General features: G+C 41.1%; 2 protein-coding genes across 3 annotated transcripts; one reads left to right on the top strand and one right to left on the bottom strand.

Annotated features, from left to right (window-relative positions):
• Positions 1 to 52,318: 52,318 nt before the first annotated feature.
• ESM1 (endothelial cell specific molecule 1) lies at positions 52,319 to 99,471 on the bottom strand. 2 transcript variants are annotated; one of them, XM_030329913.2, is made up of 4 exons: positions 99,236 to 99,471; positions 59,912 to 60,714; positions 56,506 to 56,655; positions 52,319 to 52,914 (listed from the first exon to the last, which is right to left on the bottom strand). In XM_030329913.2, exons 2-4 carry the CDS (start codon positions 60,210 to 60,212, stop codon positions 52,817 to 52,819), a joined length of 549 nt encoding a protein of 182 aa, XP_030185773.1. In that variant the 5' UTR covers positions 60,213 to 60,714; positions 99,236 to 99,471; the 3' UTR covers positions 52,319 to 52,816. The 2 variants fall into 2 exon arrangements, with proteins under 2 accessions (XP_030185773.1, XP_030185796.1); XM_030329936.1 differs by lacking the exon at positions 99,236 to 99,471 and adding an exon at positions 62,320 to 62,719.
• GZMK (granzyme K) lies at positions 84,990 to 95,294 on the top strand. Its single transcript, XM_030329902.1, has 5 exons — positions 84,990 to 85,126; positions 85,735 to 85,882; positions 92,256 to 92,406; positions 93,185 to 93,454; positions 94,901 to 95,294. Exons 1-5 carry the CDS (start codon positions 85,066 to 85,068, stop codon positions 95,072 to 95,074), a joined length of 804 nt encoding a protein of 267 aa, XP_030185762.1. The 5' UTR covers positions 84,990 to 85,065; the 3' UTR covers positions 95,075 to 95,294.
• Positions 99,472 to 144,179: the final 44,708 nt, after the last annotated feature.

Below are 144,179 nucleotides of genomic sequence, written 5' to 3'. Positions count from 1 at the left end.
AAAAGCTCACGATTTTAGGGATCTCTCAGGGAAAAAGCCAACATCCTTACAAAGGCCTACAAGGCCCATATGACCTGTGCTCACCTCCAAACTCCCACCACCTTTCTTTTATTTACTCCTCTGTGGAAAGGTAGCTGGCCTCAGAATTTACATGAGGACTGCACGGTGGGAAGGAGGAAAGGAAATGCCAAGAAGTTCGGCAAACACCACAGCCCAGATCCTTAATACATCAAAGTTATAGACTTGGTTTTACAACCTAAGACAGACCCCAACCACCACCACCTGGGAGTGTCTTTGTGCAAAAGGAGGGGTGTAGGATGTCTGTGAAACACAAAGTTGGAGGGAACTTGTGATAGGCAGGGGAGGGGACCTCTAGGGATCGCTGGAAAATGGGAAATACTGTACCCCTAAATCAGCAAACATCAAAGGGCCAGATGGAAGGAATAGCAATTGTGTGCTTTTCAAAGAGATTACAACGCTTCCTAGTTGAACAGCAGCAACCTATCATTTTACTAAACTTTATTTCCTTTCTCTGAGTAGCAGTTTGTGAAACCTGGAGCTCTGAGGAACAACAAGATGCCAGATATGTCTGGAGTGACAGGGAAAAGTCGACCCCACAGTAGACAGCCACCCTAAGTATATTCCCTCCTCAGGGTCCTGACACACCTGATTCCCTCTGCCTGCAACGCTCCTGTACCCTCATGGCTCGTCCCTCCCTGCCTACAGGTCTCTGCTGAAATGTCCTTTCATTGGTCACCTTTGGAAAATAACTCCTCCATCCCACTTAAGCTGCTTTATTTTTCTCCATATCATTTATGATCGCGTAAATATATACGTCCTTATTTATTGTCTGCCTTCCCGTGCTGTAATGTGAACTCCATGCGGGCAGGGGTTTGGTTTGATCATTGCAGTAACTCCAGTGTCTGTAACCATGCTTGGGCCATAATGGGTTTTTAATTAGTACGTGTTGAATGAATGAATAAATAAAGAAATGAATAAGTAGGCTACTCGGCGTATTAACACGGTGTCTGTTTTCATGGAATTTTGAGAAGCCATCATGATCAAATTGGGGAGATAGATTCTAAGACAGGAACGAAGTCTGGATTCTTAAAATGTGAGTAGGCCAGTTGCTTCTTTCCCCCTCAGGAAAATCTCCTGGGCAGGAAAGCAATGCTCAGTTTCCGAGATCAAGGGTATAAAACATTATTAATATTTAAAACTAGAAACAAAAGCCCCATGGATCAGGCCTTATTGTCAAACCCACGTTGCAGATTGACACGGAGACGTGGAACAGTGTTTGCTCAAAACCATCCAGCGGGTGGGTCTTTATCCTACGATCCGTCTTCTGACTCCATATTTCATGCTGTTTCCGTAGCACAGCACGCCTCCCTTCCTCTCCCTTCCTCCACCAGAAACTCTTCTTGGCCAGCTCTCACTTGGCTTCCTCATCCCTGCTCTCTGGCATCTGTCCGCATCACGGTCCCCAGTCACCACATCCAATGGCGCGTCTCTGTTCTCAGAATATCCTACCTTCGGTTAGCATTCAAGTTAATTATTCCCTCCTTGAAACATTTACCGGTTTTGGCTTCCATAAAGCACAGGCTCCTGGTTGGGCTGCCGCTTCAACGACTGCACCTGCACGGCCTCCTTGGCTTAGCTCCAAGCATCTCTGCCCGATGCAACGCCTCAGCGCTCAGCCCTGGCTCCTCTTTTCTTCCCCATCAGCAAACTCTTTCCCACTCCCTGCTTTTAAGTATTACATGGAAATGATTCCCAAATTCATATCTCTAGTTCCGACGTCCCCCCTGGGTTTCAGCCTTACTTGTGTTGCCAAAAGCCTTGTTATGGACTGAATGTTCGTGGCCCCTTCCCCTGCAATTATGTATCAAAATTCTACTCCCCAGTGTGATGGTATGAGGAGGGGGGCCTTTGGGAGGTGACCAGGTCACGAGGGTGGAGCCCTCCTGGTGGGATTCATGCCCTTATGAAAGAGACATGAGCGCTTGTCCTTCCGTCTCTGCTCTCTGCCATGCGAGGACGGAGAAGAGGGCGGTCTGTACACCAGAAAGCGAGCTCCAGATCTGCTGGTGCCTTGATCTTGGACTTCCCACCTTCCAGAACCATGAAAAATACATGCATATCATTGAAGCCGCCCAGTGTATGGTATCTTGTGAGAGCAGCCTGGGCGGCATAAGGAAAGCTTACTTGCCTCCTCTCTCAGAGGTCAAATAGACATCTCAAAGTTAATGTGACGAAAATAGAGCCCCTCATTGCTGCCCCCAAGCCTGGTCCTCCCTCATCTCTGTAAATGAAACCACATGTATCCAGTGGCTCAAGCCCATTCTTAGGAATCAACCTCCATCAGTCTCTTTTCCTCACATCCCAAGTTCTGCATCTCTCCTGCTCTACATGGCCCGCCTCAGCCTGCTTCGCTCCATCTCGACGGCTACCCTAACGCAAGTCACCGTCATCTCTGTGAGATATCCCAGGGTCTGGAACAGTGGCTGGCACGTAGCACGTACGCAACAAATATTTGATGAAGGAATGAGTTGCAATGATTTTTTCAACGCGGAGTTGTCAGTTTATTGATGTCGTGGGAGAATACGTGAGAGCCAAGAATTCCTTCCCAGCAGAACTCAGAGACCCCAGGAAAAATTTAGACATCAGTGAAGTGTACCTCCTTTTGCCCCAAAATGCCAGCCCTGTCCTTGCTCCCAAGGGACCTTTCCGTTCTTCTGCTGTCTTTGTGACTTGTCATAATGAAAACCTACGCTGAAGATAGGAGCTGAGGGTTCCTGTACGGAAATATAAATCAGTGATGGCCGCTTCCAGGATGGTTCTCCCACAGCATTTGGGAGCAAGACCCTGAAATTGTGGAAGAAAGTTAAAGCAGATAGGGACCGGGAGGGTTTTCTTCTCTTTCCTCCAAGAGTCGGCTCTGGAGACTCAGGGCAGTGTGAGGCACTTCCTTTAGCCACATTCAGATTTGCGGCGAGTCTGTCAGCGCAAGCCCCACAGAAGTCCTTCGTAGACCCCACGGTTGCAGGAACAGTTGCTGAAACTGAGAGGTGGCATTCCACCCGACACCATCACAATATACCCTTGCATTCTAGCCTGGAATCCCACTGTCTCTCCTGCCTATTCAGGAATCAGGTGACAGCTTCTGTCTTTGCATCATGAGAGAGAAAGACAGGCATCTAGAGGGAAATGTGACTCAGGAGCCTCTTGGATGAGTGGTGGATCTCCTCCCTGTTTCTCTTCCTCATCTACTAATAGGAGAGTTGGGACCAAAAGCCAAGTCTCTGTAGAACCAAGGCCCTTAAGGCGCTATGCCATACTGCTTCCCATAGCCACAGCAGAGTGCCAGGCACTTCGCTAGAGCATTTGCAGGCATCGGCAGATGCTTGGAAAATGTCACCTGATGAAACAGTTTCCAAAAAGCTGCTGTGACCTACCCACAGAGTGTGTCCTTGGGGGACAGCTGCTCTGTGCCTTTTCCTTGAGGCTTTTAGGATTGGAGAGATTCCCCCTGCTCGTGACTCATTCCATGACTCACTTCGCAGAATGTGGGGGAGCCCTGTGTCCCCCGTCCTCATGAAGTTTGTTCTCCTAAAAGAGGCTTGAACGAGAAGTCTTGAGCAGGTCCCTGTCCCCAGAACCGCCATCAAAGGGCTGCTTACACTGGTGCAAACTGGTCTAAGTTGATTTGACCGTTCAGCAAATGTCCAATTCTTTCTTGGTAAATATCAGAAACTGATCTTTTTTGGTTGTTCTAAGTGGGGGGCTGGGTGGGTAGACATTGCCTCCTCCACAACCCACTACCAGGTGGGGGGACAATAGAGGGACAAATTGCACCCAAAGTCACAATGCAGTCCCACACAGCCTATGCATGGGAGAAGAGGCCTCTTATCTGCCCTGGCCACACAATCGCCCTTACATGAAAGGCCTGTTCCAAAGTGAGTGGGTGCATTTTTGTAGTTAATTCCAGTGACAAAGTTCTCCTGATAGCCAGCAGAAGCAGGTCCAAAGGGATTTTAGGTCTGAAAATCAATTATTAAAGTTCCGCACTTTGTAGAATTTTAAACACCATTCATTCAAGGACAGTGAGTCTCCTACAGTATCCAAATTAAACTCTATCTCACACCATGAAACTTACCACTTACAATTATCTGACATCCTTTATGCTAATTAACACACTGTTTTAGGTTTTATTGCAATAAGAATACTTTAAGTGCCCCGAAATCTCCTCCTGGGGTTTGGATTTCTGTTTAATGTTCTGCATAACTAATAACACTGTGAGTTTCAAAAATTATTAATCACCTCTAGGGTGCAGATTGGAGTTAACTTGTACACAAAAATTACAGTTGATACAAATTATTTTAAAGTCAATTAATCTAAAGACAATGTAACATTGACTCTGCTGCTACTTGCCAGGAATAAATGCTAATACCGCCTACTCACGGGTAGCCCTCATCTTCCTTCCCACGTAAAGCAACTAGTAATCAATTTCTCTGTCTCTATTTCTCTCTCACTCATTTACTCCCTTCCACCCTCTCCCCTCTCTGTCTCTGTCTCTCTCTTACACACACACACACACACACACACACACACACATTCAACACACTTCTCTGCTTGAATGGGAAGGAACAGAGAAAATTAGGCAGCAGTGTGCACTTTCACAAGGCTCCTATTTCTCTAGTTCAGCAAAACTGATGATTTAGTTCATTTACTCTCCATGGAGCATTTCTCAGAAACCGTAGGGAACATGCATTCTGGGAGCATGACTGGAAGGTTCCGAAAAGGCTTATTTGGTCTTTGTGTGAGTCTGGGGTTTCAAATCTTACAAGTACTGCTGTGAAAACTGCAGAACTCCCACTGCACCAAGTATGGGACTCTGCGACTGAGGGGCAGTGGCTTCCTGGTAACACGGTCACACCCCAGGACTCCCACAGAAAGTCTCCTCCCCCACCCAGTCACATGCCCTCCCCACCAAACCGCTGTGTGGGGGTCACCTCTTCCTCCTCCTCATGCCACACCCTACACCTTCTAGTCTCCTCCACTGACACTGGCTTGTTGTGCCCTGGTGATTTGAGTACTCACATCTTTCTTATAAGCCACACAGTTAGATTCAATCTAATATTTTCAATAGCCTCATGGCACCTTGCACAAGATAGGTGCTTCACAAATATGTGTTTCCATTTTCTCTGTAGTGTATTGACTTATTCAATGATTTTTGGACTCAGGGTGGAATATTCAAAAAAGACTCCGAGGGGGCAATTTCAAGATGATTTAATTTTTAGCATTGAGCTCTGCTCCCTGGGTGGGTCTATTCCAGGTATCTAGAAAAGACGTGCAGGTCAGATTTTGGAGACAAGAAGGGTTTAATGAGAAGTTGGTTCAGGCTGTAAGCTAGCCTACCTCTTCCCACATACCTCTTGGATCGATGAAAAAAATTAGTAATAATAACAACAAAAATTAGTATTTTGAGAGTGTTTACTTTCTGCCAGACATGTTATGAGTGCTTTACTCATTTAGTCCGTATTATAACTTTATAAGATAAATGCTGTTAATATCTCTGTTTTATAGATTCCATGGTGCCTGCTGTTAGAGATTCATTTAAACCACATCCTCTTTCAGGCAATTCTCCCCATTTAAATGCACATATTCCTCAGTATGACAATGTGATGAAGTATTCCAGAGGAAAAACAAAGCTTAGTGTGAATTAATTTACAAGATGCCTCACCTCCTAGAGGTCTGCACTTTTTGGCAGAGCTGGAGGAGGAGGCTCCGAAGAGAGGGCATAGGCAGGTGCAGAGACAGAAAGTGGGGAGACACCGACATCATATCAGTCTGGGAGCCCTGTGTCTGGGGTTTCACTGTGCAATGACGGCAGATGTTGGCCACGACAACTCTTGTGTCTTTTTAATACAGGGATGTCCCTTGACCCCAGGCCAAGCAAGAGTTTGGAGAAAGTGAATTTGAGCCTGAGAACAATGGACGAATGACGCCCAGACCCAACATTCAATCCACAGCTGGTCGGCAGGTGAGGGTGATTTTGGCCCCAGACACATTTGCTGGGTAGGGGTGAGTGCTGGTCAAGGTCTACTGGCACTTAGTGGTTAGAGGCCAGATATGCTGCCACACATTATCTGGTCCAAAACAGAAGTGGTGCGGATGTTGAGAAACCGCGTTAATACATCTAGAGCTGTACCTGTACGGCTCGGAGTCCTGTCTGGGCTTCTGGGCAGGGATCAATCTGAGCCTAAGTCCCAGGGGTGCCCTCCAGTGGCCATTGCGAATCTCAGGAGCCGAAATCGTGAGTGGCTGCAGGTCTCAATCCTTTCCCCACTGTCGGCTCAACTTCCGGTGGAAGAACTGGAAAGGGTGTCCTATCCTTGGCAGGCACTGTCTCCTCCCCCACGCACATGAATTTATGTGAAAGCATAGAGCATGAGGCTTCTCTCCTCATGATGAAACTCCTCCAATTCGCCAGTCTGTTAACTTTATGAATACAGCTTTGAGTGGCAAGAGAAAGGTACAGAGTGCCCTTTTCTGAAGAGGAAGCATGCAAACCAGGGAACTCGTTCTCTTTTGTGCCAACGAAACGCACCAAGTCAGTGTGGGGACTTGTACTCCCAAAACCAGCACAGTAGTGTCTTCATTGCTCTCCTGGGCATATTAATGAGCTTAGCAACTACAACCACTTCCTTCTGATGTCTGTGAAACCAACAAGCCTCCTTACTTGTGCCTAGATCTCTGACACCCTATTAAATTGATCTTTCATTTGCACAACAATGAAAACACATTATTGGAGCTTTTCTTTCTTCTGTAGTGTTTAAGCTCTTAGATAATCATTTTGATGCTTATGTGAAGTCTGTATAAAATACCCAAATTATTGGTAAAGTGGAAGCCTGAGACTCATTCTATGTTCTTTTCTTTCTTTTTTTTTTATTTTATATATTTTTTTCTTAATGTTTTTTATTTATTTTTGAGACAGAGAAAGACAGAGCATGAGCAGGGAAGGGGCAGAGAGACAGGGAGACACAGAATCGGAAGCAGGCTCCAGGCTCCGAGCCATCAGCACAGACCCCGACGCGAGGCTCGAACCCACAGACCATGAGATCATGACCTGAGCCAAAGTTGGACGCTCAACCAACTGAGCCACCCAGGCACCCCCTACCTTCTTTTCTGACTCATGTTGGGTGAAGCTATTCGCTGTCTCCGGCCCCAGACCATGTCCACATGTGCCAAGCTAGGCTTCTGTTGACTTTTGATCAAATTACTCAGCCTGGTAGAATGAGGGGAGGTGCAGTGCTTCTCAGCCTCTAGAGGGCTGATTCTTTGGTTCAAGTGACTAATAGGACACCCACACAACAGAGATTGAATTGTCCAGCCACAGCCCTTGGCTTCCTGTCTCTCATATCAGCCGCCTCATTTCTACTGTGTCAGGGGCTGTGAAGAGGTCTGGTGAATGGTTGGCCAACCTGTGGGAAACTCTGAATCCATCTACTGAGAATGTTTCAAAGATTTTATGTTCAAAGTCAGTCTTGAAGAATAATGCCCCAAGTGGTTCTTTCATCCCACCAGTAACTTGACCACTGACACTTCAGAGGAAACCAGAGAATGAAGCAATATTTACTACCTTGTAAAGTATAAATCACTGTGGTTCTTGAGACTGTATATGTAGGAGGGAGAGGTCCACACTACGCTTCGTTTGAAAGTACTTACTTATTCTTTTCAAGGTAAAAGATGTTACTCAAACACCAACTCACCATGAATCTCTGGTTATAAAAGCAAACTCACCCTTCGCATGAGAATGTTCGGAGAAACCATCAACCATGCGCTGTAACATCAGTGTATGCATCTAAGTTTTGTTCTCATGGCAGCAGGTAGCAAGAAATATCTCCCGTGCTCCAGGGATCAATGGCTAAGAAGGGAGAATTTGGATAGTCATCTTAAAAGATAATAAACCTACCTGATAGCTTTGATCATTAGATCAACCTTAGAAAGCTCCAATTTCTAAGAAAGAAAGCTTCTGAAAGGACGATGATGAGATTTAGGATCCTGAAATGGGATGTGCCACTTGAGGGCGCCATCAGGTTTTAAGAAAAGAACTTTATGTTACTTTCAAGTGCTCTCTTTGGGAGCAATATATATATCCAACAAGTTCTATGAAATAAGACTTAATTTGGGTCTCACTTCTAGGAAACGAAAGGGAAACAGTAATCTAGTCTCTTTAAGCTCAAGTGGGATGAACCAAGATTCAGTTGACAAGTTCTAAATTCCCTTTTACAAAGCAGCCTTTACCCAGCCAAATGAAATAAAAAGGGATATTGTGTTAAAAGATGCTCTGTGTATTTTTGTAGAAGAGACAGTTGCTTAAGATCAACATTCCAATGTGAAGTGAGAAAAATAGTGGGAACAAATTGCATAATAGGAGCCTTCTTGACTTTAAACTGGAAACTGAAACTGTTTGGGTTCCACGGGGAAAACTTTGCTTTACTTGGGGATTTGAAAACTCCCACAGAAAAGAAAAGCTGATATGTGACCTCAGCTTCCTTATCAGCCTTTGTCTTCCTGACACAGGTCCTATTTCAGAGGGGAATAGTAGAAAATGATGGTGGGGGAGGGGTGGTGGGGTTAGATTCCCAAACTAGGTGCTATAGAGGGCTCCTGTGGGAGAGTGGGTGAAGCTTGAGAGTGAATTTTCAAATTCAGTGAAACATATCAGTGTTTATGAAGAATTTTCAGAATGAGGTATCCAAAAGGAAAATAGATTGTAACAGAGTTACAGAGAACAGAACAGAGTGGTATTGATCCAAATTGGTATTTCTTCTCCCCGCCTTCCACCTAACCCAATCTATTCAATATTTGGTACTGAGTGCAAGGTCCATGATTTTCATAGAGCTTTCTTTTATTTTTCCAAATGATCATTTCACTTCTTAATTTTTTAATGTATGCATTATATTTAATTTATGCATATATGTACATATATGTATGTATGTGTGTGTGTATATATATATACATATATATGTGTGTGTGTGTATATATATATATATATATATATATATATACAGCTCTAATTGTTTCACATGTGAATCTAGGCTTCCCCACTAGACTATAAGATCCCTGAAAATAAGGAACAAATATTGTATCTTTGTCATTCCTATTGCCCAGCCCAAGAACATGTCGGGCACATAATTAATGTTTCCAAATTTACTGAGTTATCTATCCAAAGAGAAATAAGAAGATGCAAATAGTTTCCTTCCATTTGCTTCTCTCTAAAGGAAAAGAAGGTGATTTCTATTAGTGAAAAAGCTTGAGGATGTCAAGGACTTGAAAAGAAATACGGATCCAAGTTTAAAAACACATACATACTAGATGTTTGTCCTTCTTAATATCTTTCTCCTAGTTTGCCCAGTCCCCCAGACTCTGTGTTTATGAGTTTGTTTTTGTTTTTTGTTTTGTTTCTTAGATTCCACATATAAGTGAAATCCTATGGTATTTGTCTTTCTCTGTCTGACTTATTTCACTTAGCATTATACCCTCTAGATCCTTCTATATTGTTGCAAATGGCAAAATTGCATCCTTTTTTTATGGCTGAGTAAAATTCCACTGTGTGTGTGTGTGTGTGTGTGTGTGTGTGTGTATAAACAAGTCACAAAGATAAAAAATACAGCACAGGAAATATAGTCCATAATATTGCAGAAATGTTATACTGTGACAAATGCGGGAGCACTGGGTACTGTATGGAACTGGAAAATCTCTATGTTGTACACCTGAGACTAATATAACATTGCATGTCAACTAGACTTCAATAATAAATATTACAACACAAACGCATGCACGTTCTCTACCCGCCACTGAGGCTTTTTTTTTTTTTAAGGTCAATTAAAAAACAATCCAAGAGCTGTGTTTTGGGGAAAAAGAATCTAGTAGGATTGCAAAGGTCTATCAGAAGGAGGAAAAACCGGTGTCCAAATTCATTATTGTTTATCAGAGGCTGACTCTGTGCAAGCCACTTTCTAGTTATTCTCTTTAAGCTCCAGGAATCTTGCTTGGAGAGAACTAAGCAACGCATCAAAGGCCTGGGGTGACTGGCTGGTAGAGCTGAGACTCAAACTCTGAGCATGTGATGCAAAGATTAGGACCCTTTCACTACACGGAGGCCTTTCTGGGATAATGGCTGTGGGGTTTTAAGCCGCAGGCCGAGCAAGCACTCAGCCAGAGCTGGGGTAGGATAGCGAGGAGGTGTGGCTGCAGCCCTCCTCTGCCAGCTCAGCCTTTGTGGGTGCTGTGAGTACCAGCCCCTCCCTGGTTCTAAGGGGACTGGGCTCTGAGCCCTGCGGGCGTTGCCACGTGACCAGTTGGAGCCGTCCCATCTCACTGTGGTCTCCTCTCATTATTAGGTGGCCACCTGGAGAGCTGGGATTGCCTCCAATGCCCTCTGGCATTTCCAGCAGGGCCTCTCCCATCACTGGCACTCACTATCTGTGGCATTGAATCTTCCAGAGGGAGATAGGCAAGTCTAACTACGGTTACGGTAGTAGGGCTGGAAAGGAAACATGGGGCCGAAAAAAAAAAATCTAGAATTAACAACCTGTTAGCACATGTGAGAGTGAGGAAGACTTTCATATGCTTCTAAGAGTCTATGTCCAGGAAAAAAAAAAAACAAAACAAAACTCAGAGAGGAGGTGGTTAGAGTGAGAGGGGTTAGGGGCACGATACACTTGTAGCATTAAAAAGACATCCAGATGGACTTGCCCAGACACAGCTTAAAACTGTAGGGCTGGCGGCTGGGAGAGAAACCCATCCTGTTGGCCATAACTTAAAAATCATCCAAAGTTTCACTGTTTTTCATTCCCTCTGATGCCACACTACCTGGTCGGAGCCACCATCGCTTTTTGTCCCAATTATTGTGGATGCCTCTTAACCGGCTTGGCTTTTTCTACGTTGGCACTGTACCCCCCCCACCCCCCGCCCCCCACCTCCCACCTGTTCTCAATAGGGCGGGCCATGTTATCCTTCTAGAGTGTCATTCAATTCCCTCCTCAGCTCAGACCCTGCCATGGCCTTCCTCCACACTCGGAGTAAATACCCAAGTCCTCACAGAGGCCTGCCTGCTTGGCCCCACCTGAAGGACAGTGGCCCCGTCATCATCCTCAGCCGTCATGCTCCGCTGCCTCTTCCCCGCTGACCCAGCTCCGGCAACACCAGCCTCCTGCCTGAAGTGCGTGTCGGCCAGGCCCACCCGCACCCCGGCCTCCGCCCTGGGCTCTTCCTCTGCTTACAGCCTCTCCTTCCACTCAGCCCTATGCTTCACTCCCTTCCCCGCTGTAGGACTTAGCTTAGCCGCCATTTTCCCAGCGAGGCCTCCTGCAACCCCTCACTTTCAAGTGACAGTAACCCCACCCCAAGTGACTCTCCTTTCCCTGTTCTTTTTCTCTCCAGTGCTTACCACCCTCTGACATTCTGTGTATTTTCTTTGCTTGGTAAATTATCGTGAACTGTTTATTGTCCATCTTCTGACACTAGAAGCCACGTGTGTGCGCGGGTGTGTGCCTCTGTGTGTGTTTCAGCAAGCGTTAAGAACGGTGCCTGGCACATGGTGAGCAGTCACTAAATATTAGTTGAATGCATGTTGAATTATTGATGCAGACTAATAGCTTTAGCTGTGAGATTGCCAAGGGCAAGAACGTAAAGAGAGGAGAAGGGGACTTTGTTGTTGTTGTTGTTTTATCCTTTTTCAAGTTTTTATTTAAATTCCAGTTAGTTCCCATACAGTGTAAGAGAAGGGGAGCTTTGAACCAAACCTGGGCACAGAGGGGCTGGGTGGGTGGTCACCCAGGGCCCCATCGCTAAGCTGGGACATAAACCTATGCTCTGACTCTGAGACCACCCATTGATCAAGACACCAAGCAGCTTTATCTTCCAGAAACTGGAAAGCCCAACAAGGGCAAAGAGGTAGGAGGGAGCGGTATGTAACCATTAGTAATCATGTTTCAGATCCCAGGCGTCCATAAGAACATCGAGAATTATTTTTCAGTCTGTGGCAATGGACGCCACTAAGGATCTAGTGATTTTGCTGGTTCTGGAAGCAGAACCAGGGGTTATTATTTCATTACCACTGGAGCCCGGTTGTACCGCCTGGAGAAACGAGGGTTACTTTAAAATAAGGCGGGAATCAAACTAATCTCCAGATATGAATTATCACCAGAACATTAGTTAATTTATTGAAACATGGCAGTAGCTTACTAAATTGTGCCCCGGCGGCGTGGAAGGCTCAGTATACTTTCCTCAGGAGCCTGAACTGCCACGGGAGACGCCTCAAAGACCACGGGTTTGTATTACTTGATGATGCAGGGACTATCTTGTTTCGCCTGGCTTTCCCCCTAAAACTCCGCTGGTTATTTGTCTGGAAATTTGACTGTTCAGTCAAGGTGGTCGTGTGTCTTGAATCATGAAATGTGGCCCATTGTCCTCTATCCAAACCCACAAGATGATTTCAGAAGACATCAGCCCATCACGAGTCCCTGGAAGATTGGTTCATTGAAAGAAAGCCGTGTGGTTAATCGCCTGTGGCCGTCCAGACACAGCTGTCAGGCTCGGTGTTCAGCCAAGCAGCAAAACTCCACTGCAAATAGCTGCTGATTAGCTCCGCAGCCAGGCAGTAAATTGGAAAGCCAAAGAGTAAAACCAGATCAGTGGGAAAGAATTGCCCACTCATCAGTGAATCTAGGTATGAGAAGTCCTCAGAGAGCACCATTACAAAAATGGCTAAATCTTTGCAATTGTCAGCGGCACTTGGGCGCCCCAATCTTCATACGCGCAAGGACCTCGGATGTGATAGCCATCAGCACCGCCATCATCCACATCCACGGAAGCGGAATGCACTCATTAAGTTCCCACTGTCTCCATCGTGCTATTCTGACCACCCAGCAAGTGGCCCCAGCACTTAGATGTTCACGAAATAATCTAGAAGAGTTGCCTAAGGCTGAAGCTACCTTTCACAGCGACCAGCTTCTACTTGACTGATGTGTTTTCTTGTAGTTGTTGTTTTAACCTTCCTGATATCATGATTCATGCTGGCGTCAGATACAGGCTACTTTGGATTCCCTGCCCAGGAAGAGTAAAGAGATAACTGTCTGAATAGCATTTTCAAGAGTATAAATCCATTTATTCCACGCAGTAACTCTGAGGGGCAGATATTATTTTTACCAGTTTATAAATGATGAAACTGAATCTCAGGTAAGACAGGTGACTTAGTGTTTCATCATCTTGGATAAGTGGTAGAATCTATGTTTGATGACTCTGGGAGAAAAATTCCGGAGAGCTATATAACCTTTGCAAAGGAGAACCCTAGTGGTTTACGAAGAAAAGGATATTGCTGACACCAGTGTGTGTGTGTGTGTGTGTGTGTGTGTGTGTAAAGGGAATAAAAGAGGCAGGAAGAAAGACAGAGGGAGAATAACAATGAATCCACTTGTGCTGATTCAAGAAAGAAACTGAACCCAGGGAAACAATGGAAGTTTAAGCACCAGGACCAAAGAAAAAGCCGCTCATAGGATGGCTGTGAACAGACCCCATGGGACCCAGCCTGAATGAGCAAACGAAGTGACCTGAGGGGCCGCGAGAAGCAGAATGGAATCTACATCTGGAAGGGAAGAGGCTTGGACTAGAAAGAAAGGAAACAGCCACACAATCATTTCGAGCTTGTGAATGGGCTTTGATTCTAGAAGGAGACTGAAAACAAGGAGTGCCTGGAAATGTTTGCACAGTGCAGCAAACCTGTGCTAGTCTGTGTGACAATAGACTCCTCAGCTCTGGAGAGCTGGGCCCCACTCTTTCTTACCTGAGTGACAGCCTCTGTTGCTCTTACTGCCCCTGTCTGGCCCTCCTCTGTCCCTTTCACCTCCTTTTGCCCTTGCACGTGGCCAGGTCCTAGTCCCCATCCTGTACCAACCTAAAGGGTTTCCTCACCGAACCCTTCCCACTTTTTGTTCCCTGTGCCTTCTATGACAGCATATTTGTCATTTCTTCTCAGGCTCCGCTGCTGGAATGTGTGCTCCATTAGAGCAGAGGCCCCATCTCTCTTGTCCAGTTCTCTGCCTCCAGCTCCTAGGGGAGCATCTGGTACCAGGAAGGGGCTCAGTACGTACTTTTTACGTGGAATTGAATGAAGAATTTGGATTCACTTCGATGAACTCAGCAAAATGCCATTATTCAATGATCAGAAGTTGCTATCTCAGAAGAGGAACATGGACAGAGGCTATAAGCCTTAGGGCTTCATCTTTGAAAGTACTACCGTCCTTCCTGCGTTGCAACTTTTTCTTGTGTTGGTTAACTTCCCACTGTCATCATCATTCTGGAATTCATGTCAAGAATATAAACCAGGCTGAGTTCCCTTCGGGGACTACTGAGGGATACTCCATGCTTCAGGAAGATCTATTGCCTTGTAACAAGCCACCTCAACCCTCACTGGCTAAAACAGCAATTATTTATCTTTTCTCACAATCCTGTGAATCAGATATTGAGTTAGAACTTGGTTGGGTCGCTCCGCTCCGCAAGGCATTGGCTAGCGTCACTAACTCAGCTGCCTCCAGGTGGCAGCCGGGCTGGGCCACAAGGCCCAAGAAGGCTTCCCCCACATGTACAAGACATATGACCACGGACGATGTCATAAGACCTCTGTGCCCCTTCATCGCTCCTCCTATGGTCATCTTACAGCATGGCATCTGGCTTCCTGGGGGAAAGTAAACACTGCCTAGTTTTTTAAAAGGTAGGCCTAGAACCGGCTAAGTGTTATTTAACCCATTCTGTTGGCCAAAGTAAATAACGAGTCTGGCTCATATTCAAATGGAAAGGAAACGGACCCCATCTCTTGGTGGATGAAGCAGCACGTGTAACAGGGAAGGGAGGAAGTCGCAACTTTCCCTTTTCCTCATCCCCAAATTTAAGGCCCCAGATGAGCATATTAACCTTCCTCTGTGTTTTATGTCTATTTGCCTTCATGTATCCCAAAGGAAAATTAATCTGATACTCAAAACAAAAACAAAAAACAAAATCTGGGTCAGGTGCCCAAGTTCTTGACTCTAACCTGCAGTGAATGCCGGCTTGCCTAAAGACTACTGATGCTATGCCTAAATGAAACGACGTTGATAAGCTGCATTCAGATTTGTAAAAAAGAGAATGGTGGCAAAGCCTCATTTGAATTAGGGATTATGTTCTGTGCCCGGATCATTTTGGATTTGCAACCTGCTTGTGCCACTGAGTTAATAAGACTCTTTATATAGACTTAAGAACACTGAATAATATCCCCAAAGATCAAACGCCATGGTCACCCCAAACATCAAACCAATGAGACCCGGAAACAGATGGAAACAAGACATAATGCTTGTGCCTCTAGATGTCAGCTCCCGGAAGTACAGAGGATGCTACTTGCATTGCAGCCTCCAGTAGATCGTTTCCTGAGGATGGCTTCAAATCATAGATTGCAAAGACTTGTATTATCCAGCTCAGGCCAGTCTGTGCCTGTAATCGCCACCCTCTCTGGTGATCTCCATAGCCCTCAGGGTATCTTGGAAAGTTTCGAAGTTCTGGGTTCAAGATTCATCCCTATTGTTTACTAATCGTGTGGTCTAGGGCTAGCCGAGCCTCTGCGTATTCTATGACCTGCTTGCAGGACTGAGACAAGAATCAAATGAGAAAAGAGATATAAAAAGTACTTTGCGAATTGCGAAAACATTCCTACTTCTGGTATTTCTTTCAATTACATCTCCTAGCATGCACATATTGTCAGTCGCTGTAATAGACAGATGACCCAGCTGGACTAATGCTTTGTAAGTACTTGCTTTCCTCGTCACTCTTCTAACTTTACATGTTAACTCATTTGCTCCTCACAGTAAGGCAGAGTGTACTGTTTATTATTCCCATTTTACATATGGATAAACAGAGGCATGGGGAGGTCAAGTAGCCTGTCCAATATATTCCAGATAGAAAATGTTAGAGCCTAGATTTGAATCCAGACAGTGCGGCTTGAGAATTCATACTCACAAATACTAAGTCACACCATTTCATCACCTCAGAAACCATAACTGTTCCAAGAGTAGAGCCGTTGGTCAGTGATAATCAAAGCTGTTTTGGCATTGATGTGTGGATAGAGAGAGAGAAGGGAGCTCTCTTTCCGTTGGAACCAGGTCAGCCTGGAGGTAGTGACAACTATTTTCACTGACACACAGAAAAAGTTATCTACAGAATGGAGATCTCATACAGGGTCTATCGGTCAGGAAGGCTCTTCATTGTAACAAACAATCCGAGTGAGTTATTTTGGTTTCTTCCAACAGTCCAACACCAGTCATCTTGATGGAGCGGCTCACCTCCAAGTAGCAACTTTGTGACCCATTTTCCATCTTTTTGGTATTGAAGAAACTGGGTGGCTTTCTGTTGGAGCATGCCGTCTGGTACTTCTGGACTTAGTTCACGTGTGTGGTTGAATAAAGGACAGAAGAGTATGTGTGGGTAGAGAATCCAAAAGCTGGACTTAGTTCTCCACTATCTTATTATTCCAAAATAGATGTCTAAAGAAATGTCTAAGGTCAGAGAGAGAGAAGTTAACAGCCTTCCCCTTTTTTACATCTCTTCTCCAGGCTCTCCTGGCTCACAAATTCAAGCCAACGTCCCCAAACAGTGGGTTGCTGATGGAAACAGGCATGGGACAGGCATTGCTACGTTAAAGGCTTAGATGCACGATTCTGGCACAAAGGCACACAAATGTCTGGAAACAGAGGCACAAAATGAATTTTACTACTTTTGTTTCATTTTAATAAGCCATGTTGCATATACTTTGTAGCCAAATGCTGAGGCACTCATTACTATGGTGAATAAGACCTAGCCCCTGTAAGTGTATAAGACAGATGCCATATATAAACAACGAAATGTGATCAATCTACAGTCGATGTCAGGGTAAAATGCTTGAGAAACCAGGAGGCAAAGGAGATCAATGAGAGCCTCACAGAAATGTTGCTTCTGGTAAGACTTTATGGATCTATGAAGGATCCATGGACAAGAAAGCTTTGGGATAATCTCCACAACATCTTACCATTCCACTCTGAAGAGCAGAAGGATTGCCCCCTGGGATTCAACAACATCAGAGCTTAGCTCAGGTAATGTAAAGAACCTAATATTCCGCAGCTGCATCATTCATATCAAAGTGTTTCCTGAGGGAAAATACAGATCGGAGTCAATACTCACCAACTCTTGGGCTTCCCTGAAAGTCAAACTCTTCTGGGACATGGGACCATCCCTTCCTTCCTCCCTTCCTCCCTCCCTCCCTTCCTCCCTCCCTCCCTTCCTCCCTTCCTTCCTCCCTCCCTCCCTCCCTCCCTCCCTCTCTCCCTCCCTGCCTTTCTTTCTTTCTTTCTTTCTTTGTTTCTTTGTTTCTTTCTTTCTTTTTGTTTCTTTTTGCTGTCTTCCTTTCTTTCTTCCTTCCTTCCTTCCTTCCTTCCTTCCTTCCTTCCTTTTTCTTTGTCTCATATCTTTGAAATGGACCAGGAGTTTTTTTTGTTTTTTTTTGTTTTTTTTGTTTTTTTTGTTTTTTTTACCTGTGATTCAGGGCTTGTTCATTTCTATGCTATTTTGTGCTATTTCCTTTGTTATTGTCTGTGGCTGAAGCTTATCTACCTTCTAAAACTTCCTCAAGTTTAGACTTCCCCTACCCTGTGACTTATTCAATTCAAAATGGCACAGTTATCTCATAAGCAGCTCATTTTATTAATTAAGTATGGGGTCAAGTTTGAAATACTGGCTGTATAAAATGAAACATCAGGCTCTGTGAACTGTGAACGTGTGACTCATTCTGCTGACGAATTAGTAAGGACCCGCAGGCCCCATCCCCTTCCCTCTGGCTTTCTTCCACCTTTCTCCGTGTAAAGGGCTCCAGTGGTGTTTTAGGTCAGGTGATGGTATAACTGATCATCACACTGGGACAATTTTGCCAGTGAAATTGGGTACTAACAAATCATTAACAAGCATTGATTGAACTACAGCAGGCATAAACTGGGACTGTTCAGGCAAGCTGAGAAGTGAGAGCATGCAATTACTATGTCTCCTAAGGCATTCTTTTGGTGGTCCTCATCATGGCCTGACTGTGAAATGACAGAGAAAATATTTCCCCTTTTCCTGCACAGTGAGGGCTTTTCAGGCAGAGGAAACTAAAACCTGAGCGAGAGGACAAACCTTAGAAATGAACTGCTTTTAGATCTGAAGCGGTAGGCTTCCACTCACAGAGGAGTAAAACCTATCTCCCCAAGAGCCAAACACTTGCTTGCATTCCTGGGAAGGGACTTTCCCCTTTCTCTTCCTGAAATCAATGGTTTACATTCAAAAGGTTGAAAATGACAAGGAGAGAAATGGCCGTTTCTCCCTCTTTCAAAAGCAGAGTTTCAATTGATGGCCTTTTTTTTTTCCCTGTGTATGGGTCAGACTTTCTTGTTTCCCTACATATCTCACAAATTTGGTTGAAATCTGGACATTTAAAATAATGTAATTTGGCAACTCTGGAAATCAGATCTCCCTTCCCCCATTTGTTGCTGCCATTATAGTTCTTTATTCAGTGACTCTTCTGAACTAATACCATAAAATATATATTTTTTGTCACGTGTTATCACTGAAGTCTCTACTCAGCTTCGTAATCAGAATTCTTAAATGCTTGAACCTAATAAATCTTCCAGTCTTTGCTGTGGGGCTCTGTGGCATTGGGCCATGCCTTTGACATTCAGTTTACAACTCTGCCTTAACCTTCACTTCCTATAATCACAGAGCCTCAAAGTCAACCAGAGGTGAAAGACTGGGGCCTCCAAGTGTCATTAATGAGCATGCACACAGCCCTATGTATGCACATGGTCATCTAGGTTTTCAGGAATATGTTGGGGTGTTTCAATGCACCTACAGATACATTATTCTCCAGCACTTCCTTTTAAGCTTTTGTTTATTGTTTGCCCCAATTGTTATCCATCATCTAAGATCAACTGTGAGATAGCTGTAGGGAATCCCAGGGAATTTGACAAATCTTTCACTGTTTCAGGAGAAGCCAGAAATCTATATTCGTGTGTGTGTGTGTGTGTGTGTGTGTGTGTGTGTGTGAAATGCCTCAATGTCTAAATGTGAACAACGAATTAGTAATTTAAGATAAGCAGTGATTTAACAGGTAATTTGAATTAGTAATAGTTAACAACCTTAATCAGCAATTGAAATTAGTAATTTAAGACAAACTGAACAAAGTCTACAGATTGTGAATAAGCAGGCTGCAGGCTCTATGCAACCTCTAATGTGATGTTAACAGTGGGACATAATGGGAAACATTTAATATGGTTGGGCTGGGGTCATATTATAAAAAAAAAACTTGATGTCTAGGTTTGGAAATTGTGCTTAAATTTGTTTGCTCTAAAAAAAGACAGTGAATATTTTTGAGCAGTAAAGTGGAGTAATGTGAGTTCTGGTAGAAAGAAGTTAATCTGTTGATGGAGTAGAAAGTAGGGAAGAAAGTTGGGGGAGGGAAAGTGGAAGGCACGTAGATAATTTATGAGGCTACTGCTATATTTTAGGCAGGAGATTGTGAAGACCTGGGTAGGATTTGGGTAGATGTCTAAAACAGGCATTCATCAGAAAGAAGTTGCAAGGAATAATGAAATGCAGATGAATCAGTACAAATAAAACTCTACAGTCGTGCTAGAAGAATCCATGGGGCCAGATCATCCTAAAAGTTTTAGAGCTGGATTAGAAAGAACAAGTGAGTTGTGAATGCTAACTAGTTTTGCAGCTGTGTCCTGTGCCCAGCCACAGTGAGGAAAGGTGGGTCTCATGCACTTGGCCCCACACCCACAGGGATGTACCCAATAGCCCGAGGAAGAGAGCACTAAGGAACCAAGCAAGCTAATGATGAGAGATGAGGCAAGGGAGCACAGCCCTACTCTGTCATTATGTTGATGGAATCCCCAAAGTACAGAAGGACCAAAAATGTCAGAGCATTTTCTACACCAGCTACGAAGCGTATCTTCTAGTTTCCTTCCATCTCCCAGCGTTCTTAAGCTGGAGCTGTCACTTCAACTGTCTTCAGGGACTGCTATCCCAACTTTGTTCACTTTTCTCTTCCTCATTCTATCTCCTCTCCCCAAAACAACTCAGACCTGATCTCTGTTTTGTTCTTTCACACTTTTGTTCTAGATCTCAGGATAACCCACCTGAGATAGACACCACTGATGCCCACCCCAGACTGTCTTACCCCACCCGAGTTTACCTGCAGTTGCTGTGGGAACTCTTGTGCATTATGCCCACATCAGGTACTCCCATCCTGCTGTCCTCTGCTTGGGGCTTTCTCCTGTGCCTTGGGAACTTGCCTCGCCCATGCACAGGCATCCTGGGTGGTCCAGGAATTAAACACCGCAAGGGAAACCCTCAGCCATAGAGGGATGGATGTCAGGGGACTAGTACCTGATCTCAAGGGAATAGTTCTAATATGCATTTCGTACATCTTCTTTACATTTAAAGGATCTTCAGCAGGAGTGAGGCCTCATTGCCAACAGCAGTCATTCTCTCTTTAGTACAACTTTTAATGATTTTTTTTCTCTTCACTGTCTGACTTCCTCTACTCCTTCCTCCCACCTACCTGGAATCACTTTCCGGGAAAATTGCCTGCACAGGAGTCTTTATGTAAAGTTCTGCCTTTTGTGGGAAACCCTAAAGAGATACTACTTATTCTATCTGTCAACAAGTCATTGTATTATTAAGTTGCCATTTTTAGATTACACTTGAGTGATTACAGATGCCCTCTCTGGAGAAATAAAAATGATTCCCTTGATATAAGGAGGTGACAGTCGAGTTGGTGATTGGGGGGCACTGTTATAGTCCACAGCAGAGACACTTAAAGGCACATGGTTCCTATACATATCCCTAAACACCCGTGTAAACCCGTATGTAGAGGCTTTTGCCCCATGTGAACATGAGAACATGCCCTCCATATTTACACTTAAAACCACAATGTAACAAACAGAGGTCCCATGCCTGAACAAGCTGCTTTGTTCATTAGGGAAAGACATAAACTACTTTTTCTCTATGGGGATCAATTTGAACTGCAAATGATGACTGTGGTAGAAGCCGAGGGAAGTCAAACTTGGCACTACTGCATACAACCATTGATTGATGAACAGCTATGAACCAAAATGGTCAAGCAGCATTCAAAATATGTCTGCAAGCCCTATAATTCAATTTAAGTGGAAAAACCTCTAAAAGCCCACACCGTTTTACGGTTTTCACTGCACTCATACAAAAAATGTTGAGTTTAATGTGGAAATAAGCTACATTTACATTTAAGAGACATTATGCCCAGAGTAGAGAGAACGGTACGGTAATAGTCCCAGTACTGGCAAAACGCATCACTTCTTTGTATAAATTTATATTCCTACATTTTCTGTTGGCTCTTCCCCTTTTGGATTTCTTATAACCCATCAATCCTTCAGTATGTTGATTTGTGTGTATTTATTGAACAGCTACTTCGTAAAGACACACTGTCATGCCCACCGAGATCTGGCCTTCCATGAGCTTCCAGTCCAACAGGAGAGTGAGCTAACACAAAGGGTTGGATTTTCAAATCAAACTCACGTGAATCAGACATCTTACCCAATGTCAAGCTTTATTAACAATGCAAGGATACAAGCATTCAGGAAGCCCAGACAAAAGACAAAGAGGTCTGGAATATCCCATGTGGCCCCCCCACCCAGGTCCTTTCTCCCACATTAGACATGTGCTTTCTGGCCAGTGTAGATAAAGTCTCTAAGTGACAGTCATGGATCACCTTAAATAGCAGGGAGTTTGGACGTTATGACGTATCTCCATTTCAAAACCAAGAAAATTGTATCGCTTATAAGACACTCTCCAGGGACCAACGCTTCATAATCCATAAATACCAGATATGCTCCCTAAGCAAACCAAAGACATCCTGTTAAAAGCAATTCACAGAAGAAGACTCTCCTCCTTAGAAATACCATGAGTCTGGGGAGCCTGGGTGACTCAGTCGGTTGAGTGTCTGACTTCGGCTCAGGTCATGATCTCGCACTCTGTGAGTTTAAGCCTCGTGTCGGGCCCTGTGCTGACAGCTCAGAACCTGGAGCCTGCTTTGGATTCTGTGTCTCCCTCTCTCTCTGCCCCTTCCCCTCTCATGCTCTGTCTCTCTCTCTCTCTCTCTCTGTCAAAAATAAATAAACATTAAAAAAAAAAAAAAAAAAAGAAATACCATGAGTCTATTTCCTGGAAGTCCATTTATCGTGTTGACAAGGACATTCAACCAGGTCACCTGCCTTCTTTTCTTGCCCTAGGAGCACCCCACCCCACCGAGTAATGGGGAGAGAAAATGGATCATGGGCCAGCTGCTTCAACTCCTTCCTCTCCAGGGAGGTAGGACATGCACCCAAACAACTACAAGACCCAATAGAAATCAGTTGTTATAAGGTGTCAGATGGTGACTGGTATAGAATTCAGAGGATGGTAAAGCATAGAAAAAATTGTACTGTCTGGGAGAGCTCACCATGTACGTTTTCTTTTTTTAAAATTTTTTAATGTTTTTATTTATTTTTGAGACAGAGACAGAGCATGAGCAGGGGAGGGGCAGAGAGAGAGGGAGACACAGAATCTGAAGCAGGCTCCAGGCTCTGAGTTGGCAGCACAGAGCCCGACATGGGGCTCGAACTCACGGACTGTGAGATCATGACCTGAGCTGAAGTCAGACGCTTAACCGACTGAGCCACCCAGGCGCCCCTGTACGTTTTCAATTACCTGAAATTGTGGCTCCTTTCTGTAACTGACACATCCAGGAATCCTCAAAGACCACTAGTCTCACCATTCTTTGAAGACTGAACCAACCAAATGAAGATACAAATGTATGATGATTAAATGAGATCGTCATTGTGCGAAACACTCAGCACGTTGCGCATAGCCAATGAGGAGGAGCCGGTATTATCAACCTAAGTGGCAGAGGAAGGATCAGAGTACAGTTGCCTGGCACGCATTCAAGTCCCTTTCAAGTCCTTTTCCACTATGATGTTTATTGGAAACAGAGCCAGTAAGGATATCCAATCCATAGTTCCATCTTTCTCTCATGGAATACACAAGCTCTCAGGGGAGAGTGGGCTCTTTGCTGAGTATCATTTCCTTGATCCCACGACACGATCTTTGCCATATACTCCATGCCACTCAACACCTTTTATACATAACTGTCAGACTACCGCTGTGAGGGGTCCTGGCTGGGGAAGTCATCCTCGACTGCTTCTCAATAGAAACTGAGCCCCAGAGGAAATGGAAGAAATGGAGTTTGCCTCCCAGGCGTCTACTCCTGGGAGGTGACTATGTTCAGCTGGCGACAAAAATCAAATGCAACATTAAAGACCAAAAAGTTAGACGAACTTTTTGTTGCCCTGGTCACTTTACTAAGTGATCCTTTCATTTGTACTGACGAAAGGCATATTCCCTGAGCTTACACAGCCAAGAGATCATACGAAGGAGGTAATCCTTTAACAATGGTGTTCCCGTCCTTGGCTGACCATAAGAATCATCTGCCAGCTCTGTAAAATACCAGTGTATCACTTCCATTCCATATTTACTAAATCTAAATTACTGGGGATGGAACCCTGTGGCTTCTGTGTTTTTTCAGCATCCAAAATAATTCCAATGTGCAGCCTAATGGTCTAACATTAAAACTATAAAATTGGGAAATAATTCCACAGGTCTAATACTGCCATTGAACAAAAAATCACAATTTAGATCTATATTAATTTCCCATTGCTGCTGTAACAAATTATTACAGATTTAGTAGCTTAAAACAACACAAATTTATTATCTTATAGTTCTGGAGATCGAAAGTCCAAAATGGGTCTTACTGAACTAAAATCAAGGTCTTTGCATTTTTTTTGGAGGTCCTAAGGGAGAACCTGTTTGTCTTTTCCAGCATCTAGAAATCACCTGAATTCCTCGACTTGTGGTTCCTTCCTCCATCTTCAAAACTAGCATCTGCAAATCTTTTTCACTGCTTCCGCTGACACATATAAGGACCCTTATAATTGCAGGGGACCCATCCTGATAATCCAGAATCATCTCTCCATCTCAAAATCTTTAATTTAATCTCATCTGCAACATCTATCTTGTCACGTGAAGTAATGTATTTACGTATTCCCAAGGTGAGCATGTGGATATCTTGGGAGGTCAATTATTCTGCTGACCACAGAATCTTTTCAGAACGGAGAAATGGTAGCAGGGGTCCATCAAAGTGCAATTGCCTTTGGCTGCATAGCTGGGTAAATTGTAAAAATTGCTTAGGGCTGCCTGGGTGGCTAGGTCAGTTAAGTGTATGACTTTCCATTTGGGCTTAAGTCATGATCTTATGGTTTGTGGGTCTGATCACTCTGCCAGGCTCTGTGTCAACAGCATGGAGACTGCTTGGGATTCTCTTCTCCCTCTCTCTCTCTCTCTCTCTCTCTTTCTCTCTCTGCCCTCCCCTGCTCACATTCTCCCTCTTTATCTCAAAATACATTTAAAAAAATTGAAAAGAAATTTAAAAATTGCTTAGACCCTGAGAATGAGTTTTATCCCATCACCCGAGCAGAGAGATTTCAGGTATGGCTTCTGGTCTGACTCTCACTACTGCTGGCTCCTTCCCCTCATGCCTCTGACCAAACTCTCCAGTACAACTTTAGGTTTCTCTTCAGGCTACTAGACAAATGCCTCAGTGCTTTTTATAGTAAGTAGATTTTGAGAAAAAGTGGAAAATTATGGGTTTCCCATTTTTGTCAAGAAAGACATCATTTATAACAAAAAGAGAGGAAAGACCCTAAATATGTGAACACGGTTGAGCCGTCGAAGCACAGCCACTCACTTCTTTTCTTAGCTGGGACACACACACACCCACTGGCACACTCTCACAAGCTCACATTGCTCTCCAGCTGGAAATCCTTTTAAAGAAGGAGGGAGAATCTGCGGTCTTTCTCTCTCTTATCATCTACGGGAAGAAAACCTTGCAGACAGACAGGTGTCACGACGCCGAAACCTTTCCAGAACTTTTCCAGGATGGGCATCCCATTTTAGTCCACCATTTCTAATCACCCTGGGGATGATTCTTCCTCTTCAGGGACCACCTCGCACTGCTTGCAATTGAAAGGAGATACTTTGATAGATTACAAATTGTTTTCAGTAGCTGACCTAGACATAACATCACCGCTTCCTGATTATATTGATATGTGTTTCTATTATTTGCTTATTTGCCCCTCCAGAAACAATTCTTTTTTGTTGTTTTATGTAAACAGCATTGCAAGGTCCCTGTATTAAATCATAATTATTTACCCATGCAGTTCATGCACCTTTGTCCCTGGGGAATCTGGTGACGTGAATTTACAGGAACATCAGGGTATTTCTCACCAACAGTTTCCTGTTATTGATATGCTTTTGTTTAGTTGTGATTTTTTTTTTTACTCATTCAGTTTCTCAAGGGAAAAATAAATAAGCACGTGACAATTATCACAGTCGTGGGATATCATCTGGGAACCTCACAAACGTGTTTTCATCAGGGACTGAGCACTCTGGCAAGGCGCAAACGCTGTGGAATTGTATGGACAGACAATTGGTTATCATTCATTTGTTCTCTCTGTTTCCCACGTGCTTCTGATAGCTATGTCAGTGAATGTGTATTATAGCACATACGAGAATTTCCACAGTCTAGAAAGAGCCCATACAAAAATAGAAAACAATTGAAAAGACCTATCAATGAGAAATAATTGATTTTTCTGAGCTCCAAACTACAGGAGTCCGAAGTTTGATTTTTTACTTGCCAAATCACCATGTAGTTAGCCTAGTCAATACAGATTAGAACTCTCCTGAGCCAAAGGCTTTGTGCCAATTAAAGTAGAAACTTCGTATTCCTCCACTACTGAATTGAGACTTTATAAAACTTGGAAAGAAAAGACATGCACACAGATTTTCTTATCGTCTCTTTAATACATATTTATCATGATTTTCAGTGTCTACTGTTTTTGAGAAATAAGAATCCTTGTCATCAAAAACATTCAGGAAAACAGCTGTTTTTATAAATCTTCTTTTCATTATATCAATATGCTTATAAAACATGCACTGAAGACTGGCACCAGCAAATACATTCTGGAACTGTACTGTCCAATGCCATGGCCACTGGCCACATGTGACTATTTAAATTTAAGCAATTAAAATTAAATAACAGTAAAATTCCAGTTTCTTTGTCACACTAGCCTCATTTTAGCTACTCAACAGCCACATGTAGCTAGCGGCTATCTAATTGGAAAGCAGACATTACTGGACGTTTCTATCATTGGACAGCAATATTCTAAGATGGGACTCAACTTGCATTAAAATCCCACAACTAGAAAGTGAATACCTTTTGAGATGAACATTTACCAATGGAAATTGCAGCTAAACTAAACTTCAAACTTAGGTTTGAAGACTCTCCACTTGAATACTTCCTGCAGTCTAAGTGGCCTTTTAAGCCCAGCATCTCTCTACATTTCTCTGTCCTCTTCAGTTCTGGTTCATTTTGGAAGCAAGTTAATAAGGTATATAGATCTGGTAAACCTCAATAATGAACAAGGAATATATATAAAAGAGAGGGGGGGGGGCGCCTGGGTGGCACAGTCGGTTAAGCGTCCGACTTCAGCCAGGTCACGATCTCGCGGTCCGTGAGTTCGAGCCCCGCATCGGGCTCTGGGCTGATGGCTCAGAGCCTGGAGCCTGCGTCCGATTCTGTGTCTCCCTCTCTCTCTGCCCCTCCCCTGTTCATGCTCTGTCTCTCTCTGTCCCAAAAATAAATAAACGTTGAAAAAAAAAAATTAAAAAAAAAAAAAAAAAGAGGGGGGGATTGTGAAGGAATATTGTGTCCTGGGGCAATAGTACTTACTGTGGCCAACAGAACATTTGCCTGATGCTTGTTCATTTTTCTTTTCCCCTCCTTTAAGCATCAGATGTAAGTGCACATTTAGGTGGACATCAAAGCCTGTAAGTCTAGAAATCAGTTGTTGAAATATTACCTTTATGATCTATTTGCCCTTCACGTAGGGCCCTTTCCTTCTAGGGTCTCTCAGATTTTATTACCCCCCTCCCCTCCCCCAGACTCACCTCCAGCCTGTTGATCTCTTAAATATGTTCAAGACAAAAACTAGGGGAAAGCCTCTACTTCGGATTTTGAGTCCTGGATCTGCCACTTACCTGGAGCTTTATGACTTTGGGCAAGTGACTTCTCCTTTCTGAGCCCGGACTTCTCACTCGTACAAAATGAGAGCTGCGCCACAAGGTGGCTGTGAAGGCTCCAGGGGATGATAGATGTGATGACAGCACGTGAGCAGTGGCACATACCGCTAATGCAAGGGGCTGTCATCACTAGTTATTCTGCATTATTGGCCCTACATGCGGTTCTGAAGGCCACAGCACCTGGGAGTCACATGGAAGGAAAACCAAATCATTGATTCTCTCAATGTATAGAAAAGCCCAGAAAAACTACACTTGTCAACTCTAGGATGCGGTATTTTCCATCATTTTCCACCTCGTTTTAGAGATGGGAAAATCAATGCTCAACATTAAAATACTTGTCCAATTGGGGCGCCTGGGTGGCTTAGTCGGTTAAGCGTCCGACGTCGGCTCAGGTCATGATCTCACGGTCCGTGAGTTCGAGCCCCATGTCCGGCTCTGTGCTGACAGCTCAGAGCCTGGAGCCTGCTTCAGATTCTGTGTCTCCCTCTCTCTCTGACCCTCTCCCATTCATGCTTTGTCTCTCTCTGTCTCAAAAATAAAAACATTAAAAAAAATTTTTTTTTTAAATAAAAAAAATAAAATAAAATGCTTGTCCAAGACCCCACAAATCTTGGCCAGTCAGGGCCACTGGACATTGTACACTGAAGTTCCTCGTTAGAAACTAATGTGGCTCATTAGCCTGGGTGGCTCAGTTGGTTGAGCTTCCAACTTTGGCTCAGGTCATGATCTCAGGGTTTGTGAGTTTGAGCCCTACATTGGACTCCCTGCTGTCAGCGCAGAGCCCACTTCAGATCCTCTGTCCCCCTCCCTCTATCCCTCCCCCCACTTGAGCTCTCTCAAAAATAAGTAAACATTTAAAAAGTGTGTAACAAATTAAAAAAAAAAAAGAAACTAATGTAATCTAATTTATACAATCTTATTTAAGTCACTTAATCGGGGTATTGTTTTCAAAACTATGCACTAAGAAGTAATATAAACATAAGCATAACAGAATAAACAAAATCACAGTGTGATGAGAAAGAATGGAGGGGAAGCATCTATCCAAATAGAGCATTTATCATTTATACACAGTTGGTTCTATTTTTCTACTTAAACTTCACTATAAGATTCTTTTCCAAGCAGAAAGAAAAATAACTTTTGTTCTATCCCTTTTGTATCTAGTCATCTCTGATTTGATTTTAAGGAGAAGGATTTCCTTGTTGACGAGAGAATGATTGATTTTTAAGTTCATGAAATCGAATTCTTGCCAGGATGATACCAGCCAAGGCAGTTTTTGCAACAAATCTCTGGCCAGGCTTCCAGCACACCCCTGCTGGTCCTCCCCACTGTCTGGGGATTTACATGGACAGGGTGATGTTAAATGTCATTACACAGCCAAGTTAAGGGACGGTGTGGAGATTGCACACATTACCCCATGTCACATGCCAGCCCAGAGCTTGGCCCATGGAAGATATGTGTCAATATAAGCTGATCTCTTCTTCCCTCTTGAATGCGCATGGTCTATTCCATTTAACACACATTTATTGAACGTGCAAGATCCAGACAGCACTGCGAGGGAAGCAGTGCTGAACAAAATGGTCTCCACTCCTGAGCTGCTCACACGTTAGGAGGGATAATGAAACAAGCACGCTATAACTATATACAAGGCAAACTGTAAATAACTATAATACAAGGCAAAATGTGACAAGTACAGAAGAGGGCAACAAGCAAATTTCTAAGGAGGCACAGAGGAAGGAGAAAACAATTTGACAGAGTGGTAGACATGCCTGAAGATTTTGGGTTTGTTGGGAGGTGATGGAGAACACATTTACAACAAAGCAGCATGCATGATTGCAAATTAAATCAGAGACATCACCGTCCCTCGAAGGTCCCCAGCTAACCCACCAGGAGTTTGAACTTCAGGCACCTTCATCTTACCTGGTCTCAGCCTCTCTCCATCTTGTTGGTTCCTCTCTCTTCTGTTCTTTGGTCTCTCTAGCGCTACCCAATTGGGAAAAAAAAGGAATATTATTTTAATTGCTTAGGTCAACTTACTAGCATCTCCATTTCCAAAATGGAAGGTAGCAGGCTTCAGTGGCCATTGGAGAAGCAGCCCAGTATCACTAAGCTGAAATCAAATGCCACCCTCTCTTTCCCCACCTAGAGAAACAAATCAATTCCTTTCTTTCTTTCTGCAGAGGAATTCACTCTTCCCTAAAGCTACTGCAGCACTTCCAGACTCGAGGGATTCCCCCCTTTTTGCACCAATTGAATCTTGGAAAATTCAAGGGGAAATTCTGGCGTCAAATATTACAATAGTAATATTTTCTATGCTATCAGTCCTATTTACTACTTATCACTCTTTCAATCTAGTCAGACTTCCCTCAGGGCTGGTAGGGGGCAGTCTGCCAGGGCAGACGATCAGTGTGCTTTGGCCATGTCAAGAACCGGAGAGAAAAGCCAAAGTATACTGGAAAGGTCATAATGCTTTTATGTGCCTATCAGTTACCCCATCTCTTCTCGGGGAGGAGGCTCTAAATGGGATTTTTTCTGCCCAAGTAACCATAATTTTTACCACTGTCACTGAGTGAAACCAAGACATCTACTGTAAATGTTTCTGCAGCTGATTTGACCAGAGCTTAGTGACTGAGCTAAATGAAAGGCGAGGATGAATGCACCAGACAGGAGAAAGCTAGTCTCCTGGGGGTGATGTGCACTAAATCTGCATAATGAGGGCCCTGAGTGTTGAATGGTGGCACATTATCCCAATCAAATCTAGAATCAGCCAAGAGAAAGTGAATGTTCCGAAGTAACTTTAATTTTGGCAAAATCTTTATATATATATATATATATATATATATATATATATGTGTGTGTGTGTGTGTGTAAAATTTATTGGCAAATTGGTTTCCATACAACACTCAGTGCTCATCCCAACAGGTGTAATTTTGGCAAAATCTATCCACACTGATTGCTTTCCTTTCCTACCCCTGACCTGAAGCTTCCTCCCTCCTCCTAAGTTGTGTTTTTCTGTTTACTGATAGGGTGTGCGTTACTGTGGGCTCTCATTATTCGAATAGAGGACAACCAAGTCTAGGTGTATAAGTTGGGTAGATAATCTAATGATCTAATCCATCCAAGTGGTCCTCTGTTTTTACTCAGTTAACTTGCATCTGCTGCATAGACAGTTTGAAGATATCTTGTCTGAGAATGCAAAGTTTACTTTACTGCTGGGGTTTTTATAAGCTTCATGAGATGCAGCTTTCTGTGCTTTCCGGCTTCTCCATCACCTTGAAGGTGGATGTAAATGGGGACAAGCACAACCCAGGAAGGTAGGGGAGTTTACCCCTAGGGGTCTCCCTTCACTAATGGGAGATAGGAGCTAAGGAATAAATGCTTCACCCGGTCGCCTTACAGGAGTACTGCTCTAAGATATATTTCATAAGGTTTCTAATGAGGCCCCAGGATGGAGGACCAGTTGCCCCAAACTGATCAACTGGATGACACATTCTAATAAGGCCTTTTCCTGCTTTCCTGTTTTCTTCTCTTGGCTTGGCTCCCCCTCCCTGTGAGTACTTAAAAATACCTGCAAGACTTTATCACAGGCTCTGTTTTGGTGGAAAGACATCTATTATAAGACAAAACACTGCCCGATAACTATTTGTTTTCAGGATAAGAATTTTGTCTTCCTAATATTATTTTTTTTAATGTTTATTTATTTTTGAGAGAGAGAAAGAGACAGAACGTGAGCGGGGAAGAGGCCGAGAGAGAGAGGGAGACACGGAATCCGAAGCAGGCTCCAGGCTCTGAGCTGTCAGCACAGAGCCCAATGTAGGGCTCAAACTCACGGACCGCGAGATCATGACCTGAGCCCAAGTCAGATACTTTCCCAACTGAGCCACCCAGGCGCCCCTTGTCTTCTTAATATTAAGATGCCACACGCATGCTGTTCTTCTCAACGAATGGATGCTGGTGGCACACTGACAGGTTCTCAGAACCCAGCGCTCTGCCAGTGTAACCCCCAAAATCTCTGTCATTCGGCAACAGTCTATGGAAAGCTGAATAATTCAAAGACAATATGAATAAATTACATCTTCATTCTTGCATGGTATGATGTATGGAATGGCATGCAGGGCCTTTTGATGAACTTGAGAACGCGTTCTTTTATACATAAAACCATCATTGGTGGTATGGGGGTGGGATTGCAGAAGTGCTTTCCATTTTCACTTTAAAGTTTTAAAATAATCCTAAAGTATACGTATATGCAAGCATTACTTTCCAGATTTACCTAAGACATATTTTTTTCCACCCCTTTATTTTTCATCTTTTTGTATCAGTTTTTACTCTTTGTATAGAGTATGGCCTTTGAAAGCAAATAGATTTTAGCTTTTTGTTACCCAATCTAATAACTTCTATTTTCTCAATGGTGGGAGAGGGAAGCCACTCTATGTATTTGAATTTATTTCTTCCGTTATCTCTTAAAATGTCTTCAACTTGTATATTCAACAGAATGCAGACGCAATAAAAGAATATTGTAAAGTTTCTTTATTCTTTCCCTTTTTTTCCTCAGTGAGTTTTGAAGTTATTGGCTATATTTTTAGTTTTTGTGATTATTCTTAAGTATGTTTGTTTTTTAAATGACTTGAATTTTTCTTGCTTGTCTGAACTTGTTCTATCCTTCTGAACAAATGATAGATCTGAATATGCTTTAACTACTCTTATAACATCTGCTATTGTAATAATGTCAAAATTTAGTTTTACCTATTTTAAACACGTGCACACACACAATGATCATTTGCATGTCAGTTCTTTAATTTTTAATTTTTTAATGTTTATTTAATTTTGAGAGAGAGAGAGAGAGTGCAAGCAGGAGAGGGGCAGAGAGAGAAAGACACAGAATCCGAAGCAGGTCCAGGCTCTGAGCACAGAGCCGGACGCGGGGCTCAAACTTGAGAACCGTGAGATCACGACCTGGGCTGAAGTCAGATGCTTAACCGACTGAGCCCCTGAGGCTCTCCTTGTTTTGTTTTTAAATTTGCCTTCTGAATGACTTAAATTGTTTTTATGTTTATTTATTTTTTCAGAGAGAGAGTAGAGGGGGCAGAGAGAGGGGGACAGAGGGTCAGAAGAGGGCTCTGTGCTGACAGCAAAGAGCCCGACTTGGGACTCTAACTCACGAACTGTGAGATCCTGAGCTGAGCTGAAGTCAGAAGCTTATCCGACTGAGCCATCCACGTGCCCCTCAATTTTTTTTTAATTTTTAAAATTTATTTATTTATTTTGAAAAAGAGAGCATGAGCAGGGGAAGGGCAGAGAGAAAGGGAGAGAGAGAATCCCAAGCAGGCTCTGCGCTGACAGTGCAGATGGGACTCAATGGACACAATGGGATTCAATCTCATGAAAGGTAAGATCATGACCTGAGCTGAAATCAAGGGTCAGGCACTCAACTGACTGAGCCACCCAGGCTCCCCTGCAAGTCAATTTTTAATCAAATTTACCAACTTAAAAACATTTATTTCTGTGTTCACAGTTGTGTCTTTAATTCCATGCATATTCTTTTCCTTTTGTTGAAGTAGATACAATAGTAATTCTTTCAGTAAAGACCTATGGGTGGTAAAGTCCTTCAGTCTTGTATGTCAGAAAACGCTACTGTTTTGCTCTTATCCTTAAAATTTTTTTAATGTTTATTTATTTTTGAGAGAGAGAGAGAGAAGGAGAGAGAGAGAGAGGGCGAGTGGAGGAAGGGCAGAGAGAGAGGGACAGAGATCTGGAGGGGGTTCTCTGCTGACCAATGCTGGGCTTGAACTTATGAACTGTGAGATCATGACCTGGGCGGAAGTTGGACACTTGACCAACTGAGCCACCCAGGTGGCCCTCTTTTGCCCTTATCCTTGAGTGACAGTATATCTGGATATAAAAAGTCTTGTTGATAGTCATTTTTCCTAAAATACTGAACATATTATTCCAGTTTCTAGCAGCATCTATTGTTGCCAGTAGGAAATTCCTGCCAGACCAATGACTGTTCCAGACTAATTGCTGTTCTTTTTAAAGTGATCTCTCTTTTCACTCTGGAAGCTTCAGCTTTTTTTGGTCTTTATTCCTAATATCCTGCAGTTTCACTCTGATGTACCTCAGTATGGATTTATTTATTTTAATTTTTACCCTTTGGGGTAAAATAAATTTTATATTTCCAAGATTTGTGACTGATTTTTAAACCATCTATTCTTTTTTTTTTTTTAATTTTTTTTTTCAACGTTTATTTATTTTTGGGACAGAGAGAGACAGAGCATGAATGGGAGAGGGGCAGAGAGAGAGGGAGACACAGAATCGGAAACAGGCTCCAGGCTCTGAGCCATCAGCCCAGAGCCTGACGCGGGGCTCGAACTCACGGACCGCGAGATCGTGACCTGGCTGAAGTCAGACGCTCAACCGACTGCGCCACCCAGGCGCCCCTAAACCATCTATTCTTAACACATTTCTTTCTGTTCTATTTGCATGTGTGTCTTCACTTCTGTGTGAACATCTAAGTGTATATTTAGGTCCTCAGGTTTTACAAAATTAATTTCCTTTTTAGAAAATGCATGTTTCAATTGTTGATTTTATTGGCCGTCTTTCTTAGCATGTATTTTGGAATTCTGGTGTGCAGGCATATTTTTGAGTGGAAAGTTTGAGGATTTTGTTTCTGTGGGATTTTTTTTTTTTTTTTTTTTTTTTTTTTTTCTCTCTCCCTTCCACTTCCATGTTCCCATCCCTATTTAGTAGTTTTGTAGTTGACTCCATCAGAAGCCACCGTCCTTGCAAATAACCTAGCGGGCCAGGGAGTTTCCGCAGTGATGGTTTTTGGAGAGACTACAGATTCATTCACCCAAAGGGCATCTTGGTTCATAGAACTACATTGGTAGGTTTTCCCCAGTTCAACAGCTTCCTTAAATCATAGTTTCTGGCAGAGGGAGGAAGCTCCACACCTATGAAAGTCCACTTGGGCTTTCAAGGGATTCTGAGTCCTGGTCCTACCTTTCAAAATGCTTCCTTGTCCCCACGACCCTTGGAGAGACTAACCCTTCAGTTCCAACCCAGAACTGGCTCAGAAGGCTCATGGCTTGAGCCCTGCTCACCACATTCAAGCATCTTCCATTTCAAGAGGATTATTCATGAGGGCATTTATCTTGTTTTCAATCTGGCTAAGTCTTTTTTATTTTCTCAGTATATGTGTCTTATTACTCATACATGAACCTTTTAAGACATTTTGACAGAAATCTTCCAATGCTTTTATATTCAATGACAAAAAGAAAAATGTAGTTACTTTTTTTTTTTTCAAAGTAACACATTCTTTTTAAATCTTAGCTCGACTGGTAAAAAAATATGAAATGGAAACTCATTTTAAATTGTAAAAGATAACTTTGTAATTTAAAAATTTCAATGTGTTTTCTTTTTTCTGTTAAAGTTTTTGTTATTTCTGGAGACATTTTTTGAATGTTGGTGGCAATGTGGTTTTACAGTAATTTTGGTTCTTGACTATTAAGTCATAAATATATTCCATTTTCAAAAAAAAAAAAACAAACATCCAGCATAAAGTAAAAAACTGTCCTGGCAATACACTCTGTATGCGCTTAAATTCCAGACTGAACATAGTAAGTATAAAACTAATGACTGCTTTGGAGAGCCACAAAAATATATGGCAAGATTTTCCATTTAAACTGTAGGATAGAAAATTCAAAATATGTCTATCTATGGATCTTTTGGCCAAACTTTTAAAAATGCAGTCATTCCCTAAGCAAGCACTCCATTTGAAAAATAAAAAGCACTCAAAAGCAATCTGAGTCTTTAGCCTATTATTTGTCCCCAAACATATTTAAAATTTGTATTATTATTATTATTATTCTACTTTTGTAACCTTCACATTTGTACAAAGTGCTAAAACAGGCAAACAAATTCTAAATCTAACAGTAGAATTTGGAACCAATGGTGCCTGCTCTCTTTTTCATGAAGAATTTTATTCTTCCCCTGTATTGCTGTCTCCTTACTATAGTTAGCTCTCTATCTCTATTCTGGAGTCTTGCTGAAAGAACACTGTACTACTTTGTCCAGATCCAATAAATTTTAACATGGTCTACAGATGATTAGAGTATCAGGAACAGGTAAATCTGTGGTCACAAAGCATCCCCAACCCATACCTCCTTCAGTGCTCTGAATGCCAGGTCACCTTACCCAGCTGTATCTCCTGTGTAGGTTTGTCCCTCGGTGGATCTGCTAGTCCAGGGCCACATTTCCATGGGGATGATTAACTAATAGCGTGCAAAGGCCCACCTGCAGATCTCTGTCTTTCCAGTAAATGGATCACTTCTGGCAACCCTAAATTTCTATAGAAAGAAGATATCTGCCATAAATCACTGTGTGCTTTTAGATATGCCATTTCACTCCATGCTGGGGAGTCTGGAATATTGTTGTCTGTGTCCATCTCATAGTCTAGTGTAAGGATCCAAATGGTATTGCATTTAGAAGAGACTTGAGAACTGGAAATTCTCTATCGATGTAAGGGCATTATTTGTGTTTATCCAAGTCTGGATATGAGGTCATCCCACAACATAATAAACAGCCTGACAGGTCAAATATCCTGCTCGTAGCACTTACCATCCTCATTGTTTCATAACTGGGCTACCTCTACCTTGAAAAAGTGAACAGAACACTTGTCCCCCGTCATTCTGCATCTGTTACATCGGTATACACATATAGAATCGAATTCATCATTATACAACTGTGCACAGAATTGTGCTCAGCTTCTATTTGTTTATTACAGGGGAAAATCAGTCACTATATACAGCGCTAAAGACCTTGCGCCATCTGTCTTGAGCCTGTCTTGCAACTTCATCTCAAATTTCTGCATCCCCTAAGCATATTACTCATATAGAAATACTTAAAATTTCCCATAGGTGCCATGATCTCACAAATCTCCACTTTGCAAATGCTGTTCCCTCTGCCTCAAACTTCCTTGACCTACATTGTTCTTCTTTTTATATGCACGTATAATTTATTGTCAGTGTGCTCTTCTTGGTTTTGGGGGTAGATTCCCGGGATTTATCGCTCACCCACAGCACCCAGTGCTCATCCCAGCAAGTGTCCTCCTCAATGCTCATCAACCGTTTTTACACTGTTCTTGATCAAACTCCTACCAATCTCAGTTTACCTTTTCTGAGATGTTTCTCTGAGGCCCCCGTTGACCCGGACACACCTTACTTCATAGCTAGCCCAATGTGTTATCCTCTCTGGAAAATAGTCTGTCCTTCTCTTGAACTGTGCGCTCCCTTTGTAGATCCGGCATCTGGTTTATAGAAAGCAGTTAACAAATTTGTTGAATGAATAAATCAGTGAAAACATATGTTGTGAAAGACCAGGGTTGATCGGTAGGAGCTGGATTCATTCATTCATTCATTCATGACTAAGCATTTACTGCTCTTTTAACCTATGTGAAATGTTGGGCCAGCCTTATCGAGGATACAAATGACCTCCCTGTCTTTAAGGAGCTTACATTCTGTTCAGGGTAATAATACATACAAATAACAATTCAAGGCAAATCTTCCAACCTATCTCATTGTCCCAAGTCCTATTTACAAAGGAATTTTTCTATTTTTACTGTGTGGTCACTTTGGACATTCCATCTAGAGTTTCTTTTACTTGGCCTAAAATTAAATTTAAGTAGTCCTGATGGAATTGTGCCTTTTCTCTGGTTCCTGTCTATTGTTTGCCAAGTGCCCATGGGCATAGTGGGGAGCTATCACAATACCCAGGAGATGCCACACAACACTAAAAAATATTTTTTGATTGGGCCTAAATAGCAAGCAGGAATGGATTTCTCAGCCATTTTCCTGTCACCTCAGGAGCTGCCTTTAAATCTGAAGAGTGATTTCCGTTTTACATTTTTTCTCCCTCAGGTTAATAAAATCACAAGGACCTGAGCCCTGAAGAACTACCTATGGAATTTCCTTTTGGTTTATTTTTTTCCTCAAATTCAAGACACTCTATTTCACTTCCTCCTTAATGTTTTTCCCAGAAATATTTTTATTTTTGTTTCTACTTTATCCAAACTTAAGTAATAGGCCTGCACCCTGGTGATATAGAGCTTGGGTTGGCAAAAGACACTTTCTGGTGGCTTAACGCAAATTGCAAAAGAACTCCAGCTAGGCAGATGTATTATAAAGGTGGCTCCTCCCAGCTGATGAGTGACACAAATGTGTTCCCTCCGGACAGAGGAGCTTCAAAAAAGGTTCCCACTGGGGCAAATGACCACAAAAGGCAGCTACACCTTGGTAACCAAACATGTGTTGCATGGAAACCCCTACTAACCCTCTAGGCTGGGTCCTTGCTCCAGGTTGAACTCCCTGGGAAGCCAACTCGGAGAAGGAGATGAGTGCACAGGTGGTTAGTCAGGGTATCCTCTCGAAGCAACACCTGTGGAAAGGAAAGGAAGGGAAAGGAAGAAAAAAGGAACAGGATTGGACAGAGGGAAAGCTAAGCTGTCATGGAGTCTCCACAGAAACTTCAGGGGACCCTGCTGAAAGTTTTGAAGCTGGGGATTCCGTTAAGACATCCTTTCCAGCTATGGATGGACCTCCATGCTGCCTGTCAATGCTCCCCATTTTAGCACGCTCACTGCTTCCCAGAGCCATGACTATCTCTGCAGCCTTTTCAACCCCATACAATCAAACCTGATGTCTTCTCGGATCCTGAGGAGACTGGAAGGAAATGAGGCACACTCCAGTGTTACATTCCTGTTTTGCTTTTGTGTCTGTTCTTTAGATGGCGCAGCCCAGGCGCTAAGGATCCGTGGAAGTAACAGTCTCTCTTGCAAAGTGGAGAGATGTGTGGAATACAAGACGGTTCTGCTCCACCTCTCTCATTGCCACTGTCAGCAACACTGAGGCTCTATCTGTGATCACTGAATACTAGTTAACAAGAAACATGCTCCGGGTATGTGAATTGAGCCTTCCCCAGAAGAGGCAAGTTGGTTTCGATATCTTGCCAAATGGAAGTTGAACATGGGGTCTCTTAAGAGAGACTTTGAGTCTTACATGATGCTAGGTGCTAAGGGTTTATATTGGGAGGGTAAATGTCAAGGAGGAAAAGCCTGATCACATCTGCTATCTCCTGACTAAATGAAAGGGTGGAAGTTCTGGGACCTTCTTTTCTCACCTTTCACTGCCTTAGCCAATCATAGACCACATTTGTAAAATGTAAGTTGAAGGGAAATGCACGAAGATAAATTTTGCTACTATATACAATTTTCCCTGATGAAGCAAACCACCTTAACACTAAACTTGGAATGAATGGTTATTGGGTCTCTATTATAGGCCAAGCACTATGTACTTCTTAGAGATAAATAGTGAATGAAAACAATTAGATGCAATTTGTATCTTCATGGAGCTTATAGTCTCGTGAAAAGACTTAGTGTGTGCCTAATTGATAGATAATTGCATCCGCCATAGATGCCTGCAGAAAAATTTGATCGGTGCCTGCAGAGCATGTCAGACAGGAATTTAGCCAAGTCTAGAAATTCAGGAAATGTTTCCCTAAAAAATGGATGGTTGCATAGAAATGTGAAGAATGACTAAGAGTTAACTTGGCAAAGGATGGGAGTCAGAGGCACATTATAGGCAAGAGAACAAGATGCATTAAATCCAGTGTGATTAGTGAGAGATGGACAAGCATAGTGGCCAATAACTTGGGTCTTTGACCCCAAACCTAAAAATGTATCATTACTGGAGTTTCAGGCACTGTGCTAGACTGGGGGAAGTTTGAGGGCAAGTGACAATTCTATTGCCTTCAAATTGTGTTACATGGGAAGCCAGCTCTACAGTATGCTCGTGGATCATGAGTACATCCTTCCTAGACTCAGTCTTTTTATTCTTGATCATCTCAAGCAATGAGATGAATCACTACAGCCTACAGGATCAAAGTCTAATTCAAGACTTTAAAGATAGAATAATGCAAAGGGATCTCAGAGGTCAGTAGACAAAGCCACTCATCTTACAGATGAGGAAACAGTGGCCCAGAGAGACTGAGTTACCTGCCAAATGTTATTCCCTTAGTTAGTTGTGCAACATGAACCAGATTCACGTCCCTGGAACCTAAGCGTTTCTTTCTCCTAAGGTCAGGTGCTGTAATATGCTTCCCAGAACTTATCTACTTGGATGTGTCAATGTCACCACATTGCTCTGCCCATGCCCTCTTATCAGAGACTTCCTCCTGGCTCCAGCCCTTCAGATCCTTGGTAGCTTGTGAACTATGCCCCATCTCACCTGTAGGTGTAGCTGATTGTGACTATGGAGGATTCTCCTATAGTCACCCCCAACCATGGCCTCATCACTCAGACTATCCCACCAAGGCACATGCTGGGACTCTTCTGCTATAGCTAATTGAGGAACTTCTGGAGTCACTGCACTAGATGGGCACCCCCAGACTGCCTGGTCCTGAGAGACAAGGAAGGAGATAGAATCCCGATGACATAAGTGTAGACCCTGGATTAAGCCAAGCCTGAAGCTGGCAGGACCCACTTTCTGGGATTCCCAGTTAAAGAGCTGATACCTTCCCTTTTTTTTATTTAAATGATTTTATACTGAGTTTCTGTCCTTTGCCACCAACAAATAATTTGAATTTGTAGTGAAAGAGCTATGATAGATACATTTTTTTAAAAAAAAAGTGAGCTGGTGGGCCTGTGCCGAAGCAAATTTTTTTTTCTCACAAATTTGTGCTAATGTATTCAGAGACTATCCTGTAATCAACTAGTGTGTTGGAACTCTAGAAAAAAATTTTTATGTAGGGCTGGGGAAGGAATTACTGCCAAAACATGGCAATACCTTGAGCAGGCCAAAGTAATGGAGGAGTTAAAACAGAGCCAAATTGCCCGAATTGGAGACTCACCCCTGCCCGTACCAGCTGTGTGATCCTGGGTGAGCTACTCTACCTTGCTATGCCTCAACGTACTCAATTGGAAAAATGGGTATAAAAGTAGTACCTGCCTCATGGGGCTGTTGTGAAGACTAAACTAATTTTAATACACGTAAAGCTCTTAGAACATGGCATGCGCAGAATACACACGCAAAAAGTGTTAGCCACTACTGGTATTACATTATGATTATTAACATTATGGTTAACCAGAAGAAGCCAACTGACAGCAAAGAGGATGGACCAGGCATGAAGAGTCAAACAAGCTTAGGAGCAAAGTCCCAAGAGTACTGACAACAGAGGGAGAGAGAGGAGTTGTGTCTGTTCCAGATGCCTCCTTAATTCCCATAGGGCCAACCTACTTTATAAGATTTCTATATCCTCAAAATAGTGCCCCCCCCATTTTATAACGTGAGCCCTTTTGACTGGATTTCTGTTCCTTGTGATCAAACAAACCTAGACAAAAACATCACATGTGCAGAGCACAGTGCAGGCCGGACCAGATGGCACTTGCCTGTTCAACACCGTCCACTGCCCCTGGGGCATCTTATTGATGTGTATTCTCAGTTGAAATCCATCAGAATTCTTGAAATGCACCTCAGAAGCAAATGCCTCCCAGATGGCAGGCACCAACATCATCTCAGTGGTGCAGACAGCTACAGGATCTAACCAGGAAGCCCTGGTCTGATTATGTGTAGGAGTTCAAGAGGGAATCCTCTTGATTTCCACCTTTGAAGAGCAGGTAAATCGTTTCCTTTGTTGAGATCAGGCATCCAGGATTGCCATGTGAATCCAGAGTGTTTCTAACATGCTCTTTGCTAAGTTCTATTCATAGAAAACCTTGGCCCAGGTCCAGGTCTGTGTCACATTGTTTGTGTGGAATGAGGATGTGCTCTGCTTTTTCAGAATAACAAGCCCATGTTTTCGAGTCATTAAAGGAAAAACTTTTCCCACAGTGTGATGAGTGGAGATCACTTCATCACAGCCAAGGTGTGCCATTCTAAAATTCACATCAATCTCCCCAAAGAAGAAATCCCAAAGCCACCCACATCCCAGCCCCCTTGTCCATCAGTAAACAGGACATCTGAGAAGAGTCCCCCCAGTGCCCTGGGACACTTTCTTCCCCAGGCGACTGGCTCCCTGTCTCTTTTCTCCTTACTTCAGAACACATAAAAAAACTCCATGAGGGCAGCATTCACGGGAAAGAAAACGCTCTGGAAAAGATGAAAACATCCCGTCCAGTTTTTCCCATCTGAAGTGTTCACCCACTGAGCAGTCAAAATTCAAGTTTATCCTGAATTTCACAGTTTCAGAATTACAGCCCTGACATGCCAGGGCAATCTCCAGCACAGCCACCAACCTATAAAGATGGAAGTGTATAAATATACTAATAATCTCCCCATCTATTAAAACCTCATCTCTGAAAATGGAATGTTAATCTTGCTTGAATAAGAACAAGTAAACATAGTTCATTAATTCTTTTTTTTTTTTTGTAGAGGCATAAGTGACATAAAACATTATATTAGTGTCAGGTGCACAGCTTAATGGTTTAATAATTGGCATACATTGTGAAATCATCACCAAGGTAACTCTAGTTAACATCCATCACCCTACCTAGTTCCAAAATTTTTTTCTTGTGATGAGAACTTTTAAAATCTACTTAGCAACGTTCAAAGATGCAGTACAGTGTTAATAACTCTAGTCACCATGTTCTGCATTTATCCCTATGACTGATTTATTTATAACTGAAAGTTTGTACCTTTTGACCACCTTCACTCATTTTGCCCATTTCTGCCACACCTCTGGCGACCACCAATCTGTTCTCCATATCTATTAACTTGTTTTTTGTTTGTTTGTTTTGGTTTTGGTTTTTAAATTCCACATATAAATGAGGTCATTTAGTATTTGTCTCTCTTTGTCTGACTTATTTCACTTAGTATAATGTCTTCAAGATCCATGCATACTATCCATGTTGTTAAAAATGGCAAGATTTTCTTTTTTATGACTGAATAATATTCCAGTGTGTGTGTGTGTGTGTGTGTGTGTGTGTGTGTACCACAATTTCTTTGTCTATTCAACCATCCATGAATACTTAGATTGTTTCCATGTCTTCGCTATCATAAATGATGTTGCAGTGTATATGGGGGGGGGGACATATCTTTTCAAGTTTGTGGTTTCACTCTCTTTGGATAAATGCCCAGACATGGAATTACTGGATCCATGCATTCTTTATTGCCCGGAAAATAATTGCACAAATAAAAAAAGGCATGTTGACCAGATGTGGTACTTTGGAATGAGTGACAATGATCATAGGGTTAAGAGGAGATTTGCACCTGCCCTGGGGAACTCCTCCCCAGCCTCCAATGTATCATCTCACTAGGGTGTGGACACCCCCTCTAATCGCTGCCCTGCTGTGGGTGTTGGTGCCATCTTGGCTTGGCCCTTGCTGGCCTTGCTGCTCTCTGCCTACAAAAAGTAGGTGTTCTAGTCCCTCGATGCTTCTGTCTTGGCTTTTATTGTTGCTTTTGTGTGTCATGGCGCCCATGGAGACTCAGAGATGGAGAGATAATGCTTTCCAGAGCCTCTGAAGCAAGAGGGGGGTCACCACCCTGAGCATATTTCCTAAGAGTGGCAGCTTTTCAAGGTTTGTAACAGGTGTTATGTTGATCTAATTGTTATAAAGACAATGAGAAAAGACAGTAAAGGAAGCAGCCTGGAAATACTCATCAAACCATCAGTGATCCCCTTTTTAACATTTGCTTTGACCTAATTTCAGATTTACAGACAACTTTAAGAAGAGAAAAAATTCTCACATACCCTTCACCCAAATACCCCAAAAGTTAAGGTTCCCTCTCTCAATTTGTGTACATATTGTATGCTTTTTTTTCCCGTTGAAGCATAAGTTGCAGCCATTTAGGTAGGATTGAAGGGAGGAAGGTTTTTAAAAATAATACTTCAAGATGAAGAATATAACTATTCTTCATAAATATATATAAAAATATAAAATATAAAAATAGCTGTTAAATAAGTGGATTTTTCAAAAGACAATTTTGCCTTCAAGCAATTGTGAATAATAATGTTTTTGCCTTTGATATCAAATAAAGTTATTTAAGAAAAAAAAAAAAAAGAAATCAATGGCCAGACTATGAGATAGATAAAGGGAGCAGTCGAACTGTGATTGCTTCCTGCCACTGACACCATGGCCATGAACCTGGCCACGCCTCTGCTTCATCCATGAAGAAGCTTCAACCAACCTGCAAAAAAACACCTGAGCAACACTTTCAGTGTTTCTCCCAAAAGCACCAACAGAAATGACCTACAGTGGGCTCCTACTTCCTAAATCCCCAAGACCATGGAGTGAGTTCGTGGTTCTCTAAAGCACTCCTTCCAGCTCAGATTCTACTATTTCTTTCTTGTTGTCTTCACAACTTGTTTTCCAGCAAAACAGCACTGCCCAAATTGATCAACATCTTATGGGCCATACTGGGTTCTGAAGGGCGTTGGCTACATCCAAAAATGAAACCCAGCTACAAGGGAAGAATGTTTGTCACCATCGAGCTATTTGTTAAAAAGGGCCATAAGGTCAGAGGACAACATCCCAAAAAAGGAGTTTCAGAGAGGCGTGGAACAACTGAGAAGCACTAGAATATGCACAAAATGACTGTGACTCTTTGTCCCAGCAGCAGCACCCCGGTGTAATGTGTGGTCGCTCCTGTCACCTGCACCTCCCCAGCTGCCCTGCCTCCTCCAAACCAATGGATTCAGCAGGTGTTTTGTTTTTCCATTTTAATGTTTATTTATTTTTGAGAGAGAGAGAGAGAAAGAGAGAGTGAGCAGGGGAGGGGCAGAGAGAGAGACACACACACACATACAGAATGCAAAGCAGGTTCCAAGGTCCCAGTTGTCAGCATGGAGCCCAACGCGGTGATTGAACCCACAAACCACGAGATCATGACCTGAGTTGAAGTCGGACGCTCAACCGACTGAACCACCCAGTTGCCCCTGTTTTTCCATTTTGTGAGGCACCCCCATCCTACCAAGACGTTACATTTTTGTTGACGTCGGCCAGAGTCCATTTTTCCACTGTTTTGTTTCATTTTGCTCTCGACCAAACAACCACAAAGTACCCCCATGATTGAATTGGGCACCTGTGTGTTTCAGTTCTCCCTATCCCATCTCCACAAGGCTCTTTAAACACAGGGACCACACCTCATCTCTTCACCCTGCTTCCGTTGACCCTGTGCGAAACGAATTCTCCTCCAAGCAGACCACCTAACTGCTCATGGGTAAAAGGCGAAATAGCCTTCTAGTACATCTACCGCGCTTTCTCCTTATTTTTTAAACTGGATTTAGCTTTTGTGTGAGTCTAAGAGAAATGAGTCCATTTTCAAATTCCTCTGGTTTCCAGAGGCCAAGAAACAATTTTGAGAAAATGGTATTCAAAATCTACTGATCTCTGGTCTCAGATGCCTCCCTAGCTCTGATTCATTAAATAACTAGAGAGTCAACCATGATCCTGGGTTTCCAAGGTTGTTTTCAAACCAAGATCTCGGCTACTGCCAAGACTAGCAGGGATTTCTGAGCTGGCCAACATTCCTTGAGCTTCCTTTGAGAGGTGAAAAAAAAAAAAGGCAGCTTAAAATGCATTATATCAGAAAGAAAGGTATGAACAAGTTAAGGGGAAACTACAAAGGAAGCGGGCCAAGTCCCAAAATAAAAGGCAGGAATAGAAAACTAAAAATAACATGCAGGGAAGTGTGCCACATCTGTAGGGCTCCCTTGCATTCTCCTGGAGCATTGTACCTTTTTTTTTTTTTCTTTCAGGAGCATGCTAATAATTGTTTGGAGATTTAAATAGAACACTATTATTTGTTCTTTAAAAATAGTCACGTCTTTTGTAGAATTGTGAGAGAGTTTCAAATGATATTAATTGAATTTCACTCATGGCCATTTACCTTTTATGGACGTCTTCAAGTGTGTTAAGGAGTCAGTTTTCTTCAATGTCTTTATGCATCTGTCTTTAATGGAACACTTACAATGTTTGAAATGCTTCAGTCTTGTTGCAATTAATGGACATATGAAATACACAAGAAAGTTGGCTTATATGACAATGCTTTAAATGATCTGCCATTTATTAGAAAGCTTAGTACATGGCAGATGCAATGATAGGATAAAATGGCATGCATAGAACATAGGTCAAGGTCCTTACAACGTTGTACATGAGCCATTAGCCACACTTTTCGCAGAGGACACTAAGGGGCAGCGTGGGTAAGTAACAAACCAAAGTCAATAATTAGTGAATATGATAATGAGTTAATCCCGGCTCCCTTTGACTCAAAAAATCTAGGGTCCTTCAATAGTACTTAAGATAATCACAAATATTTTTCACATAGGTTAACTACGTATTGTTAGCCCAGAGCCATCGATAGGGATTTATTGCTCACTTTCTTTGTTTTGCTAACTCTTAAAGACTTATAATTAAATTTATATTTAAGTTCTGAAACTGCATAGTACCCACCCCACGTCTAAGATAAGGTGCCATTCCTCCTGGTTCAAAGGTTTGTCTTCCACCATTCAGTTAGCTGTCGGATTAGTGTGACAATCACATATTTCCCTTAAGAGAAATATGTTATGATAGATTTGAAGAAAATGAAGCCTCATACCAGGGAAGTACATACGTAGAGGTCGTTCACAACGTTTGTTTAATAATCGCTTCCAAGTTGTAAATTCCTGTTTTCTCTAGACACAACAAAAACAGGAAATATTTACCAACTTCACAGGTGTCAGGAAATACTTTAAAACCCTGGTGGCCTAACCACCAGCTTAAGCAGATAGCATTTCTGTGCATAGGTGCAGAAGGTATATTGTACTTTAAAATGTGTACCTATGATCCAGAGACCTTCATCTATACTTACTAAGGATTCACTGGCTTTGCTTCTGTCAGACCAAAAGATTTTCTTCCAGAAGAGAGAAGTATAATGTGCTAATGTGCTTTGTAGCCTTTCTAGGATTTATCAGAAAATTATAATTCTCTACATTGAATTGGTTTGAAATCCTATTTCTGTATCTAACCGAGTGCCAAGATGACAAAGTACATCACAAAACCACTGAAATATAGGATTATTCCCTTTAGTCACCATGTATGCAATAAACCACAAAGTCATCTTCATTTGTTTACATTTGCTACAATTGAAACTTTCAAAAAATGAAGAGAGCTTTATTCTTTTGGCCAATTATAAAATTAGTGGCAAAACTTTCAGAATATAGGTACAGATATAAAGAATAAGATAGGCATCACTCTTACTATCTCTATTTATATATTTTTTTCACAGAATAAGATTATCCCCATGGCATCGTAGCATGCTTTTTTCCACTTACTATAGAGAAGTGTTCTTAAGCGACCTCCCCATAGTGACTTCACCGAGATCACCATGTGTCTCTGTTCTCTCTGGATAACATACAGCTGTGATATCCAGGGTGTACGCTAAAGGGTGCAGGCACACAGACCTCCCTCTGTGGTGCACCTGAAGACTTGCATTTCTGCCAGTTGAAATAGAGGCATACCAAGAGTCTGTTGTATTTGTTACCGAACCTGTTTGCACCAGTTATCACTATTGCAAACCTGAATAAAAATTCAGTGTAGGTCAATAAACCAGCAACACAAAAAGAGGATTGTTGTTTCTATAAAAAACTAAAGTGTTTAAAAAGTAGCTGCTTTTGCACTATTAACAACGCCCGAATTATGGAAAGAGCCCAAATGTCCATCCACTGATGAATGGATTCAGAAGATGTGATACACACACACACACACACACACACACACACACACTGAAATACTACTCGATGATGAAAAAGAAGGAAATCTTGCCATTTGCAACAACATGGATGGAACTGGAGGGTATTACATTAAGAGAAATAAGTCAAAGAGAGATATTGTATGATTTCACTCATATGTGGAATTTTAGAAACTTAACAGATGATCATAGGGGAAAGGAAGGAAAAATAAGATAAAAATAAAGAGGGAGGAAAACCATAAGACTCCTAAATACAGAGAACAAACTGAGGGTTGATGAGGATGGTGAAAATGGGTGATGGGTATTAAGGAGGGCACTTGTTGGGATGAATAGGTGTTATAGGTAAGGGATGAATCACTGGATTGTACTCCAGAAAACCAAGACTACACTATATGTTATTTAACTTGATAATAAAAAAAATAGCTGCTTTCGAACTGGGGAGAGGGACTCTGTTTAGGCAGCCACACGCCTGACCAACTCCTGGCCCTGATTACGTTGTCACCTTGTGCTTTGGAGTGAACGCGTCCTCTGTCAGTCATTCTAAACACACTTCATCATTTACAATGGCTAGGTTGTAGTCAGTTCATGGCTACACTGCCATTTCTTTATCAAATACCCCACCAATGACCTTTTCAGATTACTTACAATTACTAACAAAACATTGCAACTTTTTTTTGTATACAGTAAGACCTTGGATTGGGAGTAACTTGCTCTGCAAGTGTTCCACAAGACAAGCAAACATTTCTAATAAATTTTAACTTGATAAAGGAGCAATGTCTTGCTGTACAAGTAGTATGTGACGCCGAATGTCACATGATCACAACTGAGCCAATGGAATTCGCTTTGATATACAAGGGCTTTGTATTACAGGTATGTTTCCGGAACGAATTACGCTCGCAAACCAAGGTTTTACTGTATATGTTTTTGTACTCTCAAAACAATTATTTCCTTAGAATAAATTCATAACAATAGAATTTTTGTGTGAAAAGATGTATACCTTTTAGGTCTTAATATAGATATATATGTATATATTTCTAAAAATTTTTTAATGTTTATTTTTGAGAGAGAGACACACAGAGCATGAGCAGGGGAGGGGAAGAGAGAGAGGGAGACATAGAATCTGGAGCAAGCCCCAGGCCCTAAACTGTCAGCACAGAGCCCGATGTGGGGGGCTCGAACTCATGAACCGAAAGATTATGACCTAAGCCAAAGTCAGATACTTAACCGACTGAGCCACCCAAGCACCCCTATGTGTATATATTTTTTAAATATGTGGTAGGTAAACTACAAATATGAATGTTTTCCTTTAAAAAATTGAACGGCTAAAAGTGGTACAATGATAAGTAGTAGTTTTCACTACCACACACATTTTATCACCAAATTTATTTGGGTCTAGGTGTTTCATCTGTAAAATAAAAGGTTTAGACTAGAATTCTTTAGGCTTCTCTTCTGAACTCCAATATTTCAGATTTCTGTGTACTCCCGTAGTTCCTAGAGGGCTGGAAAACGTATAAACACATCTACTCTGTGAGAGTTATGTCACAAGGACCTGTATAAATGGAATTGTATTAACTGGGTTAATATAATCACATCAGACTCTATCATTGCTTTAGAATGGTCCTCCTGAGGACTCTTTAGCTCTCCCTGGTCTCTTCATGACACATGGTGCCACTGGTCACTCTTCTTGAATGTCTTCCTATGAGACCACAAACTCCCTGACTGCTTCCAAACTCTCTGGTTCTTTCACCTCCATCCTTCTTTGATGGTTTGCCACTTGTCCCTGACAAGTCCCCACAATTTAAAGTTTCTCTGACATTTTTCAACCCTCCCCGTGGCTTAGTTAAGTATCTTTAAACAACAAAAATAAGTTGAATGAAACAACCGGTTAAGAAATCTTGCAGCACATTCTTTCATAAGGCCAGCAAGAATTGGTTTCGATCATACCTTAGTTTCTTTCCTTTCTAGGCAAGTCTAGATATCCCTGTATCAGTGATTCTCAAAGTAAGGTCCCCTGGACCCAGAGTGTCTGCATCGCCTGGGGAACTTGTAACAGTGGAAAATCTTTGGGCCTCATCTCAGACATAACAAATAAGCAGTTTGTGTGTTAGCAAGGCCTCTAGGTAATTCTAATGAATAATAAAGGATTGCAGGTCTATAACATGCATCCTTTCAAAGCCAGGCTTAACTCAACAATTAACACTACATATGGGCAATCAGAAATAATCAGTTCTCCCTCCAAATATCTGTTGTGATGTTGAATTATATCTGTGGATCCTTTACTCCTAGGGACCTCAGGATAAAGGAAAGGAAACAAATACAGAATGGAAACAACAGTCCTCCTGAACGGCCTTTCACAGAAAATGACAATGCAATCTGGCTACCACTAAAGTTACCTTACACATTTTGTTACCACAGGTGATGTCCCCACTGCTCGATGGAGAAGCACTCCCTGTTGCTGTGGCCTTGGACAACCTTACTTGTCAGATTTACTGACTCTCACAGATGCAGCCAGTTTTTCAATCTCCTAGGGTCCTAATAGGCAGGATAACAGCCATCAAGGAGATGGGAGCTGGTAGATGAAAGGGATGGGAGGCCATCTGCTCCATCGGTTCTGCTGGAGATAGGCCTGTCACCTGCTTCATTCATTTATTCATTCATTCATTCATTCATTCATTCATTCGTTTATTCGTTCCTCCAGACATCCACTCACCCAAGTCTCTTCCATCTTTCTTCCCAAACATCCTTCTACCCACCTATCTACCCATCCATCCTTCCATTCATCCATTTATCCATCCAACTATTCATCCATGAATCCATTCATTCCAGAACTATTTATTGTGTGGAATATGTGCCAGTTTGGTTTCTCTTCAGTATCAAATGAGGTTGAGCCTCACTAGGAACCAGTGACATTTGGCATTTTCTTTTACTTCTCCAGTGTTTCCCATGATAGTCCATAGGGGTGTAGGAAAAAAATCTCAGAACTCCTGTTTCTATTTATTTTTTAATCCCTTAAAAATTTCTACTTTGAGTATATGTGCTATAACGAACATAGTGTATTAACACTATGCTATGTATTCAGTTTAAAATTGCCTGCTCAAAAGTATTGCAGTCAAAAAGTACAAAATCCAAAGATTTTGGAGGCCACTTCCATCAAGAATAGAGTCAGAAAGCTACAGAGCAATTTCAGACAGACCAGTACCAGCACTTGAAGTGAAATGCACAGAGGGGTCCCAGTAACAGGAAGCTGGGCAACTAGAAAACATGCCTGCGACTGAGAACAGATGAACCCACCTTTGTTCAATTATATTGACCATGATCTCCCAGGCTGCAGAACAAGGACCAGAGGCAAGTCCTGCCCTGGTCTAGCTCTTGTTCCACTGTCCGCCCTTCCCCAGAGGGACATTTGGACTGCAGCCTGGGCTTCAGGCCAAGTCAGATACAGATAACAGATGCAGATATTTAAGTAACCTCACTCCCTGAAAGCATGTCCTGAAACCCACTGCACACTGGTAAGAGTAAAGACATACAAACATATGTCTTATGTAAAGACATAAAAACATACATTGTTCTTATTTAATAATAATATGAATATCTCACATTGATAACACATTGAGAGAAATTTTTATCTCATTCACTTTGTTTCTTCCATCTTAAAAAAAGGAAAAAGATCAGGCAGATTGATGTTTTTGCTAATACAGACAAATTTTTTGGGGGGGCATTGTGTCAATTCATTTAAATGGTTTCCTAATTTGCCCATAATAAAGCTAAGTGAAACTATACTCTTCTTGGACACGATACTCTCAAGCTCCAAAGCCAAATGCTACTCTATTCTTTTACAGACACCGAAAGATCTGTCTTTGCAGACACCTTCTAAAGTGTAAGTATCTTCAAAACACTGACAGAAGTGTTGTTTTGTTTTTGTCTCTACAGAATGGATTAATATTTAGGGACCTATGTTTCAGGGAACTATAAGGCATGGGTAGACCAAAAATGTGAGGCAAAGAAATAAATATTCTAGCCTCATGTTTTGACAGAAAATGCTTATCTGTAGCAGCAAATTCAGTTGAGAAGCCAACTTTTAATAGGCACACAGACTTTTTGTTCATTGGATGAAACTTTTTTTTAAAAAATGCTTATTTTGAGAGAGAGCACACGTGTAAGCGAATGGGGGAGGGGCAGAGAGAGAGGGCGACAGAGAATCCCAGGCAGGTTCCATGCTGTCAGTGCAGAGCCCGACCCAGGGCTTGATCCCATGAACCGTGAGATCATGACCAACGCTGAAATCAAGAGCCATCAAGAGCGGGTCGCTCAACCGACCGAGCCATCCAGCACTCCATCAAGTGAATCTTTTAAATAACTTTTAATGATTTAACAAAGTCATGAATGGACTCAGAGCAGCTGTCTTGTATTTTTATTGAGCAGCCATAAACTTTTCCTTTTAAAACAAATCCAACAGCTTATGCAGCTCATGATCCAAGACCTTCCCACACACGCATTCACAACTCTGTGGCAAACTTTGAGAATAAAACATAGGCAAATAGTGAAATAATCCTTAAATAATCTTCACTCCAAATAAAATAGGTCTGCAAACGTTTCCTAACAAAATCTAGTACAACCGTCCCGTTTGTGCTGAGATCCTCCCATGTGCTCATAATTCCACTTATCAACTGACTTTGAAGGAAAGAAAAATAAGAAAATGAGCCCTATTTTAAAGCTGACGCTTCTTGACTCTCTTCCAAACCTCCTAAAAAGTATTTTTTACTTTAAATCTAAAACGCTTCTAAGTCACTGCACTGACTTTTCAATAAATTCCTTCTGTTGCTCATTTTCTGACATTGTATACATCTGTCATGACTAAGTTTTTCCCAGGGTTCTCTTGTGCTTATTACTGTAAATATTACTATAATTACTAATAATAAATTTACCATGACTTGGGGGTTTGGAAACCTTAGAGAGTTATACCTTTATTCTACCCGTTTTAAACGAACAGTAGAGGGTGATGAGTATGTCTGTTAGGATGACTCATACTAACATAAATCGTTGACAAAATTATGTAAATATTTACCTTCCCACCTCCTCTAAGTGGGAAAAATACTGCCTGGCTCTCTCGGTCTGAGGTGGCCTTCTTTAAAACCATTTACAGGAGTTTGCCCTCTGCCCCAGAATCTCCCTTTAGATGCGGTCATCTGGGAATGACACGTAGCAGCCTTTGAAACCTGCCTCACTATGGGGGCTGCTACCCAATCTCCTACAAGCTTCAACTATCCCCCTTCCTTCAGGGCTGGTTTTGTGTTTACTTTTCCCAAAGTTAAAAAAAAAAAAAAAAAGCACAATTAAATTCTATTGGTGCTACTACAAGGAAGACCTAAATACCATACTCCCCCACCCGCCCCCACCTTCTCTTGCTCCGAACTCTCCCTCCATCCTGTATCCCAGCATCAATGCACATCCGAGTCACAGGCACTGTGGCCTTCAGCTTTAGCTCCCTCTGGGGCTGATCTGCGTCCACGTTAATATGATCTAAATTGTGTTTTCCGTTCTTCAGTATTACTATAAACACGTATTTAACAAATCTGTATGTATTCATATATTTCACAAAGATCTAAAAGTGTTCAGTCATATGCATTTTATGGATTGTTAGTAGCCTACTTTATTATTTTTTTTTTCTGGACCCCCACACTTGGCCTCCCGATATCACATGTCCATATGCTATAATCTAGACAGTTCCTAAAATGTTGGCTGTGTGTTGAATGACCATTAAGATAAGAGTCTTCTCTCAGAAACCCCACCCAGGCTCAGCGAGGATTTAACCATTTCATTACAGGCGAGCGGGTATTCTTTTTTACAAGTTCTTCTGTCACAGTATTGCCGTCTCCGGATGCCATGTCATGCTCTGAAATGAGAAGGAATACAAATCATGCATGTCCAAATGTTGATAACCCTAAGATCAAGAACAGTTTTATTTTTTTTTCATTTTTTTAACATTTATTCATTTTTTGAGAGACAGAGAGAGAGCACAAGCAGGGGAGGGGCAGAGAGAGGGGGAGACACAGAATCCGAAGCAGGCTCCAGGCTCTGAGCCGTCAGCATAGAACCCAATGTGGGGCTTGAACTCATGAAACGCGAGATCATGACCTGAGCCAAAGTCGGATGCTTAACCGACTGAGCCACCCAGACGCCCCTATATTATTTTCATATCACAAGGGATTTACAATAATTTTTTTATAGATTCAAAGAATCTATACTCACTGTATTCACCCACTCTCTGTTAATTGGCACCTCCCATCTGAGTCAGCCCCTGCCACCGACTGATTTCTCTTCATACACCTGTTACCACCAGGCATTATCTTATACATGCATTTGCCTTTTTTATTTACATGTTATTTCACTCCACCACTAGAATATCAGCTCCAAGAAGGCAGAGGCTTTGTTTTGTTCATTGCTACCACAGTGCCTGGAACATAGTAGGCACTTAATAAATACTTATGGAATGAGCAAATGCTATAAGAGTAGATCTTTAATAAGATTTTCCTATTATCTGGTATGGAAGAAGGGTTAGCTTATTTTGTGGCTCCAGAAGGCAGAAGGCAGACCAAAGGGCAGAACTTTTATAAAGACGGTTCTTGCTCAAATAAAAATTTGTAATATTTAGAATTTTCCAAAACGAAATTTGTCTGCTTCTAAGAGTAGCGAAGTGTATTTGCCTCAACAGTGCACATCCTAAAATGGAGCCCTGTATGATTCGTGCAGCCCGGCAGATGAATGTATGCAAAGTAATCAAATATTCCAGATCTTACTGTCCCTGTCCCCCTAAAAAAAAGCTACTTATAAATTCCCCATCTCAGAAAATTGGAAATCTCACTACAAAACAACAACAACAAGAAATGGAAATAGGAAACCCACTTGACAAGATCTTAGTAGCCATTAGATAGAAATCTAGAGAAGACGAGCTCATGCAATCAGGGCATAGAAGGGACCTCCAGAAGTCCCTGTGCTGACGAACGTTGGCACCATTTACAAAGGCTTTGAAAACAGATTCGCACAGAGGTGATGTGAAGTTGATAGCCAGACAAGCCCCCTCCTATAAATGGTAGCACATGAACCCTGGAAAGTCACAAGGAGACAAGGTACCACTGAGCAGCGGAGCTCCTATGCTGCCTCTCCACAAAGCCTTTAGGATATTCTGCTCCCATCCTGAACCTAAGGTTTACCAAGATTAACCAGTAATCATTTTTGTTGCTCCTTAGCTAACGGGGGGGGGGGGGACCCACACACCTCGGGTCAGACAATGCTTTTCCCATAGATTTCTACTAAGAATCTTGATACCTAATTTGGGTATAGAAATGTTTCTTGTGTGTAACCCCTAATGTAACTTCCACCCAGAAAAATATGTGTGGCCAAGGCGTCTATCTAGTAGTCAAGACATCTGCAGAATCTGCAAGCAAATAAGCAAGGGTGACACGCCGAAGGGAAAGAGACTGTCCAACAGTCCAGTGGAGAAGAGGGCATGTGGCTGGGTATACAATGGGAGGGACGGACGTGAGGATTATTATCCTTCTTGAGGATTACTCCAAAGGTGCTCTCATGGCCTCCCAAGCATTCTTCCCAAACACCAATAAGATTCACAAGGGAGTCCATTCTCTCTCTCTTGGTGGAAAAGGTTTAGGCACAACCATAAATGAATGAAGAGGAATTCAGAAGTTCTTTAAAGTGTTTTGTAGCCTGCAGTTTTGAGAAGGCGAAATAAGACAAAAAAAAGATGCAAGCATTTGAGACGGCTGACTGTCCTGAGACAGTAAGTTTCAAACCTGTACTGAAGTAGTCAAATCATTCAAAAAAATGTGCAGGTCTAAGATTGATGGTTTCCAGGGGCTGGGAGTTGAGGAATGGGGACAATTGCTTAACAGATAGTGGGGTTTTATTTTGAGCTAATGAGAATGTTCTAGAACTGGACAGAAGTGGCGGCTATGCAGCGTTGTTAAGGTACTAGCTACCACTGAACTGCTCACTTCAAAACGGTTAATTTTATGTTGTGTAAATTTCACCTTAATATCAAATTTTTTAGGACTTAAAACTCAATCTTTTTCCATTTTGCTTTTTAAGTACCATAGGACAAGTCCTAAGTATTTAACCTATTAATGACTTTCTCAATTTCCAGATCAAATAGTCACAAAGATGCTCACCTAATAGCTTTAAAAACAGGGGTTTCAGTTTAGATGAATGTTTAGGGGCATAACCACACTTCAGCATAATAATTCCCTTCTTAGCACAATATTTCCTCCTTCTCTTAATGTACTCTTAATGGATACTCTCTTAATGGATACTTAATTGTATCCATGTGTAAGAAGGAGGTAAAATTAAGAAATAAGGACATTTGCCAAATATTTCAAATCTTAATTTGAAGCACAAAGAACCAGAAACAAAAACTAAATAAAATGGACTTGGATTGTCAACTATTTATATCTAAGGGGGAGAAATTGCATAGTTTGTTGATACTAACAGTTTCTGTGACCACATGTTGTTTTAAATGTGCTATTTTCAATTTAATGAAGTTTTACGATACTGATTGTTTATCCAACAAGGTAACCAAATATGTGCACAGCACCATCTTATACGTTGTATTTCTCACATTCCAACAACCTGATAGGAAATACACATGCATGAACAAGCATCATGTGGCTATTACTACAATTTCATTCAAAGGCTTAGCGATAATTCCCAAGTTTCGGTCACAGATACTGTCTCTTATCCTCTCCAAAATCTATAAAAACACATGCTGGGAAATAGTCTTTGGAAATACTTCCATTTGGTTAAGAAAAGAAGCAGTGTTCTATATTTTCTATCTTGGCTCTTAAACCTTATCTAATAAATTCTTGAGGGTATTGTTTCTATGTGAAGTTGAGAGAGAAGTAACTTTGTCTACTATACATAAACATCACTGAAGAATTTAGGGAACTTTGTGTATCTTGGTTATTTTATTATTACAGGTGTTTTGGTAATCAATCATATTTATTCTCCATATGGCTGGGTAAACTTTATGGAAAAATGTATAATCCTCAAAATTATTAATAAAAATCTTTAAAAAAAAAAAACCAACAACAGCAACCGAACTCAATCACCACCCCTTTCCCCTGAGTAAAATAAAAAACAAAATCATTCAAACCAATGCTTTATTCTAATCCTCTATATTGCTTAAGTTATTCAAACTGAAAATGAGATTATTGTTCTGATGTTTGTACTGAAATCGATTCTTTTTTTTATTCAAAAATAATTTTTTAATATTTGTTTATTTTTTGGTGGAGGTGGGGAGGGGCAGATACAGAGGAAGACACAGAATGTGAAGCAGTCTTCTGACTCTGAGCTGTCAGCATAGAGCCAGACATGGGGCTAGAACTCACGAATCATGAGATCGTGACCTGAGCCAAAGTTGGACGCTTAACCAACTGCGCCACCCAGGTGCCCCTATACTGAAGTCAATTCTTACCTGTTGAAACAAGTCTCCTGTTGGAAGTCTTGGCTACTGAATATTGGAGGAAGGGAAATTTCAGACATTTGCCAGTCACTCTGTCACATATGCCAGACTGACAGTTGCATGTCTCCTTGCATTCCATCCCGAAGGTGCCGTAGGGACAGTCTGAGGACACAAGATAGGTTTAGAGAGGGAGCTGCTCCTTGTGCACGAGCCCCTGCCTGCACAGCCTCCATATCTGAACACGCCTCGTGAACCTTGACTGTCAGATACAAACCACTTCTTTAAAAAAACCCAAGTTTGGGAAGTTGAAACTTTAAGTCACAAATGTGAAATCACACCCCAAGAGCAGGACACCTCGGCTCTAGTGTCCTGCTCTGGAGTTTAGTTGAAGACGGCTAGACATAACCAACATCCTTGAACCAACCTTAATTCTGTTCACTTTCTGCTTAGGTACCAATAGACAGGATCCCGGGACTGCTGCCGTGACAGGTCGGTGAGGTGGGCAATTGAACAGACCTACGGATCAGCTGCGAAGGAGTTTAGGGGCGCCTGGGTGGCTCAGTCGGTTAAGTGTCCGACTTCAGCTCAGGTCACGATCCTGCGGTCAGTGAGTTCGAGCCCCGCATCGGGCTCTGGGCTGATGGCTCAGAGCCTGGAACCTGCTTCCAATTCTGTGTCTCCCTCTCTCTCTGCCCCTCCCTCGTTCATGCTCTGTCTCTCTCTGTCCCAAAAATAAATAAACGTTAAAAAAAATTAAAAAAAAATAAAAGATGTGATGCTGTCTTTGAATCCACCGTACTCGCAAACAACTCGCTATTTTAAAATAGCAACGTATAGGAAAGGACCCCACGCTACCCAGGGACTGAGAGAGGTGTCGATGCCAGCTGTCCACCAAGTGCTCAATCCTCAGTCTGTGCCAGCTTTCATCAGCTACCTTATCTGTTGACACGGCAGTACAGGTCACCTAGCTCCCCTGGATGTTAAGAGGATTTTCTAGTAAAATGTTCTGCAAACCTAAGATGTGCATGCTAGGAAGAACGAGAAAGCTGAGACTTTGCCTATATACCTCAAATCTGGAAGCATTTAGAGCATCAGTGTTTTCATACCTAGACTCAAACATATTACGCTGAGAAAAGAACAAAATCACTTATTAAAAACGCAGGATTGTTATGACATAAACAGCATCCCGATAGACCCCCCTATCCTTAAGAGCCAAGCAGAATAGATGCAGAATACGTATTCTCTTGGCATGAGAATCTTCTCGTACGTGTACAGTCACACATGGGGGAGAAACGAACTGTGAAGCAGCCGAGCCCTTAGCAATCTAATATTTCACAAGAATGATCGAGGTAGACATGAATGAACTTTATTTGGGGAAGAGATTTAGAGTTCTTCTCACTGGCATTCTTCAGATTGCGGAGGAGCCTGGTTTTAAACACTGGCCTCTCTGCTCGCAAGAACAGCCCTTAAAAAGGATCCCCTGTATGCTTTCGGAAGAGCATACAGGATTGGAATTTGAGTGCGTCTCTAGTGACATTGAAAACTCAAACTTTAGCCAAATTCTCAATCATGCCTCTGTTTCATCCCCTAGCGTATTGAATAGTGCTGGGCGGATAGCAGGTGTTCAGTAAATAGATGTTGGCTGGCTGATTGTTAAGTCGGCAGCCTAACGCCAAACATCTGAATATTGAGAAAACATCTGGATGTGCAGCTAACGTATACGGTTCTGTGCAAAGGCTGAAAGAGGGAGTCCGCCTACAGCACAATCCAACGTCTCTGTCTGAAGTTGCTGAGTTTCACGCAGGGTCACTGTTTCCAGCAGAGAGAAAAATGTTTGAAACCAGACTCGCTTGCAGTCTGAAGGATGCCAAGAAGAACAATCTTAAGTGCATTTTAAGAATCTATCCCATTAACAGCTGCCTCAGTCATTCAGTAGAAGGGTAGATTGCTAAAGATCCCATAGGCCTTGTGCCATTTCTTTACCCACATGTGACAGGGCATTTACAGTCCCATTGATAGAGGCAATTTTTGTGTCCAGAGAAAAAACAATCCACTGCAAATATTTGCTATGTCACAAGTATGATTGGTTGAACTACTTCCTCCCTAAATTCCTTACGTGAAATCCTGTAATTTATAGAAAATACAGGTTCTCCTCAGCTTAAATAAATGCTCGTGAATGTTCACACACACGCACAAAAAAAGGTTCCTCAATATTCTACCTTTTAGTGGTCATAAGCAAAACTAAACTGAGCAAAAAATAAAATTCTCTTCCTCCTGCAAGCATTCATTTCCTAATCTTTAGTTACGTTTTGCGGGTGAAAAGGTAATTGATTTATAAAATATTTGTCTAAAAGGTAGGTGTATGAATGAGACTGGATCAATGGTGGATTATTATCGTTCATAAAAGCATACAACTGTTTCAATTACATAAAGTATAAGAATGAAATAAGAAAGAAAATATAAGAAATACCTTACCCAGCCTCTATAATCATTTTAAAAGCTGCTTTGTATTATAAAACTGATGCATGGGGCTATAGCCTATGTGTTTCATCTTAATAATAGCTTTTAATTATGAGATCATGAAGTATCCATATATATTTTTTAAATCACCATTCTTTTGACCCAAACATTTTTTAAACTACAGTCACTGAGTTTGAAATAAATTCTACAGATGTGTAACTACATTGTTTAGCTATGATTTCAACCTAATGACACTTTTTTTAAGTCTGTAAACTCTCATTCTTCACAGACTTCCAATTTTTATTTTTCTTGACTGTTATTTGTACTTGTCTGAGACCATCTGCCATTTTTCTAGGTGATCAAACACTTCCATAAAGTGGAACGAGCCTTGTTTTATACTTCAGGGTACCCTCCTTCAAGAATGTGAGTCATTTCGTTTCATGATCAAACCCCACCCTGTTTCACAAAGTGCATCAGCCGTTCATCAGAAATACTTGACCTTGAGAGATGCCCACCAACCCATGGACCCTTTCAACATCAAAGACTCACTAAGCCCCAGCCTAGACACCACCGGCGGTTATCTAAGCGCAGAACTCTGTAATCACTGCCTTGCAGAGGAGACAGCACCTAAACCATCCAAACAGATTACCTGTCAAGTTTCTAAAGTTTTCCAGAAAGGGAGGTAACACGATTTCTCATCGCAACTTGTTCCTTCCGTCTCCTACACACACATAATGAGTGAAATGCTGTCTTGCTTTCTGTGGTCTCCTGCACACTGGCTGTCAGTTGCTGTTCGCAGAGTTCTCTCTCTCCCTGTGACAACACCCGTGCCGGGCCTTGCTCCTAAGCCACCTGCACTTTCCCTCTCGTCCTTCGAAGGGAAGCCTCCTTGCCTCCCACGCTGGCTAAAAGCCCTCGGTGTGCCCTGGACGGGGAGGAGCAGGGGGTCACTCTTTACCTTTGCAGATACCAAACTCGTCACCAAAGTCATCTTCCTCACTGTAAAACTGACACCTGAGCCCCGGGCCACACTTGGCGCCGTCCATGCCGGAGACGGTGCGGTAGCAGGTTTCGCCCAGGCCCGCGGCGCACACCCGGCAGCAGCCGCAGTCGTCCAGCACTGTCCGCTTGCAGCCCAGGCTGCTTTTGCACTCGGCGCGGTCGCATCGCTCGGGGCAGTCGACCGCGTACTTGGGGCTCCAGGTCGTCGCCAGGTGCGCCGGTACCAGGAGCGTGGCTAGCAGCAAGAGGCTCTTCATGTTTCCCGCCGGCTCTGGCTCAGCTCCCTGCGGGCGGCGTGGTTCTCTGCTGGCGGGAAGCAGCTGTCCAAAGTGGTAGCCGAGCCTCTGCCTACACGTTTATGAGCTTTATACACTGGGTTGCCCGCATGCTTCCCCGTCATCAATTTCCTCAACCCAGCAGCAGCGCTGTCCTCTTGCCAGGCTCTCTTGTTTTAGTTTATGAAATCCAGGATGAAGGCTGGATTAACACGCCGCTGCCATCCAGGAATTGAAAAGCCCAAGCTGATGTCATCTGTTATGTTTAGATGGTTGTTTTGCATGAGCACTGAAAAACTCGCTCACATCCGTCTCGAGGGCTCAAGGACGTCTGTGAAGGGGGAATAAAGAAGGTTGCATACCTTCCTTCGGGACAGGAATTGTTCTGACACCGGCATATCACTTGGGCTGTGGCTTTGTCTCAGAGCCTCTGGAGTCAGGAGGAAAATGACATCGACGTGAATCATCAGGACGAAAGAAGCTCCTTTAAACAAAATAAATAAACATTTGGTATTTCCCCTCGGTAAACAGTTATGAGCTCACTTGGGAGAAGAAAGGGTTATATTGTGCCTTTTCAATACTTAGAAGAAAGGAAATATTTGGAAAGGGATTTTTTAAAGACCCCTCTCTTCCTTCCTCCCTCCCTTCCCCCCAAATGTTATCTCTAAAACAATTCATGGCACATATATCTAAGTTTATCATGGATGGAGCTGTATTTCTAGTAAGATGTGGAACTGCAGCTGAGAATTTTCTTTCAAAGTAATACGAAACCCACAAAAGAGGTACGATGCTGCTGGCGCTGTTTCTGGGTTCCTCAGTTCTGGAAAAACTTATCAGTTGGACTTCTGACCCAGAACTCCCTGGGGAGAGGGCTCATCCATCACCGAGTCTGGCTGTCCAATGACTGAGGCCATTCGGAGCTCTATCCCCTCACTCCTGGCATCTCCCAGAGCCCTCACTAAAAACCACCAAACAAGGCAGTCAGCCCAAGGAAACAAGCGAGCCAGCAGGGAAATCGGAACGTGGCCCAGAGAGGCAAGTCACGGGGAAGGGAAAACATTACCCCTCAGGAAACAGGGTCTTCAAGCAATGGAGGGTCACAGGGCCTAGGTCCCCCTGGGGAAGACAAAGCCGTCCTCTCACACCATCGGCAGGACCAGGGCCTCGTGAAGGAAGGGGGCTGGGCCAGAAAGAGCAAGGTGAGCGGAGAGAGCAGAGTTCTTATATCAGCCACACGTCGGGTCCCCAGCCCCACCCCCGACTTGTCAAAATAGGCACAAACCCGCCGTCATTCTAGCAACTACTCAACCAGTAAAGTTGATGGATGACTCTTGGTCTGTCCCCAATTAGCTATGGGCGAGCCCCAGGATCTCTCTCAGCCTCAGCCTCCTCTTTTGAGAGTCGACAGTGTTCTTTAGTCTAGTTGGTCTCCAGAATTCTTATCCCCATTAGAAGATGAGGCTGTGGCCACTGGATGTGACTTGCTGAGTAGCCTTCCAAAGCGCACTTCTAGGAAGGTGGAAGGAACCGAATCTGGAATGCGTCACGGAACTGAGGGGGTAGAAGACCAAGCAAGAGTCCCAGCTTCCAATTTCCAGATTTCCCATGCGATCCAATTTGACACATTCTATCGGCATCTCCCCAGAAGCAAACACACGCTTATCAGAGGCACAATCTGATTTATTGTTTTCAGCGGTGGGTAACATCCACTGAGGGCCCGGTGTGTGCCGATCGCCCGTTCTGAAACCGTTTACACGTATTAACTGACTTGCTCCTCACCACACCCTCATGAACTAGATACAGTCCTCGTGCCCTTTCCCTGAGTGGGGAAACGGAGTCAGAACGAGGTTAAATAATTTGCTCAGGTCCCCCTAATGTCCGAGGTAGAACCCGACCGGAGTCAGCCTAGTGTCGAAGGCGTGCGCTCGGTTGCCTGTTAAGCACAGTGGTGCTTCCGTGACTACTGTTCTGATGGCCTCCTTCACAACTTAGGGCTGACCTTGGAAAAGGTTACTGAACACCACTTTCTGAGCAAAGAGTGGTTAACTGCAATAACGGTTGATGATGGCATCTATTAGAGAAAACTTACCGTGTGTCAGACACCGTGTAGAGCGCTTTATAAGGAGTGCCACGTTGAATTTTCAAAGCAGCCTCAAGAGGTAGGGGCTATTCTTATCCCCACTTCAGAGGTGAGAAAACTGAGGCCTTGAGGGGTTACGTAACTTGTCCAGGGGCACAAAGTTAGCAAACGGTGAAGCCAGGACTCGAACCCTGAAACAGACTGTTTCTAGAGACTGGAATAAGGACTGCAAAATCAAACACATACAGGTACCAATCCAGTGACCTAAGCGGGTAAAGTGGTAAGATATGCCAGATGTACGTGAGAAGGAGGGGAGCTGCTCACCTGAGAGGGCATGCCCCCACTAAGGGAAGCAGTGCCTCCTCAAGAATGGCTGACTGCTTCCATGCTGGACTCTGAGCCCACTGGGCCGAAACTTCTATTTTTTTTTTTTTTTTAAGAGAAGCTGGAATCTAGACTTTTAAATGTAATGCCCTAATTTTTAAATGTCGGCCACTATTTCATTCAAATTACGAAACATTATATGCACCCTTATTTCTTTTTTTTTCCAAGTTTTATTGATTTTTTTTTTTTTTTTTTTTTTTTTTGAGAGAGGGAGCACATGAGCAGGGAGGGGCAGAAAGACAGAGGGAGAGAATCCCAGGCAGGCTCTGGGCTGTCAGCAACGAGCCCGACGTGGGGCTTGACACCACGAATTGTGAGATCATGACCTGAGCTGAAATCAAGAGTTGGATGCTTAACAGACTGAGCCACCCAGGCGCCCCTGCACCCTTATTTCTTATGGGCAGGATCCAGCCTGCCTATCACTTTGGTCTTGCTGTAAAGTTTGGATTCTGCCAGTGCTGGATTTGAATCTTTGCTCTGCCACTCACTACCTAAAAAGCTCAGAAACTGAGTTTAACATCTCTAAGCCTCCATTTTGTCATTGTGTACAGTGGGACCACCAGCTTCTTCACGGGGCTATTGTTAGGACCTATAAAACGGGATGGAAAATGTCTATCAAGTAGCACACATTCACGAAGTGATGGCTATTTTTCATTTTAAAAATATAATCATCATAGAGTTGGCAGTGAATAAAGAAAAATAGTCAAAGCATAAGAACTTCCTGGTCTTCTATGGAAATGTAAGGAAGAAACAATAGAAGCCTTGCAGAGGTCAATATCACAAGTGCTGAGGGAAGAAGAGGAGCTCATGGAACCCATGTTCTGCATTTCCAAAAACTGATAACACTTTCAGTGAAGGACAAGTAAACAGAGAGAAGATGTCAAGTTGAGAGTCCCAAATCCACAATAATAGTGAGCCTAAATGCATACCCAAAAGGGTGGAGAAAATATGCTCAGCAGAGTTCGTAAGCAGTGGAACTATCTCCACACGTAGTTTCTAACATCTCATTCTTGGGGAACGTTCCATTCCTTCCAAGACCCGACAAAAACTGTTTGTCCCAGCACAATCCCTATGGGATTTACATCTCATTGTATTTCTGGTCTTTCCCAACCAGGAACCCAGATCAACCACTCTTCTGAGGGAAGTTACCAATGGCCACACAGGGTTAGGAAATTGGAGCGTGAGTAAACAAACAACAACAAAAAATGGCAACTTTAATCTGCAACAAAACAAATTAAGGTGAAGGCAACGCAGTTGCTGATGAGGGCACGAGGCCCACCTGGGTTGGCTTGCCACGTGCTGGGGTTGGCAAGTCTCTAACCTTGCTCTGCCCTGCATCAGATGTCAGACCAAAGAGTGAGAAAGGCCAAAATCACATAAGCTTTCTACAACTGTGAAAAGGCAAGTTCATGTTATGGTGGGTCAAACCATACCATCTTGGGATTCAAAGCCTGTGGCCTTCTGCAATGGCGGCCAGAGAAACAATAAAACTGAGTATTCAACCCAGTACACCTTGCTCATTAAAAACCCCATCATGATTTTGTCCCTTAAACTTGGCATTATTCCAAGAAGGAAAATAAGCCTAGGTAATGTGCTCTGGCAATTTGTGTTTAATCCTGCACATTCTGATTGCTTGTAACCAAATACCCAGCATTTTTTTTTTTTTTTTTTTTCTGAATAGGCAAAGTGGGAAAGGCTCTGAAAGGATTCCAAACCCTCATGGTCAAGTCAAATTGTCCCATGTTTACTGTGCCTTCCTCACAAACCTCTTTACCAGATAGGTTTGTTTTTATTTAATCTTTTTTTTTTTTTTTTAAGTAATCTCTATGTCCAACGTGGGGCTCAAACCCATGACCCTGAGATGAAGTGTTGCATGCTCTACTGACCGAGCCAACCAGGCACCCCCAGATAGGCTTAATTCAAATTGAATTATAAAGGCAGACCTGAAGGCAAAATGTTCCAAGGGGCAAGTGGAGAAACTTAGGTGGATGAGACTTTGTTTTTAGTTTAGTTTTGGGTTTTGGTACCTTCTGAAAGTCTTTCTGCTTTGAACCAGCTGATGGCAATTTGCATGTGCCTAGCGCAAGGTGTAGCACGTAACTAGAGCTCAGTACTTAGTAAACATGTACACGTGACCAGTTGTTTCCCAAAATCATTTTCAGAGAGTAGTAAGTTAAAATGTGCACCCATGTTTCCCAGGGGAAGCAAAGTGAAACCCGCGTTCTTGAACAGGCTGAACTGAATTATAGAACCGGGTGCGTCTTTGGGGGAATGAGATAGAGGTTTCCAGGGATAGCAGAAGCAGCTGGGGATGGAACGGGGTCTGAGCAGAGTCCTGTTGTGTCAGCTCCTGCACAGCTGACCAACTTCTGTCCTCTTGGCTTTCCAGCCTTGGGTCTGGTAGCCCTGCATCCATCCCGAGACGTTCCTGGGAGCTCCTCTATTGCTGATAGAACCTGGTGAACCCATCTGCCAAACTGAGTTTCACGGCAGTCACAGGTCAGCTGTCACAGGCTCTGGGGACTCCTCCCAGAGCCTCCTGCGCTGGGAACAGCTTGCAGGAATTCTAGCTCGGCCACTACAAGCTGTGTCATCTTAGGCGAGTCACATGATGCACACCTTAGACCACCCCCCTCATCCCTCCTGTCTACCTCAGTAATTAGGTAAGAAGACCCAAAGGTATATCCTGGCTATGACTATCAAGAATCCAAAATTCTAAAGGTTTCATTCTTTAAAAATGATCTTATGTCTTGGAGCAAATGTTTTCCCCAAGGAAATACCATCTCTTCAGTTCTCCAAGTTTTCATTCCTAATAAAGACAATTTTAACAGTAAAGGGGGATTGGATGTTCCAGGCAATTTTTAAAAACTACACCTGCTCGGGGGCTCCTGGCTGACTCAGTCGGTAGAACATGCGACTCTTGATCTCAGGGTCATGAGTTCAAGCCCCACGTTGGGCATGGAGTCTACTTAAAGAATAAAACAAAACAAAACAAAAAACTACACCTGCTCAGGGGCTCCTGGCTGACTCAGTCAGTAGAACATGCGACTCTTGATCTCAGAGTCCTGAGTTCAAGCCCCACGTTGGGCATGGAGTCTACTTAAAACAAAACAAAACAAAAAACTACACCTGCTTTGAAAAGTAAAGTGACGTGCACCTGTTCTTGCCTGCATGGGGTCCTCTGATGTATCTTAGGGAGGAGATGAATTCTCTGGGCAGCTGGGAGGCAGTCGCAGTTGCTTACAGCAAACACTCCTGCAAGAATAATGAGTGTGGGGGAGTTTGAGAAGATAAAAACAAGATACCCACAATGCCTACTGCAAACATCAACCCTGGATGTCCGGGTGCCCTTCAGAGAGCTTTGCCGCCATATCCAGGGCTCTGCATCCCGTGGAGTTCCCCAAGGAAGCAGGCGGAAACTGGTTGTTTTTTAACCTTGACCAAATCTAGAAACCTCACCTTTGCATTCACACTTCCAGGAGGTTTTTGAGAGTGAGAAAGTTTAGACTTGGGAACATGGGAGGAGCTCTCACTACTTATCTGCCCTCTACTCTATCCCCCCATTCCCCCGATTCTGGTGGGCATGTTTTTCTAACAGCTAGCTCTCCTGGCTCTCATCCTGGCTATGACTATCAAGAATCCAAAATTCTAAAGGTTTGTTTCATGCTTTAAAAATGATCTTATGTCTTGGAGCAAATGTTTCCCCCAAAGAAATACCATCTCAAATCAAGGTTCTGAATCTATGAACTCATCTGCAAGAGATTCCAGTCATATAGTGTCCTTCCCTCTCCACACATAAAGCCACACCCAGAAGTACCAGGTGCTGTCCTGATACAAGACCACAGGCAGCATGAGTGGCAAAAGTAGCTCCCACCTTGGAACCAGAAGACCCAAGTGTGAGTCTGAGTTCCACTGTCAGTCCTGTATGAGACACCAACCAGCCTTCCTGACTCACGCAAAGTCATTTGTTTCAGCAAAATCTAAAAGATGGAAATCCTGCCCGCTCTCTCAAAGAGACAATGGGATCTCTCAAAGAGATCAGAGGGTGAGATAGATGGGGAAACAGGCTGTCCACTCTAAACAAGTATAAAACAGTAGGACTTATTCTAAAAGACAAATTACATACCATGAAAGAAAATGAGCCTGTGGCGATCTCTCTCAGGCCTCACCCTTTCCTCCATTCCCCTCACCTTCTGCAAGATGGCGTAATTTTTCATTCACGTAATTCACAGAACGACCGCTGAGCGTCTGCGTTCCCTGTTGGAAGACTTCACCTCCTCTCCCTGCAGCCTTCCTTGCCCCATCCTGGCATGGGGTGACTAGACAGCTCACAAACTGTGGGCCAAAAGAGGCTTTTTTTTTTGTTTTGTTCTGTTTTTTGTTTTTGTTTTTTAATTACCAGTTTCCTAAATAGCTAAAGAATTAGCTCAGGCGTTGGAAGTCATTTAGACATTGGAACTATTGACATAAGAGAACATAGGTTGAAAAAGTCGTGTTAGAAGTTAGTGCTAAGACGTTTGGAATTTTCACCCGGAATTTTGGAAGGACGGGGATTTCTGATTAACACACGAATCATAGGAAATGATTCTGCTACTTTGCTTCTCTAATAACATGGCACTTCCTTGGCCTAACCTTAAGCTGACCTCTTTTATAATGTAATAAAATATTAATCAGGACCACCCTCATCAGACTCACTGGAATTTGTCTGGTGATGAAGAGCCTTAGCCTTTACATGATACGCGGGTTGAATAAATAATTGAGTGATTTTTTTTAAAAGTTCAAGGTAAGCACCAGAAGATAAATAAGAAGTGTAACTTCCAAGCCCCTTATTTAGAATTTTTTAAACGAATTGGCAGTTTCAGACTCACTTTCTAATCTGGTGTTGAAATATCTTGGCTCTTTTCTTCCTGGAATCCTCCCAGTGAAGGGCCATGTTGTGACCTTCTTCTTCTTCTCCTCCCTCTCCCTCTCCCTCTCTTTCTCCCCCTCTCTCTCCCTCCTCTTCCTCCTTCTTCTTTTCCTCTTTCTTCTTCTTCTTCTTTCTTCTTCTTCTTCTTCTTCTTCTTCTTCTTCTTCTTCTTCTTCTCCTTCTTCCTTTCCTTTCCTTCTCCTTCTTAGCATCTTACTCTCTTTTGACTGACACAGACTTCATGAAGCCTCCAAGCCTACAACCTGAGAGCTTAATGCACATTGACGGTGCCTCAGACAGGGCTTGGGGCCGGGTGCATCAAAGTGCAGTTGCCCAGACCATGTGCATCAGAGTGTCCTGATGTCAAAATGGCACAGCCAGGTATTCCAGTTGGATGGGTCAGGGGTGGACTTAGGAATCAACTTTTTTTTTTTCTCGTTTATTTATTTTTGAGAGACAGAGAGAGGCAGAGCATGAACAAGGGAGGGGGAGAGAGAGAGAGATACAGAATCTGAAGCAGGCTCCAGGCTCTGAACTGTTTGTTAGCACAGAGCCTGGTGCGGGGCTCAAACCCACAAACTGCGAGACCATGACCTGAGCTGAAGTCAGATGTCCAACCGACTGGGCCACCTAGGTGCCCCAGGAATCAACATTTTTTTTTAATTTTTTTTTAATGTGTATTTATTTTTGAGACAGAGAGAGACAGAGCATGAACGAGGGAGGGTCAGAGAGAGGGAGACACAGAATCTGAAACAGGCTCCAGGCTCCGAGCTGTCAGCACAGAGCCTGACGCGGGGCTCAAACTCACGGACCGCGAGATCATGACCTGAGCCGAAGTCGGCCGCTTAACCGACTGAGCCACCCAGGCGCCCCAGGAATCAACATTTTTAACAAGACACTCGATTCTGACAAACTTAAAAATTTCAGAAACCTCTAGACCAATGGTTTCTCCCAGGCACATGTCAGCAGAATTAGTACTTAATCCTTGGTCTGGAGATCTCTGATAGACAAAGCCTGTCTCTGAGGGGTTGACCTAGAATTTTTTAACTATATAATACACTTACAAAATTTTTAGCATATTTTTCTCATTCTGAGACACACATTTTCTTTCACATGTTAACATCACTGAAGTTGGAATTCTGCCATTATGATGTAAGTCATTGCCTACGTGTACACATCAAAACTTGGAAGACGTGTGCCAGTTACTTGGAAGAGAACCTCAGACAGTAGCAGGGTTGGCTTCTAAGTCATGCTGCATTACTGATGATCTTAATGGCCCAGAGCCTATACTCTCTGAAAAAGACGTGATACTGATGTGTGATTCAGAAGGACCAGACACGAATTTAGAGTCATTTAGAAATATTTTAACCACTTAATTGAATTTATATTTTTCTTCCTATGAATGTTCAAAAGTTCTAAATGATGGAAATCTATACCCAAATAACCCCCTATGAGTGCTTTCAATAAATACAAACACTATTTGTAAAGCACAAATTACAAATTCCCGAGATATAAAAGCATTATGTAAGAGTTTCACGGGAAGAATATTTTTCCCTTAATGACATACAAAAAAATAATGGCCTTCTTATACTGATAACGTCTTGGATTCAGTGAGATATAGTAGTTTCCAAATAAATAGACCTGCTTTTACTTTTGTTGACTCACCGCCAACAGTTTGCTTAGCAAATGTTGTTACCAAACTTTAATCCACTACAACTTTGCATGATGGAACTGAACACCTAACTCTCGCAAGCTGCCTGACATTGATCAGACTAGAGGTATTTTAGGGTGAAATACATGTGCTGTACATATACGTATATGTGTGTACACATATGTACATATCTACATGTTTGTATATGTGTGTGCCCACATATGAGATCCATGTGCCCAAGTTTAATATCCTACTTTCAGTTCCAAAGTGCACAAATACACCCAGCTCACATTTCTAATGGTGGATCGTGAACCTGTTGCACACATTACCACTTTAGACAACATGCTGAGCCTGGCTCCTTTGTAAATATACCTAGGAAGTACTCACTGAATAAAACACCAAACAATGTCTCCGTGAATGAAAGGAATCCAACGCACTTTCAGCTTTCTGTAGATTTTCAAAGTGTTCTCAGGATGGCAAATCAAAATTTTAACCTATATGTGGTCTAGTCTACAAAGCTGGTTTGTAAGGGATCAGCACATATTATAATGGATAAGTTGATGAGCACTGACCCATGCTAATTTTTCAGTATTAATGCCTTCATTTCATGAACTTAAAATTATGGAACTTCAAATAAGGCCATAAATGATCACCTTTCAAGCATCCCATACCCAGACAAGAGCCTATATTGAAAACAAGAAATTGTAGGGTATCTGATCCTCCCAGGGACTAGCTGATGGGCACTTTTGAAGGGACCTTCGAGGAAACCAGTTAGTAAAGCTGTTTGAAAAGGGGACAACGTGTGTGGCACACTTGCCATGATAACCTCTTCCTAACTGGCTAACACACACACACACAACCCACACAACAGCAGCAACAGCAAGAACGGTGAGGCACCCACCCTGTTGAACAATCCTACATGGTGAGTCTTTAATATCGTGCACTTGCAGTTGGAAAGCTACACAAAGCCCCTGCAGAAAGACATGCTTCTCTTTCGAGGGGGAAGGTACATCATCAGAGCACTTGACATTCAATTAGAAGAGTCCAAGTCTTCGAAATGCAAAGTAATGCTTTCCTCCACATATAGTCCCACTGCCAGGGCAATTAGCATGAACAGGCAATCAAAGACCCGTAGTACCTGAAAGGAGGAGGAGTGGGTAGAAGCAATAAACGTGGCACCAGAAAGCTTCTTAGGCCCTAAATACACCAGAGCTCTGAGCTTAGATCCGGAAAAAGTCTGGCTGAAGAAGTGGTTCAGGTTAAGTTGCTTACTCAGCTACTAAGGAAACCAGAGTTAGGAAACACTTAATACCTCTGAATTTTATTATTTACTTTTTAAGTAAATATATTTTTTAAACTTTTTAGTTTTAAAAAATCTTGCCCTGTAATAGACATACAACATTAGTATTTATAGGTTAATAAGTGACTAAATGTTCTCTTCATCAGAAACAAAAATGACCAGGTTGTAGGCCAATGAGTCCGCAGTCAATGACCAATATGGCCTAGGCTGGCCCCTCCATCCACCCGCTTAACTTCCTTTTCTCCATCCATCAAAATACTTTGTCCCTCGAGGCTGAGATGCCAGGGGCTGTGTGCTGCCCTGGCCGATCTCCTCCCCGATCCCTCACCCACCTTGGCATCTCTACACTTCTAGCCCTGCCCTTTACATCCAGGGGGCCACCCAGTTCCTGTGAGCAGAAATCATTTTATGATTATTGCCGTGGTCTTCACAGTGCTTGGCTCAGGTTCTGCGCGTCCAACGGGGTCAAGAAAAGGCAAAGCCTCTGAGAAGAAATAAGCAAGCTTCAGAGACAGCCTCACAAACCCCAGCTCCTCAAGTGATACTGAAGGGGATGGACCTCCCCCCCCCCCCCGCCCCCGCGTCCTCCCGCCCTGCCCGCGGCCTCGAGGAGCCATGTTTTAAGGAGCGTGCTCTCACTTCCCCCTCTTATAAAATGAACAGGCCGGAAGCAGTGCCTGCGAGACATCACTGGCCCGTTAGTGGGAACATCGATCAGATCACTTTCTTTCTACCCTGTGCCTGCGGCCTCCGCCGCCCCCTCCAGCACCAAGCCCGCTACTCCCTGTGACTCCTCACTCCTCTGTCAGGAAGTAAAGGGTGGAAGCAGCAAATTTATTTCACCATATGCAGTAGTGGCTAAGGACATCCATTTTGGGAGCCAGGCCACTTGAGTGCCAATCCTGACTGTACAACTTACTAACACTACAAACTGAGCCCAGAATTTAAATCTATGAGCCTTGATGTCCCCAGGCGCAGAAACACACAAGAATGTGGGTCACAGGGTGGAACTGCCACACGGAGCCCAGTTCCTGGCAAGCAGTGAGCGCTCAAAATGGGTTAATAACACGGTGACCTTGGGCTGGGGCTCTACCAGATGTCTCCTCCTGCCATGGATCTCCGTGACCCCATGATTCCTGGTCTCAGAGCACCCAACTGGATGTACACAATGGAAAAAGAGGGGAGAGAGAAGGTCCCCAGGAAGTGACAGATGCTCAGGCTGTATGGCAACCCACTAGCCTGTCTGATGCCATTTATTTACTGGGGGGAACAGGTGTGGATGAAGCTTAATTTTTATAGTAAAAAGTCAGTTTAGCCCCAAAGTGTTAAAGCGGTTTATTTTTGTAGGCATGGCCTCGTACATGTAGAAAGAGCTCAGCATTGGTCCGGGGTTTGGGGAGGGTGGGGGGTGGGCTCTGGGGTCCGCAGAATACAGCTGCAAGGCTGAAGGTCAAGGCGGCTAGGAGCGGGCTTTATTTATCACAGTCTGAAGTTTCCAGGGGAGCAGAACAACCAGACTGCATGAGATGAGTCATCCCAACTCCCAGGATCAGAGAAGTCACAGAGGATCAAAGAACAGATGAGCCTTCCAGCTCCTGCCCCTCTCAAACCAAAAGACGACTGTCAGAGGGCTCGCTCTAATCTGTTCCAACTAATTTTCAGGGATTGAGTTGAGAGGAGGAGTCAACAGGAGATTTAGTTGCTCTAAGCACTTGGATCCCTGACAAAGTGGACTTCAGCAGAATAAGGAGAAGCGACGTTTTTCTTAACAACAAAATGTATGGAAGTCGAACCCTTCCTTGTGATGAAGAGATTAAAGACATAACTGAGCAGTGGGTCAAGCCATCAAAAATAAATGCAGATGGCATTGAGCAACTCGCAGTGCACCACAAATAAACGTTACTTATTTATTTGAGGACGCTTATGTAACTGTTTTCAAAGGGCACATGTATTTTGCTTTCCTGTTTAATTCTTTGTCCCAATATGATGTCTGCCCACCAGCCACAGGTCAGGTGCCAGAGTAATGTCACACATACTGGGTCACGACATTCAGTATCCACCCCATGGATCACCTCGCTTTGCAAAGCAATGTAGATGAGCTTTGCACAGTCATCTTGGCCTCATGAGTGGGTATGCAGTTGTTTAAAAAAGATTTTGGCTGAACTGCTGGGAACAAGGGGACTCTCCACGTCTGCTGTGGGAGCCTTGCTGCCACCCACACTACCCTGTCGGTTCCTGCCTGGGTTTCTTGTAAACAAGGGCAACTGGCAAAGAAGTACACATGCACCAGATCTGACAGAGCAGAGTTCACTGGGGAGACGAGATCACGTTCCCTGTGGCCCATCCTAGAGCAGTGCACCAAGAGCCAGACAGGTCTATACCCTGGGCTGCGTGATTTGGGACCACCAGCTTCTCACCTGGCGTCATCAGAGGCTGCACACACGAGTAACGAGACATGTCAGTTCCTCAACTCAGGCATCTGTGCTTGGGGAGAGACCGGTCTTTCCTGGCTGAGGACCGAGATGCCACAAGCCAGCTGCAGAATTTCCTTAGAAGCATTGGTGGTTGGGGAAGCCTCAGCCCCTCTCCTGGCATGATCATGGGCTGACCAGGACTAACTGCTCTAAGCACTGGGGCATCCAAGTGTCCACGGAGAGGCCAGCCTGCTCACCTTTAACAAGTGAACACTTCTCTCTAGCATGTGTAAGCTGCTTCATATAGTCACACACCTGTTACCTACTCTGCCCCCCTGGGGCCCTGTCTATGGACCGTCTGAGCACAAAGGACAGATTTTTAAGGTACTAGGTGGCTTTCCACCGTTTGTCCCACCCACCCCAAATCTAGTCTCTGCCTCTTTCTTCTGTGTTTCATGCCCTCCATGGTCTACCTCACCCAGTTTCTGTTGGGTTGAGTTGCCTTCCAGTTTCTGTTGGGTTGATCAGAGGAGGAGAGAAGGTTTTGGCTTTCTTCCCTACTCCTTCCCTGCTCTGGCCTGCCTTTATGGTGGGGGCTGTGTCCTTCCATGCTTACAGCTCCGGTTGGGCACCTTCCTCCACAGCTGAGATCTCATGGACCACCAGAAGTCGCAGGGGCTCCCTGCTGTTGCGTCCTTGCACGATCAAGTCCTTTGCCTTCCCCACACATCTGTGAGTAGTCCCTTCATGAAAGTCTCTTCATTTGAACCACCCGAGTCACATTCTGTTTCCTGCCAGGATCTGATCGAAACAGTATCTTTCAGCAATAATATCCTGTGATTTTCACACTTGTGGTCCAAACAGACATAAATATGCTTTGTTGAAACAACATCCTGAAAGATAGGCACCATACATTATGGGCACCAGAATTAGGACTTCTGATTCAGGTGGATAAGTAACTCCACATAGGCTATTTCTTTAACTCAGAACTTTAAACTATAAAAGGATCTGTTGATAATGGTTAAGTCCAATTATGTTGTTTACTAAGCAGTTACCTTGAAAATCACATATATGAATATATATATATATATATGTATGTATGTATCTCAACTAAATAGTATTATTGCTAAGTGTTCAAGCTTAAACTTTGTGTTTACTAATGTATTGGAGAAAACAATAAACCCTGTCATATACTTATCTGAACTGTCCCTTGTCTCCTACTAGCATTGTCCATATTCAGATAATCCTTTTGTGTATGTTCCATGTTGACCTTGTTTTGTGCCCAGGACTCGATTCTCTGTCTAGGAAATGAATGTCAGCAAAGACTAAGCCTTCACTGCTAAATGATTATGGAGTCTTGGCTTCGTTCTGATGCATTTGGCAAAATTCTGGCTTCCTACTTCTTATATTCCTTGTTTTCCCATTGGAACCGAAATCTTGTATTTAATAAGTTAAAAATATAGTTCTGGATGCCAATTGTTGACAGTGGTAATTATTAGTAGTTTAAAACTTGAGTATGAAGAGATTTTCCCCCAGAAAATTCTTTTTTTAAGATAAAATAATAGATATACCGTATGTTGGTTTTGACCAAGAGATTTTATATCCATTTTTTTTTTTTTTTGTAATCCTTCTCTTCAAGAGGATTGGTCATTTGGATGCACATGACCTTTCTCATTACTGGTCTCTTCTTTCTGTGGATCTCTCCTGACACCTTCACAAAATGAAAGCCTAAAGAGCAAACAGTGAACACTGTTCTAGATGTCTGGGATGGAAAGGGGACTGGTCTGCTAAGAGAGTTTTTATTCTTCCCTGAACTATGAATCATTAAAAGCCTCCTCATCTCATAGAATACTAAGCACCATGATTTAGATCCCACACCAAGCATCCTAGGCTTCGGTTGAGTTGGTGTCTTTGAATCTTTCAGTAGGTGCTGTGATCTGCTGGCCTGGATCCTGTCAAGTGAGTCACAAGGACACTTTTCTAAGACTTCTGACTGCATGAGACTTTGTCCTTACAGCAGGTGTCTGGAAATTAGTAAAACAAGGGCAGTGTCACTCAGAGAAGGGCCTTCTTCTTTAATGCCGTGCTATCCCACTGCCCAGTTTCCTCTATAATTGCTATGTATTACCTGGAAATGGCTTTTCTGTGTGTGTGACTACAGTCCCTGAATCGGAAGCCCATAGTTCCTGGGACCTCACTCTTCACCTTCTTGCTTTTTCAGAGAAGCATTCAAAATTCATTCTAGTGAGAAGAGTACTCTCTGGTTGAAATCCGAACTTTAAAATATTTCTCTGGCCACCTCCCGCACAACCTACACACACACTGGGCAGAAACACATGTGCCTTAACACTTCTAGTTGTAATAACAGTTATAGACATCTCAGCATTGGCAGTTCAGGGGCCTCTGTCTTATTGGTTTCCCAATAATATGCAAAAACAAAATCTGTCCAGAGCCAACCCGTTACTTACCCAGAGTAGCTGATGCCAATGTGGTGTGACTTAAGCACAGCAAGGCATATCTCTACCCAAACCTTCTTCATTCCTGCCACCATCCCTGACAGCCCATCATTAAAGATGTTGCCTCTGAATGTGTACAGTTTATTATTATTACTTAAGAAACATTAAATAAAATGAGAACACGCTACAAAGAGGCAACACCTTAAAATATTTTTGAGCTGTGAGATGTTGGCAGGTATTTGCTGACTATAAATCCTTATGGATGAGGATCGTTAAGAGAAATGACAATACTGACAGTGGAGGTGGAAGGGTCCCCATGGTCAATTTTACCTTCTTTGGAATTTGGCCTTCACCAGTTCTGAGAGTTGTTTGGTTTTTGGTGTTTTTCTGTGTGTGTGTGTGTGTGTGTGTGTGTGTACAGTTTGGCAAATTTCAGAACTAAAAGACATATTCAAACTTTGTTTATTAGGAGATAAATGAGTAGAAGTGGATTTTGAAACATGTTCTTTCCTGTTGACACATGTTCAAAGAATGTCTGGAGGAAATACTAAATTAAAGTACAGACTGATTCAACTATTGGCATCAAATCCCTTACAATGTAATATGGTTGCTATCTTGAATATGAGGGAAAAGAAAAAGAAGCTTCCCAACGTTGTAATTTTGTGGATGAGAACAATGAAAATCTTAATTTAGAATCTATTTTATGTTATTTTGATTTTAGCACTATGAACTCCCTTGGAGACATTTACTCAAAATGGCTCTATTCTATTCCTTGTTCCTGATATTACTGATATAAAGAGTATAGGGAGGACAAAAGCTTTAATATTTCAAATATGGAGTTAGCAACTATAACTACTCACTTATGAATATTCCTTCTTAGATAAATTCTGAGTCTTCTTCCTAAAAAGTCAGGAAAAGTAATCAACAGGTAACAAGTTATAAAATCTTGACTAAACACATTACTTGGCACAACCGTCCATCTGTTCATTTGTTCACTTAGCAAGTCTGTAGAGTGTGCATTGTTCTCTGTGGGGAGTGGAGCAAGACACTGAGATATAAATTCCCTTCTGCTCATTCCCACCTTGCCAACAGAACCCCTAATTTGTGGGAGGGAAATGTGCCTGCGTGCTTCCGGGAAAGGCGTGGCATCCTAAAATACACCTGCAGGAAATGCTGTGTACTTTAATCTTCCCTTTAACCTTGTACCCAAAAGGGACGCCTGGGGTCATGGGGTTAGTGAACACAAGGACTGAGGATGCACACTTGAGTCTTGATAGTAACATTGAACTCCTGAATTAATCAACCTTGGCGCTGTCCTACCCCTGAGCTTCTTGTTATATGAGAAAGTGAATTTCCTTGTTGTTTAAGTCCCTCTGGGATGAGATTTATGCTACTTGCAACTGAAATCCTTTCTCGCTGGTACCAAGGGCATAGACACAGTTCTCAAGAAGCTAACGATCTCAGATGAATATGCTGGATATGATAAATATAATAATATCAAGCCAGATGTGAAATATTAAGTCTAAGCCTTCCTCTTGCTTTTGGAAGAGGGAAAAACACTTCCACTTGGAATGATCAGGAAACGCAGCATGTGGAAGAGAGCAGGAGAGGCTACAGGAGAGCCATAGAAGAAAAAGCTGTTGAAGCAATATTATAAAGAGAGGTCAAGGTGGAAGACTGAAGACGTGCACTCTTTTCCATCATGAGTTCTATAGAATTCAGGTGTCCTGAGACATTCTGTAAAAAAAATGTTCTGTGGCAAAGTAAGTTTGAGAAACTGAACATTCTCTAGTTCTACATATCGCCCTGGGTTTGAACAATGCACATTACCATTTAAAGGCTAAAAGAAGTCCTAAAGACCAGAACTACACTTAATTTTGTTGAATTGCCTATTTGTTGCGGAAGCTGCTTGGACAACAGAATGCTTTTTGCTTCAGGACAACTGCATCGTCGCACCTATGGCTAGTGCTATGGGTACACACTCTGGAAAAGGCTGGGCTGAAGAGAGTAGAGAGACTTCGAGAAAGAAGTTGGAGAACAGGAAGAGGAAGTGGCAGTAAAGAGACGCATAGTGATCAAAGCGGTGAAAAATATAAAGACAGGGTATCAGGAGTCAGGGATAGAGGATGCTTCAAGGAAAAGATGGTCAGCAGAGTAAAAGGATGCAAAGAAATCAAAAAGAATGAGGACTGAGAAAAGCCAACAAGAGTCACTGAAAATACGTTTCACTAGTGAAGTGAGAAATAAAACCAATTTGTCAGGATGACAAGAGACAGTGAGAAATTGATTCGGAAAGAAAGAAGGAAAGAAAAGGAGTAATTAACTGAGGAGCGAACATGTTCAAGTGAATATCTTTCATGAATGGATAGGTCTGTGTAAGCTCATAAACAAAATTAATGTAGGGATGGATGGATGGTGGATGGACGGTTGAATATTGAAGGAATGAGCTAGTGAACAAGTAGAAATTCAAGTTGCTGTATGAAGAATAATTAAAAGATAAAGTCCCCAGGAGATGGGGTAAAGAATAGAGGTGTCCCTCTACAGAGGTATTCCCACTTGACCAGGAAGAAAAGAGAATGAGTTAAAGGGACAGATTCTCCTTCAACTTCTTCTGAAGCACAAGGTAGCACGATGGAATCTAGTAAAGTGGGAAATGGGGTCCTGGGGAAGATGAAGAAGGCATGGAAAGGGTATTGTGTCCTGTGGCCTGTGACCTAGAGAATGGATAAGAGATGAGGGAAAGACTTTCTAGAGTGCAGTGAACACCCTGCTCTTAAGTTGATGGGGTAGACCACTCGGGGACCATGTTTTCTGCATCAGCACTCTTTAAGCTAGCATCTGAGAAAGCAAACGGTAAGGGGGCCATGGAGTTGGGCAGTTCCACAGTAGAAAGTTAAGAGAGTAGAGAAACCTGGAGTTGATATATGGGCCTTGTTAGCATGACTGTCTTGTCTAGACTGAAAAGAGTTCAGGCGTGTGTAGAAGAGAGCTAGTGGACATGGCCACATTGCAAGAAGGTCAGTGATTCAAAATTCTGGTGAGAATAGAATGTATTTTGGACTTTGGAGAGAAGAAGAGGTGAACTAAGGAATCAGTAGAAGGAAAGACGATTTACAGTTCAAGATCTAAAAGAAATATCACAATTACACCATTGCTAAAAATCCATCAACTGACCTGTCAACCTTGAGAATTTAGTAGATTCTGCTTTTGTTGACTTCTCTCTTCTTAGCCCAGTGGTCTTTTCATCAGTACATGCTATTGTTGTTATGCTGTTAGCATATCAAACTTATACTTACTAAGCTTTCAAAAACTGTGCAATGTGCTTTATTTTTTATCCTATAATCACCAAGATTTTAAAATATAATTTTAAATAATTACTTAAAATATTATTGATAGGTCCCTATTGAAGACACCTAACTAAAGTATTATTTTATTTGTGTATATATATATATATATTTATTTATTTAATTTGTTAATGTTTATTTATTTTTGAGAGAGAGAGAGAAGGAGAGAGAGAATCCCAAGCAGGCACCATGCTGGCATCACAGAGTCCGACATGAGGTTCAAACTTACAAACTGTGAGATCATGACCTGAGTTGAAATCAAGAGTCAGATGCTTAATTGATTGAGCCACCACCCAGGCACTCTTTGTATTTATATTGATTTGCTCACCAACTGAACCCACTTATTACTACTCTTATCTTTTTTGATTGATCTGTAAGACAACTTCATATACTAAAGATATTATTGGGGGGGATGTTTTTCGATACAAATGACAAACATTTTGGAATGTCTTTGGATGTTACCTATCGTTTCCCTTACGTAAGTCATAAAACTTTTTACACTCTAACATTGATGGTCCTTTGTACGTTCCTCTCTCAAACGGTATTTTAAATCTGCATTTCACTTAGGTTTATAACTATTTCAGTTTTTCATAGACAGTCTTTGATCCACCTGGAATTTGTGAGAAAGAATAGGATAGGGAATCAGTGATAGTCAGGGCAGGAGATGGAGAAGTTCAAGAGCACGTGTGTGTGTGCATGAGTGTTGTTTGGTCAGCCACCAACCTTTGGTAAGAGTATTGCTATCATACTTAGAACTAGTGTATGTGACAATTTCTACTTGACCTCATCTAAACGAAACAATTGATTTTTCTGAGTTCCAGCTAGGCCAAGGCATTGTTTCTCTCATTAACAAATCTGATCATCCCCTTTTAAATACCTACCATTTTGTCTGTTGTGACTTTATTTATTTTATGAAACCCTTGTGATTAGTTCCAACAACTGACTTGCTTTGAAAATAATAACACAAGCCCTTTTTAAAGATCTGTTTCAGTCGTAGAAGGATGATATATTTGGCTTGGGACACACCACAGTATCTGAGATGTTCAAATATAAATGGACGTGTTCTTCCGTCCTCAGATGATTGTTTCCATCTTTCTCTTCCATGTTTATTTCCTTCCCTTCCCTTCCCTTCCTGCTTCCACCTTTCTTCTGATTTTTATCACCTGGCTCTTTCCTTGACTTGACCTACATACCGACCCAAGTTTTTTCCCTAAAACCCCACCAGGCTCAAAAGTCCTCAATTCCTCTGTGCAAGGCCAGTGTCCCCACAGGCCTGGTGCCGGGAAGAGAGGTCAGGGCTACAAACCTTCCTTTGGCAGTCATCCCTGGTGAAAGGATTTTCACATGTGTAAATCTTTTAGGACAAAGATTGCAGACAGTGTGAGTGCAAGATTTTCTGGATCTGCATCAGGTCCAGGACATCACAGGGACCACCCCATGTGGAACTTTCTTCATGTCTCCCATAACATTTCAGCTCAGTGAAAATGAACCTCAAAAGCCACCCTGAAGAAGAAAAGAAAAAGAGATGTCACAGAAGGGCAGCTTGTGGCCTGGAGACCCAGCTGAGATAAGTAAGGACAGTGTCAGGGAGGCTGGGTGGTTCAGTCAGTTAAGCAGCCAACTCTTGGTTTTGGCTCAGATCATGATCTCGATGTTTCGTGAGTTCAAGCCCTGCATCGGGCTCTGCCCTGGCAGCATGGAGCCTGCTTGGGATTTTCTCTCTCTGTCTCTGTCTCTGTCTCTGTCTCTCTCTCTCTGCCCCTCCCCCACTCCCCACTCACACTGTCTCTGTCTCTCTCTCAAAAAAAAAAAAAAAAGAAAGAAAGAAAGAAAGAGAAAAGAAGATAAAAAAGAAAACAAAAAGAAAGTAAAGACAGTGTCTGACCAGGCAGCCAGCTCCAGGAGCACTAGGAGCCCCCTCTGCCATTGTCAAGTGTTTTCCTGTGGTTGCTCTTTATGCCAAGATCTTGTATTTACCCACTGCCCTTCTCATCCCCTGCCGTTGTTCGTTGTTCCATAGCTGACTTGGAATTAAGGGAGGAGGAGGTGAAAGGCCTACTGTGTTACTTCACTCAGCAGTGGTGGGTAGGAAATATATTCATGTTTGAGAAAGGAAGGTGATTCAGAGGCAAAATATGTTTTGATGAAAAGTTAAGATGGAGGAAGGCATGATAAATTTCCTACCATCCCACTCTCCCACCCCACTACCGCTCCACCAAGGGGAGGTCTCTGAAGGTTTTAAGTAGCTTAGGAAAAACCAGTGCTGCACATGCTGCAACCCAGGTCACCCAGTTTCTCTGTCAAAGAGAAACAGTTGACTACTGAGACCACTGAAAAACCTCTGCCCTTGAGGTTCAGGCCAAAGCCCCAGCCCAGGTCTGAGTCAAGGGGTACTTTGCTTTCCTTAGTGGTTCTGCTCAAGCTCATTTATTTTAAGAAGTCTCTGGCAGGGACGGCTGAAATCTGATGCTGTGTATATATTGCCTTGGGACCTTTGGACATGATGTCATCATACAGCACCCCAATGGCCGTTCCCATCCAATTTTCAAAACTGCCATAGTTTCGGGGCGCCTGGGTGGCTCAGTCAGTTAAGCATCTGACTTCGGCTCGGGTCAGGATCTCACAGCTTGTGGGTTCAAGCCCCACATCGGGCTCTGTGCTGACAGCTCAAGAGCCTGGAGCCTGCTTCAGATTCTGCGTCTCTCTCTCTCTCTCTCTCTTTCTATCTCTGCCCCTCCCTCGCTCACATTCTGTCTGTATCTCTCTCAAAAAATAAATAAACATTAAAAATTTTTTTTTAAAATACTGCCATAATTTCATCATAATTGTTGGCAGATTCATTTCTCAAATGAGCTAAACCATTACTGAACAGAAGTCAAGGCTAGTAGGGTGGTGGGCCATAAAGGAAGGACCCAGGGGAATTCTGCCTAATCCTGATCTCACATGCCTGGGGCTGAGAAGGATGGGACAGCCAGGGGAGTCTCAGAAGCCTTGGTGTTGGGAAATTTTTTCAAAGGAGGCTAAGAGGGAAGAGACAGAAAAAGCTTGAAACAGATCTGCTTTGTAGCTGTATCTACAGAGCAGCGGTCAAACTACCTTCAGGGAAGACTAGGTGTGTTTTGGGTTTTTGTTTTGTTTTGGCTTTTTGTTTGTTAATTTGTTTGGTTTCAGTTTTAGTCCATTGTGGACTGATACTTCTATTCAGTGTAACACAAGTGAATAGAAACATTAAATTTTATAATAGGCATAAAAAATATGCCCTATTTTATGATTAGATGGAACACATATGAAAGAGCATTTAATTAACTAAAATTAAGCAGTATGGAGCCCCGGTAAATGGCCATAAAGAGCTTCTAAACTGACTCTCAATTTCTGTCCTCAGTTTACCCAAGATAGGTAACCAACAGGTCACAGACTGAGACAGTTCTGGGGCCACGTTTTGAGTGGCGTGGCTTTAGAGGGCGTGGCTAATGAAAGTGACCAAGCAGGTGTTTAGGCTGGTAAAGGAAAAACAGCCCCATTGAGAGAATTGAGAGAACCACCCACGGTCTCTGGACCGACAGCTGTTCTATAAGGGTCTCCCAAAATATTGGAGGATCAAAAGAGAGGATGGATGAAAGAAAACAAAAACTCTGTGCTCAAAAAACAGCACCTCCAAGAGCAACCAATGAGGACCACTGAACACCACGTAGCAAAAGCAGGCCACACGTTCCCTAATTCGCGAAGCCAGTCCCGCGCTGAGCATCACCTCACGCACTCTCAGCCCGGCACAGCTGCTGCAAAAGCCATCCAAAGCAAACACGGCTCTCCCCACAGCAGACTCAACAGAACAAAACCAACACCCAGAAATGAATTGGATTGCCGAGCTCATCATGTTACACAGCTCACTGTTCTCAAATCCAGGATCCTGAATATAATAACAAATGATACTATTAACCGGTGCCTTGGTCCAAAAGCCAAAAGCGAATAACTCATTACTAGGAACCAAATTGATTCTCAGAAGTTTCCAGGTCAGCTACAAGAAAGAGTTAGGAGACTGGTCCTCCCGACTGAACTAAATCTCACCCATGTCAAATTGCAAGGTATATGGCTAAATCCTTTCCCCCTCTGCACAGCCAGCTTGCCGCTTAGCACTCCTGAACCCCAGAGACTTCTCAAAGCAGGGCAGGCATGTGATCAGGTTGAAGGCAACGTGGAGCCTGGGACCGGCACATAAGGGTTTAAGAACTGACGCAGCCACCTGCTAACTCGGTCATCTCCAGCAGGTCTTTATCCACAAAACAAGACTGACGGCCACCTCCCTGGAAATTCAGTTGAAAATGCCCTGTCATTTGCAAGGACCTATGTGGATGTGAGTCCTCACTCCACAGAAACAATCAGCCCACAGATGTTTTTCACCATGCCCCTGACCCCTCCAGAAATGAAGTTCTTTTACACAGTTCATTTCCTCCTCAGAGTTCAAACCACTTCCGGGTGTCACACATTATTTTCTTTATGTTCCCAACATCACTGGGACACAGTAGGGAGCTGGCATCATCAGGTCCACTTTACAGTTTGGAAAAGTGGCTTGTGAGGGATCTAAGGCACATCAGCGGTGATAAAGACGACTCGAAAATTCATAGGGACATTTGGCTGGAATTAACAAGTTTGGTTTATTACGTGGCTTTTCTTGATCTGGCTCCTTGTCTCACCCGTGGGACTCTGCAACAGGAAGTCGCTGCTCTGAACTGGTTTTGTTAATTCTGCTTATTTGACACTCAGAAGACCTTCACCAGTGCTGCACCCTTGTGAAGTGAAAACAGGATCTTTTTCAAAGGCTGTGCTCTGGCAATGTATTTGTTAACAAACAAGGTATTTCAGGTCAGGCAAATGATTTGGTCCCAGTTGCATGCTGTGTGACCTTAGATCAATTACCTAACATCCCTGAGCCTGTTTCTTCAGTTGTAATGTGAGTATAATTGACCTGCCTTCCTCACAGACATAAGAACTGAAAAGATATCAGTGATCATGTAAAGAGAACTTTGGAAATAATTTAAGACACTTCACTTATATTTTTGAAGTATAAGATAGAATATACAATTATAAAATTGTTTATTATTTTCCCCACTGTCTTATGCTAAAAACACCAGTTTGGTAGGACTCTCTTGCAATCTACCAAGCATAATAGCTCTAGATTTCAATTCTCCTTGATGACAAAAATAGAGGATAAGACGCATGTATCTTAGAGAAAAGAAAATAAGGTCTGTTAATTCAAGGTAAATTTTGGTCAGTATCTCTGGATTGGGGTTCCAGTGCTTGATTTACCTGTTTGTACTCATCTTATAAAATGTATGCTCTTGATCAGCATGAAGCACAAACAGCATCTTGAGGAATATGAAGTCTAATAGCTTTGCTGGTGATGAGAAAGTACCATAGAAAGGCTGTATAATACAGTATCATCTGTTCCCGGGGAGAATGACAAAACGTGGTCTTTCATTTTGAAAAGATATTATTATCAAGGCCCTGGAAAACCGTATGATAATTTTCAGTTAAAAATGAGTAAAGGAGTTTGGGATGAGCACTGGGTGTTGTATGGAAACCAATTTGACAATAAATTTCATATATTAAAAAAAATTTTTTTTAATGGGTAAAGGAGAGACTCCAAATTACAAATATGTTGCTAATGTTCCTTTCTAATACATGATGAAATCTACCCCCCCCCCCGCCAAAATGTAACCAAAGTTAACCCAGATTTAGTCAAATTTAAAGTAAACGGCATGACTACGAATAAGTTTGCTACAAAATATAGCTGGTTTTCTCTGGATGGTGTTCAGGTTTCAACCAAGCCTTATTGCAATGCAATCATGTTCCGTGCAAAGTTCCATGTCTCTCTACCTAATACATCTATGTCCAAATGAAAAATGGTGAGAAACCAAATACGATAGGCACCATTTTCTGCCAGGAAAATAGTAAGTATTGATTTAGAGCAATAAACACCTTGGGACTTTGCGACTTCATTAAGCTCTTGGATATTTATTATTCTTTCACCTTTTATAACACGAGTACTCAGATATCAAAGATGTTACAGGAAATGAGATCGTTATCGCATAACACATCAAAAAAGTGTTAACACCTTGGATCCCATCTCCTCAAACAGATGTACACTTTCACACATAGGTGTGAAAAAACCTTACTTCTGGAACACTTGTGGTGAGACAGTTAAAACTTTCAAAATCAACACTCAGTCTTCAGAATCTTCTTTCCTTTGCCAGTGCAGTCAGGATATTTCACCTGCGCTTCTTAAATCAAGGCTTTGAAATGATGGAGTTTTACTTTTCTCTAATTTTCCTAACAGCTGGCGTTTCTATGACTCCAGAGTGTAAGTATCTCCTATACTTCCCACATCTGAGCGTTAAATGAATTTCTAAGTGATTGTGTTGTTTCTTTTTTTTTTTTTTTTAATTTTTTTTTTTCAACGTTTATTTATTTTTGGGACAGAGAGAGACAGAGCATGAACGGGGGAGGGGCAGAGAGAGAGGGAGACACAGAATCGGAAACAGGCTCCAGGCTCCGAGCCATCAGCCCAGAGCCCGACGCGGGGCTCGAACTCACGGACCGCGAGATCGTGACCTGGCTGAAGTCGGACGCTTAACCGACTGCGCCACCCAGGCGCCCCTGATTGTGTTGTTTCTTATAAATGAAATGATTTCTCACAACCATGTCTATCCCTCTAAACTGCACGATTAAATTCTTCTGTTGATTATATCGTTGTTAAATTGCATATGATTAAACCAATATATTATTAAATATTATTAAATGTGTTTTACAATTGTTTACCAGTAAAATTATAATAACTTTTAGGTGACTGTAGGGTTTTTCGTCTTCTTTCATCCTTGAAATGATATATTTACTGTCAAAAGAAGAATGACGTGAAATAATCTGCTCAGATCTCTCATGTTGATTGAATCTTTGGGTTTTCTTCTGTAGGTTTCAGCATGGAGATTATTGGAGGGAGAGAAGTGTCGCCACATTCCAGGCCATTCATGGCTTCCATCCAGTACAGCGGCCACCATGTCTGCGGTGGAGTGGTGATCCACCCACAGTGGGTGCTTTCGGCAGCCCACTGCCGCTCCCGGTGAGTCCCCGCTCTGGGCTTTCGTGTTCTACCTCGACTGGCCAAAAGAGAAGCTCCCCTGTCCCGGGACACAATTTTGTTTTTGAGCATTCTAAATGTGATGAGCACAGAAACGTTTGATGAATACACATGTGATATCAAGGGGTATCCATGACAGTTCTGTTCATATATACATACATATTTTTTAGTTGAAGTAGAGTTGACATACAATATTAAAGGAGTTTCAGATGTACAACACAGTGATGCAAAAATTAAATATATTCTGAGAGGCTCAACACGATTAAGTGCATTACAATATTACTGACTCTGTTCCCTATGCTGTATTCATCATCCCCGTGACTTAGGAATCCCCCTCACCCATTTTGTCCAGCCCCCCCTCCACTTCCCTCTGGCAACCACCATTTTGTTTGCCACATTTTTTGTGTCTGTTTCTCTCTTTTTTGTTGTTATTGTTTATTGGTTCACTGTTTTTGTTTCTGTTTTTTACATTCCACATGTAGGTGAAATCATAAGGTATTAGTCCTTCTCTGGCTTCTTTCTCCTGGCATAATACCCTCTAGGTCCATCCGTGTTGTGCCATGTGAATGGCAAGATTCTGATCTACCCTTAGCTGCTGTGATCACTGACCAACTGGTGGAGCTCACTTAGCCTCTTGCACACCCAAGTTTTCTGCCCTGAGTTTTCCTTTTCAGGGAGAGCTGGGCCACCCTTCCCAGGCAAGCCATTGGACAAATCCAAGTCCTCCGTGTAATGCCAGGGAAGACAGCAACAGTAGTAGTTGGAGAGTGGCATTCCAGAACTTTTCAGACAACTTGAGTTTGCACCTTTCCTTTCCCGTTTTACAAAAGGGTAGTAATAATAACAGTACCTACTTTGTGGGGTTTTGAGGATTAAATAGTATCTATTTAAGTATTTTAGTATGCTGGGGCGCCTGGGTGGCTCAGTCAGTTAAGCGTCCGACTTCAGCTCAGGTCATGATCTCACGGTCCGTGAGTTCGAGCCCCGCGTCGGGCTCTGTGCTGTCAGTTGGAAGCTTGGAGCCTGCTTCGGATTCTGTGTCTCCCTCTCTCTCTGCCCCTCCCCCACTCATGCTCTGTCTCTATCAAAAAATGAATAAACGTTAAAAAAAATTTTAAATATTTTGGTCTGCTTAGCACAGAGTAAGTACGAATAAATCGCAGCTGTTATTGTTATGTGTACAAGAAGCCTGCTTTGTTAAATGGATTTTTAGACCCCTTATGTTAACGCCTCTGCATCACCTTCCACCCCAGAGGCCTGAGGCCCACAGTTTGGGAATCACAGCTGGAGAGGGACAACAGACTTCCCAGTTAAAAACAGAAAAGTTATAGCTGATTTGCACAGGGAGAGAAAGAGTTATTTTTTCTGGAATACTTAGAACAAAGCTTTTCCGAAGACAGATCATAACCTCTCATGCTACATTTTGGTCTGTGATTCTCTTACGTCAGCTAAAAAAAAGTCCAACACTCTTCTTGGGGTGCTGTAACCTTTGCAAAAAGAAAAGCAATGGAAAACCAATTTGCTGTTTGCTGCTGTTTTGTTTACTTGTTTGGTTTGGGGAGAGGGTGTTTTTTGTTTGTTTTTTATTTGTTTTTGTTGTTGTTTGTGTTTCTTCCTTATGTTTCTTGCCCACATAAGCCAAGAAGAGATGGGGACTTCTTTCCTGACGAACATTAGAGTGCTTCACTTAAGAATCTCTTGGCCACAATGGTTTGCTCTCCAGGCTACAGAACAACTGAATTGACTTGCCCCCCTTTTAATAAGACTAGACACAAATTAGGAATTTTGAAGCCTGTGGAAAGTGAGGACTTCTGTTTTATTTCTAAATAGCAAGCCACTGATTTCCAATTTAAAATGGCTACCTCATTCAAATGAAGGTTTGCTGTCATAGAAGTCACCCTTATGTCCCTATTCAAAGCATGTGTGCCCCCCGGGGACCAGCTAGGCAGAGGGTGACTACCAATAAATGTTCATCCAATTCAAAATATGCACATCTTCAAATATTCTTATGGTACACGTTCAAGTGGACTCTAACCTACCCAGACACAGAGCTTGACTTATTATAAACGCTCAACAAAGGCCGGATAGAAAGAAGGAGAGAAATTGGAGGACTTTTTTTTTTTCCTAAGCCAAAAACACAGTGTGTGAAGTCCTTCACAAGCCATAAAGTGCTATCCAAAATAATAGTATTAATTTGAATTTAAAATTTTGTCAAATGAACTTAACTCAGTAGGAGTGGGTCCTCAAACTGACAAATTGGGGAAGAGAGGTCTTGGAATTAAATTAAAAAAAAAAAAAAAAAGACAGAAAGAAAGAAAAACCAACTCTTGCTAAATACCATTTTCAATGGCCAGAGTTTAAAGAACTCCAGAATATGTGGATCAGATTTCCTGTACAGGACACTTGGGTGTAAAAATGTAGGCGGATTGATGCTTAGAAAAATATTAAGCTTTATGAAATCCAAAATATTTATGAAATAGTTTAATGGTGGCTTCCCACAAATGTACTCCCAAGCATCCTGGGGGAATAGCTTACTAATTCCAGGCCCCTCTTTCAGCAAAACTGTGAAGGAGGCCAAACCTGGGGTGCCCCCATCTCACTAGCCGTTCCCCACTGCGTCTCTTGGCCCCTCCACTAGTTGCCATGCCAACTATAAAAGCAAACCAGTAAAAAGGCTTTTGTCTAATCTTATTTTCAGTCTTTCGATTTATCAGAAGCAAAATTCTCACCAACTCTTGTCCACCGTCTTCCTGAATCCCCTCTTAATGCCTTCCCTCACGGAGCACCCCTCCTCTCACCTGCTTGGGCTGTAATTAGATGACTGCCGCCCCCCTCCCCGTCCCCCCCACCCCCGCTCCTTCCACATGGCCTCATCCCACCTCAGACAACTCGGGGCACCCAGAGTAAATGGTGAGGATTCAGACCCCAGACTCAAACCAGCTGAACCTCAGTCCCGCCTGCATTGCATCCTGGAGCCTCCCCTTAATGTCTGTGGGACTTTCGCAAGTTTGTTAATTTACCTGCGTCTCAGTCTTCTCATCTGAAAAGTGGGGATAATCGTAATACCTCCCTCACAGGACTGCTGTGAGGTTTAAATGAGGGAAAATATGTAAAATGCTTAGCACAAAACCTGATACACCACAATAACCTAGTAAATGGCATATAATGTCATTACGTTATTATCTGTACTTTCCATGGTAGTCACTGAGGCACAAGTCCGATGATCCAGTCGTGTTGAGGATGGGACTGTAATAGCCCCTCTCTGACAACCAGGTAATTCCCTCCTCTCTTAGACTAAAGAGACCTCCAGGAAATAAGGACCCTGTCTTTGTCTGCCCTGGAGGAGTGTCTAAGCAGAAACATGGCTCAGTGCCAAGGCAAATGGCAGAGGAAACAAGAGTCTCAAAGGGGCTTGGCATGGGGCTTACAGAGGTGTCATGGAAAGAGCACTGGACTTGAAATCACGAAAGCTGGGTTTGAGTCCTGCTTTCCCTACTTATCATGTGTGTCACCTTTGGCCAAAGAACCCTTTTACCAGTGAGGAGTATACAGCACATCAACTTGAGCAATACTGAGAAGAGTAAAAGGGTTATCTTTAGGCCCAATAGTGAGGGTGTTTCAGTAGAAGCCTGGATGTCAAGAAAAAACTGCAAACAATATTTTTGTTCCTGTTCTGCATGTAGTTCTGTTCCAGGTAAGTCCAGGGTGGGACTCAGAAAGCTGTATTTTGTTTTAAACACTCCAAGGGCACCTGGGTGACTCAGTCAGTTAAGTGTCCGTCTCTTGATTTTGGGTCAAGTCATGATCTCACTGTTTGAGCCCCGTGTCAAGCTCTGCATTGTCAGCACGGAACCTGCTTGGGATTCTCTCTCACTCTCTCTCACTCTCTCTGTCTTCCCTCTTCCTCTCTCTCTCTCTCTCTCCCCCTCACTCTGAAAATAAATAAACTTTAAAAAATTAAAAAAATATAAACACACATCTCCATATGATTCTGAAGCAGGTGGTCCAAGAAAAACCCTACAACAAACAAATGAATGAAAAACGCCGGTATCATGACTTCTTTTCTATGTGAATTCAGACGTGGGTTTAGCTAAGGAGGGGGAAGCTAGAACTCAGGTAATTCCAGGTATTCTGTGGGAAGAAAAATTGACCTTTGTAGTATAGATTACAGATGAAGTGTACCCGGAAATGGGAAGTCAGAGAGTGTTCGTGGTCTGCTTGGGTTGTTTTTGATATTAACATGTCCCAGTGGAAATGAAAATAATCAAAACATTTCAAAGGCATTAACTCATCAAGGAAATTGGTAAAAGATGAGGAAGATCAGAAAAATTTTCGGCATCCATCCCCTAATCAAAATTCATCTTCCACACCCTGCATTTGAACCTCACAGCCTTCCTTGTGTTAGTTATTTATGCATGTATCCAACTTTTCTGTTAAAGCAGTAGTCCCGGGGCTTTGGTATCATTTTCTACCCTCCCCACCCCCACCCCCAAAGTTTGGATTTAATGAGTATGTTGAATTTGAGTTTGAATCAATCCTAGGAAATCTGATCCACATCCTTTGAGAAATCTCATCCCCATCCTGATTTTGCAATAGGAAAACTTTTCAACAAATAGAGCTGAAATTCCCCAAATAAACCAAAATAAACTCTTTTGGTAGAAACTGAACAGTGATCATTCCCAGCAGCCACAGTCCCACCATATTCAAAACTACCCTACCATAGTCATGAGCTTATTCTTCAAAGCTGAAACAACACTTTCTTCCTTTTCCTATATGTTTTTGTATTTTTAAAAAATTCTTATTAATCTTTATTAATCTGTAGGTATGGGAATGTGTGGTTTTTTAATTTTTAATTAAAGTATAGTTGACATGCAATGTTATATTAGTTTCAGATGTATAACATAGAGATTCGACAATTACGTGCACAATGAAATGGTCACTATAAGTGTAATTACCATCTGTTACCAAAGATATTGCAATATTTTTGACTATATTCCCTATGCTGTACTTTTCATCCCCTTGAGTTATTTTATAACTGAAAGTTTGTACCTCTTAATTCCTTTCACCTATTTTGCCCATCCCCCCCTTCTCCCCTCTGACAACCACCAGTTTGTTCTCTGTATCTATGAATCTGTTTCTGTTTGTTCGTGTGTTTTGTTTTTTAGATTCCACATATAAGCAAAAACCATTTGTCTTTCTCCGTCTGACTCATGTGGATATGGATGTTTTTATTGTAATCTGTCTTGATCCCTTTGTCAAGTGACAATGAAATAGTTGTATGTAAACAAATGTCCTTTCATAACCTTCCTTCCTTCCTAAAGGATTTGAAGTGGCTTCCTAAAGGCACACGTTAAAATGGGATTTTTTTACAGTATGCCAAAAGCCCCAAGGTTTTGTCAAGATCTTAAAAAAAATTGTTTCTATTGTCATAACTAGATGTAAATGTAATTTTGTCCAACATGCAGTAAATCAAATCAATTGTGGCACTATTGAAACAATGGTACTACAACTGTGTGTGACCAGGGGTAAAACAAAACAAAACAAAACAAAACTATTGTTTCTTTATCTGACTCACCTGTTTATATCTTCTAAATCTCCAGAATGGAATTTTCAATATCTACCAACCCTACAGTGTCTTTATTTCAAATTAGCAATTATTTTTCACCTTGAGGAACATTTTCCCTTTCTTGTCCAAATACCCTTTCTAATTGAAGGGACAGAACATAGCTTATCTGACAGCCATGTAATGGATCTTATTCTCCAAATGGCCCTGAGATGAGGTCTAGATATACAAGATTAGCAAATGCAGAGTTGAGTTTTACCTTTTAGTTATTAAAACACTTAACGTTGGGAAGATGAGAAAGTTCTGGAGATTGATGGCAGTGAGACATGAACAACAATGTAAGTGTATTTAATGCTACAGAACAGTACGCTTCAAAATGGTTTAAAGTTTATGTTTATGTATATTTTACCTTAATTAAAAAAATTAACATTGATGGATATAAATTTCAACCCACAACTCAAGAAATAGAATGTATTTCTACGTAAATTAACATAATTTTGTTGTAAACTTGATCTCAGTCAGTTAGAACTTCATTCCTTTTCCCCACAGTAGGGTATAAGTTCTGATATCCTTTTCCAATACTATGGAATTTTGAATTGGGGTGAGTCTGAGAGCAGACCTTTGGCCTTTGATATTGTCCATTCATGCTTGGGCCCACAAAGACCTCTGTCACTCCACCTAATCCTAGATGTGTTACCTTGGAGACGGTCCTTGTTCCTTGTCCACCATTTTTACCCCCCACTGGGGTATTTGGTACTTATTCTGTTCCTTCTATTCTCTGCTCTTTTTTAGGAATCACAAAGTCCAGCTTTTCAAAGTGATTTTAGGAGCACACTCTCTCTCAAAGAATGAGGCCTCCAAACAAATGTTTGATATTAAAAAATTCATACCATTCTCAAGACTTACATCATATCGTAAATCAAATGATATTATGCTAATTCAGGTATGTAGTATTGCCTTCTTTCAATTTCTCCAGCATTCTTATATAGCATAGCATATTTCAGTTGTTAAGTTGTCAATCAAAAGCATCTTGTTAGCATCATCCCCACGTCTGAGGTAACTGTGACATATTCTATAAAGGCCCATTCTACTCTATATACAGCCTTAAAAGAAACAAGAATTGATCACAAATGCATGAGGGCTGTGTTTATACAAGGAAAAGCAGCCATGATGCTCACACATGTGGGAAGGGAACATCCCAGCAAGCCCAAGGATCCCCACTGAAAGCTTTTTTCCCAAATGCTTTTATCATTAGCAAATGAAAAATACAAGTCCTTTATACAACTGAGCCAACCAAGTGAATTCAGGGACACGGAAGTGAGTTATATCTTAGTCTAGACCATACTTAGTCTAGTCCAAACTCAGTCTAGACCATACTCAAGGGTCTTATCCAGCGGAAACAGCCCAGCCCTCAAAGTCATGACCTATGGATGTTATTCCACAGAAACCCATCCAATGCAGAGCAAAGGCCAGTTTGCTTAAGACTGGGCAAAAATTCCTGCTCTGTGTAAGCTCCCTCCCCAAGCCTCATTGAGCTCTACAGGGAATGGGGAGCATTTCAGAAAAGCAACAGCCACAAATACAGCTGCAGGCTACCACCAAAGTAGATTCAAGAAGAGGGATGCCTTCCTAGACCAAAGGGACCACACATACATCGCTTAGACTAATAGCAGAATACTACTGGGAACGAATGATTATTTATTCTCTTTTCAATCTGTCAGCTTCACACGGCTGCAACACTCAACCAACATGTTCAGCTGCTGCACCCAAGCTCCAAAAATGATATTAGAGCTGGAACAAAATGCCAGGTTACTGGCTGGGGAGCCACCGACCCAGAATTTTTAAGGATCTCTGATACCCTGCGTGAAGTCACCGTTACTGTCATAAGTCGAAAACTTTGCAACAGCCCGAGTTATTACAACCACAGCCCTGTTATAACTAAAGGCATGATATGTGCAGGAGATGACAGAGGCCACAAAGATTCCTGCCAGGTAAGAGATTATCAGGCAAACGGGCATCTCAGAGTGCTGTGTTGTGTGCAATCAAAGGCTCCGTTCGCTCCCCAGCCCAGAGGGGAGGTAAGGAGAACACAAAATCACAACCCCAGAAAGTTCCTCTCCATTTCTCCACTGAGTTCTCTGTTCTTTCTCATCCTCCCATGTGAATGAGTCATAAGAACTTCCCCCAGACATAAGCACCCTCCAAATATTTGTTAATCAGGGGGTGCCTGGGTGGTTCAGTCGATTAAGTGTCTAACTCTTGACCTCAGCTCAGGTCATCTTGATCTCAGGGTTGTGAGTTCAAGCCCCACACTGGGCTCCACACTGAGTGGGAAGCCTACTTAAGAAAGAATAAATACATACATACATACATACATACATAAATACATACATAAATACATAAATTTGTTAATCAGGATAACAGACTGCACCTGAAATATATAGTATGTGTTTCTTCAATAATGTTGATAAAGTGACTAAAAGGAACCATAGTTATACTTTTCAGAATCTTTGGTTTCCTGAGGCAGAAAAAAAAAAAAAAAAAAAAACCAAAACCAAAAAAACCACAGGTATTCGTGTTTACAAGTGACAAATGGTGCAGATGAATTTCTGATCTTTAAGACATTAGAATGCACTATTCGCATCATGCTGTATTAAGCATTATCAAGGGGAGGGTATAATGATTTCAGAGACCACGTGTATCTGAAGTGCCCCAACACTGTCACCCCCCTACACCTCTATTGTCATGGCTGACCAGAGCACAACATGCTGTAATTTGCAATGTGAGTGGCAGCAGAGGCAAAGGTCGCTTTCCAGACTTGAAAGCCCCCTCTTATCATTCTGTCACTTTCCTTGACAGATCTTAGTTACATGTTTAACCGAGTCCTCTGGAATCAGTCCATTGAGCAAGTCTTCGCGAAGTGTTGTGTACGTGTAGGGCATTATGTTCAATTACGCGAGAATGCAAAAAGGGAAAAAAGTAAGATAGAGTCCCTGCCACCAACATATTTGCTACAATATATTTCTCTTTTCTGCCTGTTCCTATAGCAACTTGATTTCAGATCCAGGAGCACCAACATGAAATTTACAGTTTGAAACATTTCTCTCATTTCAGTGGGTTATTTTAAACTTTGCACTTACTCATTCCTTAAGGATTAAAGTTCTATAGTCACGGATTACCAAAGGTTGTTTTTACATGTAGTCCTAGACAGAGACGTGGGCAGAGAGAGAGACAGACAGACAGACAGACAGGCAGACAGATGGACAGAATCATTGTCCTGGCCAGAAACGGAGGCAGAGAAAGAGGCTGTATCGGCCCTCTTTCAGGATACGACCAAACCAAGGGCCCATGTAATAATCCTTTGAATAATCAATAATTGGTGGTAGAAAAAGTTCAACAGCTTCTTACCAAGTATCTGTCTATTTTCTTCTTTCCAGGGTGACTCGGGTGGCCCCTTGGTTTGCAAAGGTGCCTTCCATGCTTTAGTCTCTGGAGGTCATCAATGTGGCCATCCCAAGAAGCCTGGAATCTACACCTTAATAACCCAGAAATACCAGGCTTGGATTAAAAGCAAGCTTGCCCCATCTCATGCAAACTACGACCACCAGTGATTTTCTTGGATCCACCAGCTGGCTTGTTGTGTTTTCATAAGATGTTCCAGAGGCCACTTTGTCTTCATATGTAGTTGGGTGTCGTTTAAGTGGAACTCAGTCAGGGACCACTCCTGCCCCCTTAGGACTGATTTTGTCAAGGAATCAAGTTCTTTTCCACATCTATAACTGCTGTATTTTTACTATGCTGGTTTCATTCTGAATAAAAGTTAGAAGACTATGGCGTTTTCTTTTTATGGAAATGAGGTCCGGCAAACGATATAACCCCCACTCCACTCACACTCTCACAAAGGGCAAAAGGTGATTAAGCAAGGTCTTAGCCAGGCTCCACCTTCAGCCAGGTTTATGCTGTGATTTCTGCCGTGGATTTTATCCTAAACTGCACTTTTTTTTAATTTATTTTTTAATTTTTTTTTATTTTTTATTTTTTTTAAAATAAAAACAGGACAGGGAGAGACAGAGCATGAACAGGGGAAGGTCAGAGAGAGGGAGACACAGAATCTGTAACAGGCTCCAGGCTCTGAGCCATCAGCCCAGAGCCTGACGCGGGGCTCGAACTCACGGACCGTGAGATCATGACCTGAGCCGAAGTCGGTCGCTTAACCGACTGAGCCACCCAGGCGCCCCCTAAACTGCATTTTTATTTTTTTTAAATTTTTTTTTTTTTCAACGTTTATTTATTTTTGGGACAGAGAGAGACAGAGCATGAACGGGGGAGGGGCAGAGAGAGAGGGAGACACAGAATCGGAAACAGGCCCCAGGCTCCGAGCCATCAGCCCAGAGCCCGACGCGGGGCTCGAACTCCCGGACCGCGAGATCGTGACCTGGCTGAAGTCGGATGCTTAACCGACTGCGCCACCCAGGCGCCCCTAAACTGCATTTTTAAAATAAGCACCAGTGGGACGCCTGCGTGGCTCAGTCGGTTAAGCATCCGACTCCTGATTTTGGCTCAGGTCATGGTCTCGTGGTTTGTGGGCTTGAGCCCCACCTCAGGCTCGGTGCTGACAGCATGGAGCCTGTTTGGTATTCTCTCTTTCTCAAAATAGACAAGTAAACTTAAATAAAATAAAATAAAATAAAATAAAATAAAATAAAATAAAATAAGAAACAGTAAGTGCAAACACTCCAACTCAAGTTAAGAAAGAATCATCAAGGTCTATAAATAGTATTATTTACTGATGTCACTTTGTTCCAAAGAGGGTTTAAGGCAATGTATAAAAATACCTTCAGTAAAACAAAATATGAAAATAAAAATATTTTTCCTGAAAAAATTAAAAGTAGAAATGTTATGTGATCCAGAAGTTCCACTTCTGGGTATTTACCTGAATAAAAGGAAAACACTAACTTGAGAGGAAATATCTGCATTGAAGCATCATTTATAATGACCAAGATATGGAAAGAAGTTGAGTGTTCATTGATGGAAGAACAGATAAAGAAATTATACATATATATATATATATATATACACACATACACACACATATATATATGTATACACATATATATATATAATTTCTTTATCTGTTCTATATGTGTGTGTATATATATATATATACACATATATATATAATATTCAGTCATAAAAAAGAATGAAATTTTTCCATTTGTGACAACATGGATGGGCCTTGAGGACATTATGCTAAGTGAAATAAGTCAGACAAAGACAAATACTATATGATCTCTCTTCTATGCAGAATCTTCTCGCTTATAGATATAGGGAACAGATTGGAGATTGTCAGAGGTGGGGAGTTGGGGGGGAGGAGAAACGGGTGAAGGGGGTAAAAAGGTAAAAAAAGAACTTTTTAAATTATAAACAAAGAAATAATTTGGTAAAGAAACCGAGGCAAAGGGGAAATGAGAGCTTTGAAGAATGATGAAGACAGGGGTGTTAATACCCAAAGGGCCACAATTTTCTTCCCACACTGTTGCTCAAAGGAGCCATATTTGCCTTTATGCTTCACATCAGTCGATGCAAAAAGAGGAACACAATCAGTTATATGAATTACGATATCCAGGAAATAAAAATAAACTTATCTGCCCAGAAGTAGGACCACTGGGGCTGGCACAGAGCCTGGAGAGAACTTGGGGTGATCTGTGTCGAAGGACATTGTGTCAGCGTTCCTGTATCCTTCTCAGCTGCATCAGATCCCTTGTGAAGATACTTTTGTAACACACATTGTCCCAATCCCTCGCTCAGAAATTCAGATTTAATAGGCTTGAGGTGGGCCTGAAAGTCTGCACTGTTGAAAAGCAATTCAATTGATTCTGATAAAAGAGCAATTCTGAAAGCCACTGATAAAGCCACCCTTAAAAACATCTAATAGAAAAGGACAGTAAGTGTCTTAGGATTGTTTTTTATGAATCCTACAGTGTGAACTGCAAACTGAAGACCAGAGTGCAACTCAGTAAGGGCACCCAAGGGTCTCACTGTCCTTGACCGTGACTGTCCCCTGATTCGTGATTAGAGTTCTGACAATTTCTAATTTGGTGGTGGAGGATGGGGGGAGTCATTCAGGCTTCTCCGTCAACAGTCAGAAACCAAAGAGTCAATCTCAGCCTCCATATTTCATTTGGGTTCCGGAGGATAAATAGTGCTCATTTCTAGGTGCCACCATTGGGTTTTCTTACATTCACATAAAGGTGGATGCTTTTATTTGTTTTGTTGTTGTTGTTGTTTGTTGTCATGGTTCTTAGAAATCAGTCACCAAGATTACTCTACTAGAAATACTCAGACGAGCAGATGCACTGGGTTAAAAAGGAACCTAATTAAAATTATAGCACCACTTTGAAAGTAAGTAGTAAACAGGTTGTTTCGGTATTCCATTTTGTGTCATTTTGATTCATTAACAATATACTGATTTTGACCCATAAATCCCAGACTATATTTCCTAAGAGAAGAAAGAGGGGAAATTGAGACTCTGGAGTCACCATTAGGGGCACCTGGGTGGCTCAGTCATTTGAGCATCCGTCTCTTGATTTTGGCTCAGGTCATGGTCTCACAGCTGATGAGACAGAGCCCCACATCCGGCTCTGCACTGACAGCAAGGAGACTGATTGCGATTCTCTCTCTCCCTCTCTGCTCCTCCCCCTGCTGTCTCTCTCTCTCTCTCAAAATAAATAAATAAATAAGCATTTTTTAGAAGGTATTATACATTTCATCTAAATTCCAAATCTATGGAATATACGGTTGCTAGTCTCTTTAATCTAGCCAAAGGACTACTGAGATGCCCTCTGATTACAGTTGGTGAGTATCCTGAAAACTTTCACTAAAACCTGAGACTTGTTTTGATTTTAGACTCCATGCTGTTCCCATCCAATAGTCAAACCAGATAAGACCGCCAGAGAGGAAGCTTCTGTCAACAGCTATGGTACATCTGGTGACTCTTTGACTGGAAGATCAACAGTTTATTTTGACGAGTACTGATGATGGAGCCCACAATTGAAAAGTATCCCTCATCCTCCCAGGGAAGTAGTATTTTATGAAACATACCAAAATCTTCCTAAACTAGACTAAAAGTATATAGTGTTTTAGCTTGGGGGGTGCCTGGGTGGCTCAGTCGGTAAACCTCCGACTTCCGCTCAGGTCATGATCTCTTAGTTCATGAGTTCGAGCCCCGCGTCGGGCTCTGTGCTGACAGCTCAGAGCCTGGAGCCTGCTTCGGATTCTGTGTCTCCCTCTCTCTCTGCTCCTTCCCCCACTCACACGCTGTCTCCCTCTCAAAAATAAATACAAGCATTAAAAAAAATTATAGTGTTTTAGTTTGGGTAATTTCATCTTTGAGAGATTATTTGAGTCCCTCTATGGCCTCTAAGAAAAGCTGAGAGCCAAAAGGAGGTAAATACCTAGATTTTAAAAACTGCTCAAAGACTGTAGGGGAACATGCTTGGCTGCTGTCATTCTAAATGATCCCACTGTTTCCCTTCTTTGCGACTGTGGACGGATCACATTTGCCTTCTCCACAGATACTGAAAAGAGCTTCATGCTTCACTTTACGTCCAACCATTTTTAACACAACATGACAGCCCTAAAAGCAATTAGGACCAATATAATGCAAGAACTAAACGGATACGCATTCAGGTGAGTGACTAAAACAGTCCAGAACCAGGTAGCAGAATTAGTCCTACTGTCTGACCCTCTGCACGTAATAAATCTCCACTTACCCTGAAATGATAGGAAGAGAAGTGCTTCAAACTTGATTACTTCAGAAAGGTGTCTCATTAAAGGAGAGCTGTTCTCAGTCTGCCAGACACTCTCTTCCTCTTGACTAAGCTCTCTGTTTGGGACAGGGAACACATGTGATGGAGAAAGGAGATAGCTCCACCTGTCTTAGGGTAATGCTTCTAGATCTCTCCAAAGGCTACCCTTTCACAGGATTACCGAGGCACACCTGCACAGCCATTCGTATGTCATCTTGCGAGTTATTTGAGCACCAAATGCACTCTGACCGCACATTTGGGTTCTTTGTATCTTGAGTGACTCAGCCCTGCTTTTAAGGTTTCACACGTTGACTTCCTGTTTACTAACGTTAACTTCTTCAGTCTCTTTTGCTGAGTCACATCGGTCAGCTCCAGAATGGCACGCTCTCCTCATCACCTTTTATTCCCTACCACAAAAAGATTGTGTTCATGTTCTGGTTTTGACGGTACACGTCTATGTAACAGCCTACTCGAGGTTTACCCTGAGGCTTGTCTTGAGAACTTAGAAGTAAGTAGAAGGAAATTGTCCTCTGAGAGTTAAAATTTAAACTCCATGTATATATGGGATCAAAGCAGAGACCCACAAGATCGCCCTGAAGAGATGGTGAGGTTCCCAAGCCTGCAAGACTGCCGTTTGAAGGTCAAAAATTCTTAAGATTAGCAGCCCAGGCTGAAGGGGAGGAGGGCAGCTGTGGATACTGGGAAAAGGAGGCAACACAGGCAGTGGACCAACCAGAAATGATGAGAAAGGGAAGGAGGGACCAGCAAGACCATTTTCACTGGAGCCCAATTCCACTAAACATTCAGCTGACTTACCTGGTCTTTTCCTAATCCCACGCTCACCAAGCAAACCTCTGTGACTGTTTCTCTCCCTGTAACAGGCATTTCTTATTGCATATAAATAAACATTTTGCTATCTGTGATAATATTTTTTAACCTCTAAATTAGGGGTATTTGAACTTCTCTTTACGAGTCAAATTCACTCTTGGGGCACCTGGGTGGCTCAGTCGGTTGAGCTTCTGACTTCGGCTCAGGTCATGAGCTCGCAGTTCACGAGTTCAAGCCCCGCATCGGGCTCTGTGTTGACAGCTCAGAACCCGGAGCCTGCTTCAGATTCTGTGTCTCCCTCTCTCTCTCTCTCTCTCTCTCTCTCTCTGCCTCTCCCCTACTCATGCTCTGTCTTTCTCTCTCTCTCAAAAATAAATAAAAACATTTTAAAAAATGTTTTTTTAATGTTTATTCACTTTTTGAGAGACAGAGACAAAATGTGAGCAGGGCAGGGGCAGAGAGAGAGGGAGACACAGGATCCGAAGCAGGCTCCAGGCTCTGAGCCGTCAGCACAGAGCCTGATGCGGGGCTTGGACTCACGAACCATGAGATCATGACCTGAGCCAACGTCGGATGCTTAACCGACTGAGCCATCCAGGCGCCCTCCCCACCCCCCCAAAAAAAAAATCTTTTTAAAGAGTCAAATTCACTCTCATTGTGCCAAGTCTCAAGTCTCAATCCCCACGATAATGGAGACCAAACCCTGAACTTTGGTAAATTCACCAAGGTAATGAATATTAACTACCCCATGAGACTTTTCAACAGATCAATAGCCTGCCTTTCCCCTAGAGAGTACTCTGCGCATCCCTGCTCTGGCCTCAGGCATGAAATGTGCTCACACTTGGAGTATCTCTGCATACATGATCCCATTAGTACCCTGATTATCCAATAACTCCGAGAAAAAATGATGTTTTGTTTTAGCTGTGTTCTGTCTGGTTCTTCTTGTAGCAGAGGCTGCTGGTTTGCTACCCATCAGCCATCTCCTCTCTTCTCTGGTAACAAAACTCAAATTTTATTTGGAGTCACACATGTACACAGAATGAAAATGGTGTTTTCCAGCCTCTCTCACTGCTAGAAGCGGTCAAAGAGATGTAAGTGAAAATCATTGGATGGGGGCTTCCAGGAATTTCCTTTAAAGAGAGCTGATTCGGCAGGAAGGAGTGACCTTTCCGCCTTCCTTCCTCCTACTGCCTGGAGTGCAGATGTGGTCGCTAGGACGCCAGCAGCAATGCTGAAACCACGAGGCAAACTTGAATCGAAACCAAGTGTTTATGATGGTGAAGCAGAAAGGAGGAGGAGCCTTTATGTCAATCCTGTACTCTTTACCTGAGGACTTCTTTTACATGAAAGATCATAAACACTTAGGTTTAATCCACTATTATTTGGAGCTTTCTGTTAAATACGTCCCCACTCAATCCTAATAGATAAAACCAGAAACCTAAAATTTCCTGATGTATGCTCCAAACAATGACGAGCACATTTCTTTACGCCCCTGTGTCCGAATCCTAAATCTCAAATGGCTTTAGCTTTCAACCTTGTCCTATTTAAACAAGAATTGATTCAGAAAAGTAACTTTTCACTGTTATAATCAATAAATCATTTCTCCCTCACTGTTCCATCATGTGGCTTAACGTGGAGGAAATGCCCTGGCTTACTTGAGAAGATATTTTTATCTTAACCACACAGTGCTGCATGGCAAACCTTCTTGTTCCTATTATACAAATAATGGATGGCACTCGGTACTCTGTAAGGCCATTTTCTCCTTGTGGGTATAATTTGTGAGTGGATCTGGCAGAGCTGTTTTTCATGAAGTTCCATGAAAATTATGTTTTCTGGCATTTGAGGTTTTTGTTTGTTTCATTATTTCACAATCGTTTGAAATAATACAGCAGTTTTTTTTTCATCCAAGCTACAAAAATAACTCCATTAGAAGATAGTGGGATATAGTAATACCCTGAATATTAATAATGTTGTAGAAAAGCAAAGCAGGCCCACATGTGGTCGGACCAGCCCACTGTGCAGAGCGACTGTGTTAACAACCAATGGATATAGACTCCTGAATCCTCACCATTGAGCATTCAGAGCAATTCTCCCAATCATTCATTCATTCATTCATTCACTCAACAAATGCTTAACTGAGCTCCTCTGTGTATAGGGCTCTGTGCTGGTCGCTGGAGATACCAAAGGGAAAAGACACAACTCTTGCCCTGCAGAAACTCATAGCCTAGTGAGCAAACATGGACACACAAATAAACAAATACACCATGCTCCAAAAATTATTACAAAGGTGACATACAGAAAATAGTGATAATGGAGAGAATGTCAAAACAATTACACTATGATCCGAAAAATTGTTATAATTGAGACATGAGCATAAGAACAGAAAGCTCGTGTGAGTCATTCAGAATTCCTACAGGACAATTCATTCTGTCATTCTGGGTCTATACATTTAAAGCCTGATTCTCTTGTAGCTGTTTCTTTTTTTTTTTTTTTTTAATTTTTTTTAACGTTTATTTATGTTTGAGACAGAGAGAGACAGAGCATGAATGGGGGAGGGTCAGAAAGAGGGAGACACAGAATCTGAAACAGGCTCCAGGCTCTGAGCGGTCAGCACAGAGCCCGACGCGGGGCTCGAACTCATGGACCGTGAGATCATGACCTGAGCCGAAGTCGGATGCTTAACCGACCGAGCCACCCAGGCGCCCCCTTTTTTTTTTTTTAATGTTTATTTATTTTTGAGAGACAGAGAGGGAGAGAGAGAGAGAAAGCGTCCCAGTGTAAGCAGGGGAGAGGAAGAGAGAGAGGGAAACACAGAATCCAAAGCAGACTCCGGGCTCTGAGCTGTCAGCACAGAGCCCGACACGGGGCTCGAACTCACGAACCATGAGATCATGACTTGAGCTGAAGTTGGACACTTAACTGACTGAGCGACCCAGGCTCCCCAGTGATTCTCTTGTAGTTTTGTCAACAATTTCCCAAGGCAGAGGGAGGGAAAGATCTAAACTACCAGATTTGTATCACCCACCTCTAATCCAGATAAGAAAACAGCTATGGCAATTGCTATAGTGAAGCCATGTCAATGAAGGTGAATACATTGACTCTTGTTAAGAACTCTCTCTCTCTGTGAGCTAATCCCCCCAGAGAGACATCCAAAGCTATATGTGTAATATAGACATCCAAAGCAATATGTGTAGATATCTCTCAGGAGGAAATGTTCCATTTCTCTTAGCATGATGATTCAGTTTGTCCTGTGAATCAGGAATAATTATTAATCTGCCTTTTTAGACGCTTCAGAGACCAGGAAACAGAAGAATTTGTGAACCCTAACTTGACATGGGAATCTAGGACAGACTCAGCCCAAACTTTACCTTGCCTGTAGCTTCTGTTCTCTTAATTAAAAAAATAAAAAATAAAAAATAAAAGGCATTGCAACAAAACATTAAAACAGAAGTTGACTACTCTGTTGATTTCCACGGGCCACCACCCTGCTTTGCCAAGTGGGGAATGGGCACAACTCATTGTGTGTTCTAATCACTTCAGCCTGCACAGGTCAGGGTCTGTTGAACTCAGCTATCTTTACACAAGGACTCCATTCTCTTTCGAAGTGTCCTTACCTTTATATCTGTGTAGTTTATATTATATATCTCAAATTAATTTTCTGAGTTTTAATTGCGAAAAATATATTTCAAAAAATATTTTAGATGGAAACAGTATAATTATAGAGATCTTACTAGAATTTATGCTATAGAATTCACTATATCGTTGGTTCCGTGAGAGCTGGGGCCCATGTCTGCGTTGAGACCTGCATAAGACCTCCCTTGTGGTGGCTGTTTAAGAAACAGTCGTAAGTAGCTAGATAAGTGGGTGGGTGAATGGATGGGTGAACGGAAAAGTTATTATACTGGTGAACAATTCATTGAAAAAAAATAAATGTTGAATTACTAAATCTCTACTTCTGGAACCAGTTAAGAATGTAATGATAATATGCTTGAAATCACTTTTAAAACTTCTTCGTTAAGGCAAGGGGTAAGATGATGTTGGATGTAAAGTAGGTAACCCAAAAAGTCCCTGATTATTTGATAATTCTTAGAGCTCCATGTTGAAAAAATCCACAATATAAACATTGAGTACTATTATTTATTTGAAAGTTTCAATGAGCCTTCCTTTATTTAAGACTTGGTAAGCGTTGTCATCGTTTTGCAAGAAAGGGAAAAAGGTTACAAAATAATTAGTATGTCTGGTCTGAAAGAGACTGCTTTCAGAGTCCCTTGTTTTTGCTTTGTCATCATTGTCTAAATACTACAGTAGTTTAGTCAGATTTTAGTAATACTGAATTTAAGTGGCAATTTATTATGTTAATTTTCTTAAAGTACTTGTTCTCTTCAATTCATTGTATGCTTAAAAGATTTAGAAATGTTAATATTTTCCAATTCTGTAGTGTGAGGGAGCAAGAGTTTCCTGTCCCCTCCAAGGTCCTTCCAGCCAAAGAATCAAAAATACATGAGTCAGATAAGCAGGAGAAAATAAAATTTAATAGTGTAAGAACAGGGAATCCCCATAGACGTGAAAATTCCAAAGACAGTGAGGCAAAATAAGATGTCTATGTCATTCTGAGTTAAGGAAAAGGGGGTAGGGGTCTGGGACTTCCAAGGGAATGAGTGCAATTCACGGGAAGATGAAAAAAAGTAAATGTTTGGTAAACAAATATTTGCTGAGCCACTCAGAAACCATAGGACATAGAGGACTTTGATCAAACAGGTCTTGCCAGATTCCTCCGTGTCTACCATACATAACTATAGTTATCTATGGTGAGAGTCCTCTTCTTGCATTAGGTTCTCTATCTAAACTCTTTAGGCAGCTGAGGTGGGGAGGGGAGATGTAAGGAGCTTTTCTTAAATCTACTGGGTTTCCATTGCTTTTTAACTCAAAATAATATTTGTGCCAAAGAGGCCATCTTGGGATGGCCTGCCCTTGGCCCCTATAGTATAAAAACCACTTTATTTAGTTCGTTTTAATTTTTTTTAATTTACATTCAAATTAGTTAGCATATAGTGCAACAATGATTTCAGGAGTAGATTCCTTAGTGCCCCTTACTCATTTAGCCCAACCCCCTTCCCACAACCCCTCCCGTAAACCTCAGTTTGTTCTCCATATTTATGAGTCTCTTCTGTTTTGTCCCCCTCCCTGTGTTTATATTAGTTTTGTTTCCCCTTCCCTTATGTTCATCTGTTTTGTCTCTTAAAGTCCTCATATGAGTGAAGTCATATGATTTTGGTCTTCCTCTGACTAATTTCACTTAGCATCATACCCTCCAGTTCCATCCATGTAGTTGCAAATGGCAAGATTTCATCCTTTTTGACTGCTGAGTAATACTCCATTGTATGTATATATACCACATCTTCTTTATCCATTCATCCATCGATGGACATTTGGGCTCTTTCCATACTTTGGCTATTGTTGATAGTGCTGCTATAAACATGGGGGTGCACGTGTCCCTTTGAAACAGCACACCTGTATCCCATGGATAAATGCCTAGTAGTGCAATCGCTGGGTCATAGGGTAGTTCTATTTTTAGTTTTTTGAGGAACTTCCATACTGTTTTCCAGAGTGGCTGCACCAGCTTGCATTCCCATAAAAACTATCCTTTAAAAAAATTTTTTTTAATGTTTATTTATTTTTGAGAGAGACAGAGACAGAATGTAAGTGGGTTAGGGGCAGAGAGAGAGGGAGACACAGAATCCAAAGCAGGCTCCGGGTTCCGAGCTGTCAGCACAGAGCCCGACGCGGGGCTCGAACTCACGAGCTGTGAGATCATGGCCTGAGCCGAAGTCGGACGCTCAACCGACTGAGCCACCCAGACGCCCCATAAAAACTGTACTTTTAAAAATTTTTTTTTTCAACGTTTTTATTTATTTTTGGGACAGAGAGAGACAGAGCATGAACGGGGGAGGGGCAGAGAGAGAGGGAGACACAGAATCGGAAACAGGCTCCAGGCTCTGAGCCATCAGCCCAGAGCCCGACGCGGGGCTCGAACTCCCGGACCGCGAGATCGTGACCTGGCTGAAGTCGGACGCTTAACCGACTGCGCCACCCAGGCGCCCCTAAAAACTGTACTTTTAAAGGAGGCTGATGAACTTAGTGTGGTCACTGTAATACCGTCTGGGTCAGCAAGGCTGAGGGTGGATACAACCTGCAAATCTTGCTGATGGTGGTAATGATGTAAGAGATGTCAGATAACCTGCAGCCAGCCCAAACTGGACTCTCCTGATTTCATTTAGGAATTGTTTGTCTTGAGCTCTGCAGAGAAAATATTTTCTTGACAATTTCCCCTTCCCAAATGTCATTCTGTGTGGCTTTCTTCTCTCAGGAGGGTTGTGTGATACTATTAATTCTGAATACCTACTCTTTTTTTTTAATGTTTATTTATTTTTGAGAGAGACAGAGACAGAATGCGAGCGGGTTAGGGGCAGAGAGAGAGGGAGACACAGGATCTGAAGCAGGCTCCAGGCTCTAAGCTGTCAGCACAGAGCCTGACGCGGGGCTCCAACCCACGAGCTGTGAGATCATGACCTGAGCCGGAGTCAGACGCTCAACTGACTGAGCCACCCAGGCGCCCCCTGAATAACTACTCCTTGCTTACTCCAAGAGGATTGCCGTAGAAATCTTTGAGGCAAAGAGGGTGTGTATTCCACACTGCAGTAATAGCTATGTCAGAAAAACAGCCCTTACATTTTGGGGCTGGAATTGCATTTGGAAAGATGGGGAAGAGAGGGGGGCAGAAAGAAGAAGGGGAATGAGGGAACCCCACCAAATACTTGAAGGCTGCTCTCCTGGTTTGGGCTTCCACAAAGGAAGATCCTGAGACACAAGTTTAATGTGTGATATTGTGATTTATAAGAAATATATACCAAATTATAATTCTAATATGTATTTGGCCACTGTCCACGGTTCCTGGCTCACAGCTCCCCAAAGCCTTGGAATTTCCTGAGCAGTAGCAGCAATGAAAGCATCTTTTGTCATTACATTTGGTCTCTCGTCCTCAGTTCCTGAAAATACTTCAGAGCCAATAAAGGTAAAATGGGTGTCTTTTTTTCATCACAAGCCCCTTTCCATCACAACTGGATTTATGTTAATGAGATGACTTTTGCAAGGCACCTAGGGATGGAGGCTGGTTGCTAGGGCATGAATAAAGCGTTGGAACTCTCAGTCCCACCCCCTGATTTCCAGGGTATGGAGAGGGACTGGAAGTTGAATGAGTTACCAATGACCAGTGTCAGTTGTGCCTATGTAATGAGGCCTCCATAAAAACCCAAAAGGCCGGGGTTCAGAGAGCTTCCAGGCTCTTGAGCCAAAATAGTTCCACAGGCCATTATGCCAGGCCCCAAACTCTATGAGGACAGAAGCTCCTTTGTTTGGGACTTCACCGTATGTATCTCTTCACCTGGCTGTTGATTCATATCCTTTAATAGCGTCTGAAACGTATCAGTAATCGAGCGAGCAAACGGGTTTCCTGAGTTCTGTGAGCCCCTCTAGCAACTTAATTGAGTGGGTCATGGAAATTTCAGATTTATAGCCAATTGGTCAGAAGCATATGCAACACCCTGGACTTTTGATTGGCATTTGGAGTGGGGGCACTCTTGTTGGACTGAGCCTTTAACCTGTGCCACTTGATGTTATCTCCGGGTAGATAGAGTCAGAATTGAGTCAAGTAACACATACAACTGATGTCAGAGCATTGCTTCACGGGCCGGGGGAACGCCGCTCCTTCTACACACACTGGAGTTGGTACCAGAATTTTAGTGTGTGAGTAGTCGAGTCATGAGGCACACTAGTAAACCAACATGGGAGTAGTGGAGTGAGAAAGGAGAGAATAAAAATCCAACAAAAGGTACGCTTTTTTGCCTGTTACCAACATGGGCAATGGGAACTCAATCCCATGGGGTACCTCTGGGTGATAGTATAGAACACACCTCACAGTTATTCTAACGAAGGAGCTAGGAAGCTGGGATATTAGCCACTGACATCCCGATCATCATTGCTGAAGAGTCCCCCCCAGGGTCATTAACTTTCTTGCACTTCTGGCTTGTCCTGAGTAAGGGCTAAATGAACTCTGACAGTTAGAAAAGAGAGCACCCCCAGGCAAAGTTATAGGTTTTTGAGTAAGCAGCCTTCTGTATGTTGAGGTGAATGCCAAGGGAATATGGCTGCCACAGCGTCTGCTATGACTGATTTGCAGGTACTCACCAAACCCCTTCAGGATCATTCTTGACTGTTCTTCCTACCGCAAAGGCTTGGCTAAAATGACTACCTCACTCAGATGATAAGTGAATTGGCGATGAGATTGGTAATGACTGATACGATTACATTTACTGCATCTATATAACACATTTGATTGTAACACAGTCTTTAATGTCATTATCTGGGGCTGAGATTTTCAGGCACTGTGTCAGCTCTGGATTAAAGGACCCTTTTAATACCCTAAAAATCACACTCCACAAGTAGGTTCCAGAAGCAGGCCCTATTTGAAACTTCTAAGGTATCTAGTGGTCTCATAGGTAAGCCCTATTGGTCATGCCCAATGACTGCTGCTTACATCCAATTTCCCCCCTTACATCACAGCTAACATTGGTCAAATGGTGTCAGGCATTCATCTAGGAGTTTTACTTGTACTAACTCATTCAGTCTTTACAATGACACCATGATGTAGGTGCTATAATTATCCTCGTTGGAGAGGATACAGAGTACAGAGGTACAGAGATTGATAACTTGTTCAAGGTCATTTAGCTACTAAGTGATAGAGCATGGATTCAAGCTCAGATCATCTGACTCCAGAGCCCTCTGTCCTACAAACTCCTTCCTGGATCTGGCAAGTACAAACTCATGGTCTAATTCTACCAAGTATGAGTCACAACTCCTGCCATGGGGTTTCCTTCAGCCAATTATGCTGACTGTTTTCAAGTCCTACCACTCCCCCTTACCCCAACACACACTTCACTAGTCCCTTTCCCATGTCCTGGAAGGACTGAAAATGTCACATTGTAGTAGAAGGTTGCTTCAGAGAATCAGCGGTATTGATTATAGGGAGCGTAAACTAAGACCAAAGAAACAAATGAAGGTCCTACCCACTCCAGATGCACACGGAGGAAAGAGCTCTAAGCTCTGGAAATTGGTGAAATACGGGCTCTGATCCCAACTGTGCAACCTTAACTACGTCACTTCGTCAGAAAGAGCTTCCATTTCTTCATCTGCCACAAAGAATTTGGACTACCCGTGCATAAGTTATAGACGTAATTTTATATATAACATAGAATATATTTATATAACATAAATTTATATATATAAATATTTATATAATAAATTGCATGTTATTTATTTATTTAATCTAATTTTTCTGGTTGTTTTCAAAGGAAGGATTGTTTTGATACAAGCTAGTCTGTTGTGGCTGAATGCTAAGGTCCCCAACTTACCTTAGAAAAAGTGGAGGGTCTACTTAGATTTGCTTATTGTACTGACTGCTGAAGATTTGTTGTGGCTCTGTAACCACAGAGCCATTCCTCTTGCCATCCCATTTGTCTCACATATTTTACAGTTATATACGGACTTCTCACCTAAACCCTAGTAATACCTACTGGTTAAGAGATTGCTTATTTCCAGGAAAAATGAGACTCGAGAACCTTTTTTAAAAAAATTTTTTTAAATGTTTATTTATTTTTGAGAGAGAGACAGAGTGTGAGTCGGGGAGGAGCAGAAAGAGAGGGAGACACAGAATCTGAAGCAGGCTCCAGGCCCTGAGCTGTCAGCACAGAGCCGGACACGGGGCTCGAACCCACGAACCGCGAGATCATGACCCGAGCTGAAGTCGGACGCTTACCGACTGAGCCACCCAGGCGCCCCTGAGACTCGAGAACCTTTAATGTTTCATCCAATTATAAGATTTGGTGATTTTATGTTTCTAAAATACTAATTATATCAAGTTTTTATTGAACTAAAATTTATTATTCTTATTTGTTTGAGGCTTATAAGATATGAAACAGTTCTGTCATTAAACATTCTTTTAAATAGTAAAGTTATATGATTTATATTAACTATATTATTTTTCATTCTTTAATGGAAGCCTAGGAAGATGGTTAACATATAATAGGATGTCATGCATGGAAGTGTATTTTAAATACACACACTGATGAGAATAATCAGAGTGCTTTTATAATAATAGATTCCTAAGATCACACCATTCATAAGCATTAAAATTTCCAGGATAGGCACATTGGGTTACAGTCGATTAACAAGTGCATCCTATAAATCTTATGATCAGGGGACTTCAGAATACAGTGTGTGTTTTTGGCTGAATGAAATACAGCATCTAAACAGAAATCCTGTGAGACATCTGATGTTTGGGAAACAGGCAAGGAGAATTGAAGTTGCTCGATGAATGTATAAGTAAATAGTAGGCTTTTATTCATCCCTCCCATCCTCAAGGTAGTTTAGGCAGCTTGAAAACAGTGTGACCAAATTGTTTCAAGCACTTGTAGAAATGTTTTCAATAGGCTATGCAATACTTTGCTTTAGGTAGTAGATGCACAAGAACTATTATTTGTCAATATCTGCATTAAAGCATTTTAAAACTTCAACATACATTATTAAATGTCTACTATATGCCAGTCACAGTGAGAGAATGTAGGTATAGAATAGTAAACAAAACAGATAAGATCATTTGCCTCAAGTAAATTACACTCAATTAGTTAATAACATACCAAAAAGTCAGTTTGAACTCCTGTTGTTCATTCGAACAGTCTCTACCCTGAAATGTATGTTTATCCTCATAAGCCCACTTTTTACCAAAGCACAGTTCTTTCCAGTTTTGGTCTTTCAGTTGGCAACTCAGTCTCTTTTCACAACCACTACTGTTTTATTATTTAAGCACTTCTTTATTTTCTGGCACTGCAAGATGCCTCAGGCGCAACTTGTTTATTTCCTGTTTATTTCCTCAGTCTTAAAATCAGCCATTTCTCTAAAAACCCCCACTTCCTTTCATTGGAGGCTGGGATTAGAAATCACAATCTACGTGTTCGGTATGCTGTTGGCTGCGGGGTATCATTGTTCCCAGGCTCTCTCAGCTGACAGAACAAAGAGATGTATGTGTATGTCCTCTACATTTCTAACGGACAAACAGAGCCTAGGTCTATTTCCTAAAAGTTTCTAACATTTTACTACTTGCAAAGGAACTTCTCCAATATCTAGAATCCAAATTAAGGTCAACTAGTCCCTTTTCCTTACCCCAACCCAAAGATCAACCAGATACAACATGTAAACAGAAGACCTCCTAACTACGTGAGAAAAAGCGTAGGAATAAAGTCCTCTTTTCACACATAAGAAGGAGCTACTTACTCTCCCAGTCCTTTGGTAAGCCTACAAGGATGCTTAGTGCATTTAAAGAAAATGTTTACCTTTGAATCTCAGTATTTTCCTCAGGAAAATAGAAACTACATCGTTTCTGGAAGGAATGTTATACACCAGACTACCTTCCAAGATCCCGCACGTGACCTATCTCACACAGAGAAGGTAGGGAAGATGGAAGTTGATAGCTCTGGAGATTGGTTATCTTGTTTTACTTTTTTCCTCATTTGCACAGATCTGTCTGAGGAGTTCCTTAATCTATTTGTGTTTGAGGAGCTTGATGGAGTAAAACAAATGAATAAAACATTGGGGTAGTCTGTGTTCTGCCTAGAGGCTCTCCAGTAGCTCATGCAAGGTTGAAGACAATTTGAAAACAATTTGATGTGATAAACCCAGAAATATAGGGAAGGGAAAAAGGAAAAATAGTGGTAATAGATTCTAAGATAGAGAAACAAGTGGCCTAGGAAGGGGCAAGAGAATCAGAGCAAGAAAAAGTTCAAGGAACTATAACTAGACACAGGCATGACCTCCTAAAAGTTTTCTACACTACAAGCACATTAGACTCAATTGAGTTATTTATTTTTTATTTTAACCTTTTATTATCAGATGATTGGAGATTTAAATAAGGTTTATAACTATTTTTGATCTATACTCTATAATATTGTAATACCTGTATAGAATTATGCTATTTCTACTATCAAAATTGTCTAGGAAATTATTTTTTTAACTTCAACGCTATTTTGTTAAATTACAAGATTTACCCATTAGGAGTCAAAATAAAATTGTTCAAACAAGTTATTAGAGTCACAATTTTTGTCTTTTATACTTTCAAGAATTTCCGTCTAAAAACATGATATATCTCCCTATTTTTGTAAGTCTTCTATCTGTGAAGAAAGCATTTCTCTCTGATTAAATTAATTCATAGTTATTTTGTCTTCTGTAAAATTACAACTTTGGAGTGCATAGATGATTTGCAAAATGTCCTAACATAAAATCTATCTTTTGAAATTTGATATTGTATGGAATCTATATCCATATAGAGAAAGGTAAATAAGAATAAAAGAGCTTGTTTGAAGTAGTGATGAGTGAATCCTTCACATCTAGCCTGTCACATCAATTTAGAAGTTCCCAAAATAATGCTGTCTTGAGAAAGGTGAATTAGATGCTCATTACATTCTTCTTTCCAACATCCTGAAATCTATGATGCTTAGGAGTGTGTTTTGGATATTGAAGACAAAGAATCAACTTTATGGAGAACAATAAAAACAGAAAAACTAACCATGGAACTCCATGGAGGCAGGTCATTTCAATTATCTGGGAAATCAAAGAAGCTAAACTTTGAAACTGGAGGCAGGTTTGAAATCCTCTTCTAACTGTGTAAAGGTGGAAGGATGTGGCCCAAAACTGGATCCTATCCCTAAAGAGGTCAAAGACGGACATGCTCAGAACATCTCATGTTGGAAGATATGTAACTTCAAAGTATATAGTAAATAAATCATAAAGGAATAAAAATGGTATTCTAGAAAAAAAGGTTTAATGAAATAAAGTAGTAATAGAGGAATCGAGGAGACAATGGACATTTGGTAAATAACAGAACAGAGGTAAGCCTTAACTTACCATGAATTACATGAAATGTAAACGGAACTAAACACTCCAGTCAGAAGGCAAAGATTTGCAGAACAGATTTTAAGAAAAAATGAACCAACTGAATGCTGTCTACAGCACCCACTTTAGATTTAAAGACACAAACAACGTGAAAGTAAGATAACGTAAAGAGATATGCCATGCAAATAGTAACAAGAAGGGAGCTGAAGTAGCTATCCTAACATCATATGAAATATAAGACAAAAATTATTGATCGATAAAAAGAAGAAAATTTTATGAGAAAGGGGCCCATCCATTAGAAAGGCATAAATTAAAACATATATTCACCTATTAACTGAGCCTCCCACACATGAAGGAAAACCTGACAGAACTGAGAAGAGAAAAAGACAATTTGACAGTAATACTTAGAGACTTCAGTATTCCATGTTCCATGAGATAGAACAAGTAGGCAGAAGACCCACAAAGAAATGAAAGACTTGAAGATTAGTATAAACCAATTAGATCTAACAGATATCTACAGAAAACTCTACCCCAAAAGAATAGAATATTATTTCTTCTCTAGCACACATGAACATTCTACAGGATATAACAAATGTTAGATGATGAACATTTGTTAGATGATGAAATAAACTTGAATAAATTTCAGAGGGTTGTAATTGCAGAAAGTATGTTCAGTGACTTTCTTAATTTCTGTCCACAAAAAGGCATGTGCAATTTTGAGTGGGTTGAATCTATAGATCATTTTGGGAAGTATGGCCATGTTAACAATATTAAGTCTAAAGCATGTGTCTGGGATGTATTTTTAGTCATGTATGTCTCCTTGAATTTTCTCAACAATATTTTCTATTTTTAGGCATATAAATCTTATACTTCTTTGTTTAATTTATCCCCAAGCAATTTACCATTTTAAAGCACTGCTGTAATTGGATGTCTGCGTGCAAAATAATGAAGTCGGACACCTTCTTACACCATACACAAATATCAACTCATGATGAATCCTAGACTAAATGTAAACAAGACAAGAGCTAAAACTATAAGATCACCTAGGAGAAAACGTAGAAGAAAATCTTCCCGACCTTAGATAAGGCAATTAGTTCTTTGATTTGACACCAAGAATGCAAGCAACAAAAGAAAAAGTAGATAAATTGGACTTCACCAAAACTAAAAGCTTTATGCTTCAAAAGACACTGTAAAGAGAAAAAGCAATCCACAAAATGGGAAAAAGTATTTACAAACCATATATCTAATATTCCTTTTATAATGAAAAAAGGGCCAAACCTTTTTTTCATTATAACATTTTCTTCTTTTTATCAATCAGTAAGAGACATGTATCCAGAAAAAAAGAAGATATATAAATGCACAGATATACACACGATGGAATATTACCCAGTTATCAAAAAGAATGAAGTCTTGCTATTTGCAACAACGTGGGTGGAACTAGAATGTATTATGCTAAGTGAAATAGGTCAGAGAAAGACAAATATCATATGACTTCACTCATATGTGGAATTTAAGATAGAAAACAGATAAGGGAAGTGAAGCAAACATAGTATAAAAACAGGGAGGGAGACAAACCATAAAACTCTTAAATACAGAGAGTAAATTGAGGGTTGCTGGCAAGGTGTTGACTGGTGGGAAGCATAAAGAGGTGAGGGGCATTAAGGAAGACACTTGTTGGGATGAGCACTGGGTGTTATATGTATGATGAATCACCAAATTCTATTCCTGAAATCATTCTTACACTCTATGTTAACTAACTTGAATTTAAATTTAAAAAAATAATAATAAAAAAATTTTACGAGATTTGTATCCAGAATATATAACAACTCTTACAACTCAACAACAAAAAACACAGTGTTTTTCTCAACAATAAAAAAATTAAATTTAAAAATGGGTGAAGTATGACATCAATAACATAAAGTATGGGAGAAGTTAAAGTGTAGTTTGTATGTGTTGGAGTTAAATTATTATCAGCCTAAAATAAAACCAGAAGATGTCTTATGTTAGCCCCATGATAATCAAAAAGAAAATACCTATAGAAGATACACAAAAGAAAAAGAATGAAATCAAAGCATAACACAGCAACAAATAATAGCAGGGGATTTTACTACCCTACTTTCAATAACAGAACATCCAGACAGAAGATCAATAAAAAAAAAGAGAGATTTAAACAACACTACAGACCAAGGTGACCTAACAGATGTATCACAACATTTCATGCAACAGAATCAGAATACACATTCTACTCAAGCACACATGGAACATTCTTCCAAGATAGGTCACATTTTAAGTCATGAAACAACTCATAACAATTTGAGAATATTGAAATCATATCAAGTATTTATTTTCAACCATACATATTCATCCAGCTGAGTCTCTTTAATTGATACGTGAGTGAGGATCTTTAGCGGGTAAGATGGGGGGCTGCAGCAGACAAAACACATCTGTGTCCTCCCTGGAGGCTATAAAGTGGGTCATGCGAGATGCCTTACAAATATTTCACAATGCATCTTTCCTCAGCAGGAGACTTGGAGACAATTTAATCTGATGAGCCCCGCAGCATGAGAAGAGAAGAAGGTAATGCGTGTGGTTATGGATTATAAGATAGAGAAGATATGTGAAAACTCCAGGCACGTGAGTTGGAAAGGAACCAAAGCATCAAATGGGAAAAAGGAGTTTGCAAATGCTTATTCAACAAGCATTTAAATCCTTAGTAGTTTTAAAAACTCACCTGGGGACATTTTGAAGCCTGAGGACGTACTAACTCACCATCAAGACTGTGAATTGATTATTAGTACATGAGTCTTTACCATTGGTGTGTTTTACAAGATCCTACTCGAAATTTAAGTGCAGCCAGGTTTGAGAACCCCTGAGATAGAGTACAGAATGTGAATTCTGGGATAGGAGAGAAGAAAAATTGGGGACTGAAGTTGAGACCAAGCAAGAAACTGGCCTATATTATATGTTAAATAAATTTATCTTCACTTCAGAGATACATGGGAGACACTAAAAACTTTTAAACTGAGAGAGATTTGACCAGTTATTTTTTTCCTAAGAATCAGCTTTACAGACTGACTCAGGGAAAAGAGACTTGGGAGTTCAGTTCAAATCCCATCTCACGTGAACTCCATGTCTAGACTTTCCAGTGCATGTTTATGTATTTTAAACATGATAGCAATAATTCCTGTCCCATAGATTTGTCACAAATACTAGAAATAAAATATTAAAACTGTCCACACTTAAGTTGTGTGTGAGGACCCTATTTGTCACCTGAAACCTCCTAGTGATTTTTTTAACCCTGAAGAAATCTAGGATTTAGAAAGAAACTATAAACTGGTAATGTTCAAAGCGAATTGATGGAAAAAACCCTAATTCTTTCAAGTCTAGAAAATGTTCCTTTAATATTCTAGAGTGAAATTATGCTTACTAAATTTTTTATATAGACACCATCAGAAAAGGTACAGCAGACTAATTGTTCTGAAGTAGGGCATTTGTGGGAAAAGCAAATGCAAAGTTTCGAACTGAAAATACTGGGAAGCCCTTATGTAAATTGCACTAGGCTTATTTTACATGTATTTATCAGCAGAGAGCAAAGCAAAACCAAACCAAAACAAAACAAAACCAAAAAACCAAAAAACCACCACAACAAAAAACCCAGCCTATTAGCACAGAAGGCTAAAAGGTTTTGAAATTAACCAGTAAAGTTAATGTTAGACACATGGATTATGTACTGTGGTTTCATGAAGATAATGCACTTATCCCTGAAGTAGTGGAAAAGATAGAGAATGCTATGGCTTTGAGATAGAGATGATAAAAATAGAGCAGACAGGAACGAAGAGCAGGCTCCAGTCTTCCCAATATCATTTCCCCTCTTAAATGGAAAGTGTCATAGAACTATGCACCAAAAGAAAAAAAAAAACAGAATTCATTTCATTTTAAAAATGGTGAAATCTTAGTATGATCTTTAGTTTACTCAGTACTAGTGTGTGTACCATGTCAATTTGTTGGTTTTGACACCATACTGTGGTTAGTTAGGTAAAGGGTTCTCATGGGATGAAGCTACTTAAAGACTATGCAGGAACTCACTCTTAATGCAACTCCTGTGAATCTAAATTGAATTCAACATAAATAGAGTTGATAAATACAGAAATTAGGTAGGTGGTCTTCAGAGGTTGGGGTTGGTGGAAGGAATTGACAAGATGGCACAAGGTAATCTTTTAGGTTGATGGAAAAACTATATAACTTAAATGTGGAGCAGTTCATATAATGGTATTAGTGTGTCCAATTTATAGGTATAAAAGTTGCATTTTACTATATGTGAATTTACTTCAGTAAATCTAAAACAATGAAAATCAGTCAAACCTTGTAATAGGCAGATCTCCTCTACCCAATTCTGGCACAGTTTACCTACATTTATTATTATTAGAAGAGTAGTTTTTTGTTTTTGTTTTTGTTTAGCTTAGATCAGTGAAATTAGTACGCTCTAGGCCTTTCTGGGTTTTATTGAATAATGTTGTGTGGATATGGTAACCATGAGTCATGGTCCTTCACAATTTTAAGTATCCTAAGCATTTCTGAATCCTCAGATGGAGATTATGTCACATTTTTATTTTATTTATTTATTTTTATTTTTTTATTTTTTATTTTTTTATTTTTTAATATTTATTTAGTTTTGAGAGACAGAGTGTGAGTGGGGAAGGGGCAGAGAGAGAGGGAGACACAGAATCTGAAGCAGATCCAGGCTCTGAGCTATCAGCACAGAGCCTGACACAGGACTCAAACTCACAAACTGTGAGATCATGACATGAGTGAAAGTTGGACGCTTAACCGACTGACCCACCCAGGCGCCCCTGTCACATTTTTAAAGGTTAATTGTTCTTCATTATTTTGGTCCTCTGATCTACCCTTGGTGAAATGAATAACTTACTATTGAGTGTAAATTATTTATGAAACAAATACCACAGAAGCCTGTATTTGCAAGGTTTTCCATTACTCTTGATGTTAAAGTTGTTTCAAATAATTCAACTATTATAATCTGTAACATAGAACAATACAGTCTAAAGTTCTGGAGCCCAATGCCTGGCGATGCTCTGGTGAGGAAGCAGGGAGAATCCCCAGGAGCAGGCAGCAGGATCTGAGGGGTCCATTTGTCAAACAGGGAGAAGTTGTTCCCCTGCTTGGAATGCATTTGGTAGAGGTCATATGGCCTCTCCACGGGCAAAGGCCCAGTGGAACCCAGAGAGCAGCCACATTTGCTGATATTGGCACAAAGATGCCAGAGTGCAGTGAAACCTGGTGCCAGCTGTGTGCTGTGATTTGCCATAACCTCTGAACCTCTGCAGCTGTGTGATCCCATGAATGTTTTCTGAGGCAAGCCGGCACCTGCCATTGCTTAGTGAGACACTCCCACTAAGATAGTCGGTGGGGATCTAAACCCCGGGGGTCTCTGAAATGTGGGGTTTTGAAACACATGACCGTCTGAGATAAAACTGGAGGGAGGTGCCAGCTGGCAGGTGGACATCTTGGACGCAGGCAGGGTTGAAGCAGGGAGTGGGTGGAGACTTGAGACAAAGGAGGGGCGCTTGATCATGGGTTGGTGAGAGCCCGAAGTTCCTGTGCCAGAGACTACGGAGCTGGATGAAGCCATTTCCATGTGTTCTGCACATGTGCATGTATGTACACATGCATGGGCACCACACTGATCCACCCTAGCAAGCTAAGCAAAACCACCTAGTGGAGAATGGAGCTGTTACAACAAGCCCCACCCAAATGTGCCCTTCAAGCACATGTCCTAGAAGACCAACACATGTCACTCGACCTGTTTATAGAGTGCTTCATAGTTTCAGTTTTAGGGGAAACTGGATGTAATGTCATTCGGGGTTCATTCTGATTTATTTATTTGTTCATTTATTTGTTCATTTTCTTTGCTTCTATTTTTGCTTAAATTGTTTTCTTTTTTTCTTTCTTTTCTTCTTCTTGGATACAGAAAAAGAAAAATTTATTTTTCTTTTATTTGTATTTTATTCTTAATTAAAATTTTTTAAAATTCTATTTCATTTTCTTTATTTCACTTTATTCTATTTTATTATTTTTTTTTAAGTTTTAAAATTTTTCCTATTTTTCTTTTCTTTCCCTTTATTCTTAATCCTATCAAGCTTCTTTCAACAAGCAAACTGAAACACACCTAGGATCTAGATTCCTTTATTTGGTTTTTTTGTTTTGTTTTTAATTTTTTAATTTTTATGTTATATCGTATTAATTTTTTTCTTCCTCCAAAATGATGAAATGCAGTTTACCACAAAAGAAAGAACAGGAAGAACTGACAGCCAGGGGCTTAATCAACGAAGATATAAGCAAGATGTCTGAACTAGAATTTAGAGCCATGATTATAAGAATACTAACTGGGGTTGAAAAAAAGCATAGAATCCCTTTCTGCAGAGATAAAAGAAGTAAAATCTAGTTAGGACGAAATTAAAAACTTTATAACTGAGATGTAATCTCAAATGGATGCTGCAACAGCAAGGATGGACAAAGCACAGCAGCAAATCAGGGATATGGAAGATAAAATTATGGAGAAAAATGAAGCAGGAAAAAAAGAGGGAAACGAAGGCAAAAGAGCATGATACAAGACTTAGAGAACTCAGTGACTTATTAAAAAGGAATAACATCCGAATCAAAAGAGTCCCAGAAGATGAAGAGAGAGAAAAGGGGGCAGAAGTTTTATGTGAACAAATTATAGCAGAAAACTGTCTTAATCTGGGGAAGGACACAGACATCAAAATCCAAGAAACACAGAGAACTCCCATTAGATTCAACAAAAACCGACCATCACCAAGGGATATCATAGTTAAATTCATGAAATACACAAACAAGGAAAGAATTTTGAAAGCAGTAAGGAAAAAAAAAAAAAGTCCTTAACCTGTAAGGGATAACAGATCAGGTTCACAGTAGACCTATCCACAGAAACTTGGCAGGCCAGAAGAAGTGGGCAGGATATATTCAATGTGCTGAATGGAAAAAAATATGCAGCTAAGAATTCTTTATTCAGCAAGGCTGTCATTCAGAATAGAAGGAGAAATAAAGAATTTCCAAGACAAACAAAATCTAAAGGTATTCATGACCACTAAACCAGCACTGCAAGACATTTTAAAGGGGACTCCTTGAGTGGAAAAAGGCAAAACAAAACAAAAAAGACCAAAAGCAACAAAGACTAGAAAGGGCCAGAGAAAGTCATCAGAAATACCAACTCTACAGGCAACACAATGGCGCTGAATTCATAACTTTCAGTGCTCACTCTAAATGTCAATGGACTAAATGCTCCAACCAAAAGACATAGGGTATCAAAATGGACAAACAATAAGACCCACCTATATGCTGCTTACAAAAGACTCATTTTAGACCTTAAGACGCCTGCAGATTGAAAGTAAGGAGATGGAGAACCAACTATCATGATAATGGTCATTAAAAGAAAGCTGGAGTGGCCATACTTACATCAGGAAAACTAGATTTTAAAATAAAGACTGTAACAAGAGATTAAGAAGGGCATTATATCGTAATTAAAGGGTCTATCCACCAAGAAGACCTAACAATTGTGAATATTTACGCCCCCAATGTAGAGAAACCCAAATATATAAATCAATTGATCACAAACATAAAGAAACTCATTGATAATAATACCATAATAGTAGGGGATGTCAACACCCCAATTACAACAATGGACAGAACATGTAAGCAGATAATCAACAACGAGAGAGTGGTGAATGACACACTGGACCAGCAGGACTTAACAGGTATATTCCGAACATTTCATCCTAACACAGCAGAATACACATTTTTCTTGAGGAAACATGGAACATTCTCCAGAATTGACCACTTACTTGGTCACAAATCAGTCTTCAACAACTACACAAAGATCCAGACCATATCTTGCATATTTTCAGACCACAACACTATGAAACTCGAAATTAACCACAAGAAAAAATTTGGAAAGACCATGAATACTTGGAGATTAAAGAACAATCTACTAAAGAATGAATGGGTTATGGGGCACCTGGGTGGCTCAGTTGGTTGGACGTCCGACTTCGGCTCAGGTCATGATCTCGCGGTCTGTGAGTTTGAGCCTCGCGTTGGGCTCTGTGCTGACAGCTCAGAGCCTGGAGCCTGTTTCGGATTCTGTGTCTCCCTCTCTCTCTGACCTTCCCCCGTTCATGCTCTGTCTCTGTCTCAAAAATGAATAAATGTTAAAAAAAAAAATTAAAAAAAAAAAGAATGAATGGGTTAACCAAGAAATACAAAAGGACATTAAAAATTACATGGAAGCCAATGAAAATGAAAAAATGACAGCCAAAATGTCTGGGATGAGCAAAGGCAGTCATAAGGGGGAAGTATAGAGCAATCCAGGCCTTCCTAAAGAACGAAGAAAGGCCTTAAATACACAACTTAACCTTACACGTAAAAGAGCTGGAAAAAGAAGAGCAAATAAAACCCCAAACCAGCAGCAAAAGGGGCATAACAAAGATTAGAGCAGAAATCAATGATATCAAAATCACAAAAACAGTAGAACAGATCAATGAAACCAGGAGCTGGTTCTTTGAAAGAATTAAAAAAATTGATAACCCCCTAGACAGATTGATCAAAAAGAGAAAGGAAAGGACCCAAATAAATAAAATCAGGAATTAAAGAGGAGAGATCACAACCCACACCACAGAAATACAAATAATAAGAGAATATTATGAGCAATTATATGCCAACAAATTGGGCAATCTGGAAGAAATGGACAAATTCCTAGAAACATATAAACTACCAAAACTGAAGCAGGAAGAAATAAAAAATTTGAACAGACTCATAAACAGTAAAGAAATTGAATCAGTAATCAAACATCTCCCAACAAATAAAAGTCCAGAGCTGGATCGCTTTCCAGGGGAATTCTACCAAACGTTTAAAGAAGATTTAACACCTATTCTTTTGAAGTTGTTACAAAAAAATATAAATGGAAGGAAAACTTCTAAATTCATTCTATGATGACAACGTTACCTCGATTCCAAACCAGACAAAGACCTCACTAAAAAGGAGAACTACAGAACAATTTCCTTGATGAACATGTGTGCAAAAATTCTCAACAAGATACTAGCAAACCGGATCCAACAATACATTAAAGAATTATTCACCACGATCAGGTAGGATTTATTCCCAGGGTACGGGGCTGGTTCAAAATCCTCAAATCAATCAATGCAATACATCACATTAATAAAACAAAGGATAAGAACCACGTGATCCTTGCAATGGGTGCAGTAAAAGCATTTGACAAAATGCAGCATTCTTTCTTGATAAAAACCTTCAAGAAAATAGGGGTAGAAGGATCATACCTCAAGATTGTAAAGGCCACATACAAAAGACCCACTACTAATACCATCCTCAACGGGGAAGAACTGAGAGCTTTCCCCTAAGTTCAGGAACATGACAAGGATGTCTACTCTCACCACTGTTATTCAACATAATGTTGGAAATCCTATCCTCAGCAATAAGACAACACAAAGAAATAAAAGGCATCCAAATCAGCAAGAAGGAAGTCAAACTTTCACTTTTTGCAGACATTATATTCTGTGTAGAAAACCCAAAAGACTCCACCAAAAAAAAAAAAAAATGTTAGAACTGATATATGAATTCAGCAAAGTCGCTGGATATAAAATCAATGTACAACAGTCAGTTGCATTTGTATACCCCAGCAGAAAGAGAAATCAAAGAATTGATCCCATTTACAATTGCACCAAAACCCATAAAGTACCTAGGAATAAACTTAACCAAAGAGGTGAAAAATCTATACACTGAAAACTATAGAAAGCTTCTGAAAGAAGTTGAAGAAGACACACACAAAAAATGGAAAAACAGGGGCACCAGGGTGGCTGAGTCGTTTGAGTGTCTCATGTCAGCTCAGGTCATGATCTCGTGGTTAGTGGGTTTGAGCCCCACAATGGGCTCTGTGCTGACAGCACCGAGCCTGGAGCCTGCCTTGGATTCTGTGTCTCCCTCTCTCTGCCCATGCCCTGCTCATGCTCTCTCTCTCTCTCTTTCTCTCTTTCTCAAAACTAAACATTAAAAACAATGGAAAAACATTCCGTGCTCATGGATTGGAAGAACAAATACTGTTAAAATGTCAATATTACCCAAAGCAATCTACGTATTCAATGCAATCCTTATCAAATAACACCAGCATTCTTCACAGAGCTAGAACAAACAATCCTTAAACAAAAACAAACAAAAAACAAACAAACAAACAAAACCCAGAAAAGACCCCAAATAGCCAAAGCAACCCTGAAAAAGAAAACCAAAGCTAGAGGCAATTTTGTACTCAAACTGTATTACAAAGCTATAATCATCAAGACAGTATGGTACTGGCACAAAAACAGACACATAGATCAACGGAACAGAATAGAAAAACCCAGAAATGGACTCACAAACGTGTGGCCAACTAATCTTTGGCAAAGCAGGAAAGAATATCCAATGGAAAATAGACAGTCTCTTCACCAATTGGTGTTGGGAAAACTGGACAGCAGCATGCAGAAGAGTGAAACTGCACCATTTCTTTGCACAGTACACAAAAATAAACTCAAAATGGATGATAGACCTAAATGTAAGACAGGAAGCCATCAAAATCCTGGAGGAGAAAACAGGCAACAATCTCTTTGACATTGGCTGCAACACCTTCTTACTTGACATGTCTCTGGAGGCAAGGAAAACAAAAGCAAAAATGAACTATTAGGGCCTCATCAAGATAAAAAACTTCGGCACTGCAAAGGAAACAATCGGCAAAATTAAAAGGCAACCGATGGAAGGAGTGAAGATATTTGCGAATGACATATTGGATAAAGGGTTACTATACAAAATCCATAAAGAGCTTACCAAACTCAAAACCCAGAAAACAAAGAATCTAGTGAAGAAATGGGCAAAAGACACGAATAGACACTTTTCCAAAGAAGACATCCAGATGGCTAACAGACACATGAAAAAATGCTCAACATCACTCATCATCAGGGAAATACAGGGAAATACAAATCAAAACCACAATGAGATACCACCTCACAACTGTCAGAATGGCTAAAATTAACAACTCAGGCAATAACAGATGTTTCTCCACGAGGATGTGGAGAAAGAAGAACCCTTCTGCATTGCTGGTGGGAATGCAAACCAGTGCGGCCACCCTGGAAAAAAGTATGGAGGGTCCTCCAAAAATTAAAAATAGAACTACCCCATGACCAGAAATTGCACTACTAGGTATTTATCCAAAGGATACAGGAGTAATGATTCAAAGAGGCACATGGTACCCTAATGTTTATAACAGCACTATCAACAATAGCCAAAGTATGGAAAGCACCCAAATGTCCATCGACCGATGAATGGATAAAGAAGTTGTGGTATATGCATACAATGGAATATTACTGAACATTCAAAAAGAATGAAACTTTGCCATTTGCAACAATGTGGATGGAACTAGACTGTATTATGCTAAGCGAAATATCATATGATTTCACTCATGTGGAATTTAAGATAGAAAACAGATGAACATAAGGGAAGGGAAGCAAAATAATATAAAAACAGGGAGGGAGACAAACCATAAGAGACTCTTAAATACAGAGGAAAAACAGGGTTGCTCGTGGGGTATTGGGAGGGAATATGGGCTAATGAGTGAGAGACATTAAGGAGGACACTTGTTGGGATGAGTACTGAGTGTTATGTGTAAGTGATGAATCACTAAATTCTATTCCTGAAATCATTATTACACTATACGTTAACTAACCTGGATTTAAATTAAAAATGTATTTTAAAAAGTCACTTCAAATCATTCAACTTCATAACCTGTAACATAGAACAATGGCATTCAACATACAGTCTTTTATTAAATGCTATTTTGTGAATCTTTTATTAAATGTTATTACCTCAAAGGATGTATGAATTTTAAGTGCCACGTCATGGTATAAAACAAATAAAACTCTGGTTAGTATACTTTGGATGTTTCTTACTGGACAGTTTTGTTAAAAGTACACTTTTCTGCCTGCATTTAGATTGATGGTTGTCTGAAGCATTTATTTGGTACCGGGTATCTATACTCTGTATATGTGTTCTTAGAGTAACTTAGAGGCAAGAGGACTCTTGGTGGTGACTCTGAGGAAGGAGCAGGACGGATGCATTTGAGTGGGATGCTAGGTAAAGGGAAACACAGGGGACATTCATTCATCTTGACACAGTACATTTCTTAAGCCATTCTGTTCCCCCTGGAACTTTGGGTTCTATATCCATCTCTTACTCTGTAATCTCAGGTTGCAAAATTGGTATTTGTTGTATGTATTGAAATTATTGTTTTGGACAAGTTTCCCAGTTTATGTACTAACTGCCATTCACAATTATGTCTAGTGAGGTGGCTTTTGCACCTCAGTAAAGCACAAAACTCTTTGCACCCATGTGTTTTATGTGGTATATAGCCCTAATAAAGAGGAATTGGAGGGTCACAGCACCAAGAAGATTCTTGTAAAAGAACAAGATGGTTCAGAAAATCTAATTTCACTTACTGGTTCAAAAAGCATTGTGGAATGGATGGTGTCTTAGCTGTTATAACAAAAATACCATAAACGAGGTGGTTTATAAAACAGCAAACATTATTTCTCACAATTCTGGAGGTTGGGAAGTCCAATATCATGGTGCCAGCATATGCAACGTCTGGTGAGATCCAGCTCCCTAGAGGGACATCTTTTCACTGAAACCTCACATGGCAGAAGGGCAAGGTAGCCCTCTGGGATCTTTTCATAAGAGCAGTAATCCCAATCATGAAGGCTCTGCCCTAATGCCCCGATCTTCCCGAAGCACCACCTGTCTACCCCATCACTTTGGAGATTAAGAGTTCACCATCTGAATTTTGGAGGACACAAACATTCAGTCCACAGCAGATGGCAATAATGACTGTGTATCCTGACATCCTGCTGGTTGAGAGAGTGCCCAAAATTCTTTTCACTTCTTCCCTGGAGCTTAAAAAAAGCTACGGTTATTCTGCATGTCGATCTGGGGACTGGAAGAGAAACTTTGGTATCTAATGTCACTATGGAGAAATGTTAAGTTGCATGTAATTAGATGAGATTAGCATAAAATAGATTGATAATTTTTTATTTATTGAAGTTAATTTTCCGTTGTGATGGTAAATATATCATTACAAAGAGAAAAAAAGAGATATAAAAATGCTAAAATAGAAAATTTAACTCTATCATCCAGATGCAACCAATTTAAATATTTTGTTACATTATCTTTTATTAAGACCTGACTTTTTAAAAAAATTTATGACCATAAGGTATATACACGGATTTCATATAATGATTTAAATGGTATTATGAATAGGAGTGCCTGGGTGGCTCAGTCAGTTAAACAGCCAATTTTGGCCCAGATTATAATCTCACCACCTGGGTAATGTAAATAACCTAAACTTGGATTGTGGGTAACGATTATGTATCTCTGTGTATTTACAAAAAATGTTGTGTTATACCTAAGAATGATTTTTTTTTGGTAAGTATCTTAATGAATCTATTTAAAAGTAGTAGGACAATAAGTTCTCTGTTAAAATTGCCTTTTCATTTCCAAAATGGCAGGTTTTAACTATTGTGAAACTCCCTGTCTCACTTCCATGTGACTAGAGACTGGAGCCATGTCTAATGAGACTTTTATAAGAAATAAGTCAGAGAACATGGGGAAAAACGCCTGATACAGATTTTGCAGGGAAAACTCACTCAATGATTAAGAATTCGCTTTCACTAATAGGCAATAACTTTCGCTCGCCCAGAGAAAGATCCTGAAGAGCACTGACATCTGATTTTTCTGACCATCTTACCCTTATTTTCTGATATGGTGCCTAACACATAGTAGGGTTTTATGTAATGTAATTGAATAAAAACAAAAAAGAACACATGTATAAATATACTATATTTACTGAAGGAACTATTTTAGAAGCTTCTATAAAGAAAAGGCCATGCCACTAGGTGAACATATTTTTATATTCCCATGGAAAATATTGCCTTCATTTTAGAAGAAGACTTTAATAAAGATAAAATAATTTAACTCTTTTGGGTGAAATATTTAGGGTTCTAAATTGTGTTAAGTTTTATGTCATCAAATACATATGTAAGATATTAGTTTTCTAAAATGTCATTGAATAATTGAACTTGGAGAATCAAAATCCTAAAATTATGAAACATGGGTTAGCAACAATTTTGAACATCCTATACTCAAGCTTGTGTTCCATAAGAGGATTTACCTGATTATCTGTGAATTTAAGGCACTGATTGAGAAGACTACTAATTCTTTTTTTTTAATTTTTTAATGTTTTATTTATTTTTGAGAGAGAGAGAGTACAAGCAGGGGAGGGGCAGAGAGCGGGAGACACAGAATCGAAGCAGGCTTCAGGCTCTGAGCTGTCAGCACAGAGCCTGATGTGGGGCTCAAACCCACCAGCGGTGAGATCATGACTGAGCCAAAGTCGGACACGTAACCAACTGAGCCACCCAGGTGCCTGAAGACTCTACTAATTTTAATAGTAGAATCCACTGCAAAGTGGAATCACCTTAGAGCCACATGGATGGATGTACAGCTTCCTCAATATTCAGCAATCACCATAATGATCAAATATAAATTTTTCACAAAGAAGTCTGTACAGAAAGAAAGAGAAGGAGAAAAGGAAATTATTAAAATATCAGTTATGAGGGCGCCTGGGTGGCTCCGTTGGTTAAGTGTCCAACTCTGGCTCACGATCTCACGGTTCTGGGTTCCTGCCAGCATCAGGCTCTGTGCTGTCGGCACAGCACAGGAGCCTTCTTCAGATTCTGTGTCTCCCTCTCTCTGTGCCCCCCTCCATGTGAATTCTCTCTCTCATCTCTCAAAAATAAATAAATACTAAAAAAAATTAAAATATCATGTTATGCTCCCTGGTACCTAAGTGCTTCCCAGTGAGAAGGATTTTGAGCCTGGGACAGGATGGAGAATTTGTGCTCCACTTCTACAAACAGCTGGACCACATTTGTACCCTGACCTTGCGTGTCACCTCTTGTGGGGATAACTGACGCCTCCTATTTGTTCAGTTATGACTCATTGTTTTTTTTTTTTTTTTAATTTTATTTATTTATTTTGAGAGAGAAAGGGAGAGAGAGAGAGAATTCTAAGCAGGCTCTGCACTGCCAGAGCAGAGCCCAACCGGTGCTCGAACTCATGAACTGTGAGATCCTGACCTGAGCCAAAACCAAGAGTCAGACCTTTAATGGACTGAACCCCACAGGTGCTCCGAGTTCTGACTCATTCCTGGAGCTTGCTCATACCTAAGAAGAGGATTAGGGATTGTGTTTGTAGTCCTTGAGATGGAGGCAGAAATTTGAGGATTACGATTGCAACGATTTTCTGAGAGGAAGAACTTGTGAGAAAATGGGAAGGAGGCAGGAAGGCTGGCAGAAATGTCACACCACAGCTCTTCAAAGTGAAGGAAAGAGGGAAGAAGTTTGGTAGAAGTGTCCTAGGCTGTCCGGTAGTCTCAGGAAGGTTTGAAATGTCTTGGGGATTCAGTAGAGCATCAGAGGAATCTCCTTCTAGAATGACTGGCCCATTGGGATTGATTTCCGAGAATATCAGAGCACAGCAGTAGGGTCCTATATCAATTACACTTCCTGAAACTGGTGGTCTGCATGACTGATTCTCAGGGCGTTACCAAGATTTACTGTGCAGCCTCAGGCTCCTGTGTTACAACCTATTGGTCACTAGTTTGTCATTAGTAAAGTATAATAAAACTAATTAAGTCAGATTAATGGATTTGCAGAATATTCAGCAGGATTACGTTGAGAGCTCTAATGCAATACTCCTTTTCGGTAAATTAGAACTTTAGAGAAAGGTGCATGTGCCTGCTATACACCTTCTACAGACTTGTAGTTATTCGGTATATATGTTGTGCTTACAATATCAGCACCACAGATTTTCCTATTCTTTGAAATGGTTTCTTCATTACTTGGAAGAGAAATATTTACTGTTCTATCCTTACATCTTTTCACTGCAGAAAACACACTTACTGCGGTTAAGTTGGCCATTGGTTGCACAGATTGGCTCAATTTTCCCAGTGTAAGACTGTGGTACAATTTTATTTTATTTATTTTTTTCAACGTTTATTTATTTTTGGGACAGAGAGAGACAGAGCATGAACGGGGGAGGGGCAGAGAGAGAGGGAGACACCGAATCGGAAACAGGCTCCAGGCTCCGAGCCATCAGCCCAGAGCCTGACGCGGGGCTCGAACTCACGGACCGCGAGATCGTGACCTGGCTGAAGTCGACGCTTAACCGACTGCGCCACCCAGGCGCCCCATAATTTTATACAGAACTTACACAGAATACAAAGAGTGTGGCTATAGATGTTGAAAGACAACTAACAATGCATTAGATAATGAAAATCTGGATAAATGTTCTTTAATTCTAACATGAAATGCCACATATCCGCATGGCATAAATGTACTCCATAGGTAAGTTTACCCTCAATGGAACCACTACCCACTTGAAATTTAAAATATTATTGGATTTTTAATGACTCTCCTATTTATACAAAAAAAGGCCGTGCAATGTTGCTGAATTAACCAAACACCCTCCCTCTCCTCCTAACTCGCAGCTCCATCATTCCATCACACCCAAATAAATCTAGAAACAGTATTTTCTATTTTTATTACCATGTCTTTCCATAATTTCACTACACACACACACACACACACACAACACACACACAATTTGGCGAGTTTTTTCACAGTTTTGGTAATTTACATAAAGAAAACAGTATTTTGTAGTCTTGTATGACCTACATTTTATACTTTCCTGTGACCTTTAACTATTCTGATATTTAGAGCTGCAATTCCTTTTTTTTTTTAACCATACAATTCCACTATGTAGATATATGAAAATGAGCTTTTTAGAATGGATAATTGGGTTGGCTCTCTCTTTTTTTTTCCCCCTTCCGTTTTGCTAGGATGTACATTTCTACTCTTTATTAATTTCTCTCAGATGCTTGCCTGCAATAAGATTGATGCCCCAAAACAAAATTTTTAGGCAATAGGATATGTACATTTTCGTCATGTCAAGATAACATCAGATGATTTTTATTGTTGGTAAGATACAATGTTTTAAAAGTAGTGTATTAATAATACAGATTTTTACTTTTTGAAGACTCATTCTGTTTGTACGTTTTTCTAGTGAACTTTGTTGGTGAAATTTACAATATAAAAAAGTTAATAGTTTGTCTTTTTTTCACTTCCTAAAAGAGTCAGTATTACCTTACCTTATTTTTATGTTTTTGTAGAAGTGGAAAAGAAGCTTCTGCAAAAAGAAAAACAACACATAGATAAAAATGATATAAAAAAAAGTGAAAAAGCATAGTCTCTGGTAGTAAGTGATCACATCTCTTAGTAGCAGAAATGTATGAAATTTGACAAGTAATGTGATGTGCCTTCATGGAAGCAGTAAAACACTAAATTCACAAAATAAAACAAATCAAGAAATAATTTTTTAATTCCCAAATTAATTTTACTCTGCATGTATTATTTTTCAATTGTTCCCAGTGCCTTACTTTAGAGATATGACTGTTTTTTCACCCTTACTTATTGTTGAGATTCTAGTCAAAGAGAACAATCCTTTGGATAAGTCACTTAAATATGAAGAAGTTAAGTGATGCTTCATTAATCAGTTATTTGTTTTAATTGTGTGCCTCTATCCAATACATTACATACTACCTTATTCTGGAATTCTTGGGCCGCCATAAGCTTTCAGGAGGATAACTTGATGCCAAGGTTATCAATGACTTCCCTCCTTACACAAGGCTTTGAAAGAAGGGACTCAGAGCTGGCAAACCGCAAATAAGATTGTCAAGGAATACCAAGTCTAGAAGTGACCGTTTCTCCTCACAATTTGGGCTTACCAATAGAATATGAGTCCCAAAAAGGAAAAAAATAATTTAGTTAAAATTCTTCGTTATTGCTGAACAAAGACCTGAAACCAACTGTCCATTTGAACCCACCACTGTGTCTCCACTTCTCTAGTGTGAAAACCGAGAAAAAAGAATCCATGGACACAATTTAAAAAGGCATCTGGAGGGATGCCTGGGTGGCTCAGTTGGTTAAGCATCCAACTCTTTATTTTGGCTTAAGTCATGATCTCACATTGTGCGATTGAGCCCCTCATCTGGTTCCATGTTGGGCAGGCTCCCTGCTTAAGATTGTCTCTCTCCTTCTCCTTTTGATTCTCCCCTGCTCGCTCTCTCTCTCTTTCCCTTTCCCAAAATAAATAAACATTCAAAACACGCTCAGTTTCACTTTACCAGGTTAAGTATTACAAATCCAATAAAATCAGTTATGGTAGTTATTCAGTTTTGGGGATATGTGAAGTGTTTCACCGAGGACTAGAAAATTTACTCACCACAACAAAGAAGAAATGCAAAGAAATGGTGAAAATAGCTTTGATCCATGATGAGAAGAAAATGTTATCAAATCTGTGAATGAAACCTTTAGAATTGGTTTATAACTCATGAGCAGGGACACATCCTGAATTTTCTAACAGACTCCACAGTCCACACATGATAAATTTCTTATTGGTAAATGAACCCTTCCAATCCCCTAGATTCCTAATTTAGGTGAACGATTTCCTTTTTATTTTTCCAAACCTTTAGATTCAAGGAGACATAACATGCTACCTGAAGGCTCCATAGAGACCTGAGAGGAAGCCTAGGACAAACTCCTGTTTTCACTTGGAAGAAGGGTCTGCTTACTTTTCTAATTCTTAGGTTAGCCCATAAGGAACCTGACTCCATTTAAGGGGACATGCACATTTGGAGCAGTCCTCACAATGGTGCTATACATCTGGGCTAGTGCCTTACATGCCCCACCTGACCTACCTGACACTGAGAGATGATGGAGAGCGAAGTCAACAGTTCTTGAAACTGACTCTCTGGTTCACCTTGGCGCCTTAATCTCTCCCACCCAGCTAAATCACTTTTATCGATATGTAAATGAGGAGCTTAACGGGGGAAGACAGAAGGCCCAAGGCAGACAAAACCCAGAGGTGTTCCGTGTCCTCCCTGGGGTCTGTAAAGGAAGTCAGGAGCGATACTTCTCATGTATCTGCCCTTACCAGGCGGCTTGGAGACAACTCAGTCTGTTGAAACCAGAATTATGGAAAGAGACACAGTAAGAGAATTTTTATAGATTCTAAAATAGAGAAGGTAATGGGAAAGCTTCCCAAGCAATTGCGTTGGGAAGAAACAAGAAAACTTAAGCAAGGAAAGTTTTGCCGACTATAGTAATGCACTTAGATCCTCAGTGGCTTTCAATACCAGAATTGAATTATACCCCATTGGAAATCGGTACTGACATCCGTATCACCACCAAGAATATAGAGCAAGTGTTTGTAGATGAGGCCTGGGCAATGGTATGTTGTGAAAGTTCCCAGATGAGTCACCAGACCAGTTAACTTGTGCAAGCTTGGGCCAGAGCATAGATAGGGTGTGAATTCTGGGGATAGGAAAAAGCAAATGCTGGGGAGTTAAACTGAGAACAGATGAGGCAATGCTTAAATCTGATGTTCAGTAATTTCTTTATTGCATAGGTGATTGAAGACACTGGTAGCTTGTCAAGTAAGGGAGATATTTTATCAAATTATCTCCTTCCTAACTAACTAATCCGCTTCTACAAGTCTGAATCTTTGAAAGAGTTTTGGCAGTTGAAAGATCTGAGTACTGATTCCATGTACCCTTACTAAGCTTGATTCAATTTTTGGCTTTCTAATATACAGTTTTCCCCTTCCAAACGTGCGAATAATCGTTCCTCTTAAGCATTACACATAAAATATTTTAGCTGCCTGTATTTACAGTGTATAGTTGTCATTTTGATCCTACCTGCTCTTTTTCAGTGAAGAAACCCAGGACATGGAAAGAAACATTTAAGGTTAGTTCCATGTCACTTTAATCGAAAAACTCATATATAATAAAAGGAGCATAAAAATTTGTGTGTGTGTGTGTGTGACCAATATAACAAGCTTTTCATTTAAAATTGTGCAGAGTTTGGGGCGCCTGGGTGGCTCAGTCAGTTGAACAACTGACTTCACCTCAGGTCATGATCTCACGGCTGGTGAGTTTGAGCCCCACGTTGGGCTCTGTGCTGACAGCTCAGAGCCTGAAGCCTGCTTCAGATTCTGTGTCTCCCTCTCTCTCTGCCCCTCCCCCACTCATGCTCTGTCTCTGTCTCAGAAATAAGTAAACATTAAAAAAAAATTAAAATTGTGCAGAGTTTAATATGATCTTTCTAAAGAGGCAACTGGTTACAATAAATATTCCCTTAATATTAGCTCTTGGTAGGGTTTCTAAATGTGCTGCTGAAAAAAATTACACTCAGGAAATATCATCAGTCAAAAAATTTAACAAAGAATGTGTTTAAGCTTTCCTTAGATGTTCAAATCAACATATCTGATTTTCATAAAAAATATATATTTCAGAAATTTACATAATCTAGTGGGCTGTATCTGATGGGAAAAAGGTAGGTCAAAGAATTTGTAATGACATCTAATCTAAAGATATGGTATATTTTAAATAGAGAATATGAACAAGAGCAAAGTATGTTATTATAAATGTTTTGAGAAAAAAACATAACAGTATGTGTGTGTGTATGTATACACACATGTCAATGGAATAGAATATACATATTGAACACATATGCATATTGAATATACATAGCCACCAATACCACACTGCCTTGATCATTTTATCTGTATAATAGTATAGACCAGAGGCACCTGGGTGGTTCAGTTGGTTAAGCATCCAACTTCAGCTCAGGTCATGATCTCACAGTCTGTGAGTTCGAGCCCCGCATCAGGCTCTGTGCTAACAGCTCAGAGTCTGGAGCCTGCTTCAGATTCTGTGTCTCCCTCTCTCTCTGCCTCTCCCCTGCTCATGCTCTGTCTCTCTCTGTCTCAAAAATAAATAAAAAAACATTTAAAAATGTCTAAAAAAATAGTATAGACTAAGACTCAAAATCAGCTATGACTTTTCCAAATTGTTTCTTCGAACTGTTTAAGCAATTCTAGCTCTTTGTAATTCCATATAAATTTTAAGATATACTTGATTTTATCTTCAAAAAATCTCGTTGGGATTTTAACAGATTTTTTTTTATTATGTAAGTCACTTCAAAAAGAATTGGCATCTTTACTATTTTGAGCTTTCCAATCATAAATGCCATATGTTTATTTATTTACATTTTCTTATAGGTGTCATAAGTTCAATGAATTGGTATAGGGCAAACAACATTTTTGTGACATTTAGATTTTTCTAGACCTGGAAAGTGTCAAGTTGAGTTATAGTGCCCTTGCCTAGATACATCTGTATTGATGGCTGGTTGCCTGTAGCATCTTTTAAAGCATGATATGGTCTTTGTATAGGTATCTTGAAAGTAACTAAAAATGAGAGGAAGTTGGGAAGTGAACAAAGAGCCAGACAGAAGCTAGGTACGGGAAAAGTGGAAAGGCTGTTTCCTTGATTTTGGCCACAAGATACTTGTCTTTAGCCAAACTGTGCCTCCATCAACATGGGTTCCATAATCAACCGATACCCTGTGGTCAATAATGGCCGTCTCTATAAAACAACTTTCAACACGGAGATGAAAAAAAATGTTCATTTCCAAACTCCTTCAGACCCATCCATGAATGTCTCTATAAAGATACTTAGCTTCCTACATTTTGGGGACATAGTTCATTTTAAGAGTTTAAGCTCTTTGGTGGTAACCAGAATGGTGCCCTATGCACAGTTAATTCATTAGTATTTGGATAAATGGGAAATATTAATTTGAGCAGGAGTTCCATTAGTTATGTGCTAACCAAGTGGCATTTACAATTTTGAATGATGGGGAGACTTTGGTAACAATCACCAAAACACAAAAGTACTTTGTAATATGTGCCCTGTAGAGTTTGTCGGAATAGCAGGAACCAAGCAGCATTAGGATTTTTATAAAGGAACAAGCAGGTTCAGAACAGCCAAGATTGATATGTTCATATAGTAGCTCAGAAAGCATTGTGGGATGGATAGCGATCATTGTTGTACATGAAGCTATTCAGCTTGAGTACGCAGAAAGCTTTCTATTCTTCCCTGGATCTTAATAAAGCCCATTCTGACTCAAAATATCAACCTGGGAAACAGAGGAAACATTTTGGTATCTATCATTGGAAATGTTAAGATAGGTAAAATTAGATTATTTAGCATTGAAAGCCTTTAGATATTTTGTTGCTTTGTTGAGGATTATTTTTTCCCTTATGATAATAAATACATGTTTCTTATTAAGATGAAAGACTCAGAAAGTTAGAAAAGTAAACATATAATTCCAACACAACAACTTTTACATTTGGTATATTCTATTAATTTTTGTTTATATTTTTAAAACCATAGTGTATATATACAAATTTAATATTCTGATAAAGTGCATTTTAAGTATTTTAAAAAGAATAATGCACTCCCTATAATGGCTGTAATAGGAACTCTGAACAAGAGTTTCTGATTCTTTGGGAAAGAGAAGATCCCAGTTATATCTACTTTTTGTAAATACCCAAGTAATATGATATTTGGAAATTAACTTTTACTTCCAAATTTTTTTCCTTATAGTTACCAAAAGTATGCATTTGCATTAACCCACTATTCAGCCAAAGGTATAAAGGGCATTTTAATAAAAATAATACCACTTAACATTCTATTAAGCAAAATATTTAGGATTTTAATTTGATTAAGTTATATGTTATCAAATATACAATTAATATATTACTTTTTCAAGGTATCATTGAATAATTGAACATAGAGAATAAAAGCCCTGAAATCCCAGGATCTTAGAGTGGAAAAAACCTTGAGGGTCCAATATTCCATCTTGTTTTCAATAGAAGGATTCACCTGGGGTTTCCTAGGAATTTAAGACCCTGATTGCAAAAACTAATTGGCTATAGAATCTACTGCAAAATGGTATTATGATAAAATCCCTACAACTTATATAACTCCATCAAAAGTCAGCATTCACCATAATGAGCCAATTTAATTTTGTCACCACTTTGTAGAAAAGAAAGAAAAAAGAAATTATTAAAAGAAATGCACAAAGTGCTTCTTCATGAAGTCTGGAACGTGGACTCCAGGGAGATATCATACTCCACTTCTAGAAACTGCTGGGTCCCACCTGCTCCCAAGCCTGCAGGTCTTTGCAGTGAGGATATTGACTCTTTACTTGCCCAGCCCTGCCCTCAGGCTGGGAACCTACTTTGACTGAGAAAGAAAAGGAATAGGGATTGTGAGAGTGGTTCTTTAGAAACAGATGGCCATTGGATTGCAAAGGCAAAGTTTTAGAAGAAGAAACATCTCTGAGGAAAAAAAAAATGTGCACAAGGCTGGAAAGCCTGGCAGAGCCATTAGACCACAAATTCCTTCAGAGTAAAGGAGAAAGGGAAGGAAGTTTTGGTGCAAGTGTCCTAGAATGCCCTACAGTCTGAGGAAGGTTTGAAAAGTTCTCATGACGTTCAAGGGACAAAATTGACTCTCAGAGGAGTTTCTTTCCAGCATGGGCTCATTTGATGGATTTTAGAATATAATAGAGATCTACTGATAAACATCAGAGCTTCGGAATTATGTCATAGTTGTTGCAAATCTGTCATTAATAATAAATTAATTGTTTTATATGCTTGCAGAACACCCAGCATGACCACGGTCTGAGAGCTCAAACAGAAAATGACTTCTAGAAATGAGAATTTCAGGGTGCCCGCGTGGCTCAGTTAAGCATCTGACTCTTGATTTCTGCTCAGGTCATGATCTAAGGTTGGTGAGATCCAGCCCCGTGTCAGGCTCTGCAGTGACAGTACATAGTCTGCTTGGGATTCTCTCTCTCCCTCCCTCTCTGCCCCTCCTTCGCTCAGGTGTACACACGCATCCACACTTTCTCTCTCTCTCTCCTTCTCAAGATAAAAAATTAAAACTTAAAAGAGAAGAAATGAGAATTTCAAGGAAAGACACAAGTGTGTTCCCTTGCCTTTTACAGAAATATGAGTTATTTTCTGTGTATTCTTTGTTCAGAGTATCAGCAACATGGATATAGTAAGATTTTGTAATTAGTTTTTTATTCCTTAGAAAGCATATATTTACTACTATGGTCTTACTTTTTGGCAAGGCAGAAAACACATTTGTTGCAATAAGTTTGGCCATTGGTTGCACAGACCGGACGATATTCTTTGGTGCAAATTTGCGCAGGATTATCATACACTGCACAGAATGACTGTGAAACAGAAAAACAACATAAGCTTATTGGATAACAAACATTGAATAAAATGCATTTTTATGTGAAATGCCATACAAACAAAATAGGGTAAATAAAATCAATATAGGTTAGGGGAACAAAGACAAATATCTGTGTACGTACAACTCAGTAAAAATATTTTTAAAATTACCACTTTTTAAAAATATCTAAGTCCTCTACTAAGAGGACCCCTCCTTCACCCCTCCTTACCAGAGGAAATCACCAAAATGACTTTTCTGTTCATTATTTCCACATTACACTGTAATTTCACTCCATATCAACATATACATTTACTAAATATAAATATTTATACATTTCATATTTATCTATTCATAAACATGTTTAGTTTAGGATATCTTAGTAATTTATACAAAGAAAAGAATACCATATATATTCTTACATGACTTGTTTTTTACACTCCTTTGTGATCTTAAATATAGTGATATCATTGTTCACCTATTTTCATCTCTATGTAACATTCCACCATGAAAATGGATGAAGTCTTTATTTTTTAACATTAAATTAATCATTTGGTGGATCATTTTTTTAAATTTGTTTTATGAGGATGAATAATTCTACTTTAATATGCTTTTCTCTTTCTCATATTCTTGTGCACAACAGTATCTTAATGGCAATGAATAGGATCTTGGGGTACAGGATACACGTTTTACCATCTTACATAATAATGTAGATTATATGGTTTTATATAGCTGGCTAGATTCTATTTCTTGAACTTGGTATAATAAAAATAAATATATATTTTTTTACTTCTGAAGTCTCATTCTATTGTATATTTGGTAAATTTTGTGTTAAAGTTTTCAATAAAATAAGGTTAAAATTTTATTTATTTATTTTTTTTACTTCCAAATCAATCAGTAATAACTTACCGAAGACTTGAAAGTAATTGATTTTATAAAGACATTTCCTGCAACCAAAGCAAAGAAGAAAAGGTTAAAAAGTAAGAAAAAAAAACCAAAACATAGTCTCTGGAGAGAAATATCCAAATCTATTTGCAGCAGAAATTGATGTAAATTGCCTACTCATTGCATCTAATAAGTTAGAATTTTGCGGCAATAGTTAAAAAAATATTTTTTAATGAGCCAAATCTTTTAAAAATTTAATTCCTAAGTTCATCTACCTATGTGGAAAACCAGTGTGTATACTATTTTTAAATAACTCTTCATACTTTGCTTGAAGTTATTATTTTTTATAAAATATTTTAGGGGCGCCTGGGTGGCGCAGTCGGTTAAGCGTCCGACTTCAGCCAGGTCACGATCTCGCGGTCTGTGAGTTCGAGCCCCGCGTCGGGCTCTGGGCTGATGGCTCGGAGCCTGGAGCCTGTTTCCGATTCTGTGTCTCCCTCTCTCTCTGCCCCTCCCCTATTCATGCTCTGTCTCTCTCTGTCCCAAAAATAAATAAAAAACGTTGAAAAATTAAAAAATAAAAAATAAAAAAAAAAATTTTAAATGAGCTATCTTAGGGTAAAGGAAGAAAATGCTCTGCACGCATTACTTAAATAGGAAAAAAATAATCAGTACTTTGCCCTTTGGGGGGTGTTCCAAATGATACCTCAAAACTACCTTATTCTGGAGGTGCCTGGGTGGCTCAGTCGGTTGAGGGTCCTACTTCAGCTCAGGTCATGATCTCACAGTCTATGGGTTCAAGCTCTGCATCAGGCTCTGTGCTGACAGCTCAGAGCCTGGAGCCTCTTCAGATTCTGTGTCTCCCTCTGTTTCTGCCCCTCCCTTGCTCTCTCTCTCTCTCAAAAATAAAGAAACATAAAAAATATTTTTTAAAAAATTAAAAAATTAAAAAAAAAACCTACCTCATTCTGAAATTCATGGACAACCTTGATCTTCATAGGTAGATAAGTTGTCAGAAAAAGAATCAATGAGTTCTCTTCTATGCAGAACCTTAATGTTAGTGGATTTAGAGCTGGCAAACAACAAATCAGATTGTCAAGGAATGTCAGCCCTAGAAGACATCATTCTCCCCACATTTTGCACTTAACCATCATGAAATCTGGGCCCAAAAATGAAAAAGAATTTCATTGAAGTTCTTGAGCTACAGATGAACAAAAACCTAAAAACTACTGCTTATTCTTTTTTTATTAAAAAAATTTTTTTAATGTTTATTTTTTTTTTTGAGAGAGGCAGAGACAGAGTGCAAGCAGGGGAGGGGCAGAGAGAGAGAGAGAGAGAGGGACACAGAATCCGAAACAGGCTTCAGGCTCTGAGCTGTCAGCATAGAGCCCAATGTGGGGCTTGAACTCATGAACTGTGAGGTCATGACCTGAGTCCAAGTCGGAGGCTCAACGATTGAGCTACCTAGATGCCCCAAAACTACTGCCTATTCCAATCTGCCATTCCATTGAAACTTCTCTAATGTGGGAAGTGAGAATAATAAAGGGCATTTGGATCATGTGTGTGCCTCTCTCATTTTACTCGTTTACGAATTCCAAACTCCATAAAATCAGTTCCGCTTTTCCAAAATTATAACAGTTGATTCCTGCATTTTCACCCAGGAATAAAAATTTATTCCCCAGAATAAAAAGGAAATACCAAGGCAATGATGAAAAGCTGTGATTCTTTTTTTTTTTTTTTTAATTTTTTTTTATTTTTGGGACAGAGAGAGACAGAGCATGAATGGGGGAGGGGCAGAGAGAGGGAGACACAGAATCGGAAACAGGCTCCAGGCTCCGAGCCATCAGCCCAGAGCCTGACACGGGGCTCGAACTCACGGACCGCGAGATCGTGACCTGGCTGAAGTCGGACGCTTAACCGACTGCGCCACCCAGGTGCCCCGAAAGCTGTGATTCTTGATGACAAGAGAGACATTTTATCAAGTCTGTGGAAGAAACCTTTAGAAATGTTCATCACATTGATACATGCTAAATTGGATACACCAAAAGAATCCAGAACCCAGTTCTCAAAAGTTTCTTACTTCTAAAAGAAATGCTCCAGCCTCCTAGATGACTATTCCCTTTTAGCTTTCTACAACCTTATGATTCAATAAAACATAAAGTCTTATCACCGAAACCCTCCCGCCCCTTACCTGAAAGATACAAGAGAGCCCAGAAAAATAACCATTAGCAAAATGGCTGATTATTCTCCCAAATTGCAGTCAGCCCAGAGAAGCCTGGTTGCATTTTTTAAAACTGCAAAGTTGAATCTTGGTTATTTTTCTCAGGAAACAGGGAGGGTTATCTCTGGAAAGACTGACCTGGGGCAATCCTCACAGCAGTGGGACACAACAGGGCCACCTCCCTAGATCCCCCACCTGACCCACCTGACATGGAAAGATAATAAGGAGTGATGTCAACAGCTCTGAAGACTGTGACTACCTTGTTCACCCTTCTTTCTCGGCCATCCCCTTCCAGCTAAGTCTCTTATTTGTCTGCTGGTGAGGAGATGGATGGGGTAAGATTGATGGCCCAGGGCAAATAAGACACAGAGGTATTCTTGTCCTCCCTCAGGGCTGTAAAGTAGGTCTTGAGAGATGCCTCATACTTATTTCTCAATAGATCTTCCCTCAGCATGAGGTATGGGGACAATTTGATCTAATGTACCAGAGGTATGGGGAAGGGTCATAGATCCTAAGATAGAGAAGATATGTGAAACCTTTCCAAGTAGGTGAGTTGAAAAAGGGTTAAGAGGATCAAGCAGGAAAAAAGAAGAATTTGGGAATGATAATTAGACAATTAGGGACCTAAGAATTTAATATTTTTTAAAAACTACAGGCATATTAGAATTACCTGGGAAACTCCTAGAGTATGAATACCCTTTCCTGCAATCAAAATGGTGAATTGATTGTTAGTAGATGAGTCCTGGGCATTAGTACATTGTAAAAGCTCCCAGATGAGTTTCAAGGACAGCCAGGTTTGAGGTTGCTTGTCAAGAGGGCAGGATCCAAATATGTTTTTACAGCTGAGATATAATTGACATATAGGATTGTGTAAACTTAAGATAGGCAACATGTTGATTTGATACATTAACATATTGCAGTATGCTTACTCATGTAGTATTAGCTGACACAGCTATCATCACTTAAATATCTTTCTTCTCCCTCCTCCTTCTCCCTCCTCCTTCTCCTCCTCCTCTTCTCCCCCTCCTTTTCTTTCTTCTTCCTTGTAGTGAGAACAATTAAGATCTAGTCTCCTAGCAGCTTTAAAGCTTATAAAACAGTATTATTGACTAGACTAACTGTCCTGTGCATTAGGTCTCCAGAACTCACGTCTTTGGAGCAGGAGAGAGAGAAATCTGGGAAATAGGTCAAAACAGGATGAGACAATGCCTTAAATTATATGGTAAAAATTTGTCATTTCCATCAGAGATATTTGAGGGACACTGGAGGCTTGTAAAGAAGACGGAGAGATTTATTCATTGTTTTTTTCTCCTTTATTAACTAATCTTTAATCTGACTCAATGGAAAGAGTTTTGGCAGTTGAAACACCAGAGCACAAATCCCACCTATTACTGAGTGACTCAATATTCAATCATAAGGTTTGGATCCATGATGTTGTTTATGCGAGAAGTGTAGTATCTGTTTCATATATTTGTGATGAATAGGAATAGAACATTTAAATTACCTGCACTTAAATTGGTGCAGCCGCTCTGGAAAGCAGTGTGGAGGTTCCTCAGAGAATTAAAAATAGACCTACCCTATGACCCAGCAATAGCACTGCTAGGAATTTACCCAAGGGATACAGGAGTACTGATGCATAGGGGCACTTGTACCCCAATGTTTATAGCAGCACTCTCAACAATAGCCAAATTGTGGAAAGAGCCTAAATGTCCATCAACTGATGAATGGATAAAGAAATTGTGGTTTATATACACAATGGAATACTACGTGGCAATGAGAAAGAATGAAATATGGCCCTTTGTAGCAACGTGGATGGAACTGGAGAGTGGGATGCTAAGTGAAATAAGCCATACAGAGAAAGACAGACACCATATGGTTTCACTCTTATGTGGATCTTGAGAAACTTAACAGAAACCCATGAGGGAGGGGAAGGAAAAAAAAAAAAAAAAGAAGAGGTTAGAGTGGGAGAGAGCCAAAGCATAAGAGACTGTTGAAAACTGAGAACAAACTGAGGGTTGATGGGGGGTGGGAGGGAGGGGAGGGTGGGTGATGGGAATTAAGGAGGGCACCTTTTGGGATGAGCACTGGGTGTTGTATGGAAACCAATTTGACAATAAATTTCATATATTGACAAAATAAATAAATAAATAAATAAATAAATTACCTGCACTTAAATTGTGTGTTTGGTAGACATTTGCCACCTTAATCATGTCTGCTATATTTAGCACTAAGAAAGCCCAGGAATTAGAAATAAACCTTGAGGGAACCCTGAGTGGCTCAATCAGTTAAGTGTCCAACTTCGGCTCAAGTCATGATCTTATGGTTCCTGAGTTCAAGCCCCGCATTGCGCTGCTGTCAGCACAGAGCCTGCTTTGGATCCTCTGTCCCACTCCCTCTCTGCCCCTGCTCACACTCTCTCTCACTCTCTCAAAAATAAATAAACACTAAAAAAATGCCAAGAGTAAGAGTTAAATGTGCCAATTTGTAAACAAAAAGAAAGAAAGAAACTTTGAGACTAGTAATGTTTCGTGCCAATTTAATTGAAGGACCCACATCTCACAAATAGAGAAAATACTCCTTTATTATAGTAAAGTGAAAATTATGCTTACACCAGCTCTTTGAATTCTTTATTCACCTAGACACCACCAAAAATGCCTGTGGAAGATCAGGCTCTCTGGTGCAGGGTATTTGGGGCAAAAACAAACTGAGTCTTAGAGCTGATGCTGCAGGCAAGATGTTTATACTGAATACAATGGCTCCCTTCTTCTCTGTATTTGTCAGCAGGGATTAGGATCAGGACTTCTCAGCAGAAAGCTTGCAGGACAGAAGACAGTGGATGATAAATTTAAGGTATGAAAGAAAAAAAAAAAAAACCCTGCTAAGTAAGAATTCTGTATCTGGCAAAATTGTCCTTTGAAAATGAGGGAGAAATTAAGACATTCCTAGAAAAACAAAAGATGAAGGTGTTCATCACTTTAGAGCTACGCTACCAAAAAACAAACAAACAAACAAACAAACTGTGATGAAGAGAGACTTTCAATTTGAAGTGAAAGGCCAGTAGACAAGAACTCAAAATGATATGAAAAAGTTCTCCAGGAAACATAAAACTTGACTGGAATACGTGGACAATTATAAAACCTCATATTACTTTAATTTTGGTCCGTACATCCACTGTTCATTCTTTGTATAGGACTGAAAAGGCTAGAGCATTAAAATTAATTTTAAATATATGTTAGTTGAAAGACTATCTAAGAAAGATGTAATTGTGACATCCATAAAATAAAGTGAGGGAGCAGAGCTGCTGTGAAGTAAATTTTATGCAATTGAAGTTAAGTAGTTATCCATTTGAAATAGATTGTTATAACAATAGTATATTTAAGTAGGTTGAATACTTGGGATTAAAAATTTTAAACTCCAATAGCATATTTATAATTGTAGAATGTCATATGTAATCCTCGTAGTAGCCACAATGAAAATATCTGTGGAATATACATAGAAAATCAGAAAGGAACTGAAATATGTCGCTACAAAAAAATCAACTAAACATACATACAAAAAAAACGTAATAAGGAAGGAAATGAGGAAGAAAAGACCTATGAGACATAGAGAACTCTAACACGTTTAACTAATAATTTCTTCATCATTAGAAG

This window comes from Lynx canadensis, chromosome A1 (genome assembly GCF_007474595.2).
Source record: "Lynx canadensis isolate LIC74 chromosome A1, mLynCan4.pri.v2, whole genome shotgun sequence".
Classification (NCBI taxonomy): Eukaryota; Metazoa; Chordata; class Mammalia; order Carnivora; family Felidae; genus Lynx; species Lynx canadensis.
The sequence above is the reverse complement of the archived record's forward strand: the minus strand, read 5'-3'. Positions and strand labels throughout refer to the sequence as shown.

Coding starts and splice junctions, on each gene's coding strand:
- ESM1 (XM_030329913.2), bottom strand. CDS start 60,212: ATGAAGAGCCTCTTGCTGCTAGCCACGCTCCTGGTACCGGCGCACCTG. Junction 56,656..59,911: donor CGAGTTTGGTATCTGCAAAG/GTAAAGAGTGAC, acceptor TTGTGTCCTCAG/ACTGTCCCTACGGCACCTTC. Junction 52,915..56,505: donor CAGGAGACTTGTTTCAACAG/GTAAGAATTGAC, acceptor TTCTCATTTCAG/AGCATGACATGGCATCCGGA.
- GZMK (XM_030329902.1), top strand. CDS start 85,066: ATGATGGAGTTTTACTTTTCTCTAATTTTCCTAACAGCTGGCGTTTCT. Junction 85,127..85,734: donor CGTTTCTATGACTCCAGAGT/GTAAGTATCTCC, acceptor TTTCTTCTGTAG/GTTTCAGCATGGAGATTATT. Junction 93,455..94,900: donor GCCACAAAGATTCCTGCCAG/GTAAGAGATTAT, acceptor TCTTCTTTCCAG/GGTGACTCGGGTGGCCCCTT.